Genomic DNA, 144,179 nt, shown 5'->3' on the forward strand with positions numbered 1-144,179 from the left:
ATGACTGATGTACCAGGACTTATTGGAAAACTATCAAGGGGAATTTAAAATCAAGTCAAGAGAACAATTAATAGCAGAAAGACAGAAGGAAAAATACTTTTTTCCCAAGCAATTTGTTAAAAAAAATAATAATTAAAAAATGGGAAGTTCTTATTTGTTTATAATATAATTTTCTATTTCTTTTGTGCTTCTTTAAATGTAATGTTCTATCAGACTGTTAACACAATTCTATGTATGTAAAAGACATTCTGTTAGTTATTCTGATATATTTTTCAATTGTTTCTTTCTCCCTACCCTACCCCTTGATTTACTACAGGTTTAACAAACTTAGGACGATGTTTGAGCTTCAGTTGCTCCGGAGACCTTTGTCTCCAAAGACGGAACCTGAACAATATATCCCAAAGAGGAAATGCGCTAAAGGTAATGTGGTCTTGTTCAAGATTACCAATATACTCCATTACTCTTTATTGAATTACTTTTCCAAAAGCCGATGTATAACTGAGGAGTGGGCACATAGCATTGATTGTGGTTGACCCTGTGCTATGTAATGGTAGGTAGATGATGGTTTATGACTCAATTATTAGGCAGCACAATGGTATCTTTGTTTACTCAAAAGAAAATCACATTCGTTGTAGTGAGCATACTCAGAACTATACACCCATCACTCCATTCCCTTTCAGGGTAAGCAGCTTTATGCAGAATACAAAAAGGCTTTGTATGCCAGAGAAATTAAAGGCTGGAGATTAAAAAAAGAAACAGAGCTAAATCTGGCATTCACTAATACCATTCTGAATCCCTCTATGCCTTTCCATCCTTACAAATCATTCTTGCTTTGTACACTGAATTTTATTCACTTTCCTTTTGAGATCTGATCAACACCACCCAGCCACTAGCCTTTTGGTCTTGTCTTCCTCTTCTTTCATATACAGTATTTGGGTTGCAATTCAAACTCCATTCATTCAACTATCACAAACATAATTTTTTGGGACTGGTCACTCTTTTTTTTTTTTTAATTCATTCCATATTCATTCTTGGTCCTATGGTATCTCTTGTTTTACCAACACGCACTTCCTATGTACCCCATTCCCATTGCATTCAACTCACTATTATGTCTCTCCTGACATATCCCACTCTCGCTTCCATATAACATAAAGTGGGCGGAGTCGTGTTCCTATGTATAGCCATTTTCACATTGTTTAGCAAAAACTCCTTCCTTGCAACAGATCACATACTATCCACTCCCTTTATACCAGAATTTCCAGATCTTAAAATGTATCCATGTAGTCTCCCTTCTTTAGTAAATGTTCTGCCGAGTTATATAAATTCATAATCTTTCTCTACTTTTTCATCATCTCTCTGTAGGTTACCATCATTTTCCCTATCTAACACAATTACCTTGTTTCTGATAATTAATTTTTAGGCCCATCTCCTCTTTGCATCATATATTCTAACTAACTTGCTCTGCAAGTCTTTGTGTTCTTGATAAATAACACAGCGTTATCTAAAAGCATATACAGTGGTACCTCGGGATACGAACTTAATCCGTCCCGTGACTCTGGGCGTATCCCGAGTTGGTCATAACCCAAAGGAAATTTCCCCATAGGGTTCAATGTAAATCCGGTTAATCCGTTCCGCCCTCCGAATTTGGTCGCAACCCGAGGCAAATTTCCCATAAGGTTCAATGTAATTACCGTTAATCCGTTCTGGCATCCACGGACCACGCATCGGGCGGGAAAGCGGCCGGGTGCGGTGCAGTGCGGCACGGCGCGAAAACAGCCCGGCGCGGCGCGAAAACAGCCCGGTGCAAAAACGGCCTGGCGCGGCGCGGCGTGAAAACAGCCCAGCGCGGCGCGGTACGGTGCGAAAACAGCCCGGTGCGGCGCGAAAACGGCCGCGGACCACGCGGCAGGGCCAGAAAAACAGCCGCGGACCACGTGGCACGGGCGGAAAAATGGCCGCGGACCACGTGGCACGGGCGGAAAAATGGCCGCGGACCACGTGGCACGGGCAGAAAATGGCCGCGGACCACGTGTCATGGTGGAAAATGGCCGCCGATCCGGTTCGTACCCCGAGGCGGAGTTCGCAAACCGAGGTAAATTTTTGGGGCCGGAGCTGGTCGTAACCCGAAAAATTCGCACGCAGAGGTGTTCGTATCCCGAGGAACCACTGTATATTCATATCCCCAACCAGTGTATCTCTAACTTCACCACAATCATACATTTATTCATAAATACATTAAACAACCAAGAGGACATCATGTATCTTTGTCTCACTCCCAGCTCAGTGTTGAATCATTTGCTAAGCATTCCACTGACTCTCATGCATGCTTTATTTCCATATACAGTGTACCACTCTTATCATATCAATATTGGTGTGAAACATTCTATGCTTATTCACTTTATTAGTTTCATAACTTTATGATAAGCTTTCCCTAAATCAAGAAACATACAATAATTTTTTTTCTTATACTTATCCATTTCAAATACCTGCTAAAGAGCAAAAATCTGGTTTGCACAGAGGCCTGCAAGCCATGCCTATGGAGACAGAGGATGGATGAGATCTGGCCCTTTACAGAAAAAAATTGCCAATCCTTGATGTAGACCAGTGTTTCTTAAACTTTTCATTCTCAGGACCCCTTGCCACTTTTAAAAATTATGAAGGGCCCCAAAATATGCTTTTATTTTGTATGGGTTGTATTTATCGATACCTGCCATATTAAAAATTAAAATGGATGCATTCATGGAATATTTATTTATTGAATTGTGTAAAAATAACAATATGAAACCCATTAGACATTAACATAAATAAAATATTTTTCATGAAAAAACACTATTTATTTTAACAAATAAAAATAATAATGAGAAGAGTGACATGCTTTTAGATTTTTGCAAATATCTTCAGTATCTGGCAAATCATTTTGATTTTGTGGACCCCTGAGAGAGTCTTGGGGACCCCAGGGCTCCTCGAACCACACTTTAAGAAACACTGATATAGAACATTCCCTGCTAATGATAAAGTTGGTGCCATTTGGTCAACATGCCACAAGCTCAACCAAAGCCCAGTTTTATCCTCAGCCTATTCACATTATTCTATGTAAGCTAAAAGCTCTAATCTAGAGACTACCTTGCAAGCCAACATAAGGTTGGAAGGTATTTACAGTATACTGATTCACCATCATCCTGGCCTTAGGAAGGTTTCAACCCTCATCAGAGCATGGGAGCAGATAGTTTTGTGATGCGATGTGATGTGATGCCATTTTGAAAGTGCTGAACACAAACTATAAATGGGGCAGATGACCTGGTTCTCCCCAGGCCTAGTTTATTGCCTGCCTGCCTAATGAATAAAGGATATTCACCTTCTCCCCATGGAGCTCAGCATCTCAACTTGCAAAATGGAAGTTAGCCTTCTTTACCCTGCCCCACTGCTTCTGCTTCAGCAGCAATTGCCAATGAGCTGTTCTTTATAATCTGTTGCTGGCTTCTGGGATGAGGGTGTGTACCTGTGAATATAATGAGTGGAGCCAGCAATTTCTTTCTGCTTAATTCAGGTCAAATTAATACTTGTGTATTTTATTTATAAAGTGTATAGGTACTTAGCAAATATGCATTCAACTTGCAGTTCTCTAATTCTGGCGTTGTGTTGTTTTATTTTGGGCATCTGTCACATCTGATTTTACAAAACAGGTGTTCGTGAAAAAGAGGAAGAATCTGGAAAAGAGCTTGGAGATGTCGACAGCCAGCCGCCTCTGCCTGAAAAGAGCCAGTCCATCTCTTTGTGCTTTCCAGATTATGATTTGGGCATCCAGATTCCCAGCCCTCTCAAGAGAAACTTTGTTATCCCTGCCTATTTGAGCGGCCCCCCTAGCTTCCCAATGCAAAACCGTCGTATCCCTATTCGGTTACGGCTTCCTACACTGAAAGAGTACTCATTTCATTTACCATCAGATTTAATAGTGAGCGGTGTGAATATGGTAGTCTCTTCTCTCCATTCTGTAATCCCGAAATCTGTCCCTAAAAAGCCGTTCATTTCTCAATATAACTATGAAGTCTTCAGTAGCCAGCTGATTGCTAAAGAGATGAAAGGTCCAGAGAAAGTTGCCACCATATTCTTAACACTGGACAAGCCTGACAGACAACTGCCAAGACAAGGTACTGGGTCCTTCCATTTCCTGAGTTTGGGTTTGTTTTAGAGGAAAAAAGGGAGAGATGGGGTCTCCTTTCATTTTATCCATTCCGAAACAGCCATGTGAGGTAGGTTTGGCTGAATGAGTAGCCCAAAGTCAACCAGTGAGTTTCTACAAGGGAGAAAGGAAGAGAACTTGGGTTTGGGGTTCTAAGAATATTCTTATGTGAGCTCTGAGCCCCCATCGGGCAGAGCAGGTGGGTGAAAGGGTGAAGATGTTAGGAAAGAAAGAACCCCCTCTTTGATTCCTCAGCTCAGCATATATGGGATCTTGCTCTAGTCCAGTTGGGGCTAAAACATAAGCACTCCTATTACAGGCTATGAACATACTACAATATTTTGTTGTAAATCCTCAGTTCTAAAACACATGGTTATGGGACATGCATTACTTCCTAAAATGGTAGAAACATGATACATTCAAGAACTAATTAAATGATGTATACCCTGGTCTCCCTGGGCTGTATGACTTCTGTTGAGTTTTAAATGAACCATGTTTAAAATGACTGCAGCAAAGACTGACTAGGCGCTCTCGTAAAAGTAATCTCTCAGATGCCAGTAGAAAATATTTGTTTCTTTCTTGATAATTTGAAGCAACCAGTTCCAACTATAGGAGGATACCACATGGCAGTACATTCCCTGGTTGAATCTTGGGTAGCAAACATATTTTTAAGGTCCTTAAACCCACTTACTTGGGATTGTACTGTGAATGGCAGCTACACATTCAAAGGTACATGGCTGCAAGGATTTCTCTTCTTTATGAATAAACCAACCATAGTTAGACTGATAATATTTTTCAGAAAAAAGTAGAAAGTTCATGCTGGATGAGGAACAGATCATGCTGGATGAGGAGAAGAAAATGAGAAGTAAAGAAAGGGAAATGAGAAAAAAGAGCAAGTCCTATGAAGGTATAATTTATTTTTATACTCTGTGTTGTGGTGGTGGAAGGGTCTTGGACGGATGTACTAACCAGTCAAACATTGTAAGTCTATGATTAAACCCACTCTCTCATACCACTAAACATAAGCACATTAGCTGATTTATGCATCACATTATGTAATTACTTGATTGTAGCCTTAGCAAAATCATAAAACATCATTTACAAACTACAGCAGCTACTTTCGCAGATTATGCTAAAACATAAATAGATCACACCAAGATCTTACCGCATGATGGAAATTACTATCTTGAATAAACAATACATTGGATTCAGGACAATTTGCCCAGCTGACCCCTTAATCTCACAATAATTTACATCCCTTCTGTCTTTCATACCATACATTATATTTTGTATGATTAAACAATGCTTTCTGAGATGCCCCAAAAAGAGAAGTATGGGGAGCACTGTTGAGGGGATAAATGTGATTGTTTCTGGCCCATTTCTGTTGTCTGTCTTGCCACACCTTCTTTTTTGGGAACAGCCCTGCACGCGTTCTCCCATCTGCTCCCACTCCAAATATAATACAAAGTCCCTGTTTCCTTCTTTTTTCTCTGCACTGCTACTTTAAAGAAAGCAAGGGACTCCGTTCCATGCTCCACTCCCTGTCATGGATATTGGGTAAACTCTTCCTGCCCGAATAAACAGTTTGCTGTCCCTTTAACAAATTAGGCCATTCACAAATGCAAAGGCCTAAAACGTTTTCTGTTCACGATGGTGGCATATTAGCAAGCCTTGTGAAGCCACATTGTATGGTTGCATGGGACAGTTGCAAGGGAGGATATATTTATAAAACCGTCATCTTATATACTGAGAAGCCTGTAAAGCCTTCTCTTTACCTTGATGCTATATCACCATGACTTCTGTTCAAAGGCTTTTCCTAGGCTGAACTGACTGAAATATGGAAGGAATGGCAAGCAATTTGTCCAGGGAGCAAGAAAATGTTCACAAATCCAGAATGATGTTGCTTCATGCATGCCTCATCAATATCAGAAGCTCGTGTTTTGCAAGAGCTGCTGATTTATTATGTGCCATCAAGTCAGTGTCAACTCTTAGCAACTCCATAGGTAGATTTTCTTCAGGGCTATTTGTCCCCAACCTGGTCCTTCAGGTCTTCCAACAATGCATCTGTTGCCACTGCAATTGACTCCATCCACCTTGCTGCTGGTTGTCCTCTTCTTCTCTTTCTTTCTACCATTCCCAGCATTACAGACAGTGGTGTGCTGTTGTTGTTCAGTCATTAAGTCATGTTCGACTCTTCATGACTCTTCATGCAGTGTTAATGCAGAGTTAATTCCACCACTCAGTTAATCCAGCCATTCTTCACAGGCAAAGATTAGGGAATATACTTCCACACCTGTCAGTGATAGCTCTACATTGATAGCTGTACAAGATATTTCTAAACTCAACTGCAGATTGGGAGTTGGAGTTATGAATGCAATTAAATAATTGCTGGATTATTAAATAGCTTTTTCATGTTTGTATTTCAAGAAAAGTCTTAAGAAAAATTCACAGATCATGAACCACTCTCTTTAGAGAGGACTGCTTTCTCTTTGAGTCAGATTAAGCACCTTCCAAATTGAGAAGAATGGATATATACGACAAGCCATACTAAATAGCCAGTTACAATCAAATGTTAATCCTCTGATAAGAGAAACCTGTCAGCACTGTTCACTAATAATTATACTACTAGGGTGCAAAAAGGTTTTGATTTTGAAACGTTTTGAGCTTGAAACATACCATTTCATTTTCTAAACAGCTGTTCCAACCTGACTAGAAGCATTCCAAAACTATTCCAACCATTCTAGAAGTGTTCCAAGTTCCTATTTTGAGTGCAAAGCATTTGTTTTAAAGCACATGACTCTTTCAAAGTAAGAATATTTCTAGAGCAGTCATATCAGTGGGAGGGTAAGGTTGGAACAACCCATCCTATTAGCCTCTTCCAAATGTGACTTCAGAAGAATTAGTTTGGAAGAGCAAGGCTATTATTAAGGAAATAGGTCTTGTAATGTGGATTACATTTTTTCCCTTATCCCTACATGGCACCGGACCAGGTTATCTGTGAGACCACCTCTCCCTGAGGGTATCTGCCCATCCTACCAAAGCAGATAGGGTAGGCACGCTCCAGGTCCCTTCCCTTAAATGCTGCCATCTTGTCGGTCCTCAGAAGCATGCCTTTTCTGTTGTAGCCCCTGCCCTATGAAACACCCTCCCTCTGAGATCAACAGGCCCCTCCCCTTTTATCCTTCTGGAGAACACTCAAGACCTGACTCTTCTGCCAAGCACTCAGGGTGAGATGAAAATGTGGGTTGCATCAGGGAAGTGCGGTTGTGACACCTGGTTTTTTTTCCTGTTTTTTTAGTTTCATCATTTTTTGTTTTATGATTGTATTTATTATTTTATTGACTATAAGCTGCCTAAAGTTGGTTTTAAGATGGGTGCCTATACAAATGTTTTAAATAAATAAATAATTGTGTGTGGACTGAAAACTGAGAAAGCCAATAGGAAACAGGGAAGAGTTTTTGATCATCATCTCCCATCCCCATGCTAACTTTAGTTAATATACTCTCTCCCAGCCTGTTACACTGAATACATCATTAAATGCTGATCTCATGTTTGCACTTCAAAAGAGGTGTTGCAACCTATATTGTCTAATAACCTGCATTATGTTTATTGCAGAAGTAAAACAAGAAATGGATCTTTCTGAATCATTTGTCTCTGGAGCCGGATACAGGACTGAATGTCCAATAGATAAGGACAATGAATTGGTAGAAAAGGCTAAAATGGTAGTTCTGTTCTGCATCATGCATAGAAAAACTGGACTTAGTCTTAAGGTATGCCCGCAAAAGGACAAGGTACTGCCTTGAGAATATATTTTCTACACTAGTTTTAGGATTTGATCATAACTGGAATGCCACAATCACTTCCTTTTCTGGAAGATTTCTTTTTCAAAACCACCAGATCATCCCCAGAATTGCTGGATCAGAACAGTCTGGAAAAACATGAAATAGGTTTTGCACACAGCTAATTAATGACTACTCCATTTTGTAAGGCCATATATTCATGTTTATGTAACATAACCCTACTGTACATTTTCTGCTCATTTTCCCAAGACACAGGATAATGTTTTCTGATGGAATATCCATTTATCACCTCAAAAATCTTCACGGAAAATTAGGCTGCAACATTTCCCAGAGTTCCGATCTGAGCTTAATAGATGAGCAAGAATTGAACTTAGGTCTCTTTCATTAAAATTCAGTACTACCGTGTACAACACAGTGGCTTCATTCACATGACACTATAAGCCATAGTATGTATGTATGTGTGTGTATACACATGTATGTGTGTGTGTATGTGTATATGTGTGTGTGTATAAGCTGACAAAGTCATATATGCTACTATCTTACCTCTTTCTTGTCACCCTTGGCTTGTTAACCAGACTTGGAGGTTTCCTGAGATATAATGTCCCTAAGTGGGATTGGGATTTGTGGAAACCAAGATTTAAAACTAAGATTTATTGTGGCTTTCTACTCTGGCTTCTAGAATTCCAAAATAGTGTCCATCTTGGTCCAGTAGATAGACTAAGCCTCAAGCAAGCTTCTGGTATACTTATAGTATATGTGCATTCTAATTAATCTTTTTCTGTAGGTTAGCATATCATGGGAATACAATGTCATGAGTAGTTCAGATCTTGAGGTGGAGGAGAAAGAAGCAGTGGCCAACAGCTTCAAAGCTTAACCCAAGGATTCTTCCACAGGTTCTGGCTCATGGCTTGAAGTGGATCTTTGAATCCTGAATGGAGACCTTTGCCCTAAGAAGCATTCTATCTATCTATCTATCTATCTATCTATCTATCTATCTATCTATCTATCTATCTATCTATCTATCTACTTAGTTAATAAATTTATATGGCCGCCCAACTCACACACAGTGACTCTGGGCAGCTTACAAAGCATTGCAGGCAGGGAGCAGCTATTTCAGTGTTTTTCAAACTTGGCAACTTTAAGATGTGTGGACTTCAACTCTCAGAATTCCCCAGCTGCTGGCTGGGAAATTCTGGGAGCTGAAGTCCATACATTTTAAGTTGCCAAGTTTGAAAAACACTGAGCTACCTGAATGGTACAAGGAGCAAGTTTGCAAAGCCAGGCTCCTTGGAAGTAATGAAGATTGTTTTGCCCTTCAATGTTTTATTATATGCAATATAAGAAAGGAAGAATGTCTGTCTTACATAAATATTCTAGATTTAGCTATAAAGTCATATCATATTATATAATTAAATTACTGTTTTTGAAGTCATTTTCCTTGGTAAATTTCTAGAGGGTCTTCTAAATAGAATCCCAGCAGCAAAATGTTTCTTCCACTATAGAAAACGGTTAGGTTCTTCAGGCCATTGTAAAATCATTATTTGTTATTATTTTATTGCTTTTATTCAGTCTATACGGCCATCTCACATAAGTGACTCTGGGCAGTGTACAAACACAGTATAATAATACAAAATAAAGATAAAATAAAAGTACACAACAAGAATAAAACAAACATTCAAACAAAAATTGACAGAGATTGAGTATTCTTCCAGCCTTATATTTGTATTTATACATACCTGTACATACATACACAGAGCACACATATACATACACACCACACAGTATTCATTTCTATCATCTTCTTGTTAGTTTCGTAATCAACGTAGGCTTGGAATATAAGCATTTCTTTAAAAAAAATCATTAGCAATCTAATAGTGTTCCTCAGGAATTGCCATCAGGTGAAGAAGTGTTAATGAGGGCCAGCTGAATCTGGGAAGTTTGAGGTCCCTGGTACCTACTGCTAGTCAGACTGCTGGAAACAAGATGTGTTGCCCTTGCTCTGCTTATTCTGCTTCACCTCTTGCCTGCACGAGGACCATACTTTTCATCTATTCCCTCTGGATATTATTCTGCACCTGATTTATGGACTGAATTGGAGTACTCTTCCACCTGGTGTCTCTGGGGGAACTAACCTGTGCGTTCTTAACCTTGTCCAGTTTGTCTAGCCCTGCTTTCTCCTTTCAAGTCTGCAGGATAAGACCTACAACCAGCGGGTGTCCCAGGAGTCACACAGAACAGCAGACTGGTTTCTTAAGCTGCTTTCTAGCTTCTCATAAATAAGAACAGGGATCTTACTCACGCAAAATCCCAAGTGAGCGGATAGAGGTCATTGAACAGAATGAATCGGCATATGCCAATGTTATCCAACTTTGGCAACTATAAGATGTGTGGACTTTGTGAGAAGGCAGGGAGAAGTGAGGGCCTCAAACGAACCATGTTTGCTAGGGGAGAGCGCTGTGCACCATGGGGCAGCCTTGGGGGGGACGGCAGGAGGGAGGAAATACTGTGGGCAGAAGGCACGTTCGCACCAGAGTGAAGAGGGGTGGCAGGAGGGAGGAAATACTGTAGGCAGGAGGCACGTTCGCACCAGAGTGAAGAGGGGCGGCAGGGGGCGGCTGTTGGGTCAAGTGGGGATTGGAATGTGTATTGCGCTGATTGGATTAGGAAAGTGGAATGTCTGTGGTTTTGCGGTTAATTAGCGGCGCTCCGGGGCGGTAAAAAAAGGTGAGATTGTGAGCCAAGCCCTCTTAGGAGGGGGAGGACAGATAGGGGGTATAAAAACCTGTCAGACCTTGTTTCGGGGTTCCTCCATTGCTGCGGGAGGGACCCACCTTTGCAAACGTGCCCAATAAAAAACTTCTGTCTACTGGACAACCGAACCCGTGTCTGTTGTTTTCTGACAAAATTGGCAAGCCAGGCAGGAGTCCTCGACGTGGACCGGACTGTGGGGAACCGGTGAATAATCGGCCGGAGCACCCCGTTGAGGTGTCTCCCGTTTTCCCTGGAGTCGGGTCTGGGACGGGACTCCAATCGCCAGTCAGACAGAAGTAAAGAGGAAGTCGGCCGACGAGGGGACCTCCGGGAGGTCTGGTGAGTATAGCCTACCCATAATCTTGGGGAGATTAGCGTGGTTACGAGGCGTTGGACGCCACAAGGGGACAGAAGAGTCCGGGACCTTCTGTAAGGTGGGAAATGTAGTCAGGAAGGATGGGTAAGGCGCAGAGTAAGAGTGTAAGGCCAGGGGCCAGTGGGAAAAATGCAGTAGGGGGAATCCCCATGGATTCTCCATTAGGACAATTGTTGCAACAATGGGAGACACCCTGGTTGTGTCCATTCACCAGGGGTCTGGAAAAACCGACCATGATAACTTTGTGCACTAAAGAATGGCCAAAATATCCACTAGTGGACCCCGAATTCCCCTACCGTTGGGATACTCTTGGAATCCCCAGTAATTACTGGGTGACCCAACTAAAAAAAACTACATTGTGGAACATAAATTGTTAACCAAGGATGTGGAAGTCTGGTTCCATGTTCATTGGGAGGGGCCTCGACCCAAGTTAGCCAAAATTTTTGTCCAAAAAGAACAGGAGGATGAGGAGGACCTCTGGCTGACTGGACCCCAATGGGGGCCGCCACCTCCTCCTCCTCCTCCTCTTCCCACCGCACCCCCTCCGGCACCCCCACCCTATCCCGGGCTGCGGAAGGAGCTGGACCAGCTGAACCAAGACATTCAGAACTTGCCCTTTATTCTAAGGTCAGCCAGTGCCTTCCCCGTCCGGGAGGTCCCGAACGGAATGAACGCACAGGGGGTGGCCGTCACCAGTTACGTAACGGTTCCCATCAAACCCAGTGAGTTGAGGGAATTAAAAAAGACCCTCCCTCATATGCAAGAGAACGCCCATACCGCCGCCGAACAATTGGAACTTTTTCTCGGCCCGGTGGAATACTCCTGGGGGGAACTGAATTACATTTTAGCCCACCTCTATATGCCAGAAGAGAGGGGCCAGATTCGGCGAGCTGCGCTCGGGGCTTAGGAGCGAAGGAATGCAAACGTCCCGAGTGCCCCAGCCGCGGATACTAAATTCCCTCTGGTGGACCCAAATTGGGATCCCAATAATGCCGCACATCGGCAGAACATGAGAGACATGAAAGAGATGATTTTGGAGGGCATCCGAACAGCAGTGCCCCAGGGGAAGAATTTGACCAAGGCTTTTGAGGTAACCCAGGGGAAGGATGAATCGCCCGGAGATTTTTGTGAGAGGATCCGGGTTGGCCTGACCAAATTCTCGGGCGTGACTCCGGACACCCCAGCCTTTGAGACCTTGTTAAAAATGCAGTTCGTCACCAAAGCGTGGCCAGACATTCAGAAGAAGATACAAAAACAGGAGGATTGGACTGAACAGGGGATAGGGGAACTCCTAAGGATTGCTCAACAGACCTATGTGGGGAGGGAGAAGGCGAAGACCAGGCAAAAAACTCAAATGATGATGGCAGCCGTTCAGGCGGCGGCCAAGAATGAGACGAAGGGGGAGGGATTGAGGGAGGCGCAATCTTCTCCCCATCTGGTCCGGGGACCTTGGCCCCGGAGAGGTGGCATCGACCCCAGAAGGGAGAGGTGGACTGGGGATAGGCAAGGTTGTTTCTGCTGCGGGCAGGTAGGACACTTTGCTCGGGACTGTCAGGTGGATCGCCCCACGGATGAGAGGAGTTTCCCCCTGTACGACTAGGGGGGTCATGGTTCCCCAACCGGGACCCACGGGGAACCCTTGGTAAACATCATGGTGGGTCCCACCGGCAAGGAACGGCAGTTCCTCGTGGACACCGGAGCCTCTCGAACGTCGCTGTGCCAACCGATCCCAGGGATTGCGAAATCCCGGGGCGCGTCGGTATCGGTGATGGGGGTGGGAGGTTCTCCGGTCAAGGCAGACGTACTGGAGGGAGTAAGATTGGAGTGGAATGGGAAGGAGGTAACTGCAGATGTGTTACTGATCCCATAGGCGGTAGTGAACCTGCTGGGAAGGGATCTAATGGGTAGTCTAGGAGTGGAGTTGTGGAATGTGGAACAGGCAGAAAGGATGTGTTTGTTGCGGGAGGCGGACGTGGAGGTTGTGAACCCTGAGGTATGGGCAGGGGAGGGGGCGGCGGGTCAGTTTTGCATCGCCCCAATTAGCATCCCCTTGAAACCGGGGGTGACAGGTTTGCGGCAAGCCCAATATCCGCTGTCCCAGGATGGGAGGCGCGGGCTGAAGCCCATCATAGATGGGCTGAGGCGGCAAGGGCGGTTGGAACCGGCTATGTCCCCCTTCAACTCCCCTATCTTAGCTGGGAAGAAGAAGGACAATAGTTACAGGCTGGTGCAGGATCTGAGGAGGGTCAACGATTTGGTCTTGGCCCGGACCCCGGTAGTGCCTGACCCCTACACTTTGATGGGGAAGATCCCTCCTGGGGATCGGTGGTTCACGGTGATAGACTTGAAGGATGCTTTTTGGTCATGCCCTCTGGCAGAGGAAAGTAGGGATCTGTTCACCTTTGAGTGGGAAGATCCGGAGACTGGGAGGAAGCAACAACTGAGATGGACGGTGCTGCCCCAGGGGTACACCGAGAGCCCCCTCTTGTTTGGACAGGCATTGGAAGAGAAACTCCAGGGGTTCCGGACCCCCGGGGGTTCTCGGGTGCTGCAGTATGTGGATGATTTGTTGGTGTCTGGAGAGAAGGAGGTAAAGGTGAGAGAAGACTCAGTGGCTTTATTGAACTGGTTGGCTGAGGAAGGATTGAAGGTGTCAAAAGGGAAGGTCCAGTTTGTGGAAAGGGAGGTCAAGTATTTAGGACATGTACTCCGGAAGGGCGAGAAGTTGATTGATCCTTCTCGGATACAGGGGATAATGCAGTTGAAGCCCCCTCATACTAAAACGGAGGTGCGGTGGTTTCTGGGTCTAGTAGGATATTGCCGGCTATGGATAGATGAGTACATGAGCAAGGCTCAGTTTCTGTATGAGAAGTTGAAAGGATCATCTGACAGGGTAGAATGGACAGATGGGGACACAGAGAAGTGGGGAGAATTACGAAGGAGCCTGGTGACGGCCCCAGCTCTGGCTATACCGAACCTGGCCCTCCCCTTTCACCTGTACGTTACAGCCCATGGGGGAACCGCTATTGGAGTGCTGACTCGGAGACGGGCTGGGAAATATCAACCAGTGGCCTTCCTGAGCAAAGCCCTAGAACCGGTGGTGAGGGGATGGCTGACTTGTGTGCAGGCAGTGGCTGCCGCTGCTGTGCTAGTGACAGAAGGGAAAAAACTCACTTTTGGGAGCCCCGTGATTGTCCATTCGCCCCATCAGATCTTAAGTGTGCTTAGTCAGCAGGCGGCTGCTTGGATGACAGAAGGAAGGATGTTGAAATATGAGACAGTTCTCCGGATAAGTCCTGATGTGGTGGTAGGAACAGACAGGAATTTGAACCCAGCGGAGTTTCTTGCGGGGGAGTGGAAAGAATGGGAGCCGGCGGAGCACGAGTGCTCCACCCTGTTGCAGCTGCAAACAAAGACCTGGGAGGACCTGCAGGAGGTCCCGCTGGAGGAGGGTGAGGTCTGGTTTGTGGATGGGTCTAGCCGAGTAGAGCAGGGACAAAGGAAGTCAGGGTATGCGATAGTGGCGGCAGAGGGAGAGACAGTAGAGAAGGGGGCACTACCAGCGGACTGGTTGGCCCAGCTGTGTGAAGTGCACGCTTTGAAATGGGCACTAGAATTGGGAAAGGGAGTGTCCCTCACCGTTTACACAGATTCACGATACGCCTGGGGAGTAGTGCACACTTTCGGGAAAATTTGGCTGGAACGGGGTTTACTCACAGCTGCTGGAAAGGGAAGGTTGCAGGGAGGAAGCAGGTCGTTGGGTTACAATTGAGGGGACCCCAGTAGTGAGCCGTGCTGACATGAGGGGGATGGTGGAGAAACTGCACAAAGGGTCTCACGGGGGGTGCAGGCTTTGGTAGACACTGTAAAGCCGTGGTACTGGAGCCTGGGGGTTCGATGGGAACTCCACACCCCTTGGCATCCTGAATCCAGTGGGAAAGTGGAAAGGGCTAACGGGGTATTGAAGCAACATCTCACCAAACTGGGATTGGAAACAGGGCTACCTTGGACAAAGACACTTCCGGTTGCCCTGCTTCGAATGCGGACAGCCCCTCGCAAGGATGTGGGGGTCTCCCCGTTCGAGCTGATGATGGGAAGACCTTTCCTGGCTCCAATGGGAGAGCCTATCCCCAAGCTAAAGGATGCCTTCCTAAGAAAGTATCTCTTGGTACTGTTACAATCTCTCTTGTCTTTAAGAAAACAGGGACTCCTCGCTCAACAGCCCCCCTTGCTGGAAGACCAACACCCCCACAAGCCAGGGGATTGGGTCCTGATAAAGATGTGGAAGGATGAGAAGCTGAAACCGTCTTGGGAGGGACCATACCAAGTTCTCCTGACAACTGAATCAGCGGTTCGGACCCGACAGGGGGGTTGGACCCACTACCATCGGGTTAAGCGAGCTCCCGACCCCCGACCGTGGACTGCCCAACCGGGAGACGGACTCAAAGTAAAACTTAAAAGGAACTGAACTTTTAGTTCAGGGGAGGGGCAGGGGAGGAGATGACCAACATAAAGGTTTGCATCCAGGTTATTCTGTTATGTCACTGCTTAGATGCTCTACAGCACAGCTCTAACAACAATTTTTTTGTAGAATTGGCACAGACAGCTTTGAACAGCACAACTTTTTGCGTGGGGCAACTCTTGACTGTGAATGGTGTCACTTCCACCTGTTTCTTTGGAATGCCCATCAGCTTGGAAGCATTGAAGAATGTTACTCAGATAGCGAATATTGATCCCCCGTGGGGGGGGATGTTCTATCATTTTGGGTCTTCTCCCATACCAAGACCCTGGACTAATCAAAGGCAAATGGCTCTAAATCTCTTGGGGATAACCAATGCAACTCAGTGTGTATATTTCAACAATACCCAGAACCGTACCCACCCATTGCCCTCAAAAGGTCCTGCTTTCACTTGTGGAGGGGTCTATAATATCCCTTACGCTTCAACCCTTCTATACCTACCTAAAGGTTTCTTTTTGTTATGTGGACATGAAGCTTATACCTATGTTCCAGCCTATAGTTCAGGGGGCCCTTGTGCCGTAGGGCGCCTGACCTCTCTATATGCCCTGCCTCCGATGCAAGCGCACCCATCAAAAGAAAAAAGAAAAAGGGAGCTGCCATCTGATTGTGAGAGTGATGTGACACTCTTGTCTGAAACAGAAGCCATGGCTCTGGCCCTCTCCTTAGTAGGGGTTCCTGCACTAAGCGGAAGAACTTATCTGGACCTAAGGAAGGTGGCCTGCCTCCTGGCTAAAAGTGTCAACCTTACATCCTCTCTCATTGCAGCTCTCACTGAAGAAGTCACTGAGATCAGGAGGGCGGTCATTCAAAATCGGATAGCTATAGACTATCTCCTATTAAGGGCAGGACAAGGCTGTGAATCTTTTCAAGGTCTTTGTTGCTTTAACCTAACCAACAATGAGAATTATATTGAAGCAAAACTAGCCAAGTTGAAGACCTTAGCCTCTCGCATATCTGAGGATCCAGAGGGATGGAATTGGTCGTGGCTCACTAGTTGGTTACCTAACTTTGCTTGGTTAAAACAACTTTCTGTGCTAGCTATTGGCTTCATTGCCTTACTGGTCCTAGTATGTTGCTTAATGCAATGCCTCCCTGCTTGTGGGAATTACCTGTCCCAGGTAATTCCCACAAGCAGGGAGGCATTGCATTAAGCAGTGTGTGAAGCAGTGTGTGAAGCCCCGGGTCCGGGACGAGGGAGCAATCCTGTTAGCCAGGTTTGAGGCCCAACAGAGGCGTGAAAAGAAAAAGGGGGGATTGTGAGAAGGCAGGGAGAAGTGAGGGCCTCAAATGAACTATGTTTGCTAGGGGAGAGCACTGTGCACCATGGGGCAGCCTTGGGGGGGACAGCAGGAGGGAGGAAATACTGTGGGCAGAAGGCACGTTCGCACCAGAGTGAAGAGGGGCGGCAGGAGGGAGGAAATACTGTGGGCAGGAGGCACGTTTGCACCAGAGTGAAGAGGGACGGCAGGGGGCGGCTGTTGGGTCAAGTGGGGATTGCAACGTGTATTGCGCTGATTGGATTAGGAAAGTGGAATGTCTGCGGTTTTGCGGTTAATTAGCGGTGCTCCGGGGGGGGTAAAAAAGGTGAGATTGTGAGCCAAGCCCTCTTAGGAGGGGGAGGACAGATAGGGGGTATAAAAAAACCTGTCAGACCTTGTTTCGGGGTTCCTCCATTGCTGTGGGAGGGACCCACCTTTGCAAACGTGCCCAATAAAAAACTTCTGCCTACTGGACAACCGAACCCGTGTCTGTCGTTTTCTGACAACTTCAACACCCAGAATTCCCCAGTTAGGGTACTGGCTGGGGAATTCTGAGACTGGAAGTCCTCGCATCTTATGGATGCCTAGGTTGGAAGACATTGGCATACGCCTATCCTATTCCCAAACCACTTCAAGTCAACAGGTTAGATGCTATGTTTGAATGGATCTTCCCTGAGTAGTCAAATATGCATACATACATACATAGCACAACCCGGTTTTTCCCCCTTCAAATCACAATTCATTGAACAAACCACAGGGCCGAATTTATATATAACACAAAGGCATAATGATAGGGGGACCACATCCGGGCTGCAAAAAGCCAGAGGATCAATAGATGGCAGCAGAGGGGTATGGAAAACGTTTATTTTTATAATAATAGGTGAGTTTGCAGTTTAAATGTGTGTCATCTCCTCCCTCTCTTTCTCTCACACGTGCACATTACACAGAATCCTATTATTAGTAGTGTCTGGGTTAACAAATTTAGGGGTGCGAGGAAATGATTAAATAACATTTCTCCAATAACCATTTTCCCTTGTTTGGAGTAATATCAAGGGGCTGTTAAGCAAAAATTGTGGTGCTAGGTAGTTATAATTTCAGATCTCCCACACATTTAATTTCAGCACTGGCTAAAATTAGCAGATAAAAGAATAGGAGGTAGGATATGTCTTGCCTAAAAACAGAGTCACAAGATGGGGAAAAAAAACCCACATAGGAAGGGCTTAGCTGTCATTGCATTATATATCTGAGAATAAAGCTGCTGCTGCTATTTATTTTTTTATTTATTTATTATTAAATTTATATGCCACCCATCTACTCCAGAGGGAACTCTGGGTGACTTAATATCCACTACAAAGCCTGTTTGGTGTGGTGGTGAAGGCAGGCTAGAACCAGTTCTAGTCCCGCCTAGGTACAAAGCCAGCTGGGTGACCTTGGGCCAGTCCCTCTCTCTCAGCCCTAGGAAGCAGGCCATGGCAAACCACTTCTAAAATCTTGCTAAGAAAACTGCAGGGACGAGTCTAGGCAGTCGCCCAAAATCAAGACTCAAAGGCACACACACAAAAAAAGGGGGGGGGGGAAATCACTGGAACTAATAGCCAGCAAATACCCTGAAATTGCATCAGCCAATTTAAGAAACAGATTCTGTTGATGCATCTTTACATGGAAATGTTCAAATCTTGAAGTGTAGTCCCTGACAAGTCCCTGTTCTTTTTTTTTTTTTTAAGAAACATTGATGTGATGATTTAAAAAAAAATTTTTTTTTTGCTTCATAATCTTTAGGCATATTTTCTCCCTCGGCTTCCTGACCTCTCACCTTTGTCTGACTTCTTGTTGTACCTAAACTTGTCATTTAATAATTTGGATTGCTTTCCTCCAGTGGTGAGTATAATATGTGCTTTTTTTTTTTTTAATGTATATTAGAAGAGCTTTTGTTGTATAACCCATAAACTCAACTGTGGCCTCATATAAAGACATGTAGCCTGTATGATATATTCCTGACTGATTTGCTAGATGTTTAGAAATTACTGCTCAGTGACTTAGCTACTGATACACAACGTTTCCTCAGTAGCTAAGTCACTGAGCAGTAATTTGGATTCATCATAACCCACACACTGAAGTCTAATTATTTCGCTGTATATTTATTTATGTACAGTTTTCCCCTCACTTTATTTTCAAAAGAACCACTCTGTGAGATAGATTGGGCTATGAGATAGATTGGGAAATACTTCAGAGAGTGTGGACTCCATGGAGATGTAGGGACCTGAACCTGGGTTTCTCCAGTTCCACTCTAATGCCTTTACTGCTGCGCTATATTAGCTCTCTGAGAAGCCATGAGTATGTACTCGTGCAGCCTTCCCAACTTGATCCCATCCAGATGCGATGGCTGGCTGAGGAATGGTCATCTCCTGCCCTGAGCAGGGGATGAACTACATAACCTCTAAGGTCCTTTTCAGCTCTGGGCTTCCATGTTGTTTGCTCATGCAAAGAACCCATATGTCCTCAGAGACCTGCCAGCGCAAGGGCAAGAGAACGGTCCTTGCTTTTCTAGTATGGAAGGCAGGGTAAAGCAGCAGAGGAATCTACCACACAGGAGTCATGGTAACGACAGAATGATGTTGGCCAGACAGAATCCCTGGTCAACATCAGTGCCAAAGACTGAAGTCCAGAGAGTGATTTCTAACACTGGCTTTATTGCTAGCCAGTTTCAGCACATGAGACAACCAACGTAAGCTCGTCATGCAGAATTGTCCTCAGTTTCTTCAGCCTGTGCTTTTAGGACTGTGTGGGTTCAAATCCTCTCTTCCCCCACACAGTATTCTGGCGTGTATGCTTTTCAGAGTGCTGCCTAATAGTCTTCCTTAGCTTCACTTAGTTGTTCTTCCTGACATCCAATCTGCACTCCATACATACCATAACTTTCCAACAATATGTGCTCCCCATGGGGTTTTTCCACAGGGGCACCCTCTTTTTTCTGAGAAACCTGTATCCTCTGCCCTCCTTTTTCTTCGATCCAGTTTTGGCCCACGACATTTCACTGCCTGAGGTGAAGCAGCAAAAGGCCCAGGGCATTAAGCCACAAGCCATAAGTGCAGAAGCTGAAGTCCCAGAGCTGCGTGAGGCCCAACTCATGGGTGTAACCTGCAGAGACCTTCAAACATTGATGCATCATTTTTAATTTGTCTGAAGAACTATATTTAATTACTTTTAAATGTAAATGAAATGAAATGAAAATTTTAAAACATTGTTTTTGTTCTGGGCCCATCCCTTAATTTGGGGGATGTAGGCTAAGCATGTCCCTCAGCCCAGAGAAAGTTGTATGCCTGCCATATGTACCATATAGCTGAATTTATGAAGCATACTAAGGGATGATCCTCACTTCTCTCTTGGTCCTACATGAGGATAGGCCACCTACTGTTTCAAATAACCAATGATTTACATTTTAACTGGGTGCCAGCTCCATTCTATCCCCATTGCCTCCAAGATACATTAAATTTCAATCCAATCCCCGTCACTGCTGGCTGGGGAAACTTGGACAATATCCAATAAAGCTGGAGGGGATCAGGTTGAGAAAGAATTATCTATTTTCTTGTTTCATAATTATCTTTGCTCAAGATTTCTTATCTGCACTGTCCAAATCTTTCATTGCCTCTCAATTCTTTCTTAAGGTATTTGTCAATAACTTTGCCACCCACTCTGTTGATCAGGCACACAATCTTTGTCTTGGCTTTATTTTCAGTTCATTCCTTTTCTGCTGTGCTCATTCCATTGTTGCCAAGGCATGTTATTTTATCATGCACAGCATTCTGAAAATCCACTCTTTCCACTGTACCCTATCAGCTAAATCTTTGCTTCATACTTGAATAATCTCCCATCATCATTATTGACATCTTCCTATCCACCTTCTGAACCTATATTAGTTCTGTGGAAAGGAAAATAACAGTTATGTCATTCCTCACCTTGCAGTTTTTTTGATGTTATAACATGGTAGTGTCTGACTTCATGTATGTAAATAACACTGACATGTAGGCCACCAATGTGGTTATTGCCATTTTACTTAGCTGAACCAGGAGATTCAAGGAAACAAAAATGGGGGGATTGATTTGCTGACCTTGTCTGTGTTCACATAACATGGTAGCCCATTTATTAATTAATCTTATTGCTTGTGGACCTAGCCAGATTGCTGTATGACCTTGGCCCTTGTTTGACAAGGGAGGGTGATTTGAGCCAGAGTTCAAATAGTTCTGGTTAATTATTACTAAGAAATATTTTTTCTGGGATGTACATTTACAGTTTTGCATAGAAAAGTAAATGGCTTTCATACCCTGGTGTGGGAAACAGTAAAGTGCTTGTTGGGCTCATCCTCTTCTCCTCCAACAATAGCACCAACATGATCTGGTAACTGGCTTTTTATGCCATGTGCTCATGATGAAGCCTTCAGTTCACCCCCAGCCCATAGCTGGTTCATTCATTGATTCATTGATTCATTAGCAGAATGGCCATAGACCAAAGAGATACCAGAATCAGCAGAGTGTATACAATCATTGAAAGGAAGGAAAAAAAGATGTGCAACTAGCTGAATTTCATAGCTGACGTACTTTTGGAGACCTTTATGGTGTGAGTCAAGCTCAAGAGAGGCTAGTTGAGACTGTCATGGCTGGCAAACTCCTACATACAGATTAATAGAGGAAGGGGCAGTCCAGCAATTCCTTTCCCTAACTGCATTAAAATGGTGAGAACAGCCCCAGTTGCTGGCTTTGTTACTGTAATAGAATAGAGCTCAGCTGACAGTTATGCTGGCATAATTCTCTGTTGGCTCAAGGACTGTTGGATAGTGCTTTAACACAGCCATCTAGCTGTCCCTATAGTTAATGACACAATCAAGGAGAGATAAAACCTGACTCAGCTGAAGAACGGTGTTCCCCCACCTAATGATTGCCTTGCAGTGAAGTTCCCTTGAAATAAACTTCTATCTATGGAAACCTCAGGAGGAAGAGAGAAATAATCATAGTCTTAAATTCAAGTGCTGGAAGGTGAAATGAAACAAGAATTCCCACCAGTGAAGAAACCAGACCTCCTTTTTTTAAAAAGCCTTTAAAAAAAAAAATCATTATTGGCTTTGCTGCAGTTTATAACACATCACAAATATTTGAATTCTCCCCATTTTTCTTTTACAGGTGTTTCATTTTGAATGTTTAGAAATCCTAAAGCTCCGAAATAACCCCATCAAATTCATCCCAGAAGAGATCTCTGCAATGAGGAATCTTAAATTCTTGACCGTGTCCTTCAATTTGCTGACTACTCTTCCAGTTGAGTATGTAGTAATTTTAATTAATAGATCAGAGTTGAATGGAGGAGAAGCTTCCAAGACATGGGAGTGGCCTTCTCACAAGTTGTTTTACCATCAATCACCTCAAGTAAAGCCTAGCTGTGTTGACTAGGCTTTATCAGCACAGCTAAGGACAACTAAAGCCTGTCTCGCTCATGGGATATGGATGAGATGAAGCCAGTAGAATGGTGTTCTGGAAGAAAAAAGATATGTTTGTGCAAGTGGACAAAGGCCTGAAGCATAGAGCCTCGGTCCCATTAAAAACTGAAGCTCTGACAGAAGTTGTATCCTAGTTTCCAGTACATCACTAACTATGAAGGCTGTGAATTTACTTTAAAAAAAATCCAGACTTTTCAGAAATCCATAGAAAGGTAAGATTTTCGATCCTTGGCTTTAGAGAATGTTCAGGTGGTAAGATGGGTCTTCCATCCCAACTCTGCTTGCTGCAAATGTCCTTTGGCCAGAACAGGAATTAACTCCAGAGCATGCCTTCCTGATAATACATGCAAAACAAGAATTAACGCCAGAGCAAAGCGACAAGCTGGGGTATTTTCCTCTCAGGTAAGGCAAGATGGCTACAGCATTTCTGCTGCAAAAACAATTAGGAACCTCATGGGAGCTTCAAAAGACAACCTGGGTGATGACATAAGCTGTTCATGATGTAGCCCACAAATGTTTGTTTGTTTATTCGATTTAAAGGCCTCCTGACTCCTTAGTGACTCTGGGCAGCTTACAATGAAAAGAAAAAGAAAAAACATTTATGTTGCAATAAATGCCTTACCTGTTAACACAACAGATATAGCTAGCTGAGGGAAGCTCAACATCAGAATGACCAAACTCTGTTTTAAGGGGCTACAGGACTGACAACATGTTTTCTCTTGCCTACTGCTTTTCAATCATTACCAATGACAGAACTTTCTACTTTTATAGGCTATTTACCCTGCCAAATCTTCAGAGTCTTGATGTTTCCTATAATGAACTCGAATATATCCCTAATGAAATACAAAATCTCAGGTACTGTACTGATTTTCCTGTTTTGACAAGAGGAGGAATTCTTTGGCCTTCCAGATGTTGTTGGACTACAGTTTCCAGCCCCCCCAACCCCATAGGCAATGGGAGGAGAGGCTGAGAACTATAGTTTGGCAATATATGACAGGCTAGTATTTTCCCCATTTTACAAATAAGATCCATGGATTTTCTTGAATTGCCTTAAACATGGGGAGACTAGCAACTGGAGCCTTTCTCTGCCTATACGTCATCTCAGAAAAGACTAATACCGTGCCAAAGGGACACGGGACTCTGCTTAGACTAAATGAGGCTATCTTGAGCTATTTATGACTGAGGCATCCTTGGGACCATGTTATTTTTGCACAGGCTACTGTTAAAATAGAGCATTCTGGCAGATTAAGAAACGCATTCACTGACTGTAATGCTTTTCTTAATCTGTCAGAATGCTCTATTTTTAACAGAAAGCTCTTTTTAAATTCCTGATAATTCGCTTAAGAATTAAAGCAGTGTTTTCAAACTTGACAACTTTAAGATGTGTGAATTTCAACTCCCAGATTTCTCCAGCCAGCACACTGGCTGAGGAATTCTTAAGTTGAAGTCCCACAACTTAAAGTTGTTGAGTTTGAAAAACAACAGAATTAAAGGCTGCAAAGAGGGATGGCAAATATTTTGACCCTGTGGGACAGGAATCACACACCCTTAGACCGATACATTCTCTGATTTTTCTCTTCCCCTTCCCCCATTTCCACTGTTGGAAGACCTGAAAGACCAGGTGAGGGATAGACAGTCATGAAGAAAAATCTATCTATGTGCTCACTAGGAGTTGAAAATGACTTGATGGTACATAACCAATCAATCAAACTTCCCCCATTTCACTGCATGGGGAGGAAGCTATCCATCTGTCATGATACCTGATAGGTGTTGCAAGTAGATTTTCCCAGCACGTCAACTGGGTCTGGTGACAGAGAAATACATAGATTAAATGTGGGAGAAGACAGAGATTGCTTTCTCCCTGTGCCACCGTCTTGACAGTGTGGGGAGAAAAGTCATGCAAAGAGAGTATACAGTACTTTCTTTCCTCATCCTGCTCTGCTTTATTGCAAAGGGAAGCCATCTGGTGGTGGCAACAGTTGTGCCTTGATATGGGCCAAAAAGAAGGGCTCCCGACTGCCTAAAAAAAGTTCCATGCCAAGATCATTTTGTTCCCCCCATACGTGGATGCCCAAGAGAACTACACCCCAAATTGATGTGATGAATGTCTAATCAGTGGGGTGTCTTCTTCCAAATTCTCAGAAACCTCACCTACCTGAATGTTGAAGGGAATCTGCTCTACTACTTGCCTTGTGGGATTCTGAAACTTCAGCTGAAACAGCTGCTGGTGGAAAACAACTTTTTGCATGCCTGTTTCTGGAAGGAGATTTTCCTGATGCAGCCTCAGCGCCTTACTGACATGGCTGCCCTGTGCTTTGTTAAGCACAAGCTGTGGAAAATATATTATGAGATTCCAGAGGAGATTCAAGATATTATAAGCAAGTAAGCTGGATGCCATCACTACTAGAGGTTGTAAGGCCACAGTTGAGTGCAAAAGGGGCAATGAAAAAGCTGCCCGATAATCACAGGCCCAAGAAAGGTCTCCTCAGAGGCAAGAACATGTCTGGGCCAGGAAGACAAGGACCTGCCCAGTTAAGGTTCTGAAAAGAGTTTGTAACATGGTGGAGTTACATTGGCAGCCACCTGATATGACTCAATAAACTATAATACCCAAAGTCATGGGCTATGGACACTCATCTTCTTAAGTCATGAATAAGGCTGAGGTTATGCAGGGTTTAGCAAATGGGTGAAGCAAACACAGTATAATAAGAATGTTTTAAGTTGGCCTTTTAATGAAAAAAAGTCATAAATAAGAGTTTAATGGACATTGCCTATTTATGACTATGTATGTTGGAAATGCAGGCATGTTTTCATTTTTTTAATTCCACCTTTCCTCCAAAGGACTCAACATTATACACAGGGTTTCCTCCACCATTCGTTTTATCTTCACAGCAAGTCTTGAGCTGACTAACAGTACCAATCATATTCATTTTTGTTTATATCTTATCTTGCTGCCCCAAAGCCATTCAGACTGCATTCCTATGAATGGATTCCCACATTGTATTTAGTCCGAGTTTAGTCATGGTTTATTGAATAAACCAGAATTGGTTAGTTTCATAAAGGGCTGGATTCATGCAACGTGCTAACTCCAAACCAATGAAGTCCCATTGTAGCTTAGCTTGTTATGTGAACCCAGCCTGTCAGAAGTTAGACCCATTGAATCCAGTGGGCTTACTCCCAAGGAAGAGTAGAAAATACAATTGCTTCAGTGAACAAAAGAGGTGACTCTGAGACTCCCCAGTTCCAGTCTGGCACTGTAACTGAAATTTCCTGCATTCTGGAAATTTCCTGAGGACAAGGATATTTATTGTGAATGTGGCACTACTCAAACAATTATCCATCTTTTGCAGTGCCCCTTGGGACCCACATGCACACAAAATGACTTGCTGGTCGGAAATACCTTTGCCATCAATGTGGCCTGGCATTGGGCAAGAATTATATACATCTATATTTTTATTGAAGTTTTTAATTTTTTAAAATTTAGATTAATAGTTATCTCCCTTCCAGTTCCTGCATTTCTGACACGAGATGAGACTGAAATTAAAATAAAATGCATCAAATTAAAATGCATGATTTTATTTATCATCAGAAGGCACGGCTTGAATATTGATCTCAGGTCATTAAAACAATTCTCACTTTCAGAATGTATCTTTGCATCCTTTAAGGATATAATATCTAATATACTTCATTGTGGTATAGTGATTAAAATGCCAGATTAGGACTATGGAGACCTGGGGGGGGAGGGTTTACAATTTTTTTAAGGTTGATTAGCCATCAACTGACCACAGTTCACCCAGCTAAGCCATTAGCTATGGTTTATAAGCCACAACAGCTGAGTTCACACAATATGTTAAGCCCCAATCGAACAAATTCTAGTGTGGGTGAATAAAGTGGTCTGTGGACCAGATGACTCTCTGCATTCATATTTGATTGCCCAAGATGATCCATATCTAGTTTATTTCCTAAGAGAGAAAATGGAAACCTTCCACTCTGCTCTTCAGCGTGCAAAGCTAACATTGTATACTGTATATCCACAGCAGTCTAATCTGGGCACAAGACTAATCATAGGCTAATTCCTTCCTCTGCAGACCAATACGAGGGCATAGGGCAGTGTTGTCCAAACTTGGCCACTTTAAGATGAGTAGACTTCAACTCCCAGAATTCCCCAGCCAGCATGACTGGCTGGGGAATTCTGGGAGTTGAAGTCCACTCATCTTAAAGTGGCCAAGTTTGGACAACACTGGCATAGGGATATTTGAACAATCCGTGCTAGATTTCTTCTGTTTCTGCTATAGATCTGTATTGGGTGCACTTAGCAAATCTTTTTGGACCGGTTTCATATCCATATAGTTACTGTATATATTTGTGGATAAGCTCATCCGCGGATAAGCCAACCCTAAAATTTTTAACCAAAATACCATGAAAAATGTGCTACCCATGGATAAGCCAACCTGCATTTTTCATGGTATTTTGGTTAAAAATTCAGGGGTTGGCTTATCCAGAGATGAGCTTATCCGCAAGTATGTACAGGAAATACAGGTACTTTAAATTTTTTTTTACCATATATACTTGCGGATAAGCCCGTCTGTGGATAAGCCGAACCCAATTTTGGGGATATATTTTGGCACCTAAAATTCTCAGCTTATCCGTGAGGATATACCTTCTTAGCATAAAATTTGTGTAATACCTGATTCCAAGCAGGTCCTGGTTCACTTTTAACCATAAATGACAGATGCCACAACCTCCTTTTTCTGATTTGGTTCCTGGTGACCTTTCACCTCTGCAGGGCAGACAGAAATTTAATACCTGTTGGCTAAAACTTCCCGCTTTGTGGAAACGCTGTGCGAAGAAAGCTGCATCTGTTGTTAAATTTTGCAGCCAAGAGGGTAAAGCATGGTAATATTACAAACATTACAAAAGCAAATAAGTGTACTTGGTTAAGAAAGTTTGGAGATGTTCTACAGCCTGATCAGGAAGGTTTCTAGAGTTGTTTACTCCAACGTGCTCTGGACTTAGCTGCTGTTGAAAGCTGATACACTAGAGTAAGTAGGAATGCCAGCTCGCTCTTAGTTCAAACCTCCCATCTGTCATAGGCTTTCAGTAGTGAGTTTAGAGGAGCTGCTCCAGTTTGCTCTCCGTAGTATGTGACACTGACCGACTTTCTCCCCCTTTCAGCTTTGAAGGCTGTGACTGCTGCAACGGACCTTTGTACGGAAAAGGCTTTCGTTTTATCCTCATTTATAGGAACGTTTATGGACTAAGGCTTCCGTATCAATTTTCAGCTTGCTCACCGGTCTGCTACATGGCCTTTGTCAAGCCAGCTGCGCTGACCTGATGAACGTGAATGTTTAGTTGATTGAGATTCAGGCAGAGCAAATAACCTGTTGAATGAAGACCAAGCAATGATTCAAGTATGGAAGGGCATTTTTTTTTTTGCAAAAGCGTGTATTATGTAGACCTTCTGTGGGGTCTAAGGATTAGTGTGACATTGCAGAGTTCTCTTGATTACTACCCCCATCTGTAAGCAATGTTGTGAAAATCCTAGCACCACTTCCAGCTTTTAACTTAAAAAAAAAAAAAAGAGACTAGTATTATTTTAAAAGTCTTTTAATGTAAAGAGTGTATGTATGATTAAAGGAATGTGTGTTTGATATGTGTAATGCTACTTTTACTGCTGTTATCTTCTCTCTTTCCTAAGCATAATAAAACAAAATACTGTGCACTGATACGCTGCTTGATAGCATGCTTTGCTACTTCAGAACAAACTAAATGATGGGCATCTGAAACCATGGTTTCTTGTATGAGGCAAGATAATCACAGCCACTTTACTCATGATTTGGGCTGCTACTTGTAGAAATTTAACCCAAATCATTCACCAACAAATGTAAGCAGCAGTGTGTTTAGAACGCAATGTATGCAGCAATAGATAATACTTTGGTCAGTATACAAGAGAATACCAGTGACGGTCAAGGCTTTTGGAGCGTACCATTTGCATAAATCTGGTTTTGCATGGCTTATAGAAGTCTTTTTTGCAGATGCATATATTATGTAGACCTTCTGTGAGGTCTAAGGATTAGTATGACATTGCAAAGTTCTCTTGACTGCTACCCCAACCGTAATCCAAGTTTGTGAAAATCCTAGCGCCATTTTCAGCTTCCTTTGACTATAAAGGAAAAATAGGAGGCTGTAAATATTTTCTTACCACTGTCAATCTTGTAAAGCTTGATAGTTGGGCTTTTGCATTATGGTCTAAACATTATTTTTCTGCCCATTATGTATCTGACAAAGCTAACCCTTCCATGAAGCTACAATAAAATCAGGACTCAATGTTGTTTGCTATGGCAAGCTATAAAAGACCAATCATAACCCCAAAATGTAGAAAGGGCAAAAGAATTCTGAATTTCTGCAGATGTGCAATTGCAAAAAGGTGCTTAATTACTTTCCCTGCCAACTCCCCACAGCTAAATGAAAGTAGTACAGTAAAAGGCCATTCACTGGTTTTGAAGAGTTTCCATTTTCTCATTTCCATTCAAAAATACACATAGTAAGATGAAACCATGAGATATGGTGACATGAACATGAAAGAAAGTGTAAGTTTATACATCCATATTACATTGGCAGACTTTACTGCTTTGTGTATGTTTTTTTTTTAATTTTTCATCTATAAATATTTCTATCTGGTCTTTCCCGAAGGAACTCAGGAATTATCCTAAGAACAGCATTATGTGTAATGAATTCAAGACTACGTAATGATTTGATTGGCTGAAATAGTGAGGATCTAATTCATTCAAAATTAGATAGGCACATTAAAAATATTTATTTTGAATCATTAAATCAGGATTTCATTGCAGTTAGCAGTAATAGTAATCACAGGAAGAGCGCTTGCTGTTTATTTCCACTGATCTCTTCAAGAGTTTTCACTGTCAGGAATTCCCAGGGCAAGACTCAGTCAAGCATTGAGGTATTTGGCATGGTGCCTGATATGGTCATTAATGAACGTTGCGATAAAGTAGTAACTGTGATCGTAGCCCTGAGGAAAGGAAAAGACCGGGCAGTTTCAAAAACCAAGCCACAATGTCAAATTAAAAATACACACGTATGAGACTCCCTCACAACAATCACTATGGCAGGACAAGATATTCTCTACCACTAAGGGAAGGTGAATCACAAGCACATGGCAAGATCTGAAATCATCTTTGTATGAGTTTCTTAACTGAGCAAGAATTTAAGGCTTGAATCCTATACAGTACTTACCTGGCTACAGACAGGCCTCAGTGGAAAGCATAGGATTGTAGTATAAATGTTTAATATTTCTTTTAAAGCTTAACTTATGGCCAATGGGGTGCACAAAGTTTCAAGCCTGAAACAGTTGTTCCAACATTACTGCAAATGTGCTGATCCTGTTCCAATCATTCTGGAAATGTTCCAAATACTTGTAAATTGAAACATCCATTTCAAGCTTGGAACCATTCCAGAACAGTCAAAACTCTCTGGACGAAGTCAGAGAACCCATTTCAAACTCTAAACAACTGCTGAATTTGAAAAGCCTTCCACACCTCTAGTTTTCTCCTCTGTGTATTTAGTCTCATAGCAATCCCTCATTCATTGATATCACAAACCCAGCAAATTAAATCCCAAATCTTAAAAGCCACTATTTAAAGCAGTATCAGTCCTGATCACAATCAGGCAGTGGCTGTGTTCAACAATGCATGATAACTAGGCTTCTGAAGGATTTCCTGTGAATTACTGCATGCCTGACATGTAACTCTTTTTCTACTCCCTTCTAAAAGGTTTGTTTTAGTTGGTATTGCACTGAGGACATAGAAATCATAGTCCAAGTACAAACCTTGTTGGTGATTTCTGATTGGTTTGGGAGCAACAAACCAGAACAAAGAGTTCCTTCTTTAACATTCATGTTACGGGGAATGAATGGGCTGCAGAAAAAAGCCTGCAGATGATTCTCAATAAGCCAGAATTTGCCAGTGTAGGAGCAATGCCTAGAAAAAGCTTGATTAACCACTAACATTCCTAGATGCTTTAGCTCAACGTTAGTGAGTTGGAAAAAGCATGTATGATACACGCACAATTCTAATACCTAGACTTTCAGATCCTAGGAACTGATTTGGTCATTAAAAACTCATTTAATTAAATAATCACTTTTTACTTAACTGTACCTTTCCAAGTGAGATTTGAGCACTAAATGCAAACCAAACTAAAACCCAGCTTTGGAGCATTACCTGCTGCAATCTAAAAACTACTGGGATTTTCCGCTCTGTGCAAGCAGCAATGAAATTATCTGGTAACAACTGCCCTGCTGTAAGGAACTGATCATCTTTGCCTTGGTCAACAAGGATATCCAGAGGAGAACCTTGAAAAGATTTCGCAATGTGTGTGGCATCGTAGGCCTACAGGGAAAAAAAGATACATTCACTTCTAACAATAGCAGCAGCCTGGCCAGATTAAAAGGTCAGAAAGACAAGGGAGAGCCCAGACAAAAGGCAATTTCACACAACAGTCATATAACGTGGGCATCTACTAGCTACTGAAGGAATACATATCATTTGAATTCTCTTCTGTTTTAGAAGCTTCAAGAAGGGAACAAGTTCCCTTTCATTAGCAGCCACTAGCAGCAGGAAGAATAAAATACTTTCAATCAGGCATTCATTTTTCACAATTATTAAACAGAAGGATCAAGCATTCCAACCCCACATCTGCCTGGCATCAACCAAGTAAGTATTATCCATTTTTTTCTGGCAGTAGCTGTTGTAAATCCAACATCCTGGTTCTAAATGGCTAGTTATAAAATGATAGTCATAATTAAAATATTAAAAACTCAGTCAAAAATACATTCATAAGAAACAATAAAATCTACAGGTATACAAAACTTTTCAAATTGAAAACTCGGTTTTTGCCTTCCAGACAAACTATTTCAACCATTTCAAAACTGGAAACACCTGTCCCTGAAAAACAGAGCATTTCTAAAATGAAACACAGCCGTTTTGAGCTCACAACACATCCAAATGATCAAAGCAGCCAATTTTGAATGGGGAACTGATTACAACTCAAAATGGGAGTTTCACATTTGATCTGAGCTCAAAATATTGCACGCCGCTAACAAAGTCTAATACAATGACAAATGTTCTTCTATCCTGAAAGCTGCTTTGAATACCTTCGTCTGCTGGTGGAACGACAAGAGGATTCTGAATGATTAATTTTGAAATGGTAGAAACAAGTTACTGATATTTTTATAACAATCACGATCGCATCTTAATTGTTCTATGATATTGTATGTGTGATGACATTTCAGTACATACTTCCCAGTTTGCTGTGTTCGGCCCTAGGTATCCACTGAAAGCCTTTTTCCCCCATGGGCACTGAATCGGGTTGCAGATTGGAGCAAATGCTGAAACAGACTATTTAAATATTGATGATTAAAGATTCAACATTCTTGCACTAAAATGTGAAAATTTATCTTTCCTCTAGTAAACATTTATGAAGTTGCCATTTATAAAGTTCCATAACGTAGCTGTTTATTTTCCCACCTTTGTTAGATATATAGGACATGGTCCTAAAGGGGAAGAAATGATAAAAGTTTGTTTGTAACTGCTGTAAAGAAGATTGGAAGCTGCTTCTTTAACTTTTTTTTTTCTTTTTTCTCTTTTTCTGTTTCTAGCACTTTCTATTTTTCTCTTTTTTCTTTCTCTATTCTTCTTTTATACATTTGTTCTTGTTTATCTTTTAATTATGTATAAACTTTCAATAAAAATTATTTTAAAAGATATATAGGATATGATAAACATCTGTTATTGTTGAATTAAACTTTTTCTATGAATATCCCACACTTAATTCACACATAGCAAAAATACCTATGTAAATCATGATATCTTGAATAAAATGCCTCACGTCTCATGTTAGTTATAAAGCCTATATATTCTCTGTGTTTAAGAAGTTGCTGTAATCACTCAGCACTGAGTTGGATATGCAACTATGTCTTATGATTTAAAGATGGAATTTGGACAGATTGAACAAGAACTTAAATCAGCAACACTGATTTTCCAATTTCATATTTATAATAGCACTGAAACCTCTATCTAAAAGAAATGCCTGCTTCTTGCAAAAAGTTTAATCCTGCTGGTAGCAAAGATTTTTAAACTAATATTTGAGCCAAAAATATAAATTATAATTGTTTCTGTCTTTATTTTACAAAACATCTTTTTCTTTCCTTTACACAAGGATCCATGCCATTCTTCACTGTAGGGTAAGGCAGCAGGGGCCCCTCTAAGAGACATCATCTGGCTCCAAAGAGGACAACCTCCCATTTCCAAGAAATCAGGAGGACTGGGTCCAGGTGCAAGCTCAGCCTAAGCACACTGTTCTCTAAATATTTCTCACAACCTCTTCACAATACATTATTAGGAATAAAAACCATCTCTGGGACACAATAAAGGGGGCAGGGTGGGGTAGAGAAAAATAGATTAGAGAATCCATTGTATTTGATCATATCCACTGAATGTATTTAGACTTTTGCTGACACAGTCTAGATGTAACCCTATTTACAATCTTCTCATACTCTTTCTTGAACATTTATCCTGAAGCTTCTCAAAACCAGCATTATTTCATCCTGTCATGATTGTTATTTATTTATTTATTTATTTATTTATTTATTTATTTAAAGAACCTATACGGCTGCCTATCTCATACAGTGATCCCAGGGAGGTCAAACCACCAGTAAAAACAAGAATAAAAACAAAACAACCCTTCCCACCAGGCACCAGACTAACCAGATTATCACCCTAATAATAATCAATAATTTAAAATATTAATTTATCATTTATCAATTATTCCTTGATTTTATCTGACACATTAAGAGTTTGAATCTTACTTTATATTTTCCAGGATTCTTTAGGGCAAGGATGAGAGCACCATGGCCTCCCATGGAATGGCCTGAAATTGACATCCTTCCAGAGTCAACTGGGAAATTGGCATTTATCAGATTAGGTAACTAAAAGACATCAGTGAGAAGAAAAAAAAAGTCAGCATAATCACATTTTCTCCTGCATAAGGTGAAAATAGATATCTACTCTCATCTACATAGAGATGAATGGTTCTTTACTTTGATCATCACTCTGTCTAAAAGTGGCAGGTTTACACCATATAGGGTTTTGTTCTTAAGATACGGATGGTAAAACTATATATACAATATATACACACCATTCATTTAGATCAGCATTTCTCAAACTTTTTTGGGTCACTGCCCCCTTAGTTCTCCCAAGTTTTTCATAACTCCCACTGTCCTGTGTGTGTGTGAATTATAATTTTTTTAAATTATTTATTGCACATTTATTATTTCTTTGCAAACAATTACAAATACATACAGTTAAGTCATAGTTATAATTACAAATATAGTTAAGTCATCATAGCAATAATAACTAATTTAATAATATTTTAATATTTAATGCGATAGATGGGCTTGATGGAGATTTATTAGCATATCAGTATTAGGTTTAATCTCCATAAGCACAAATTGTAAATCACCGTGCTCAACAACTTTTGATTTTAACGAACAAATATACATAGAATTAAAATTAAAAGCAAATATATATACCTAAAGTGAAATAAAGTACAGTATGAAGACTGAAACACAGTGATGTATCTACATTGAAATACAATAGCTCAATAGCCGTTACGTTTATTTCTAAATAACTAAGCACAACTGAGTGTGCAGCTTGTGTTTGCGTGAATCATACAGTTGCACTAATACCCAGCACCATCATATAATTCGCACGGTCAGCATGTGGTCGAAGCAGTCCAAAGCGTGATATTATTTTGAGTGTTCTCAAGTTTGATATATTTATCATTATCAAAGTATATGTTTACACTTTTACACACTTAATAAAATTTGTTGGATAAGGTACCTGTAATCTTCTGTTGTTATAATCCTAATCGCGCCTCCTGTCGCCCCCTTGCTGTCTAAGGTCCCCCCCTTGCCACCACCTGAATACCTAATGCCCCTCTGAATAATTCAGATGCCTTCTAGGCATTTATTTGAATCTAATCTAAATCTATCAAATCTAAATCACTTTGAGAAACACTGATTTAGATCAATGTAATTCAAATCACCTCATCTTTTATGTAAGAGTACATGCGGTAATTTGTTTTCCATAATTCTTCTGTGGCATCCACATAAAAACCAGCTCCAGTGCCGAAATCCCAGCTGTCATCTTCTCCTTGAATATTGCATCCACCTACCACCGAAAGAAATGCTGTATCAATCATCAGCAAAGTACAGGAACAGAGGCTGATGCTTTTTCTTTATAAGGAGGGCGGCTTTCCACAGGGCTGGGGGAAAACATCTGCCCCATCATCAGAAATATCTTCTGAAACTAACTGCTAAGCAGAAAAATCTACCTGGTAACTCTAAAACCCTTGCAGAGCTTTGCTTAAAGAACAGTCAGCTCTGAAACTTTAACTAAGGGCCCAATAACTGGCTTTGTATATTATAAGAAATGACAGATATTCAGTGCAGGTGCACATTTTTTCCCAGCAAGAAGACAACTTCTTGGAAAGACTTACATATAATGACTGGATCTCTGGTAATCCAGAAAGAGCCAACTGGGAAAAGATTCAGGATACCAAGCTAGAAATGTAACCATTATAGCTCACCACCCAGTTTTAGAGTTGTACCTCTAGGGCCTCCTTCAATAATAATCTATCTGCCATTCTTACTGATCAAAGGCCCCCAATGTGCTAGAGTTAGTGGCTGCCAAGGGAGCAGGACCACCTAGGTCATCAATAAGCTGTCTAGATTTATACACAGGAAGCCCATCCCCCCAGGTAATCTGCTGCTCAGCCCCTTTGCTAGACAAGCTACTCAGTGACAGCTGCTTGATTTCAGGAGCAAACGTAGGGAAGGTAGGGCAGAAAGATACTCTTCATGATGAGCAAATTTAGGCTAATTATTGTCAAAAGTAGCAGCAGATACCCTAAGCATGAGATTTCCAATAGGTAAAATAAGCACTATTTAAACATGTATTTGCATATACAGCCTGGTTTAAGTTTACATCCTACATATAATGTGAATATACAATGTGAACATCTATATCAAAGCACTGAATAAATTGATTAAGTTGATGCTCATTAATAAACCACTTACGTGGGCTGGTATCTGGAGCAACTACAATAAGGCCATGTTCAGCTGCAGCTTGATGGAAACCAGCTTTAGTTATAAAATTTTGTTCTGTACAAGTTAATCCTGAGAAGAGAGCAGAACACCCTAATATTACAAGCATTGCCAAGATCATTTTTGATCATTAAACCAGATCAGGAAGCTACTTTCTGTCTCTAACTAAGAGAAGCTGCACATTCCTGATTACATTTTCATTGCATAGGAAAAAAGGAATTGCTTATTTGGGTTCTGGATCCCAATGATCAGATCTAGTTAGGTATTTATTTACTGCTCCAATCACCAGGTTCTAGACAATTTACAATCATTATAAACAAATGAGACATAAATTTATAAAACTCCCAGAACCACTGTAAGGATTCTCACACAAGCTAAAATAAGGAATATGGGAAAACAGTAAACCTCGCACCACCGCCCCCCAAAAAACCCCAAATCAGAAATACTACAGTCCAATAAAAACTCACTTGTGTAATTTAGATTGGGAAGTAGTACTCAATGGAGAGCAAGAGAAGGTCAATAGTCAAATCAAGTGCCTTTCTTTAGTTCCTTGATGCTACAAACAGAGAAAATGTGGGGCTCCATTTTGCTAAGAGATCTAGGGAAGCTCCAGAGCTTTTCAGCATGTGAGAGATCAGCAGGAAATCATACAAAGCTGGATGAGGCATTTCCTGAGCAGTGATGCCTTCCATAAATATTGCCCAGATAGAAACATCTATTTCAACAAGCCAGAGGATTAGAAAGATGACAATGTCTGCCTAGTACTCAACAAGGTTCAGCTGACTATAGAACAAACCTGTCTTCTCCAATATTGATTCACATACAAAAGGCACAAAAAGATTTGTAACCCAAGGCCACATGCTACCCTATTTTTAAAAGCTTACTTAGTATAAACTAACAGCTGAATTTTAACCATCATTGTTGCCAAATTTTTCACAAATAATTTCAAAAGACTCACCTGACAGCCAATACAACACAGGACATTTCTCTGCCTTCGGTGGCAAATAAATCCCAAACTTCATTTTACATTTCAGCTCCACACTGTTAGCAACAATATGGCAGTTAAGACAGAACTTCTTTTTTAAGTCTAATGTTTTTACTTGACTGTTTATTACTGCTTTAGCAGTTTTGTGATCTGCTCAGAGAACTCTGATTTTAGGGACTGATTAAAAATATAACAAATCACTAAATAATACAATTATGTAACATATTTAAATTAGAGTTTGTAAAAATTCACATTTGAGCCAGATGTTTTCATCATTTAGTGTTTTCTTCTTGCAGGGAAGGACTACCCAACTAAATTGACAGAAAATAATGAAGGAGAGATAGTAACCTATTGACACTTGTATATGGGATGGGAGGGACTCCAGTACAGAGAGCAAAGGAAATAGATTAGGACCATCATGTTAGAAATAATGTGGTATCTTTTCAAGACAACCAACGTTTTGACTATTGCAATTTGTACCATAAAGTCTGGTAAGCCAAAATGATATAGTATGAAAATAAAACTGCTAATATCATTAAAGAACACAACTATGGTATTTTAACCATTTGTTTTAATATCACAACTGCCAGTATACCATTGGAAAGATGACAAGCAAATTCCTAGTGGAATTTGTGTTTAGAGGACAGAGTTAAGGTATTAGGAAAAGAGCTAGGAAGAGACTTAGTAAAAAAAAAATTGCATAATGCTTTTGGAATGCATCCTCTGTTAACAGAAGAATCTTGAAGCAGTGAAGGTTTCCAGGATTTTTTTAAAAAAAAAGGGAAGGAGGGAAGGAGGGAGGCATTTTTGCAGATTTTTTCCCCACTGTGCTTTCTGTTCCAAATCTGTTCCAAAGAGACCATTTGGAACAACATTGGAAGTGGTTGAAGAAATGGTGATTTGATAAACATTACTTTCCCTGCTCCCTTCCATTCACAGAAGTCTTTGCTATATCACATAGCCTCCTCCAATCAGTGGCCCACCAAAAATGTCAAGAATATAACTTGATTCCCTTTCTGCAAAGGTGCTGCTCTCTATTCTAGAAGCTCTAGTCCCAACACATCTAAAAGACAATAGTTTGGGGAAGGATTATAAATGTAGAAGCCCAAGAAAGAATATGTTAACATTTTAGTTTCAATAATAATTAGCACTACTGATTCATGTGTCAGGACAATCACCAATGCTGTCAATTTTTTAGAAAATTTGCCCACAATAATTATAAACAGACTATTCAGACTGGCAGCATTATTTTATGCAAGTTTTTTCATAAGTAAGTCTCCCTGCTATATGCAATGCAACCTCTTCCAAGATAACTGTGCACAGAATCTCAGATTAAGTTAATTGAATCTTGATGTTATGAAAGTTTAAGTTCCACTGATTTCAGTAGAACTTAGGTGCAACTAAATTAATCTGGATCTATTCAATGTTGGACTTTAAAGAAGCAGGATAGGAAGAGTATTGACCATTTTGAACTTTGGTGTTGGAGAAGACTCCTGAGAATATCATGGACAACCAAGAAAACAAACTGATGGATCATCAAACAAATCAACTCAGATTTCTCACTCGAGGCACAAATGAACAGGCTCAGATTATCCTACTTCGGATACATTATGCAAAGACCCATCTCTCTGGAAAAGGCTATATAATGCTGGGAAAGGTAGAAGGAAAGAGAAGAGGATGACCAGCAGCAAGGTAGATGGTTACAACAGAGATGAGTGCACCGTTGGAAGACTTGAAAGTACAGGTTAGGGACAACTCATCATGGAGAAGATCTATCTATGTGGTCACTAGGAGATGAAAACAACTTGATGGCACATAATCAATCAAATCAATACAATGTTAGTCTCTCCTTTCGAGGAATTCTGTTTACAAGAGAAATTTGTTTGCTCTCTTCATTGTGGAGAGAAGCATATTCCTATTCTCCCAGGCCTTTCTATCCAAATGTTTTCACTGCTATTTTTACAGTTCCAGTGTTTGAATCCCTGTATGTATGTATGTTTGTACGTATGTATATTGTGATCAGATTGCTATGGGGAAGACAGTTGAAGGACAGTATAAAATTATTTAAATAAATAGCATATTAACCTGTCATGCTCAAACACCTTCTGAAAACCTCCAAAGCATTTGTTGCTAGAAATTTCCTTCAAGGCCATGATCTCTGTTGGGGAAAAAATGGGATTTCGTAAGTTGTCTTCAGCAAGACCATAACATCATACAACACACTTGTGTATAAACAGAAGACCTGCATGTTAGCAATAATTAAGCTGCTCAAATATCAGACAGATTTTGAAATAACAAAATTGCTTTAAGTGTTAACATGAAAACATAATAAAAATTTAAAAATTTATCATTTATCTCCCACCAACCTGCATTTTTCTCCCTTTCTCTTCACAGTTGAAGACAATTAAAACTCTCTCATCACATATTTCTTGTCCAGCAGAAACATTCACACACCAGAAAGTCAATAAATGGAAGATACAAGTAGTAGCTACTTTAGAATAAAGACGATTTGTAGGACTAAGCAATTGGATTTAAGATCAAGGAGATTCAGGTTTGAGTCCATGCTCAGCCATTTAGACCTACCGTTAAGGGGAAAATTGAGCAAAGGAGTGCTATACACACCTTATTATTGGCTTATTTATTTTATAACCCACCTTTAATTTAAGATCTCAAAATGAAAAGAAGTGTACACACTTCTTCCAATTTTTTCCCTGGTGTGATATGGGCTGAGAAAGGGTAACTGCCAAACATTACCCAGTGAAATTCTATGGCTGAAGGTAGACTAGAATCTGGGTCTCTAGAGTCTTAGTTTGTTGCCTTAACCACTACACCACACTGCTTCTCACCTTGAGTTTCTGGAAGGGAAGGTATGGATAGAAATCAACAGTCAAAAAAATAAACAAAATAAATAAAGGAAAGTTTAGAAAACAGAATTACTCCAGTACTACAGACCTTTTTCAACCAATATATTTGATTAAAAGGCTTAAGCTTTCATGAGCTGTTAAGTGAGTCTTCTCCTCCTTCCCTCCATTGCAACTTATGCCTTTTAATAAAATGTGTTAGTTAGAAAAGGTGCTACCAGATTCCTTCTGATTTTTTGCCACCAGACCTGGTGCTCTGCTTACATTTGACACAGAAACTCTGACTACTTCAATCTGAACTCATGGCCCTTCAGAGGGGTGGAGAAGCACCCTTATATTAATATTTACAGTTGCTTTACATGCTCTTGATAAGGAGGAGAGGTTTTGGAACACAGCCCTGCTCAAGGCCTAGCTCAAATTAGGCCTACTTTGGGAGATACAGCTCCCTGCCAGGGATGGAAATTGATTGAATTCCACTTAGAAGTTACTGCCAAGAAATTAACAGAAAAATGCTGTTGAGAGGGAAGGCAAGGATTCAGCTGCTTTGCATTTACAGTACTTAAATCCATTTACTATTATTTTCATTTTAATTTCTTCCCAACACTTTGCAGAAAATGAACCAGCATCTCTTTCAACTTTTCCTACCAGTATTTGTGCTCCATGCAAATTGAAACTGATAAATGATTTTTGCCATAATAGTTGCTGACATAGGAGGAGGGCGGGGGGAGTCATAATAGTGCTTGATCTCCACTTTACCTAGAAATCATAGTTTTACTTCTGGAAAACCATTCACAAAATGAATGCTTAGTATGGATTTTGTTCATCTGTCACACCTGAGCAGTTTAACATCTATCATCTTCCTGCATTTAACACAGCACAGTTAAAGCTACAGCTACATCACACTAGATTAAGATTTCCTTTGACTGGTTTGCTGAGCAACAAACCATGAATTGCAAGCCACAAAGGAGCCTGGACAATCCATGAAACCAAAATCAAAATAAAATAAATCACAGGATGGCTTAGCGAGATGCCTATAGCTATCTAGGCCACATTTCAATTTTCCACAAACAGATGAAGTGAGCAGAAACATCCTGAATCCTCTCTCACATAAGCAGGATCCATAGCAGGGGAAGGAAATAATTCACTCAGCTCTGATTAAGATACCACTGAAAATGGGAGATTGCCCAGTGCAGTTTTCAAGCAATATTCTCCTGCCTGTTGTTCTTCACAGGTTCCAAGGCTTTTTGCTTCAGAATTACCTCTTATGGAGGGAGGGAGAAATGTAACATGAACATGAAAAGACATAAACTCACAAAAAAGTATCTTGGAACTCGGTTTGCTCTTTAGAGATTTATTAAAATGGCAGTGATGCAATAAGGATAGAACGAGCAACATCAGAAAACAAGACTACTAATTAAACACACAAATGTATGTCTTTTCACATTCATGTTACACTTAAATGCAAGTATACGAGTTGTGCAATTATGAAAAACTAGGTATATTAGGAATATATCACTGAGGAAAATGTTCTGATGAAAAAAGAAACAAACTTCTTATAGTTAGTGAGATACGTGGAGGTTGATTCAACTTTAACAACATCATGCCTCCTTTCTCTTAGTCTTGTCATTTCCTGCATTTTTTTTTAAACAATGGTTTCTCCTTGTGAGGGTTCTTTGCTTTCCCAGGACTGGACACACCACAGTGTAGCAGTTCTGCACACAATGCTTTATTGCAGCACACAACAACAAGCTATCGCTATGAGTTAACTCCACCTTTCTAGGCCTTGCAAGTTGATGTTGCCACATAAATACATCTTTAATACTCAGTCCAAACAAAAGTCTCAAAGTCTGTGAAGTGCCGCCTTCCAAAAGTTCTTGCACTAGTTGGGATGAGATGCTGCCTCAGTGTGGTTACTCCTTTTCTGGTTGCTGCCGAGCTCCAGGCCAAGCTCCAAGCTCTGCTCTTAAGCAGTGTGGCTTTTGAGCATTCCAGCTGAGCTCCCAAGCCAAACTCCAGGCAGGAATCCTTACCGCAGCTTGTGGTCCTGGCAGTTGACTGATAGCTCTCTTGCCTGCCTTAATAGTAGTCAATCTCCAAACTTCTGCTTCCCCATCTGCTTGCTGTTTCCTTATCTCCTTTTCTCCTACACACTCCCAGGCACTCTGTCTTAATGTTTGCTTTTGTAAGCTAAGGGCCTGGGTGGGGTGAGGCTGCCTCTGGACATCAGCACGTCCTTGAAAATGCCAGGACGTGGCTCAATTGGCATGGATGCTTGTAAGTAAACTTGTGAATGAATGAATGAATGAATGAATGAATGCATGCATGCATGCATGCATGCGCCCATCTCTCAGGTTTCTGGGGCTGTAAACAGGGAGAAAAGCTGATTTATTCAGATGTCCAATGGTGCTAGTGCAGTGCTGAAGCACAAGGTCCTACGTGGGCAATGTCTTGGCAAAATCAGGGACAACAGCACAATAGATCCATTAACCAGACACCCATGTTCTATCAAGGAGCTGGTGTCTCCCATTCCAAATGACAGCATGACACACAACTAAAAGATCAATTCATGTTCTTTCCCCACAAAAAGCAAGAAGAAAATAGAAAAGGCAATGGAGAATGAAAACCAATGAACACTAAATTGTTTTTCTTTCCCTACGAAGCCTGCAAAATACCCTTATCCATAAACCAGTGCAGAAGCATAGGATATATTCAGCCAATCATGACAACAGCAAGAGATTCTAGGAAACTGGTCTTCAACTGATGAATCAGGATCACAACTACATTAAGCCTGATCTAAGGTGGGTTATAATAGCAGTACTATCATGTCAATAAACAGAGATACACACACACATTTCATACAATTATATGGTAAATAAATCTCACATCTAAAATGTAAGATAATGGTAATAAGTTTCAGGAGAAAGAGCAAGCATTGTTTACTTAATGTGACATTAAAGAAAGTGAATTGTTTTACAGTACTCTGGCTCTTACAATGACAGGTATGCAAGTATGGGCGGTTTGATTAGGAGCTTACTTAATTTTCATATGCCAGGCTGGTATGGCATAATTTCCCTTCAATATTTTTCTCTCCCATCTATGAAACGAAATGACAGATGCTAAGCTCTGCCAGTATTATCCTACATTTCCCACAAGTAAGTACAAAAAGATGATCCTCTGGAGTGAGTAGCACTGAATTTTTACCATCAAGTAGTGGCTAAATGTCCAGTAAATGACACTACAGTGCAAGGATTTTAGTGCAAGTTACACTTCCTTTAACAGATAAGGGTGGCTCTATTCAATAAAAAGTCCATGAAGTACATTCCTAATTGTTCTTCTAAAAATTATCCTACAGATAGAAAGAGCCCTTGGTAATGACATCTTTAAATATTGCCTCTCCTTATATACTACAGACAGCAGTATGGATTTTCTGGAAACTGTTGAAATGAGTATGATTCCAATTAGCATTTTCATCTCAATATCCATTGTCCACACAAGCTATATTACTTGATATTAAAACAATTAGGCTGAGCCTGTTTTATGAAGTTTGAATAGTACTTTTAAATAAACTAAATGCTTTGATGTGAAAATACTGGAAAAGAGATTTTTCTCATCATACACAAATTTGAAAAATCCATTTTTTTTATAGTGAGTATATATCCTTGCTACCAGAATTTTTTTCACACTTGTTTCCTTAGTCCAGTATAGAGTGAAGAACATATATTAGAAGTTATATACACAGTCTCTAGATTTTGTATGTCATTTTATGACATACAGCAACAACCTACAATATAACCAGGCTGGCCACATGAATTTGACAATACAGCACTATTAAAGTCAACAGCATTAATTCTATAATTAGTTCATGGGGAGGCTTCATTATATGTGGAACATATAAATAACTCACAATTCTGTTCAAATATCTATTCTGTATAGAATCCAATTTGATTAATACATCTTCATTTACTTGTTTCAGGTTATATATTTTGCATGTGTGTGTGCACGCCTTGTTTTAAATTGTAAGCTGACACATTTTTAACAGATACAGCCATTTGAGCATCCAGGTACCTCAATATTTTTTGTGGGTTAGCATTACAATACCTCAGTGAGATAGGCAATGGTGGAAAGTGGGCAGGGCTGACCCTTCCCCGGATTTTCGTTTTAGTTTCTTAAATCTATGTTCTTTCGGGGGGGGGTTAGATTGGTGTGCATTTGTAGGACAAAGTGGTTGGGAGACTGCATGCTGTTCTGGGGGCTCAGATACCCATCCATACTCTCCGCTTGCTATTTCCTCTATTAGAAGCAAAGGTGAAGTTTTTTTTTAGTAGCCTTGCAACTCTGTAACCTCCGTGTTTAAGAATCACGTGAGAAAATTAGCGGGATATCATTACTTTATCCCAACTAATAAAACCGTTTAAAAGAAGCTCAGCGGGAGAGATAAACTGCTGTCCGTAATTCATCCTTAGTCCTTTTATACACCCAAAAGTGGGAGGGGGCGAGTGTGCACATATTGTTCCCCCCTCCCCTTTTTAAATGCATTAAGTATAGCTTGCATCTACGTTGCAGCATGAAGAAATAAAACTATCCCAGTTCACCAATCTTTTGACAAAGACCGTAGAAAGGAGGAGAAAACCAACTCCGACGGTGGAACGCTCACCTTTTTAATTGACTTCCAATTGTTGCATGCACTCAAGGTAATCCTTCTAGGCCCCGGATGGAATGAAGCCAGGTGACTGAATTACAGGAGCCTGCTTAGAGCCTCTCCCTCGCTCTCGGATAGGCTCGCCTATCCAGCGCAATGCATTCACGGGATTCGTAGTCGTCTAAAACCGTTGTTTGGCCGATTCAGTACGAAGGACAGCACTCAATCTCCCAAGCAGCTTTTCGCGACCACTTCCTCGAGGCGGACTGAGCATGCGCAAGTCACTGTGTCTGTTTTCGTAACGAGCGGCTGCGGTGCCTCAATGGGGGTTCGCGATCATTTTCGGGTTCGGTTGTTTGCAGGACTCGGAGGGGCTGGTTTGTTCCTGTTGCTGATGGTCCTATATAGGGTCGGGTCTGAGTTGGAGGTGGGTTGCCAAACCTGATAATAACAACGTTTCAACTGTGTTCAAAAGGCTTTGTCACTTGTAGAAATGCATTCCCCCCCCCCCATTTTTAGACCGTATTCACCTCTTTATTCGCTCAGAGGTAGATTCGGTTGTAAGTAATGCTACCAGATTTTTATATCCCAGATCTGATCATTCTGAGTGTGGGCCTGTGATTGCCCTGAGCGGGTTTTGAGCAAATACTCAAAAACGATTGTCTTATCCCTTGACAAACTTAAATTATTAATTGATTAAGGCTTCTTGAATAAGGTGAGAGCTGTGGTAAAATAATGTTGGGTATTGAGACCAATCAACCAAAAAATCAAATTTACTGTTACCCTTTTTGAAGATGTGTTGGACTGCAGTTGCCATCACTCCCAGCCAGCATGATCAGTGTGGATTAATATTGTGTCATGAAATAACAAAAACAAAAAATTATATTGTTTAGTTCATTGTGAAATACATCTGTCTGTGAGAAATGGAGCAGGGCCAAATGTGACAGTGTTTTCTTTGGACATACTTTAGACATTAATTTCTATATTTAAAAGAAAAAAATATTAGCAAACCTAAGCAAAGTTATGAAATGCAGGTGATAGCTGAAATTAGAAAAAAAAGTCTTTAAAAAGAAACCCATCAGTTCAATAGATTTGTTGATTGAAAAGTGTCATGGAGTGTCAGCTGAAAATAAAACCAAAAAAGGAAATGAGAGAGTCAGGGAAGTGTGGGAATTGACTGACTCAGGCTCTGGACAGCTTAAAATAAATATTCTTAATGCTGGGGGAAAAGAAGCAGTTGGGAGGTTGGATTGGGCCAAGTAATGCAAAGTTAATAACTTCTTTCTTTATATTAGATTTCAGGAGAAGAGAAAAGCTTATGTCATCTCCACATGCCCCCCTGCCCAAATTATAGAAATATAAAATATTCAGGTTTGAGGCTGGCAACCCTCTGAACAGTATAAGACACTTGGAAAGGCTTGGTGTGAGGAGAAAAAAAATTATTGGCATTTACTCATTTCTGACAGCTTTATAAGGCTCTTCTGAGGCTCTTGATGCCATTTAGAGTGGTACCCTTGTGGGTTTCCTGTCTCAGCTGCTATGCTTATCCTTAAATGGTTTTACTTTACTTTTCTCAAGGTAGTTACAGCATTCCATTTTATTGCAAGTATTACTCCTTTAGCTACATTAAGCTTCAGAGTCTAAGGAACTGCAATGCAGTGGCATCAGCTTCTCTTTTTCCATTCAGGTTGAAGCTATGGAAAATTTGAAGCAGTGTCTGACATTTAGTAATGAATGCAGTGAGAGCTGTACACTGAAATCTAATCCAAAGAAAATGGAGATACTATCAGGATATGGTTTGTCTTCATTGTCTTTTGAATGGACTTGCATTTCCCATAAGGATCAGTTTCAGGTTTTCAAGATATTATTTAAGGCCTCATCTTTCATGGGTGGACCAGCCTATTTTAACCTGAATAACGATAACTTAGTACAGTCATAAGAACTTATGAAGGACCCAGCTGGATGAGACCAAAAGCCTGAGTAATAATTCCACAACTATTGACCAGTTACCTGTAGGAAGCCCTAAAGCAGGGCCTGACTGAGGCAGTCGCATCTCCTTGTATGCCCTGTTCATGGTATTCAGAATGAAATGGTCTGTGATTCTGGAAGATAATCTATCCCTGTCATGACTTACAGCTGTTGTTTGGCTGATCCTTGTTCATAAATTTGATTGATCCCCTTTTACAATTGTCCAAGTTAGCAGCCATTACCACATGTTGTGGTAGCAAATTCCATAGTTTAAACAGGTCCTGTATAAAATTGCATTTCATTTTATCTGTTCTTGAATAGTTTCACCACCACTAGATTTTTCTACACGGCAGTTTTCTGCAGCTCTTGACATTTTCTCACTTACCTAGTGCTTTTCTAGAACCAGATATGCTCCATCCAGATATTCCTTACAGAGAATCACTCTAACTCTGCCTAGAATGTGTAGATTCTAACTCCCTGAATTAACCAGCCAACATGATTATTGCTGAAAATTCTGGGAGTTCATATATTGGCAGGGCATTCAGGGGAAGGATGTTCTAGTCCTTTGGTAATTTTGGTTGATGTTTTGTGCACTTTTTCTAGTTCTTTAATTTCTTTTTTTGGGATGCATTGACCAGAACTGTAAATAATATTCCACATGTGGTTACAAAATAATATCCATACAAAATCCAGCAGTATAAAACTCAAAGTTTTATATTGTGGAGTCAACTAATATAGCACCTGTGTGTAGCTGTGTCTTTTCTTGGAATTGCTCAACTGCCCTCCACAGCTGCTATGCATGTTTGGTTTAAAGTACTAATGACAAGTGTTATATGCGTGCCCTACATACTGAGAAGCATTGTTTTGCCTTCAAATCCAAAGTGTTACATAGTCCTTTTTTAAAATCACAAACTGAACCCTTTTAGGATCAGTCATAGTTAACTCTGAGCCCATCAGTGTATCCCTTCTGATGTTGGGATGTTTTGCGCTAATGTGCAACATTCACACTTAATTAGCAAGCCATATCTGCTATTTTAATATCCAGTTTCTCAGTTTGAAGGGATCCCTTTGAACACTGTCCTTTTTGATTCCTGCTAATAAGTAGGGTGGTTACTTCGTGGTTGCCTTTTTAATTCTGGATTATTTATGAGTAAATAAGCTTAATACAGATCTTTGGAAACCTGTACTGTTTTCTTCCTTCTAAGAAATTACATTTATACTAGCCTTCCCCTATCTAATATCATTTAGTTGTGGTGGGACTGAAACTCCAAGAAGTCTCAGCCAGATGCTTTCCATATTAACTGGAAGTTATGGAAAGTGCAGTTGAAATACATCTTTTGAAAAACTATATAAACCATGCCTTCTGGTTGATCTCTATCCATGTGCCACTGTCCAACAGGATTTACCTTAACAGAGGGATATTGAATTTCCTAGTGTTACTTGGTCTTCTCTAGCCAAGTAGAGAAGCCAAGCCATTGGACTTCACAATGTGAATACTGATGGGAGTGAGTTGTAGTATATGAGCATGTGGAAAGTAACAATTCAATCTTTGTCCTATGTTGTTGACCTTGGCTGATTTCTGAAAAGCTAAGCAGGGTTGGATCTGGTTAGAGGTTCAGTGGGAGATCACCCCACTTGTAAACTAGACAAGGAAGTTGAGAAAAATTCAAAGAACAGGAATGGAAAATCAATTCCATATTATTGCCAAATAAAGTATATGCATATGTCCATGTAGTCACCAGGAACTGTGCTCAGCTAGGAAGGAAACATTACTTGCTATCCTGGATATTCACAGAATCCATTTTTAAAAATGGACTTTACATTGACCATTTGCTAGTCCTTTCATATAGTGGCCAACTATAGAAATATGTCACATATTTTTATTGGAAGATTAACAGTTTCTCATTTGATTTCTTTTAAATGCCATCTGGCAATATCCCTGCTTTAGAACTCTTGATCTTTGTGGAATCCTAGAAAAAACAAAGCCATGAGATGGAATCCAAATTATGTCTAAAGATCAATTTCTTTAATTGTAGCCATTCTATATGGTGTCTTTTAAATAATAAGATATTATAATTATTTAAAGAGACAAGGAAGAACATGAAAGGACTTTCTCTTGGTCTAGTTTCTCCTGCTGATCCCTACCTACCCTTGGATCTTGATGGGTCAGGAGGGTTCTAGACAGTTGGAAGGAGGCATGCCTTGGGAACTTGAAACCACTTACTCTCATACCAATACTGCATTGGATTGCATCCCGGCTCTCTTTCTAACACTGGTCTTTATCCACTTTTTCCATCGCTCCCTCTTGCCAGGAATTCTTTGAGGGATAGTTTAATTTTTAGAAATCCGCTTTTAAAAAATACAGAGGAGGGAATGCTATGTGTGCAGGTTGGAGCTCTAAACCAAAGGTGGGATATAAATCTAACAAACAAAGAGGTTTGTTTCCTGACAGGTCCATTTTCTGATGACTGGAATGATGCCTCACAGTAAATCTGATCACCATTTAACAGTATTGTTTTTGTGTTGATTTTTAAGGTGTTAAATCAGTGGACTACTTATTCATTGTGGCGGATACAGAAACCACTCTACAAGCTTGATCTAGAGTGGCCAAAGTTTCCAGAATTTATTGGTCAACCATATTGTGTTGCTGTTGATCATATCCAGGGATTAGTCTATGTGGGACAGGTGAGAAACAATAAAATCAAAATGTTTATGGAGTAACAACAGTTACACAGGATGCAGTTATTATATTAAGGAGGTAAATAATAAAAGTGTTGTAATCCTGCATGGTTCTGCTGTTGCTACTTGAAGTTTCAAGTTATATCACTTTTTTTTTTCCAGAAAAATGCATTTCAAAAATTCTAATTAAATGCAGATTTTATCGCTTGACCATAAATCATTTTTGTTCATTCACACATTTTGGTTTAGTTTACCATCTTCAAAGCTTACACATTGTTTTTTTTATCTTGATTTGGCTTAGTAATGATATTGTTCTAAATTGGTTGATGAATTATTTATTTATTAAATTTCTAGGCTGCTCGACTCCAAAATGACCCTGGGCAGTTTCATAAAGTTAAAAAAAACATTACATAAACAACAACAACATACATGCCTTTTTCTTATAGTTCTTCCAAATCACATAAAAAACCTGTGTATCTTGAATTTAGCAGTTCAACAGCAGGATTTTATACAGAGGATTTTATGCCATCTGAGATTAGGACTTTATTGTCTAAAAATATTCTCTTTATTCTTCCAATTCTAAGTAGAGCTCTTTATTTGGCTTCTGGTATCTCTGGTTACTTATTACAATATCCAAAATTATTCCCAGCCTTGTTAATATCAAACCTATTTAAATAATTTCACTTTATTATTTAGTATCTACCAAAAGATGGAGATAATTTCAAGTAAAAGCTAGATTTTATGTTTCCAGAAATGTGATTTAAGCTACTGAGTTTTTATTTGGGCAGCTCTATTTCAGATTGCATCCAGACTCTCCTATTTCAGTATCTGATAGCACTTTGCCCAAATCTGTGGAGCTTTCTCACAGTTTTCATTTGAAATCTGTGGTCTGATTTGCACAACATATTGTGACTTGACTTAGTATACTGCCTGAACCCAGACCATAGGACAGGTTGCTCGTGATCTGAAACCATAACTTGGTTTTATTAATTTATGGACCATCAGTCATGGTCCAACCTGTCATCTGAAGCATATACTAGCACAGTGTTTCTCAACCTTGGTAGCTTGAGGATGTGTGGACTTCAACTCCCGGAATTCTCCAGCTAGCCATGCTGGCTGGGGAATTCTGGGAGCTGAAGTTCACACATCCTCAAGTTGCCAAGGTTGAGAAACACTGTACTAGCATATAGAGCAGACTTTGGTCCTCTAAGAAAATGGTGCAGGGTAGCAGGAACAAATTGGAGCTAACCCTACAGAAATGAGGGGTGAATTAGGGGCACAAAGGAGTTGATGAGGTGTCCCTCCCTCATTATATATATATCCTGTGCCGCTAGCCCCAGTTGGATTAGTATGGATTAGTAAGCGGGCATGAATATAAATCAGGAGGCTGGTCATTCAGCCACTATAAAAGATGCAGAATTTTCGACTGAAGACTGGGAAACCACGGTATGCCATATTGGCTTGTGTACATGTTCACTGACTAAATACCTTACTATGATCAACAGTCTTTAGCATGTTGCGTGAACATATCTGTAACTAATGTAGATTCCATTTCTTCAACACCAGTTACTTTTGTTGTTGTTGCTTGGAATTTTCACAGCTTGCACTTTGAGGTAATCTGAAAAAGCACCCCAAAATGGATCTGATTTTTATTTATTTAATATAGCCACCCATTTCACTCACGTGTGACTCTTTATACATTTTGCATAACTGAATGTGCTGTTTTAAAGTTTATTGTGCTTAAAAGTCTAACTGTAGAATAGTGAACCAGCTGCTGTACTGTTTGCTCAGCTCTCAAGCCTTCTTTTGGCTATCCTTTGCTGAGTACAACAGGGTTACTGAAAGAAGCCATCAAGTTTTAATTAAATAACATTGACAAGTTGCTCAGATAACTTCTATAACTCTTTCCAGCATAGGAAGGCTGTGATTAAGTAAAATGTTTTTTTTCCCCCTTTGGATAGCATTTGTCATGGCTTCCCTTTTGGCCAGCTTTTCAGGGAAGACAGACAGTATAGGACATCTGTCCTCTGCACCAGTTGAGCCAGGTCCTAAGCCAGAATCCATGTCCATTAGTCTAGAACTTTCTGCCCAGGACTCTGATCAAGACATAGTAATGCAGCCAAGTTGGTGGCAGCGCTGAGTTGAATATCGGAAGATGAGAAATAGAGTTGTGCATGCTTCAGAACTGATTCAGAAAAGTGGTTTGGAGCTTGTATAACCCCAACATTTTCTGTTGTTCATTAAAGCAGCCCCTCTTTTTCAAGCTTCCATGTGATTCTGAAAAAATGCTTGCCTAGGACCCAGCTCGTAATGCAACTCTTAAAGCAGCCACAGCTCTTCTGAAACTCATGTGGAAATGTAGAAAAATGAGTACACACAGCCCTAAACAGAGAGATGCTAAAGTACTTGCTTGTGTGGAACTGTGATTTGAGAATGAACATCCACTCAGGCAACTCTGTTGCTTACCATGCCTGAATGACCTTGCAGGCAGATCAGAGTTAATCAGCACCAGGTGAGTTAAGGTGGTCTAGATGGTCTTGTAGCCAGATCAGGATTAATGAGCATCAGTTGGATATGGGTGGGATTGCTGGAATCACTAGTACAAAACTTTCTGTTTTTGAAGAGCTTATTGTTGGAAGCACTGACTACTGTCTGTGAGGCTGATTACTTTTGTGCTTTGAATAAAAGCTGAAGCTGCATGTATTCTGCTTACCCATAGCTTTGACTTAAATAAAGTCAAATATTGATATAAAAACAATTGGTTAAATGAAAGTAGGTAAAGAACTATAACTGAGTCAAGATCTTTACATTTAGTCCAGATTTGGATAGTAGATTGGTACAATGGGGAACTAACATATCCTCTGGGTTTGGAATGGCAGGAAAGCTTTCTTTTTTAGATAAGCATGCCCAGGTTGCATGAAACATGCAGTGGTGTTTGTTAAATGAGTTCATCTTTCTTTCATATGCCAAGATGGTACTTCAGTGTATGAGCTATTCCCAATAGCATTCCTAGATAAGAAAGAATAATAATAGATGGTTCTTATCTGTGATATAATCATCCAGGTAAGGCTCTGATAAGTTAGTGGGCATAACATGGAACAGCATAGAATTGGGGTATATGAATAGCCGCTTTCAGACTGGATGCCATTCAGTACCATTGATCCATCTTGACTATATGTCATTCCTACTTGATCTCTATATGTATAGAAATATTCATCTTACTGTCTGTAACCAAGAACATGAGCACTAAATGTTACAGTACTTTCCAAAATAAAAATTTTAAATGCAACTTTGATACTTTGTTGGACTCAAAAATAGTGAGTGTACAGAGTGCAACATGTTCAGGCTAAGTTTTGGAGTTGGTTTAGGAAGCTCTGTACTAAGGACCCCAAATAGGTAGGGCTGCATTAAAATGCTCTTCCACAATAACTGACTGAACTGGATCTTGTCAAGTCCTCATTGAATGGACCGTGATTGTTCTATGTTGTCTTTGCCCTCTGGGAACACAATCAGATTGGTTTGGCTTTGATTTTAAGACCCACTTAGTGATCGCCTCTGGCTGCAAATTAGGAATTAGATATAATTTAGACTTTAGGAATTAGATATAATATAGCAGTGCTTTTGCCATTCCAGTCTCTTTATTGGGAAAGGATAGCCTCAAGTAGTCCATCTTAATGTCTTCTTTTCTTATGTAAATCTGCCAATAAGTACATTGCAGATCTGGTGTGCTCATTCTTTTCAAGCTGCAATGGCTAAAAACATTTAAAATGTGAGAGAGGCATTATATAATAGCATTTAAAGACCAGAAGCCTAAAGCTCTTTAAAACCTGAAATGTGTAATTTCGGAATTCTAAAATTGACCTGAATTCCCACTGTTGTAATTATAATCTTTAATAAAATTACTGTAAAAAAAATAAAATTGACCTGAATTCTCAAACTACTGAAAGACCGCCAGGGTGAGACAGATTGATGTAAAGAAAATTGAAGACCAGACAACTCTACTTCTGGGTCCCTGATGAATTGCTGGAAAACGTGATCTGTTTCCCAGCTGTAGCTTTAACATATTTATACCAACGTGGCAGAAGCAATAGAGGCTCCCTTTCTTCAAAGAGGAGTTCTGCTTCAGGAAATACTTTGTGAATGTCAGCCAAAGACATAGCCAGAGCTGCCTTTTTGAAAACAGTTGAGGAAATTGCAGCTAGTACAACAGTTTTAACAAAATCCAGCATTATATATGTACTATGCTGATATTTTAGGATTCCTGGTGAATTTCTTGGTGCAGTTAAAAATTACTGGCTGTGATCTTTACTGGCTTAGGGGCTTTGTACTTGAAAGATTCCCCTCACATCTATGCAGTTTATTTTTATTTATTTTTATTTTATTTATTTTCAAATTTGTATGCCACCCATCTCCCCCAATGGGTGACTCTGGGCGGCTCACAATAATAAAAAAGAAGAAGAAACACAGGACTCTCCAGACATGGACATAATCTATAAATAGTTAAAAAACATATATTAAAAATGGGCTAAAAATCTCCTATAATTTGGCCCCCAAAAACCTGTAAGATGCTGGGGGGGGACAAACCCTCACCCCACCAGCCATCTCCACAGGTGCGGGCCCCCCTCTGGCCCCCAGGCCTTCTGGCAGAGCCAGGATTTGATCCCTTTCCTGAAGGCCATGAGGGAGGGGGCACACCGCACCTCAGGCGGCAAGATGTTCCATAGGGCGGGCGCTACAGCAGAAAAGGCTCTCTGCCTAGACCCCACCAATCGAAATTCCTTGACGGGTGGGGTCTGCAACCTGCCCCTTCTGCTGGACTGAGTGGGGTGGGCTGAGATGACCGGGGCGAGGCGGTTCCTCACCGGGGCGAGGCAGTTGAACCATTCTTAGGGTAGGGCAGGTGGCTATGAGAGCCAGGGACTTTTCTGGCATCCCCTTCTGACAGAAATGCTTATGGGATTCCGTCTTTCTGAATTCTGAATATAAACCAATGTGATCAGCACCAACTGGGCTGATGTGTAGATTGGATTGTAATTGCCCTTCACTTTGCTCATGCCTCTGCATTGCATAATGAAATTCTCAGTTTGAAAAAAGTACCAATCCATATATTAAGCTATAAATACATCAGCATACTTTGTGAGAAAATACATGTTGAAATGTGTTTATCATTTTTATGTGGATATTTTTAAAAAGAGAGCCGGTTTGGTGTAGTGGTTAAGGCACTGGACTGGAGACCATGAGTCTAGTCCTGCCTTAGGCATGAAGCCAGCTGGGTGACCTTGGGCCAGTCCCTTTCTCTCAGCCCTGGGAAGGAGGCAATGGCAAACCACATCTGAAATCTTGCCAAGAAAACTAGATAGATAGAGATATGACAGATTTAGGAATGAATGTATAAAGCAATCCTGGCTGGAAATAAGTCTGATCTCTGCTCTCTATTTAATGTCCATAAGTGGTATAGATGGAAGAACAAGTTTACATGGTGCCATGCTTGAGGTCTTTTCAGCCAAGCGCAGGAGTTTTAAAAATAAGTGGACCTTTTAAAATGCATTTTGATACCTTAACTTTTTCACTGTGCTCTTGTTTACCATATTTAGTTCTGCAAAAGTTATTTTGGAACCCTCTGTTGTGTAATGTTGTACATAGAGTATTGCTCTTGTTCTATAGCTCTTTTGGAGTATTTTATTATTTTTTTGGACCTGTGATTTTTATTTTGTTATATCCTGTTCATTCTCCAGAAAAGGCTTCTTATTGAATAGTGAATTAATGACATAAATGATAAATCATTGTGATCATGAACAGATTTTGGAGCCTTTATGTTAGGTAGCAGTATATCTCAAATGTACAAATGGTGAGAACAAGTAAGAGGGAAAGGCCATTGTCCTCTTGGGCTGCTGTAAAGCTTTCTGAAAGTACTTTCCTGTGTCTTTTGACAACAAAGTCTTGGGCTAAATACTTGGATGCCCTCCTTATATTTGGCCTTCCAGATGCAGAATTTCCCAGCTAACATGACCATTGCTGAAAATTCTGGAAGTTGATGTCTGCATAACAGAAGGATGCTTGGATTAGGGAAGGGTGGGCTAATTTTCTCAAAACAGCTGTAACAGTTTTCTTAATCAGCACACAAAATTATGGCTGATATCTGTTGTACTGCTGTGTTGGTATCTCTGTTACTTTGCAACATTGGTTTCTGTGGTCTCCTTGGAACCACCAGTTACTTGCCTTTTACATAAGGGCCCCAAAGTACTCAGAAAATTGACAAAAGCTAATTGACTAGTATTTATTGAATGTATTTCCTTTCCTTGTTTGTTTTTTGGGGATAACCATACTTGATCAGGCTCTTTGGAGTTACAGTATAGTAATGTTTAATGCAATTTATAAGAAGCTATAATGAAAAAAACGATTAGGTTTTCTGTCTGCAGTATCTCTCTGATTCTCTTTTATTATCTTTGTGCACCTTGAGAGAGGTAATGATGATGTGCCGAAGGTCTTAGTATACTCTGAGGAAGGCTATCTTGTTCAAAAGTGGAATACAACCACCATTGAGATGCCCCATGGAATCTTTGCACTGAGCACACCCAATGCGAGCTCTGTGTGGATCACAGATGTAGGAAATGGTGCGTAGAAAAATTGCTGTTTAATATGAAAAAGGAATGCTGTTGTGTGTCTATGTTTTGCAACTGAAGTGTATTTTGGATTGCACTTAAGTTGAGATGCTGTCCTTCCACAAAATAAATTGGAATCCAAGATTAAACATTTATATCAAGGTAGGTAGTCTGGAGTTGATCAGATATTTCAGTCTTCATATCCCATCAGCCCAAGTGAGTGTGGACAATGATAAAGGACTCTGGGAGGTAGAGTCATTTTAAGACAACATACCAATATTTCATTTAAAAAGCATCAATTACTGGAACTTCTGTGCCACCATTAAAATCGAAATAGAAGTACAACCAATAATCAGCTCAGAATGAGAGTTCAAAACTCAACAAATTGGTTAGGTAGTTCACTTTTCACCCAAGTTGCCCCTCTCCTGACCATCTTAGTTTGTTTCTTAAGATTGTCTTCCATGTTCTTAAGCAGCTGTCCCTCCTTTTTCAGGATAAAAGGGGATAGTGTTCTGAGTGATAGCAACCCAAGCATGCTTCCATACAGAAGGCTTCTAGTCACAGGAATCAAAAGTCAATGATGCATCTATCTCATCTCTCTCCATGCAGGATTTTCAGCGGTAGAAAAATATGGTAGGGATACTAATGGGAGTTGGCATCAGCACCTAGTGTGCTTTTTGAAATTCTGTGAATGAGAAAAGGTGATGGCACTTCCCTGCCCTCATTTTTGCAAGGCCCAGGGCCTCCTACATTTTGCAAATTCATCAGCTTGAAAGGTTCTGTGGGGGATACCGAAATGAGTGTCCAGTTTGGCTACAGTGCAGCTCATACAAAGCATATGCATGCAGTCCAAGTAACTGCTGACTGCATTCCCATTTTAAGAAAATGGGTTGTTAATGGATAGTAGCGTTGAAGGCTTTGGACAGTGCAAGAACAAAAGGCCCATGGCACTGTGGCAGACCATTTTCAGTATCTTCACAGATACATCACTACAACTGACATGGCTGCAGCCAGATCCTTTTTTATACTTGACAAAAAATCTGCTTTGAAATACTGTAGCATAGATTGTTTAATCAGAATTCAGTTATTTGGAATGTGTGCGGCTTGCACCATACTTTTGAATGGAGATTTATCCATGTTCTTTCCACACCCCTGCAGATCTTGTTGTTTGTACAAAGTTTCAGGAGAATGAAGAAGAAAAGGAGATGCTGATCAAGGATACTGCAAGTACTGCAGGCAGAGAAAGAACAGGAAGAGGAGTTCATTATGAGCAACTGTCTGTGATGCAGAGCAGAAAGGTTCTATGCTTAGGATCCAGAAGTTCTGCTAGTTTGCTTCTGAACAGGATAGGGAAAAAAATGTTATTTTATCTGTAAGACTGATATTTGTGACCTTGCTGGAAAGTCTCAACTTCTTCTTAATGCAGGAAAATATGGACACTCAGTGAAACAATACAGCCCTTCAGGTGAACTCCTTCAAGTCATAGGCACTCCAGGCACAGCAGGTTCTGGTACATATCCTCTACAGTTTGACCAGCCAGCAGAGGTTTTTGTTGAATCAACAGGAAATATCTACATTGTGGATGGTGATGGAGGATTAAATAACCGCTTGCTCAAATTGACAAAAGGTGAGCAAATGAATGTTTAAGGTGTTGATACTGGCTTTCATTTTTAATATGCTAATGTACCCTTTCCTAACTTGATATGCCTTAGATGTTGATTGGACTATAAGTCACAGAATATCAAACTCACCTGGAGGACATAAGACTGGGAAAGATTGCATTTGTGGCTTTTTCTAGGATAACAGAACACATTAGCAGTGGTTACATGGTTTCTCTTTGGTGCAATCTGCATTAGCTGTTGACTACGTGAACGTCTCCATGTGGCTTTCTTGGCAACAATATCGAAGTGGTTTGACATTATCTTCTTTGAGCAGTATTCTTTTTAAACTTTGCAGTCTAGCCTACAATGATGGGGCTTCCTGACAGTCTCCCATCCAAGCATTAACCAGGTTCAACCCTGTTTAGTTTTCTTGAGATTAGCCAAGGTTTGGGTTGTGCAACCACGCTGTAAGACATTTAGACAGATTATGAGATTCCAAATAAGAAAATTGTCTTCTCTTAGGGCCTCTGCAGGCACAAAGAGCTGATATGCATATAAGTAATACTGAAGATTTACTGGTAACTTATCTTTTTATAGGATTCTAATAATATTTTTTTCAATAATATCCTGATCATAAATCCCACATCTTAAAGAGCATTATTTTGCAGAATGAAAATACATGTTCTATTAATAGTCAGAAAGCTGAAATCCTAATGTATTCTGTATGGGACTTTATGGAAAGCTAGATTTGATTTGATTTGATTTGATTTATATATAAAAAATTTAATGCTTATAGGTGAAATGCAACATGGTATTTTCTGAAGTTCTGTGACCCAAATATGCTTGCTTTATTATTTTTCCTAATGTTAGGCCATCTTCAGTTTTCTTCAGGCAAACCTGTTGCGATATGGCTATGCCATACAAAATGTTACTCCTTTAAACTGCTAGGCAACCTTTTTGATTGCAGGTGAGGGCAAAATGTTCAGTCTTGGTTTTTTTGGAGGCAGTTTGGTAGCTTTTTAAGTGAAAATTGAGTCAAGCCTCAAAGTGTCATTGATCGCACCCATTTTACATCTTTTTAACATGAAGAAAAGTGTGAAATAGCACAAGAATTGACAGAAAATGGGTACTGAGGTCCATACATACCCCTGGGCTGTGGGTTTTCTACTCCTGCTTTTATTTTAATTCTGATATTTTACTGTAAACACATTGCAGTGAATAATGCTTGATCGACAGCTTTCTACCCACAGATTTTAGGGCCCTATGGCTGCGTGGAGAAAGTGGTACTGCTCCTACACAGTTCAGGATTCCACATAGTGTAACAGTGGATTCAGTTGGACGGGTAAAGTAGCAGTGATAATTTTGACAATTGCATAAAACATAATACTGTTGACCACATTAATTAGAATACTGTTGGTCAGGCTACAGCCATATAGCCTTTATTGTTTCAGCACTTTGTATGTACATGAGATGACACACATATGGGGTTCTATTTGCAGAGTTTGCCATCTTGACTTTTTTCAATCCCCAACCCTCCCCCCGCCACGCCCCTGAAAGCAGCAGTTGAACAATTGCATTGCTGACCATTCAAAACATTTGGGTGAATGAAAAGGTTCACATATTGCTTGAATATCAAGATTTGGTTCATACCTAACATAGAGTAATGAGATGGTGATTATTAATTTAGAGAGCAATCTGTTTGAAATTGAAATACATATGTGTATTTTTAAAGTTTTCTTTCTTTTTCATTGCTCAGAACAGTTTCTTTGTTTCTACTAGGTCTGGGTTGCAGATAGAGCCAACTGGAGAATCCAAGTTTTTGAAAAAAGCACTGGGGAATGGTTAGGGTCTTGGGATAGCTGCTTCATGGAAGATGGCCCTTACTCTGTCAGGTATAGTATCTGTGTGCATGCATGCCAGTGTATACACTGGATGGAGAACATTTTTCAAATAACCATCTGGTTGAACAAGAATTCTCTTGTATATAGGATCTCTAATGAAGGGTTCCAGTTCCTAGGATAGAGCCAGATAACACTTATGTAGCACTCTAAATGTGCCAGTGGGTTCACCAGAAATTCATATCCTCCTAATTTTGAAATGTGGCATTAGTTATAAGTTTTTCATAACTAGTATATTTTTGAAAGTGAACTGCCAGTAACTGGTAGCCTCGACACTTTTTTTGTGACTCTGACCTTAAAAAGCTCAATTTCACTTTCTTGGAAGAAAGTATGAAACTGCCTGATATTTTAAAATGGCATTTGGGTTGGATCCAAGTATTCACTGAGTGAAGTTTCATTTATGGAAAAAAGCTTGCTCACAGCATTACAAATGGAAGAGTGGGATATTATATTTGTCTTGGTTCCCCCTCCCCCCAATGCATTTTATGCTACCAAGAAGGGGAGGTTGAGCTCTAGGTAGGGCAAGATGTAGATGAAAATTGCTTCCTCAGTTAGCAAGCAAAAAAAAAAACTTCTTTGGACCCAGGGACAATTTGAGTAATTTCTATCCTATTTATACCTGGATTGAAGAGGATTAAACAGGGATTTTAAGCATTCTTGTAGTTTCATTGATGTGACCTTTCATGTGAAATAATCTCACTATTTTGGAATTGTACGAAAGAATTATATCTTATCATGGACCAGTAATGAACAGTTCACAGACCAGCACCAGTCTGCAGACTTCTTTAGTAGTACTGATTTTTTAAAAATGCAAAAATACCCATATTTCATATACTCAGATCATACCTCTGAATATTGAAGTTTGTGTCCAAAGAACTGCACTATGTTTTTTGTTATTGAAGGGTGCCTGTCACTTTTCCATATTTGCACCCAACAGCCCTGTTGAAAATTGGCTCCAAAATTCCAGGGGATCTACTGTATCCCACCAATAGGACTTACTAGGATTTTCAGGAAACTCTTAGAGCAGCATTTCAGGCAGAGTGGGTATCCATAGAGAGAGAGCAGTGATGCCTCAGATCCAACAGAAATGCATATTGCTCACAAAATGAGATCTTGAAGATTGTTTCCTTTTTTCTCTCTCTCCCACTTACAGATTTACTCCCAATCAGCAGTATATAATTGTGGCCCACCTAAATATTAATAGGATTTCTATTTTGGCAGCCCCACCAGTAGGATTAATTGGGGATTGTATTGTGGTGGACACAATCCAGCTTGCAGGAGAAGTCAAGCCCCATCTTCTGGACGTCAGCATGAGTACTGGAGCCATTTATGTGGCAGAACTTGGAGCTGAACAAGTACAGAAATATGTACCTTTGGATTAATGGCATCTTCCATGCTGTATGAGCAAGGGTGGAATCTCTCTTTGGTCACAGCCAGATAGGGTGGGCTGTAGCTCTCATACTTTCCAATGCCTCACAGCTGGTTGCTGTGCTGGTTGGGGGGCCATAGGAATAGACACTAACTGCCTGAGGAATTCTGCTCTACTGGATTGCCTGCTCTCTCCAGTTGTATAACACTTGATATAGCTAGTGTTTCATTCTGTGCATTTATCTCAGGGACTGATTTGTCTTTCATTATTTTAGCCACATTTTATGGATTGGGTTTAATTGGTTTTGCATATAAATTATTTCTCTTGTAATACAATTCCAAGAGTTACTCTGTTCATTCCTTTAACATAATCAGAATTATTCGTTTGTAGTGGTTTTATCTCCAGCCTTAAATTTATTGACAGTCAATGAGAGACAACAGAATAGTCTGATGGATATGTGAAAGAAATAGGAAAAGCTGTATTACAGCCTTGAGTTGCAGTTATCTCAGGGAGCAACTCCTCCTGCATGAGCAGTTAAGATCTTTGAAAAACAGTACTGTACTTCAGCTTCAACAGAGCACAGACTTCTCAATGGCAGTCCCTGTCCCCTGAAGGCTTTTCTAAGCACAGCCCCTATTTAAAGGCAACTTAAAGCATTCCTCCAATTGCTGATCTGTTTTTCTGTTATATTTCTATATAGGACTCTGAAATTAATATTTTTTAAAGTATACTGTGACTGTTCAGCCTACCAAACCAATTTCATATATAATAGTTGCCTCATTTTATACCTATTATTGTGATGGTTCTTACATTTAAAAAAAAACTTTTTTCTGGATGGTGTTCATTAGTTTTAAAGCAGAGCAAAACTAATGGCAGTTTATAATCTGTACAGAAAAACACTGTTTTGCATACTGACATGTTATAAACATGTTAAAGACAACATTATACAGTATATAAAGCATTTGGATTAACTAACAAAAATTAAATATAAAGAAGACCAAATTATTGACAACCAGCCTTAGAATTGACAGTGACAATATCAAAGTGGTGGATAGCTTCTCCCTTTTAGGATCAACCATTGAACAGTAAAGGAACAAGCAGTCAAGAAATACACTGCAGACTAGCACTTGGTAGAACAGTCATGAAGGCCTTGGGAAAAGGTATCCAAATGCCATGATATGTCTATACCTACAAAGATCAGAATCGTGTAAGCCGTGGTATTCTCTGTGACACTCTACAGAAGCGAAAGCTGGACTTTGAAGAAGCAGGATAGGAAGAGCATTGACACTTTTGAACTTTGATTTTGGAAAAAACTGAGAATATTGTGGACAGCCAAGAAAACAAACCAATGGATCATTGAACAAGTCAACCCAGAGTTCTCACTCAAGACGCAAATGGCCAGGCTCAAATTATCCTACTTTGGACACATCATGCGAAGACCCAGCTCTCTGGAAAAGGCTATAATGCTGTAAAAGGCAGAAGGAAAGAGAAGAAGAGGATGACTAGCAGCAAGGTGGGGATAGACTCAGTAACAGAAGGGATGAGAAAGACCAGGTTAGGGGTAGATCGTCTTGGGGAAAATCTATGTGGAAAAAGTCAAAAAAGTTTTGATGGCACATAATTAACTAACATTGTTCCTATGAACTTTGTATCTGTTACTGTGCCCAAAAGTTCTGACAAGATATAAAAATCTTGTATTGTGCTAATGTAAAGAGAAAAGCCAGTGAGATTTTAACAACTTTAGCCTACTTTACTTTGAAGTCAGGGAATCTCAGGACTGTAAACTAGATTGGGAAATCAAGAGACTCCTAGGAGGCAATGGCAAACCACTTCCATATTGTACCAAAAAAAAAAAAAACCCAAAACCCAGCATGGCGATATATTCACTGGGAATTGACCTCTGCTTCAGAAAGCCTTTATCTTTTACCTTAATTCTAGAGTGTTTCCACATTGTTTTAATGAAAGTTGCTCTGGTCACTGGAATTCCCCTTTCTAATGTACTCTTTCTCATTCCTCTTTCTAATATACTCACATATATTCTAATACTTCAGTTCCTACAGCTAAAGAGGCTGTAGGTTGAGGCCCCAGAGACTTGGGTTCAATGTACAATGGCAGCTATGCAGGATGCAATTCCCCTTTTATGGCCATTTTGGAAATGTTATTCCACATACACAGACAAAGGCTATTGCTTGCTCCTCTTCTGTGCTGCCAGACAAGCCAGGCGACTTTGCATCAGAAGGCATAAGCGGCTGTTTAGTATGGGGTGGGACCTTCTAACCCTTCACTTTTTCTAAAAGGAAGTAAGGCCAATTTCCCCCTTATTCTGTCGAGCTCTGTTCCAGCATGTGGCTGTGTCTGCATGTCTGTGGTTATCTTGTTCCTACGATCAACACGGAAAGACTGAACCATAGTCAGTCAGCATATGCTTAGGACTAAGCCAAACATTTGATTATATGAAAAAAAAATGTACTGTACAGTTGAAGAAGACATTTATTTATACAGATTCTAAAGTACTAACAAAATAGTACATTTTGTATTGCATTATAAAAATGAATATTAAACAATACAGCACAATACAACAATAATTATAACAATATTAGTAATAAAACCTGGAAGATGCTTTTTGTTGCTCCTGCATAAGTAGTAATATTCTACTGTGCCACACACATTAGTGTCACTGGACAGAACTGTCCCTTTGTAGGAATACTCTTATCTAAAAGGCTACATATGCTGAGTATAATATTGCATTTTTAATAACATTGAAAATGTTGAGATTAATAAAATTGATATAGGTCTGAAAATGACATTAATAAAACTTGAGAACACACATACCTATACTATATAAAATAATGGGGAAATGGCCCATAGGTCCATTAGAATTTTTGTTTAAAATGTGGCATAATTCTGAAATTTAAATTTATCACACGTGCACACACACACACAAACTAAGTGCACAGAGTATTTATTGCAATTGCTCTACTCCACAGTATTGGTATTAGAGGGTCTTTCCCCACAATGCAATGGAGCTGGATGTGCAAAGCACTTTGTCCCTGAATGTTCCGACTTCAGTATTGGCTGTTTGCAGATCCAATCAGAAGGGATTGGAACATTCTGGGCTGGAGCTCTTGCACCCCCCTAGCAATGACAAAATATGCAGGGAATGTAGTGGTTGCAAAGAAAGAAAACTGGCCCAGTAAAAGTGGTGGCCTGACCTCTGTGGCCTTGTGCATCACCAAAATAGGTGTGTTCTGTCCACATAAAGGAAACTTCGCATTGCAGCAAGCATTACACAGCCCTTCCCTTCACGGGACAGTTATGAGCAGCCGCAGAGGTAGTAGCATTTCCCCTGTTCCCCTTCCCAGTGAATATATGAAGGAAAGAAAGGAGAAAAGGGCGTATTTATTATCTTAATTCTCTCTAAGGGAATGCGAAGAGGGAAAGTTTGGATTGAAGGAGAAATGATCCCTTTTTCTTGTTTTAATTACCTGACAAAGGAGGGAGCTTTGTACTAAGCTTAGAGCTTAAGAAAAAAGTGTAGAGCATGTATGCTTATGTAGTTGATCACAGACAGAAATGGAAGTGCAGGGGAAAATACACTGGTGAAGAATAAGAAAGATGTGGATTAAATAAGGGGCTGAAGGGACTTACAATATCTAAGAGGGAGGAGGGATAATAAGGTTGTAATTATCTGTTGAAAAGGTTGGAAGTCATTCATATATCCCTTAACTTTAGGGTTTTTTTCTTTCTTTTTTGTTTCTTGCGCTTCTCTTTTTTCTTCTGATTTGTCTTTTATTCTCCAAAAAAAATCTTAATATAAATTTTTTAAAAAGGAAGTTCAATGGAAAATACATTGGGAAGATGTATGTGGTTTTGCACATCTGGATAAAAAATCTTTTGAACATGTTTGATAGTGTCAAAAAAATAGGGCTGATCACACTTCACACTATAGGTAAATATCTCATCATAGCTTTTTCTGATGTGAAAATCTGCCTCATGGGGGCATTTGGAAGTTGAAGAATATGTTAGTGTGGTGTTCAATTCATTCACACCTGCCAACTTTCTGTTTCCAATTGCCCATTAAAAAAATTTTTTTTCATATGAAAAAAACAGATGTTTCACTGCCCAGACTTTTATAAAAGAGGTAATTAGGCCAAATCTGCGTGTAATCTGTAAATGAAGCAATGAGCTGATACATGCGTTGGTGAAGACGGAGAAATGTTTGAAGTGGATTTCTGTGCTTTTTAGGTAGAGGTGAAAAGATTGATATTGGCTTTAGAAATTTGCCTGAGTAACAGTGGCTGCCACAGCAATTTACTACTCAAACTGCTTTGTCTCTCTCTCTCTCTCTCACACACACACACACAGATTGGTCAAATGTTTGAAGGCTGTACATTTTTTTAAAAAAACTGATCCATGAGGCTACCATTTGTTGTGTGTGTTTGAAGGAAAAGTGTCTGTGCAAATGTTGGAAGCTGTGCTCACAAAGAAGGCCCCTGCCTCTTTTGGATTAAATCAACAAATCATACTCCACAGGGGACCAGTCCACCAGCCGGTGATGCCTTTAAAGGCAAACTATGTTAAGGCCTGAAAACAGGGCTCCCTATATACATGTAAGTGATAACCACACTTTAGGAAAATTGGCACTTGCTCACAGTTAAGCAGGTTACAGAATGGGGAAGAAATATTCCCTTTCTTCCCTATTTGCTGACACAGCAGAGAAACCTTTCTAAGGCCAAATCCTTGTGTTCAAAGACAGTGTTCTTTAACTCTTTTCAACTGAAGGCGTGCTAAAATTCCATCACTTCTCCCCACCCTTCATGACAGGAGACTTCTTGTTGTTGGACTATGCCCATAACCCGCTAGGAAGAATGCAATTAGTGCCTAGCCCCTACGATTCTCGGTTTGAGATTCTTCTTAAGACACAGAGAGCCTCCTTCTATTCACAATGTCACACATCAGTTCCAACTTCACTGACTCTTGTTTGCATTTACCTGGCTCCAATTAAGAGTTAATGCATCTTCTCAAAAAACATATGAACTGTTCCCCCCACCCCCACCCCGCCCCAAAAACTGGTTCATTTTGTTCTGGTTTTTTTCCTGGCTTTAATAAGGATATTGTTTTTGTTTCTTGCCAGAGAAACAGGCCAGCCAAGTGCATATCAATATTGCCGCTGCAGCTCCTCCTCCTGTACAGTAGTACGCCCAGCCAATTTCACAGGTGCCTACGGGGGGGACAAAAGACACACACAAGGACAATCTTATTGGAAGTGCTGTCCTCCTTTTCTTGATCTTTCCCCCCACTGGAAAAATAGTAATACTTTAATGCCATATTTAATAATTGAAGGAAAACCTGTGTATTCATAGGCCATTTTCATTTGTTCTCCACCCACAAGGTTTGTAAACATTTTGCTGCCTCTGTATGATGATAAGCAAAGATGTGAGGTTTTCTTACTTCAAGAGTTATGCCTACTAGCCAAGTGCCTAGGGTTTTTTGGGTTGTATAGAAACAGGCACTCACCAGAGTTTTTAGGGGTTCTAAGAACTCCTTTTATGTTCAAAAACTGTCCAGATAAGCTGCCCTGCACCTAGTTTAGCTTGCTGAATTCATTATTTAACCTGGACAGACGTAAGTCTCCTCTAAAAGCAGCAGGGAGAATGACACAGGGAGAACCTGAGCAATTTTAATTCCTGCACTTGGGACATAAATGCCCTGTTTGCACAACATGCCTAACTCAGTCATGGGGGTCGGGGTTAGTGTATCTTGCATACTGCAAAACCAATCAGTATTGGATTAGAGGGGATTAGCTGCAGCCCCAAACAGCTCTGGTAATGTGGGGCTAAACAAACTTACCCCTCAGGTGTGATTAATGCTCTCTTCCTGCTGCTAGAAAAGAGTCAATGTCATTGAGATAGATGATAGATAGACAGATAGATAGAGATTGATTTAGATTTAGATTTTTATCCCACCTTTTTTTCATATACAACTCAAGGCGGCAAACATATAACAAATATCCAAAAAATTCTGCCTTCTTCTATTTTCCTTCTATTTTCCTGCTGCAACCAATGAACGCTATGCAAACCCAGTCAATTGTGACCTTTTCGGATGGTTAACAAAATTATGGCTTGGTGCCATGTATGAATTCAGCCAAAAAGTGATTCTCACATATTCTCCTTCTTGGTTAGTTGTAATACCTGATTATAATCCAATATTTGGGACAGGAAAACTCTTGATCCTAGTTATTGGGGAGCAGGAATGGGAGGGTGCAGTTGTTTTTGTCAGCTCTTTGTGAGATTTTGAAAGGTGCCTGGCCACTTATTTGGGCTAGACTAACCTTTGGACTGAATCAGCAGGCTGCTGTTGCTCACTAATGCTGAGAACAGTTAAGTAGGAAGGATGAATGTTCTTAAACTGGCAGAGTCTAAAGTGCAGGAAAGCGTGCAGCTTTGCAAAGGCAACGATAAATGATGGGGAAGAGGTAGAAGCAATGAATACTGACATAAATGTATGTGGTGCTGAGTTAAAGGACTTAGAGAAGAATTTAGAGAAAGTGACAGTGTTATTGGTTGGAGACAGTGGTATGGCCCAAACCCCCAAACTCTGTGATGGCTTCTGAGAAATATATGCACTACTGAACATATTTACATTGATAACATGCATACTAATCACAAATCTATTTCATTTCCTAGGAATATTTTAGTAACTTGAAGATTGAAATATCCACTCCCAAATAGTTGACATTTAAAATAGAAGAGCTGTCTTATATTAGCAAATCTGCACTTAGGGTAATGATTTTTTTCTGTCTCATCTTCCTTTTTGGGGTGGGTGATTTTACATTCAAGGTAATTTTCCTTTTAATAAGTACTGTGTATATAAATGTGTCTGTGACTCTGGAAATTCTGGAGAATGGGGAACGGGGTAGAGAGAAAACATTGAGAGGTGTGAGAAAATGGGAAAAACATTTTAAAAAGCCTACTTTAAAAGATTAAAGCCAGACGCTCTGAGTAACAGTCAGAAGCTTTTGGAATTCAGGCAGTATGCCAGACAACTGCTACACACAGAATAAACTAACCTTCTTTGATTTGTTTGTTTGTTAGATTTATATTCTACCTTTCATTCAGGAATTGCCAACAGCATGTGAAATGTGATTATCCATGGCTTTTAAAACCATAAATAGAAGGCATTTTGGCAAACCACAGGCAAGGGGCACTAGGCTACAGATGACACTTACTTTCTGAGGTCTCCATCATTTTGTATAGTCTTAATGTTTCTTGGTTTAAACAGAGTAACTGGGGCAAATCAGGTTTGTGTTCCAGTTTACTTGCCATTAATCTAGAGTGCCCTGTCAGAAGGTCTGGAGAAATATATATGAACTGTTAATCTGTTTTCTGTTAAAGTAATCCCAAGTGGGATGCAAATTTGGGGAAGTTATACTGAGGACATAGCATTGACTGAATTTTATTTCCTTATCCAGGCTGCACTTGGATATCTCTTAGGGAGCCAGGAACCATGAAAAAAGGGCATTTTTCCTCTACTTCAGCGTGGTATTGGGGGACCTGGTGTTTTTGGTTTCTATATGTAGGATCCCCACACTAACTGAGGATAACCATTTCTAAACAAGCTAAAGTCTACAATTTAAAGGACTCCCATTACAAGACTTAAAGTATTACAGAAGGCAGAAATTAGGGAAGAATATATACTTAGGGACTCAGTTCACACAATGTTCTAAACCATAATGGATTTTTTATTATAATAATAATAATAATAATAATTATTATTATTATTATTATTGCTTTACAAGTTAAGTGAACCCAGTAATTGTAGTTTATAACTGATTTATATCTTACCATGTTATGCAAACACAGCCAGCAGTTAAACTAGCATATAGGCATGAGCCTCTGGAGTGGTTTTACCTTAGTCATAGGTTATGGTTTTTGGCTGGGCAGCTATTCCATTCCTTGGGGAACTTTTTTTCTTAATTGCATCTTTCCCTCTTTCTGGTTTTGTTATGTCAACAGTCTGAGTGTTTGTGAATCCATTTGATTAAAGCCAATCTCCACAGGGTCAGAGTTATTCAACTTACCTAGTTCAAACTGGTTCGAAAGGTTGCCACAGGCTTGTCTGACTTCTTCACTGTCCCAGCCCAGAGGATAGAGAGCGCACCCAGAACCAATCAATAAACCTACAGGGAAAAGAAAGGATGGAGAGCAGCAACACATCTTTAGGGGCATCCATTTTACATAATTATTATTTTGGCTACTCACCCTGCCCAGCATCCAGGCATGCATTCATGATTCTTGGTATCTTGGTAAGTTCTTCAGAAGTGTCTGCATGTACTAAGAAGGCATGTACATGTGTCTTTAAAAAGTAGCCCCCCCATTAAGGCATAAAATAGAAACAGAATTCCCACACAATCTAAATCTAAATATATTGGGTGCCCTAATTTATGCACTTGGAAGCAATTCCTTAGGCAAAGCCACCAGTAAATCCAATGCACCTATTTAACATGAAATTTTAAAAAAACCAAAACAGATTATCACTAGTCACTCCTTTGAAGTATTTCGTGGGAGCTATTTTGCATTCATTTAAGCTTTATATCCCAGTCAACCAGAAGATTTTTGTTGTTGTTGTTGTTGTTGTTAAATTAGCTGTACCAGAGTAATATTTAGAAAGGGAAAATTTCTAAGACTGACCTCTAAGTGTGATCACCCCAAACTGGCTTTATTTAAGAACCTACCAATTTTAGTTAACTGGTTAACTCCTCTCTCCTGCCCACTTTGAAGCCTAGAATTCTGAGATCAAATAGGAGAAACCGACAGCCAATCAGGGGTCCCTCCAGCTGGCTAACAATAAAGTGCCAAAGTTCTCATTTCATAAATGTGCCACCTCCTAAGATATGGCAGAAACAACAGCAAACAACAACTTTGCCCCTGCTTCACAATGAAGTGGGTAAAAACAAAGTGCTGCTTCATACGTGTGTGTGTGTGAGTGAGTGTGTAATTGGCCATTAGCCAAGAAGAAGAAGAAGAAAACAAGGCTTTTGTATGAGAGAAGAGCCTCCTGGCCATCAAGGCTTCTTTCTTCTTACATTGAAATGCAAGCTGCTGAAACCTGTAACGCAATGCATGACTCCCTAGTTCTGTAGCCAGGTACTTTCCCAGACAGCTACAAATATGACTAGAGATTGTAGTGTAGTCTCTCTGCTTGGGTGGGTGGGATGGGAGAGCAATGGCTCATTTGAGCCTAGAGGCTAAGCGCATGGGATGAGGCAAGCATCTGGGGTAGGCTGCTCATATAAACATAAGAATTCAAGCTGGACATTTTTAATAAGATGTGAACCTGATTAGAAACCGACCAGGAAGATTCAAATCAGATTCACTCATAAGACTAAACCTACTGAAGAACTGTGAAATTAGAGACCAGGAAGTTAAACAAGACAAGAGTTTCCACAAATGAGAAAACCATCTGCTCCTAATCCCTCAGGAATTCCAGATGGAAGTTTTCCAATCTCAGCTGCCCTGCAGTTGAACCAGAAGAAAACTGGCTGCCCAAGAGGAAGAAGCCATGGAAACACAGCAGCCCAGTGCCAATGCTGGGTTGGTGCAAATGCCCTGTGTATGAGTTTGTAGGTTCATAGACTGGACATTTTTTATCTTTTTCTGCTTCAGGGCCTTGCAAGAATGTTGAGTGAATTTATTAGTTTGATGCATATATACTGAATGCAAAGCAACATGCAGTTCTGGAACCCTACGTGAAGCCTGCAAGATCATCCTCCTTTTCCTCCTTCTCTTCTTCTTTCCACACTGTATTTCCGTTTCAAAGGAGTATCATGCCTCGAGGTTTCTGTGCAAAGCTCTGACCCTCACTCTGCAGATAGAATTACAATGGAGGGAAGGGAGGAAAGGCTGTAAAGCATCAGATAGAAGGAAACTGCAGGAATAGCTGGAGGGATTAACAAGCAAAGACCAGAAGGGAAAGAGCAGATTGGCTATGAGTGATCTCTCTCTGTGCAGTTGCATTGAGAGAGAAAACACCAAAAGCAACTTAGAGCCTGCCAGTGTTTTGCAAACTGCAACACTGCTTATGAGAAACTGATTTAAGGGAAGGGAATTCTGTTTTCTTTTTTCTTTTTCCCCTCTGACTTTGATGAACATATCTTTAAAATGAAACCCAGATTTCAGGAATGATGCAAAAGTAAACAATCTCACCCTTCCCACTGTTAGAAGGTTGGGACATGAAGACATTTTTATATATTAAGACATTTAGAGATAATTTTATATATTGTCTACATGTCCCAACCTTCTAACACCACTGAAAATATAATTTTATATTTTATTTGTTGTTGTGAGGTGGGGGTGGGGAGATGTTCCCTTATTTCCCATGAAACAGTTTTATCTAATTCATGAAGTATCACAAATTCATTAATTAATGTTAGAGGATCAGGGGGTCACAATGTTGAGTACCTCTGCCCCAACACCAATTTTATGAGAAAGAGCTCATAGCTAAGCCTTACAAAGCCTTTTGGGAAACAGGGTATGGGCTTCAAATTTAAAAACCCTTTGAGGATTCAGGTTGTCTATATGTATTCTTAAGTTGCTGCAACGTTCTAGAAAGTAGAAAACCTCACATTGGCAGTACAGTTATTGAAAATTATTTGTAAACATTTAGGAGGAGTGCAAAAAGTCCTCCTCTATGGCTATGGGTCTGTGCAGTATTATGCAATCCGACTTCAAGCTCTAAAAGAATGGATGAAGCATCCGCCCCATGGGTGGAAAAATAAGTAAAAAAGAAAGTAAAGTTTAACTGGTTATGGCATATTAACTCATGGCATGAACCCCAAGACATTTCCTTACAAATCTTTTTTATACTTTGGAATCATAATTAAAGCAATTAAGAGGACAAAGAAGGATTTATATAGAAGAACTATTTAGAAAATTGTTTCTTTGTCCCCAGAATTTTCAGTTACAGCAAGAGGAACATAGATAATTGAAAAGAACCATTTCCAAAGGTCAAACAACATATGGAGAACTTTGTGAAGATTCAAACAAAGGAATATTATGTAGATCATATAAAATTCTTATTGAAATAAACTGCAAGAAGAATGTAATGGAATAATATTGGCTAAGCTATCCCATACAATAAATAGCAATTTAATCTTGTTTATACAAATGAATGTCCAGTTTAAAGTTGGATGAATAAAGATTGAGTTATAAAACAAACATAGGAAGGAAGAATGAATGGGTGGGGAGGAAAGTGAAGACAGAGAAAATCATGGCCAAGTTGGTGCAATCCTCAAAAGATTAAAAAACAAAGGGCAATGTATGAAGCAATGTATGGATATGGTGGAAGCCAAAATGTGGTGATTTGCAAGGATAGAAAGGAATGGAATAATATAGTGAATGAAGTTACTATACACTAGATGTTATACAGGTAGACCTTGCTTAATGACAGTAATTGGGACTGGAATTTCTGTTGTTAAGCAATGCGGTCATAAAGTGTGATGCCACAGGGCCATGTTGCTTAGTGACAGCAATCCCCACAGTCCATTGCCACTGTTAAGTGAGGACTGTGGGTCATTAAGTAAGGACCTCACGTGACCGTGACTTGTGAGTTCCTGCCAGCTTCCAACTACAAAGTCAATGGGGAAGCCAGCAGGAAGTTGCAACTCCCAATCACAACAAGCCTTTCCTTAGGTGGCACGCAGGCAGTTGAGTGCTACAGAGAGCAGGTGGGGGTGGTTGGGTGCTGCAGTGCGGCACAAGTGCAGCTAGGCGCATGGGGGCATGCTGCAGCATGACACAAGTGCAGATGACCAGGGGAGTGGGCGCTATGGCCCAGCATGAGTGCAGCCAGCTGGGCACCCAAGGCCTGCACTTGCCCTGCCACCCGGGGTTTCCTCAGGAGAAAAAGCAGCAGGAACGGGAGCAACTTGCGGCCTCCTGATGGCTTCCCCATTGACTTTGCTTGTGGAAAGACAGCAGAGAAGGTCACAAATGGCAATCACGTGACTATGGGACACTGCAACCATTATTCCCAAGAGCTCGAATCGCGATCACATGTCCCAGGGGTGCTGCAACGGCTGCAACTTCAAGGACCGGTCTGAAGTCCCCCTTGTTCAGCACAGTTGTAACTTTGAATGGTCATTGAACAAGTGGTTGTAACCCGAGAACTATCTGTACTTCTTTTTCTTATACATTTAAGATTTTTCAGGTTACTATTTCTCCCTTTTTGTACTTCGCATAATATAATTTACCCCAAAAGGGAATAGTGTGGTGATGTATGTATGTATGCAGTTGATTGAGAATTATTATAAACATTTAGTTTGCTAGCAATGAAGAACTAGGGTGAGGGGAATGTACTAATTCAATTTGCTGATAGTGTCCTATTTTAAGGGGTGACATTGTTCAGCTAGTCTAGGCACAGGTGCTTGGGTATAATTAAGGATATAATTGGTATTGCAGTTCCACTGGAGCCTTAAGTGATGTCAGTAAAGACTAAGGCTAAAATCCTAGGAACATAATGAATGCACACAATGGACTATAACAGTGGAACTGGCTTCTGACTAATCATGCATAGGAGTGCACCTGAATATTGAACATACTGGAATGAGACAGCAATTCAATCTAATTTTTCATTTATTGATTGTAGCACAGTGCTTGACTGCTTATTGGTGGAAAAAGAAGGTTATGGCATTAATTAAAATGTGAGGAAATAAGTGTTAGTGCTCTTAGTTATCTGAAGATCACATCTTTTATTTGAGACAGAAATGATACAATAAAGATATTTAACAAATCTTCAATATTTTCAATACTGAGGTGGACCCAGGGAATGCTGAAGATGGCCCAAATAAGATTCTATGACATTAAGATTATAGTGTTTGTTATAATCATGAAATACAGGTGCAGGTATCTATAATGAAAATCTGTAATACATAAAATGGGGAAAATGTTGAACAGGAAAAGAATACACTCTACCTTTTATGTATTTATGTTCCATGTCACAATGGAAGTACTAACAAGTATAACTTACATCATGATGTTCCTCTGCACATTTCATTATTTTGGCATCATCATGCCTAGGGTTGCCCATGTATCATGCATACTGACAAATTATGTAGGCTCAACATTATGATATAAAATAGGAGGGGTGTCTACACCTTCCTTTGAACTCAAATCCTGATGAAGTGGAGGTAGTAAATATTATTTAACAATCTACACTCACTTATGCAGTTTCCTGAAGTTAAAACAGTAGAATTGTTTTAACATGTGTTGTGCAATCTTTTGAACAAACTTCTACTTGCCCATAACATTTAGTACTACTATATGTACATACAGATATGTAGATTCTTTCCTAAGCTAGTGTACCCATATATATATCTACATATATACATATATATTTCTCTGTACAATTACGAAAGATCTGTTTCCAGGTCTAGTCTCCCTTCTTAGTGCAGTTATTCACAAGCTGCTACATATTTGTTTGTGAAAGCTTCATCAATCACACAGGAAAGGAATGGAAAATACAAGTCACATTTTGCTGTGACTCAAAGAAGTATAATGCAAAAAGTCCTGAGAGAGTTCATAAATTGGACTTGATGCCCTGGGAGAAAATGTTGTTGTTGTTCTTTCCCCCCCACCCTTACAAAGAGTGGCCTTAAAGATATAGGCACATGTTTGCTGATGTTATGATATTTGGAACTGGAGTCCCACTGTTTTCAATGGTGCATAAACTATATGCATGATTTGAGAACTAAGATACAAATATTTAACTCACTATTTGTTAGGCAGAACTGAAAGAGCAAGATATTGGTCTTTACCAAAAAGCCAAGGAATGTAATAGTTGCGATGGATTTTCAAAGTGGAAGCTGATAGACATATGTATTCCTCTTTCATCAGAAATCTACTAGCATTTTCTCATAATTTTAATTGTACGCAAGGATTGATCTTAATCTGTTCACTTTAGAAGTGTCCCCCCTTTATGTTTATGCTTTCAAGTAAATATGCAATGTTAATTGATGCAACCTTATCATCACAGTAAAACTATTTTAACCCTTCAAAGTAGCCTGACTGCACAGCCTATGACAATGACTATTTAAGCATCATGTACATTCTCAATCCCAAATACTCTTTTTAATATCCAAAGTGAACCGTTCACCTCTCTTTTTTCATTGATCTTGCTAAAGATTTGCTTGCAAACACGGCACGCTAGCTTGTGAGACAGCTCTGTTTTCATTAGGCAAATTGCCCAGAGTTCATGAAAAATTTAGCTACAGCTCAACAGAAAAACATTGAGTATTGTTGGTACTGCACACACAGTATCTTTGGCAAGAATCCATTGCCTGGAGAGAGAAGTGACCTAGCTATTATCTGATCTGCTGCTTAGATGCAGCTGCAAGAGCGTAACTCTTTATTATTGAAACAATTATTTCTGAACAGCAGGGGTCCAAGAAAGCAGGAATTAATTTAGTAATATATATTCATGGATTGTGAGGAACATAAGCAACTGCATTTGAGGATAAAGGTTGTGCCAGTAATTGCTGAATTGATTTTTTTTAAAGCTCCACTGGCACCCAAACTACCATTAAACTGAGCTTTATTTTTTGCAAAACAATGTTAGGACTCTATTTTAAAAAAAAAACCCTCTGTTGGCTATCAAACTAGCGATTCATTATTGTGCAGAGAGCAATGATTACTTCCCAAGTGACTGTTGTTCACAAAGAAGTCTTATAACCAAGTATTCATGGCAGACTCTTCAACACACTAAATTAATAAAAAAGGTTACACACAGCACTGCTCCTCTCAAATTGCATCTAAAATAGCTAATTAAACCCCCTTCATTGCAGCAAGAAGTACACAAGCCAAGAATAGGAAGCACAATCTGAAAATGCAATTAAATGTTCAACCAAGACAATTATTTTAACAGGAGGGAAAGAAGGATGGTTTTAGCATACTTTAAGCCCTTCTGAAATCTTGAAAATGTGGGCTCCTTTGGGAGAATGTTGATGAGCCTCTCCTAGACCTTCAGTTGTGTCGCACCTACACAGGACCCCGGACTGGGAAAAGCTGATAGAGAATTGGAAGCAAGTTCATTTAACACAAGGAAGAAACTCCGAGAGCTTCAGATCCCCTGGTCTTTATAGAGGCCACTCTGACCCCTGACTTTGTGCCTGGAAACTGGATGGTCAGTGCAGCAGCTGCCAAATATGGTCTTGCTTGTTCCTGCCAACCCTATTTCATCTGTACAAGTTGAAGTTTCTGACAATGCCTCACGGGTAGAACATACATACAGTTGATTGCATACATTCATCATAAACAGCAGACTGAGCCAGTCCAGTCATGTGCAACACAAATGGGAAGCTTTCTATTTTCAGTGATTTGTTTTCCTGCTCTGGACAATGAGGTTCTATGTAAAATCCCAGCATTCCCAAATATCAGTTGTTTGTTTTAAAATTGCCATGTGATTCCAGGTAGTTTCCAGAATAATGGAAATAATGGTTTATTGCCACAAAAACAAGAAGTTTGTGGCATCTTAAAGACTAACAAATCTACTGTGGGATATGTGTTTATGTTGGATATCTTTCAATATTTTATGTGCAATTATCTGTCAGCAGTTTTTATTTATATTCCACACTAAGCATCTGTAATCCGTAATCAAGCCAAAAATTTAGAAAAGTCAATACCTGTAGTGCCCAATTCAGTATCATCCCTTTCAGTTTCCTGTTGCACCTGTTGAAGTTTTTATGTAGTCTCATCTGACACCTCCATTTCAGTCTCGTCCAACTCTTCTTTGAATTTTTCTTGAAATTCTCTAGTCTTCTGGACAGAATTCAGTCGGAACCTCTGCTGCTTAAAAGTAGAAATCACACCTTCCAATTTGTTCCATCGAAATGGAGTCTTTCTCTGTTTAAGTTTCAGTCAAAAAAAGTAACTCTTTTCTCTTATGCAATATTCTAATCAGAATTTCTTTAAGCACAATTACATCTGTATTATCAGTTTCCAGTCTTGTATTAAAATGCTGCCGCAAAACTTGATCTCGTCTTCTTCCTGACAAAGTGCACTTTTATTTTTGCAAATCTTATATTTATTCTATATACTTTATCAATTTCTGCCTTTGTATCCTTCTCATCCCATTCCAACAAATTTGCTAAAGCTTTAATAACTTCTTCTCTAATATCTTCACCAGGATCCTCTGGAATTGCTTTGAATCTCAAACAAAACTCCTTCTCTTTCAGTTGCAGTAGTGCCGGATTATCTACCGTATTTGTCCGACAATAAGACGCCCCCATGTACAAGACGACCCCCACTTTTCCAACCCAAAATTAAGAAATCAATATTTTAAAGATAGTGCAGAACACATTTTTATTTAGTAATTAGTTAACATTTACCTGATACACTCGGTGGGAGGAGGTCCAAACCGTCTCTCTGCAGCTCTATTTCCATGCTCTTTTGCATAACTGATTACATTCAAGCACGAGTGAAACTGCTGATAGCTTGTCTCTGCAAACAGCCTTCCTCTAATTGGTTTGTTCAGCATCAGCTGACGTCAGTTACATAAGGCTCGTGATTGGAGGAAGTCTGTTTGGGAGACAAGCTATTTCACTCATGATTGGAGGCTAGCAATAGGAGGACGCCTCTCTGCAGAAAAAAAGTATGGGCAGTTTTGCAACCACGCGATTCTTGGCTGACTGACTTCCTTGAATAAGACGCCCTTCAATTTTTAGGGTAAGGATTTTAGAAAAAAGTATCGTCTTATAGTCGGAAAAATACGGTAAGTCACTTTCCAGCTCTCAGTTGATAACTTCTGTCTTACTCTTCAGAATTTCCACTTTATTATTAATTTGTTTTACATCTCCAGACACTTGTTTTACAAAGCTTTCCATCTTCTTAACTTTTTCTTTCATCTTCTCTTTCATCTTTACAAGTCTTTCATCCATTCTTTTTTCAAAAGCTATCAATTTAGTATCAAGTGATTCAGACAAGTTGTTGCCTAATTCCTCAAACATTTTCTGAAACAAGTCCAGTGTAGTTCCTCTCTTTACAGTTTGCTCTGGCGATCCTCTCCTCCCTTCTGCTGTTTTTACTGCTTTTCTGGTGATTGCCATTGTGATATTGTAATCCAAAAGTGAAAGTGTCTCCATTACCAGGGAAAGAGTAAAAAGCAGGCTTCCCTTTTTTTCTGTTTTGTCTTTCTGTGCCCTTAATATTTTTGTCTCAAAGGTAATATAAGTATGGCTTATATTACCTTTATCTTTTGTTTTGTAAAATCCACCAATTGTCTGCACTCTTTAATAGTAAATACATAACATTGTTTAAATTCCAATTTGCCAAAAATTGATCTTTCAAAATTACTATCCCCTTTATCCATTTTAAACTTTCTTACATCCAATCCTTGTTAAGCTTTTTTCCCTTTTTTAATCCAGTAAGAATGTTGACTCATCAAGTGGATTTCTCTTATCCTGCCACTCAGAAAATCTCTCTTTAGCTGTAAATTGATTACATTCAAAAGTGTTTAAGAAAGTGAGGCTTTTGCAAACCTTGTGTCAATATAGGCTGCATTATGGCTGTGAGCTTGACTGAAATTCCTTGACTCCCAGACGCTCAACTCATGTCAACCATAAAAACCTCAGTTCCTGCATTCTCCTCACAAAGAGCAGCTATGCGGAGTGCAAGTGGGTGATTTCACAATCTCTCTTTGTCCAGAAAGACTGTGCCAGCCAGAATTCACTATCTGGCTGCCTATCTCCGCCGCAATGCTGTCCCTGCTCATTCAGGGATATCTAGTCTGCCATAGTTCCTCATCTGGAAGCCCAGGACATGACAAGATATTGCTGATGGCTCTCTTCCCTGTCCCAAATTCCTAAAGCCGCTTCACTAAAATCCACCTCCTCTAAGACTGGGTTCCTTTCAAAAGCATTGGTAAGATTTGCCCATTTGGACTGGTTATCTGGAATTTGGAGTTAAGTCAACAAAAGAATAAGACATTGAATGTTAATGATATTTTTATGTTAGGTTTATATGAAGTTATATTGTGCGCATATGTGTACAGTATGTGCATAGGTGCATCCATGTGTGATGATTACTTCATGAAAAAAAGTTAAAATTGGAATACACTAAGAAGTCATCTGGACCTGCTCTGGTTCCAAAGGAGTTGGAAAGATAGAATGAATTGCACAAGCCAAATTTTAAACATAAAGCTACACAGGGAACTAATGCACCATGGAAGAGGGATGAGCTCCTAACATTACAAAAGAAGGAAAAAAGTATTTTTGCTTAGCAAGAATCTCCAAATTTGACAATCAGTAAGAACTATGTCTCTGAACAAAATCTATCTAGTATTTCAATTCTAAGGAAAGGAGGAAGGGGAGAGAAAAGCACCGACTAAGTCCTGGAATCCCAAATGAAGACACAAAAGTAAAAAATCACAAAGGATCACCTGTAAAGGTACCCAGCTAACTTTCTGGATACTATGCAGTACTCCAATAAGTGAATTTCCTAGGATAACAAATTGTTACTCACCACTTATATCAAAGCCCTGCTTGCTGATGCCAGGAATATTCTCTGGCAGCATGAGTGCCAAATGCATGTCTGGCACTTGCCTAAGCTGGCTGGTATGAACACTTGGAGATGGAAGCAAGGGATTATTATGATCCCCTGCTATTTTTCTGCAATGAGCAGAATCTCTTCTGGCAGTTTGGCAATGCGAATGACAGCCTGCAGACACAGAGAGTGCTCTGCGAGGGACTAATCTATCATCTTCCACCTCTTAGAACATTAGAAATATGGCTAAATATTTTATCATCTCCCACATTTCATGGGAATGTGATTATACATGGCAAATACATGACCTGATGGCTATATAAAGCAAAATAATAAATAAACAAATGGGGGAGAAGAGCCTTCAGCCATGTGTGCAAGAGTAGGAACTGGAAGAAAGTCTTTTGTCAGAAATATTTTATGGGGCATAAAGATGTTGCTAATATGCCACACATTTGCATGAAATGTGGGAGATGATAAAATATTTAGCCTTATTTTTAATACAATGCAATATTTAGCCTGTATGTTGTTTTCAGATTCTCTGCAACAGCCTGTCCTTCACTAAGAAAAGGGGGCAAAAAGTTTGTATAAAAGAAAATTTCTCATAATATAGGCTAATGAAAGCTTAAACAGGTAGGAAACTTTAGTACTGTTCCCTATAAAGAGGAATTATTGGAGCAATTGTTAGTTCAGTACTTGGGCAATCATTACAACTGATTTGCTAAAGATATACCTGGAGTATACCTGGGAACTTGATTAAAGATATGCCAACTCCCCATGATGGAAAGGGAAAGCATATATTGACTGATGTTTTTGCATGCTGTGCATAAGAACTGAACAGGTACACAGGACTTCAGAAAAGAGGAAAGCAAACCTTTTCACTTTCTTTCCGACTCGTGTGCTTCCCTGTGACTAGAGCCCAACTGATGTACCAAATTTATTATCTGTTTTTCCCTACTAAAAATAATAATAATCCCAAAGCAGAGATATAACAACAAAATTATAATAGCTGAAGTTCATTTTACAAGACAGCAAGACCAACAGCAGCAGTGATAGCAACCAAAATTAGTTCCATCAGCCACCTAAATTCAGCAAAAAGCCTGTGTGAGCAGATGACTTCAACTGGTGCCAGAAAATGGCTTCACATCAAGCTGTAATTGGAGCAGGGAGGTATTTGTGTAAGGGCACCTGAAACAGATATTCTTTTGGATTACTACACAGTGAATTCTTGGCAGGTAGAACATCATCAAAGAAATGTGCCACTAGATCATAATGGACTGACTGGTAGGAAAACAGGGAGAACAAAATCTATCAGATATTTAGATCCCAAGCCATGTATGTCAACACAGGTTATCATTATCTGGGCTCAGTAGCATGCTGGCAGCCTAGGTGGGTCCTTCAGAAATGTTTATACAAAGTTTACAGAAGCTTGTTTCTTCTGATAACCAGGTACCAAGATAGCAATGCATCTTAGGGTGAGGATGGGCACCATATTTCAATTTGATGGTGCCTGACTTATCATTTTCAGGTTGGACTGTGTGGGGATGGTAGAAGGATGGAGGTTCTCCCGTTTTTTGTGTTATTTTTTGTATCCTTGCATTCCCTGGACAGAGTCCAGAATCTGTAAACAAATTTGTCATTCAATTACAGACCAATCCAACCTTCCCCAAAATGTTACCTCTTAGTTATCACCGTTGGTGAAATTTATTAGTATTGTGGTCCAGGATATCTACATGGTACTCAGCCTGGATTTAAAAGACAATCAGGAAAAAGGAAAGGCTTAGATGAGCTAAACGTATTTGTGAAACAACTGTAGGCTGTGCCTAAATTGCAAAGTGTCACAGAATAAATGAACCAACATCTGAAATAGTTCATAGAGACTTCTATTGCAATTAGTTTTCTGGACAAAAAAAGCATCACTACGAGTATGTTTTTAAAAGAGATTTGAGAAATCAATTGAAATAATATTTTAAGAGGCAACATTATCTGAGCAAGACTGGTTAAGCAATATATATTTCATAAACTTCTCCATTCTTACCACTTCATAAGTCTAACTAATAAAGTTTCATTCCGTGTGTATGTATGAAATGCTACAGGTTGAATATGTCAGGCAGCTCTTTCATTTGGAGGGAAAAGTGTTATTTAACGTGATTTCTATTACATGTGGAATGAAATTAACCATATGCTATATTCATCCCATCTCACCTCTCTGTCAGCAAGTCCAGGCATGCCTGGGGGGAAAAAAAGTTCTGAAATCTTGAAGACGTAGTACCAGTCAATGGTTATGTTCACACCACACACCCATGGCATACTATAATTTGTGTAATTAATCTAAGTGCTTAGCTTGTTTTGTAAATTGAATAATAAGCTAGGTTTGCATCACAGACTATGCTAAAATGTGGTTGTTTACTTTGTAGTTGAAAGCACTGTGTGAACACAGGCACTGCTGGCAATATGCCCTGGCAACACAGGACTACGGTTTGATTCAGGAGAAGACATTCATGTACTGCTATCTCCCTCTTTTTCCATTTCCCCTATTTTTTAATTCCTTATATGTCTTGTCTTTTGTCTGTAAGCCTGAGGAAAAGACCTGTGTTATATCTGCAGTCATGCACAGTTCCCCTCTGTAACCACTATGCATTGATTTTTCATTGTTGTAAGACACACTGAGAAAAAAAAATTGCTTAAAAACTACTGTAAAATCAAAATGTAATCGGCAAGAGAGAGAAAAATGCAGTATAACAAGAGACAAACACTTCAATGTAGAACAAACAACAATCACCTCAGTAACAGAACTTAGAGCTGGGTGAGTTTCATTGCTTTCACACATTTTAATGAGCCATGGGGGAATTCCTAAGACAAACATCTACCCCTGTAGAAAAGAGCTGGAGTTTGTTGCTTGTTTTATATATAATGAACCTCAGGACTAGCTGACTGATATATTTCCACTGCTAGGGAACTTCCCGACTGATCTATCACATTTATATCCCCATTTTTAACTATTTCAAAGCAAATGACTCAGATCCCTGATATGTATACACAAATCATTTATCTGAAGTTGAAAGATGGATATTATTTCTCATCTAGCACTCATAACAGGGGTCAGGTAAACACATCAAAGAGAAAATGGAAGCGAAGGAATTCTGTCACCTCTTCAGATTTGAAGGCACAGGAAGAAGACTTCTAGAAATAGCTACAATCATACACATTTTACAGACATTTGGGTCTCATTCAGCTGAAGGCCTCCAGCTGCGCGCATTCCTAGATCAGAGAGACCTACTCACAGTCACTCATGCCCTGGTCACCTCTCAGTTAGACTACTACAATGCACTCTACATGGGGCTGCCCTTGAAGAGTATCCGAAAACTTCAGCTGGTGCAAAATGCAGCGGTGTAAGCAGTTATGTGTGTTTCTAGTAGAACACACATTACACCTGTGCTTCATGAGCTGCGTTGGCTACCAATTTGTTTCCAGGTCCAATTCAAGGTGCTGGTGTTGACCTTTAAAGCCCTTCATGGCATGGGGCCTGGCTATCTGAGGGACAGCCTCTCCCCAGTTTCATATGCCCGTCCTACCAGATCCAGCAGAGAAGGCATGTTACAGGTTCTGTCGCTCAGGGAGCTACGTTTGGCAGGCCCCAGGTGGTGGGCCTTTTCTGCGGTGACACCTGCACTGTGGAATCTCCTCTCCCGAGGTGAGGTTGGCCTCATCATTGTTGAGCTTCTGGAGATCCCTTAAGATTTGGTTATGCCAGCAGGCCTGGGGACCCCAGGGGACAGGGGAATTAGTGAGGTGGCTCCCTTATTTTTAACTTCTTTTTATTCTCTGGTTTATTCTGTTTTATATATTTTTAATGTATTTTACTGTTTTTAGCTTTGTTGTATGCCTCCCAGAGTTGCCTGTGGTGAGATGGGCGGCTATATAAATTGATTTAATGAATAAGTAAATGTATTTTAGGCTGTACTTCAAGATTACTGATTCCTACTATTAGGCACACTTGATTTAAATGGAATGACAGATCAAACTAGGGAGAATGAAGTGGGGAGAGGGCAAAGGATTTGAAGAAAGGAATCACAACTGAAGAGAAGAAGTTGGGAGAGAGGGACAGACCAATTTAGAGATTAAGCAAATGGAGAACAATCACACTTGCTGGTGGATATAATAAAATTTCCATGATGTTGCCCAGAACTGATAAGACCAAATCATATGAATGTCCAAAATGAAGAGTGATACTTGGAACTGTCCTAAACTGAACTGAGCACAGAGAAAGTAACACCTTAAAAGGGCTGTGGTATTAACTGCAAGAGGAGCAAATCACCAAACACTTACTTAAGATGTTGGCACTAACCTTTATAGCTCTAAACAGCTCCCAAAACTGACTGTGTAACCATTATGAACTTAAGTTTTTATTTATTGTTGATTTTAATCCTTATTTTTAACTCTTTATATTCTGTCTTGTTTGAAATTTTGTTCACCACCTTGAACAGAAAGGCAGGTATAAATCAAACCAGTGATTTTTCTGTACATGAAATGCCCTGCAGATTCACCCCTATAGAAGGATTAAGAACAGAGATGCAGTCAAAGTAGGAGTACTAAAAAATACAGCACAGGAGGAGATACCATCCATTCAGATTGCTTTTATCTGGCTATTCACTCTGTTATTAAAATTGTGAAATGTGTAACCTTTGGGACAGACCATGCCTTGGGCACAAGCAGAACTTGCTTTTTATTATACACAAGGTTACCAGAAAGTGTATTTCTACTCCTTCACTGAATCCTGGCTCCAATGGGGATCTCCCTTATGCATAAATCTAGCAACTGCTGCTCTTCATAGAGACTGGCTAGTGGTTTGGAAGTTACTAGTAAGGACTAAATTTAATTCAGACTTAAAAAAAAAGGTTTACATATGAAAAAGGGAGAACAAAGAGGAATGATGGATGGATGGATGGACGGACGGATGGATGGATGAATGAATGAATGAATAAACCATGCATTACAATTCAACATCAGTGAAGCTAAACATTAATAAAATAAACCCATTCTTCTTTTAGTTGGATTAGGTTTTTCCTTAGAAATATAACTTCCCTTCATAGGCCTTCCGTAAGATGTTGAAGAACCCCCCCCCCATTATTTTTTTCCCCAATGCCTTGTTTTTCCCCAATTACACTTGTTGAGTACCTTCTGCACAATTACATATCAAAATGTTTTGTGTGTTATACTGAGTTCTTGGTGCCTCTTATCTTTGTTTCAGCATCAAAACACAATGGAGGGTTTGAACCCATGTTTCCCACTGGTCACTTTGTCCCCACGGAGCTGCAAATTAAAAGCTGAGAAAATCATATGAAAGGCCTTTTGTATCTTCCACCCTAGTCATTGCCTCACGGATGGGGAAACAAGGGGTTAAGCGTCATCAGTCTGAGTTGCTGTCCAAGTTGGGCCTATTGATTGGTCCTTTCCAGTCAGGGTTGCTAGGGGCGTAGTCTGTCCCTGTTGTTGCAACTAGAGGGAATAGTCTCTGTCTGGCTAGTAGTAATAGTTGCTGTGTTCGCTATCCTTGTTACATTGTTCAGCTGCGGAATGAAGGATCCTAGGATACTAAGTAATTTGCATGGGGCAACTTGTTCCTCTTCACCAGCCATCTTAAACAGGGCGACAGAATAGCACTGTCCAACTACTCAGTTATGAGAACAAGATAACAGGCCAAGGGAGTGTCTAATTCAACATTCACATCCTCATTAAGTAACCAGAATTTGTAAGCTCTGTTTTCTGAACTAATTCTTCCATGTGTCAACTAAACAGGCTCTTGATATTAATCATATAACTAATGAGACAATAAAAGAGATCTGAGTTACAAGAATTCTCAGTAAAGCATACAAAACATTTAATTTGATTGCTTTCTTTGATTTTCGCTATCTTAAGATAAAGAGTATTCTCATTGGCCAAAAAGGAAAAAAAAAATCAAGTTGCTAAATTAGCACTATATACTGTACAGTTGAGTACAAAGTATTGCCCTCCCAATCATTTTGACCACATTGAAACTTTTAATTGTAACTACTGAAAGACATGTACTATTGACTGCAGGACAAATGCAAATTGTTAAGGTAGTTTTCCATTAATGAGAAAGGTGAAAATTGGTAAAAATGAAAACCCTCAAAATGAAACTACTATACAGAGAATTGTAAAAAAAATCATGATAGAAATAGAGGGCAAAACTTATTTCAAAAACATGCAAGTATTACTGTGTAAGCACCTATTTCTTAGGTAGAAATGTGAGTTTTCTGGGAAAGTTCCCATTAGAATCTTTTGAAGAAAGTTTTCCAGTGCCCTAAGTCAATGCAAAACTTTTATTACAAGTTAATTTTATTTAAATTATGAAACAAAGCTAATTATGAATGTCTACTATGTAAATATCTGCAAAATCTTTCTACTAATAGCTGAACTAAACAATTTATTTGGCAGAAAAGAGCAGAAACTGGGAGAGAGATGTAATTAAGTATATTCAACATGTTATGTTCAGATTCAACCTTTCTTTGGAAATTATTTTATTAGAATATATAATTATTTTAAACATAGCTAATTGAGTACATTTTCCTTACATTAAGAAAAATAATAGAGGTGCTATTGTACATTATAGCATTAATTTTAGCATGTCTGAAGAATTTTGCACATAAATTTATCTGCTTCCATAAAAGTCATTTGGAAAAGTTAATTAGAATTTAATTAGAATTGTCCAATTGAATTTACACTGGGTTCATGTTACTTTACTACTAATTTATTTTATCACCCAGTACACTTTGAAAAGTGGAAGAAGAAATCCAAAAAAATTAGGAGAGTGAAATATTTTCTGTTGACAGTGGGTTCCACCCTATATCTTCATATTTTCTAATCAGCTTGGATGGGAGTGGCTTTAAAGAGGAATTGCAGAGGCAGCCAGTAGTATTAATTTAACCCATCAGAACAGAAATTTGGTGTACTCTGTGAGTTCTGCTAAAAGTGCTGGATTGCAACATCAAGAATGTTTTTCAGAATTCTCAGGAGGGAGGAGATAAAACGACCCTTAGTAAGCCACTCACATTTCTACTACCACCACCCCGCTGTCAGAAAACAGAGTTCCCTTACACTCATCTCAGGAGGGGGCAGCACTTGGCCAAATCTGTCCAGACTTGGAAGCTGAGCAAGATCAAACCTGGTCAGTACTTGGATGACACACCACCAGGGAATTCCAAGGCTGGAGGCAAAATTGGAAAGTAAAAAAAATACGCCAAAAATGGCAATCATTCTATATTGTTGGCCAGAAAACTACATGGATGTGTCTGTAATCACCAGGAGTTCAGCTCAGCTCAAGGGAGGCTTTGTTTTACCTCCTCACAAAATGTCATAAAATGTTGAGTTCTTACGTAATTCTTGGTTCTTCTCCCCCCATCACAGCTGCAGAAGTTGGAATTAAAAACAGCTGCACAGACACACACACACACACACACACAGAAATCGGGAGTACAGCCACACACACACACAAAGGAAAAATTACAATTAAAACCATATGGTCAGAAACAATAAACTAGAGGAAGCTATCCCTGAGACTTTAGCAGACTTTGAGGAAGGGAGAATAACTCTCAAAATATGACAGGAGCATCAATCTAAAATCTATTTACTAATAAATAATGCTGCCCACTTTAATATGAGCAGTTGAGGGTAAGTTCCAAGAAATACAATGGTCTTTCTATTTAGTATACATGGTTAGAATTGTGTTGTATTCTGTTCTCACCAAAACAATAAGACTTCCTTCAGGCGAACATGACTGAGTAGCAGTCAAGTACTCTTTCCCTGCAAGTAACGGGGCGAAAATCTCACTACTTCAGGGACAAGAGATTAGAGTGAACTCTGAAACAGTTTTTTCCCCAAACACAAATGACAGTACTGTAAAAAAAAAAAAAGTTCAGCACTGTAAATTCCATTTGCTGTCCTTTTTCTCCATAAATATACCCCTCCCATATTGTGGAGGCTGATAGCAGCAAAATGAATAAAAGAATGAATTTGATTTAGCAAGAACAATGCAGACACTGTGTCTGTGCTGGCAGGCATTGGTTCCAAGGTCAAGAGTTTGCAGGTACTTACCTCCCAAGAATTGGATGCCTCCAGCCACCCTGCCCACAGTCCTGGAGATCAGCTCATACACACAGCATCCCATAAGTGCAGTGAGGGCCACCAGAAGAAGGAGGCCACAGCCCAGACCGGTCACCACTGTGCAGATCTGCCATTCTACACTTGGAATGGCCTGGAAGGATGCGTAGCGTCCACACTGCTCCACCATTACTGTAATCTGGCGGCTCTCATCTCGAACAGGATAGGAACATCTCCGGAAAGTGCCAAAAGATACTGATTTCCCCAGCTGAGAACCCAGTAGCCAATAAGGCATGAAGAAGCCCACACAGGAGACTCCAGCACAAAGGAAGGAAAGCAAGGCCCAGATCACTCCAGTACAAGTAAGGCTAGAGGCCATTTTCCCAGTCATGATGATCCAAAGGAACTTGGAATAAAATCTGCCACCTGATATAGTGGTTTTGGAGAACTGTGGGTAGTTCCTCAGTCCCAGGCACCTTGGAGTCCAAGGGAATCTTCCATAAGTGCCGTCACTTTTATCATTAAGATTCCTGGTATGGCACAGTTGAAATTCCTTCTTGTTACTTCTTCATCCCTGATGGAAGCTGTAATTATAACAAGAAACATTAGAGAAGGGGAACAGGGTAAGGTAAATACTGTATATCTAGTTCTTTCAACATGGGGAAGGGGGCAAGAGAGGCAGTGACGAGAACAAAGTTTCACTATGAAGCCAGGCTGGGGAATAATGCAAGAAATGTGAGATTGAGGGCTGGGTTAGAGCAAGAATAGCTTGCTCCAATCCAACAACTCCCTAACGGAGCTGGCTCAGACAGGACAGGTGGTCCCACACTTCTGCTAGACATTGGGCTAGGGAAAGCTGCAGGAAGGTTATCAGATCCAGTCCTGGATACTGGTCCTATGGGTTTCAGAGTCATGAGGAAAAGAATCCATGAATCACAAAACCTCATCTTTTGGTTTGGTGAAAAAACAGGTCAACCCTAACCCTCTCATCTTCCTACCATCTGTGATTGCCAACTGACAAACAAAAAAAGAGCTTTCTCATTCTTTTGACATGGGGAAGTCAGCAGAGGAAGCTTTATGGAGCATGGAAATAGTATCACCACCCAACAAGGCCCAAGTACTGTACTGACTGACTGCTACAGGTCATTACAGAAGCCAGCTGCCTTGCCCTCTGATTAAGACAGCACAGGGCTACCAAAAATCTGGGTGACCGGTGAAAGGTGACAAGTAGATACTAAACGCTCTCGCTGCTGCTATTTAGCGGTCATCCATATTTTTGCAGCCCAGATCTGGCAGACTTGCAAAATCAACCCCGTGTCACATGGAAACCAGTGCCCAATAACACAGTGCCAGTAATAATCCCTGGAATTGTTAGAGAACTCTTAGGACACAAAAACTGGAGGTAAGAGATTTAAGATGACTATGGAGTAAGACTTCCGCGTCCTGTTATTCCTGCTTGAGTAGAGGAACAAACTGAGCTTCAAAGATCATGAAGACCAAAAAACAAAAACCCAAATGGGTCTTGCCTTTAAAGGGGGCTGAAACTGGGGAAAGTTAATGCTTTCAAAAATTAGGCTCTGCCTCTATTGTTTTTCTTCTCAGAGTTAAAGCGTTCACCTCGGTCCCAAAAGAGAACCAACACCAACCTGACCACCCCTCAGAACAGAAGGAAAAAGAATGGCAATAGCAAGCGGAAAATCTGCGAGTCCTTTCAAATCCAAAGCTCAGCCTGCACGCATGGGAAGGAAGAAGGCCCGGACCGTGCAGAGGAGCCTTCTTTGAGCATCCCCAGCTTTTCCACCCACATTCAAGCGAGACGCACGCCGCCCCTCCCCCTCCCCCGGGTGCCTGCTTCGCCTACTCCACACGATCAAAGAAGCTGTAATGGGCAGCGAGCGAGAGCGAGGCGCAAAGGGGGTGGGGAGCGGCGAAAACAGCGAAAGCTCTTTGCAAAGTCTCCCGCGCGCGCTGTCAATCCGAGAAAATGGGGTGGGCAGGGGTCCCCACAAAGTGCTGAGTCACGGCCTTTCTCCGGACTGCGGGGCGTCAATGCCAAGAGGGCGCTTGCCAGCCTGCCCCGCTGGACTTGCCGCTAAGTTTGGTCTGCCCTGTGCCTCCCGCCGCCGCCTCGAAAGGGAGTGGGAAGAGCTAGGGCTGGTGTCGGGAAGGGCAGCAAAGCGGAGGTCCGACCCCACCTTCCCCTGTTCTCAGATCTGGGGCAGGCAGTGCCTCCTTCGCCTTTTGCCCAGCAGGGCTTCTCCGCCCGCCTTTGCTCGGGCCGGCGGCGGTGGGCAGTGGCAGCCCCGAGAACCGGGCGAGGACCGCATTCTGCCCCGCGACTTCAAGCCTCTACCAACCTGCCTGCGCCGATCCGGCCCGGGCACACATGGAAGCTGCAAAGCGCGGCCTTTCTGCAGCTGCTTGGCACGCGACAGAGAGGGAGGAGGCGGCGGCGGCGGCTTGGACCGGGAGCGCAGGACCAGCTACGGCCGCAGTGCTCGGTTCTAGGAGGAAAGAGCTAGGCAGGGTCCCAAAACCTCCGAGCGAGGAGCTCCGCCCCCTGCCACCTACAACGAGGAGGAGGGGGAGCTTCGGCGCAGCCTTGTAAGGCGAAGGAGGACAACACCCGAAGAGAAGCGCTCGCGACGAGGCGGAAAACGAGAGTGCATCTCTCCAGCATCCTGGCGAGTGGGGGAGGACCGCGCAGGAGACTGAGCGAGGCGGAGGGGGGCGGGGCGCCAGAGGTGTGAAAACAGCCGGGCCGACTCGCGGGAGTCTCACTTTTCGAGGAGCGCAGGGAACAGTGTCACGTAGCTGTGGTGGCCGCTGAGCACAAGAGGTCCGAGGGAGCAAGGGGAATGGGCAGCGCTCAGCGCTCAAACCCCTGAAAGTATGGGTTCGTTTGTCTGGCCCATAGGAGGGGCTCCTAGGAGTCTCTTGGTCCCTCGGTTTCCTAAAGAATAAAATGAGCAATTAATCCCTTCCCTTTTTTAGTTTGAGAAATGCATTTCATAAACTAACGGAAGGAAGACCATCTAAATCAAACCTGATATTTGAAACCAAATTTGTGATCAATTATTTTTAGACAGCTAGAAAATGACTGAATTTATGAGCATGGCTCTTCAACATGTTAATATTAATACGCTTATCAGTTTCAGAGTGTTTGGGTTATTTTTCTTAAAAACTCAGTAATGTAAGAGCCTGCTATTGTCTGTTATGTATATATGGATTCCAATAAAAATCATTTTTATTTATAATCTTCTAACCTTTTTCATTATTAAAATGTATCCCATATTTGCCATAAAAGTGCACTTCTTTGAATAACCTTAAGTCTCATTAAGTATACTACATTAAATTAACTTATTTATTTATTTGACTTATGTGCATTGCAATCAAAAGAGACTCATGGTGGTTTACAATCGTTCTATAATAATACAGTAAAACATCAACTGTTTGCTGAGTTTAAATAATGTAACTCAACAAAGTTTGGATATTGAAAAAGAAACTTGCAGTGGCTATGCAGCTTGTAACATTAGTGTGCTATATATAGCATTTTAAATTCAGTTTTTAAATTGTTAGGCATGCAAAATCAAATCTAATTTAGATTTGCATTTTTTTTCCAGAAACACAGTGCATTGTCTCTTAGGAAACAAGTAATATTGATAGAAAACAAGCTAGAGGTTTTAATGTGTCCAATTTGTATCTCACATGTAAATGTTTAAGTTAATAGGAATTTGGTGTGCATGTCTACAGCACAATTCTGTGTTCAAATTTAAAAACAAGTGCAGGGATTAAGCTACAGCTTGCACTTGTAACACCATATGTCATCTTGAATGTGTGTGCCACCATGATTTCCAACATCTTCACTTTTAATCACTGCATAACTTTTTCCAGGTCAACAGCTACATGTGACCTTTGGTAGCATGCTGAGGACCACAGTTCTTTCTGAAAAGTCATTGTGGGAAGGGGGGAGGGAACTATATTTCATTTATTTTCATGTAGAGATAATTAACTTATTTATTATTTTTTATTATATGATTATGTGAATTATTTACATGATTATTAATCATATACACAATAATTTTTCCCTTCTATTGCATTCAAAATTAGAATTTGATAATAAATTTTGGAGATCTCTGAAGGCTGCAGTCAAGGTTTTCAGGGACTGCAGACAGTCCTGGGGCCTCGAGTTGGGCATCTTGGCTCTTACTCTTCAATGTAACTATCTCATTCCAACTATCTCTGAAAAAAGAGTGTGATGGTCATGCCGATATTTGAAGTGGATAGAAAATGGCAAAATGTGATGTAGTATTTCCCAGGAACTCTGAGAAATCAGAATGAATGTGGATGTGTACATCTGAAGCATTATTCTACATTCCAAATATAAATCCTAGCTCTAATCCTATAATTAGACTGTGTGGGGACAAAGGAAAGAAGCTAAATAGATGGCATATAGGGCACTTGAAACAAAACCTCTTGAACACCATACTTTACTGGTATATGAAACACTATCTATCAGGCAGCTGTTTTGTACAAACCCCCAGTGAAATTTCATGGAGTTTGGAGTTCACATTTGAGGGCTAGACCCATGGTTGGATCTGGCCCCCTCTCTCATGATGCTAGAAGTTTGCCAAAAGAGTTAGCAATTTTATCTTGCCTTCTCCTATAGCTGTCTCTGATCTCAGACAGGACTTGGGCAAGGGCTCCTAATTCAATGAAAACGACATGACTGCTAGCTCAGAAGGCAGTTGATGGGTGTGATTTCAGGGATCTGCTTCACTCTCTCTACCTTTCTTTGTCTAGTATCCTTTGAATATTGGTATCTAAATAAGCTGAAGAAAGGAATTTCTCAGATTTTATTCTTTGAATCAATCTCCAAAGAAGCCAGAGGAATCTTTTCTATAGACCGATTCTCAACCTATTAGTCATATCAGTGCATCATTTTGTCCAAGCAACAGTTCAGAACATCAACAGTCTTGCTGCAGCTGAAAAAGAAAGATGTATCTGGGTAACAGTAGCACAATGGTGATGCCCATTTCCACAAGTCTAAACCAGGGACTTTCAAATGTCTTCTACAGAACCTTAGGGCACTCTAAAAACTTCATGGGGTTCCATGAGAGACTAAGGGGGAAAAAAAGTTAACTTCAACACAATCAGTTTTCTATCACTAGAGCTATGCCTCTTGATCAGGGGTCCCAGTTCTTTTTTTTTAAACTAGCGGGTTCCGTAGCCTGAAAATGTTTAAAACTTCCTGCTCTAGACAACGTCCTCTAGCCATTTCACGTCACACTACTCTGATGGACACAGCCAGCCACAAAACACCATTTATCAGAAGATGAACTTGTGAAGTAATTCAATGGCCTGCTAAAAGCCTTGATCCTCTCCATCACAGTAGCTGTCCTTTTACTGTTTCCAGATCGTCCCAACCCACCATTTTTATTGCCTAAGAATCGCAATAAGGTATACATGGTGAAGATGGTGAAAGAGGAGGCTTTGCATCATAGCAGCTTCTGGTTTCCTTTGTAATGATTACAGTATTAAAATAATCTACAAGAAGGAAAACGATTGAAACAGGGAACCTGGCGCGAATCTTGGAGACAAGAATCGGAAACTGGTTCTTTTCAACCAATGGACTCAGATTTTGAAGAATACTATACTAGGTTTATGTCCTGTGATTTAAAATTGAAATTCATCCATCAAAAGATTGGTTTTTGTATGTACTGGACCATCTAGAACAGTGTTGTCCAAACTTGGCCACTTTAAGATGAGTGGACTTCAACTTCCAGAATTCCCCACCCAGCATGGCTGGCTGGGGAATTCTGGGAGTTGAAGTCCACTCATCTTAAAGTGGCCAAGTTTGGACAACACTGATCTAGAATGTTTTGTAAAGGATAGACTAATGATTATTTGTGTTGGTGTTGCAAGAAATTTGAGGGCACTTTAACTCATATGTTATGGCCATATTCTTTCTTACATCCTTTTTGGAGTAATGTTATACAGTAGAATTGAGAAAATTCTGGGTTTTAACGATATATATATATATTGTACTGAATTATACACCAACTACCTAGAATTTAACATGTTCAGAACAAAGATGGGTTTTCATGCTCTAACAATAGCAAAAAGATAATCCTTAGGAGGTGGAGAAACACTGTAATTCTAGGCATAAAGGATTGGATTTCAGAGACATGTGATTTAGCAATTTTTGAGAAAATTATATATTTGGTTGATCAGGAAATGTCACATTATCTCTCCCTTTGGGAAAAATTTTTGAACATGCTTAGTCAATATTAAAAGCTTAGTTTTTCTTTTTGAAGATTTACAAAATCAGGTGAATTTGGGATATAGTTGTAATTACAGTTTTTGTATGTGTGTGCGTGTTTTTAATTTATGTTCTTGTTGTTTAAAGTTTTTCTTTTGTGTATGGTAAATTGTTTGTGTTAATTTCATATTATTTTATGTATGCCTGTTTGAAAATGGATCAATAAAAGTATTTGGTTTTTGGCAAGAAAAAAAGCCCTGGTGGGTGCTAAGAAAAATACCCATGAGCACATCAGTGTCACGCACAGTATTCTCCATTCTGCTGAGGTAAAGAACAGGGGACAAATAAAGCCTTAAGAAACCCTATCGATCATCAGCCAAGGGCTAAGCATCAAGCCTGCTGGGAGTATGTCAGGGAGAACTCAGTCAAGTGGGCTTGATCCACTGCAAACCAAGGGAATTTTTTCCCCCCAAGTTTCCACTACCAGCCTTAATGTTCTAGAAGCACATTAAGGCTGGTAGTATGGAATGCAGCTGAGAGTCTCTCAGAACCAACAGGATGTAACTGTTTAGTTCCTAATTCATTATCTGCCCATATTTACAAGATCTCTCTTGCATTTTATCTCCCTCTGTCATCAGGAAACTAGTTTTCTGCATGATAGCATTCACAATGTTGGAGAATCCAACAGGTCATCTCCTACTGTAAAGATCAAAGTTTTAGATACCATCCTCAGTGCAGAAAAAAATGTTAGAAATGTAAAAGGCATTTGCAGAATGACATTCTTGCTTCCATGTTCTTTATCTCTTTATCTCAGTTCAATGCTTTATTAGATGCTGATCTGATTACAAGAAACAGACCCTTGGGGTGACTAAACTCATAAGAATGAGTTTAGCGAGCATCAGGGCTCACACAAAAGCCTCTGAGCATGTATGTAAAATGCTCCAAAAATGGAGAAAAGTGACTTAAGAATTAAATTAAAGTAGGCAATTTTTTCCCCACCAATTCATTCATTTACAATTTTGAGAGCGTACTGTAGACTCTTACAAAATGGTTGCTATGATGGGCATTGCCCCATTTACTAGAAAATCAAAGCATCTCTTCTAACCCCCAACAGTATATTCTGAATCATTCCAGTTTATCTTTATCCTTTTTTTTTCCTGACTGGTGGGCATACTTCCAAATAAAGCACCCGGCTGCAGCCACCCACCCTTTTAAAAAAACTCTCCAAAAATGCCTATGGCTTATGTAAATAAGCAGAGGTTCTGGTAGGTGCCAGTGGAGATGGTTGGCATAATGTGCCCTGCTGCTAGAAGAGGGTATTGAACAGATTTAATAATATATGGCCAAGAAACAATTTGGGACATATATGGTTTGAATTGTGCTTTTGACACAAATCAGTTTGATGGCCTTAGGCAAAACGTCCCTTTCCCCCTGCAATATGGGAGTGCTGCATAATTTTTTAAATACTTAGAAAATGTTATAGAAATATATACATTTTTAGTATTATCATAGTTATAATTTTTCCACCTTTCAATGGAGGGAGCTATGCATTTTCAATTAACCAAAAAAGATTTGTATTTATATAAGAGGCTAGGTTTCATATTTCTAAAATCAGTCAGTGTTTATTTATTTATTCCCTTTTCTGAACAAACTTTGTCCCTGATACAATTGAACCTAGTTTTGTATTTCTGGAGACTGTTTATCTTCATCACATAATGTAACCTTGTCACAAAGAGGCTCCAATCTTGCCATAGATATGGCTCACTTTTCTCTACCTCCCACGAGGTTATTGGCCAGGGTGTGTGTGTGTGTGTGTGTGTGTGTGTGTGTGTGTGATCTATCTTGTTTGATAAAAAGATCTTGGGAACTTGAAAGATTGTGATCGTTTTTAAACCCTCTATTGGCCCAATAAAGGCATTGCAAAAGAACAGATGCTATTTTTATTGCTACAGAAAAGTAGGTTCGTTATAAGAGAATTAAGTCTTGTGACAAATTGTTTCTGTAAAATTCTTGGAGGATCACAGCAGGTGGCAGCACCTTGCCAACTTTAACTGAGCAGAAAAAAAGCTGAACACCATCTGGTCTATATATACACGTATATATATACATATACATACATGTATACATATACGTATACATATACATACATGTATACGTATATGTATATGTATACATATACATGATACTCTGTTGCCTCTAGGAGGTTCCTTTCCGAGACTGTGACAAGTCCGTTCAGGAGCATGTGGGTAAAAATCTTGCCTGAGATGGACAGCAGTGAGATACCCCTGTAGTTTCTGCAGTCTGATTTTATTTTTATAGAGTGCCATGATGAGGGCATTGCAGAAGTCATCAGGCATCTCCTCTGTGAATCAGATGTCTTCTAAGATGTCTTGGAATGCCTGTAAGGCATTTGGTCTAGTGCTTTGTAGATCTCAGGAGGAATGCCATCCTGCCCTATTGCTTTATTTGAGTTCATCTGTGAGATTGCTTTCTTGATCTCATCAGTAGAGGGAGGCAGGTCTAGGGCATCCAAGACTGGCAGTTGAGGAATCTGCTGTAAAACATTAGGATCAACTGTGGATGGCCTATTGAGTAGGTAGGAAAAGTGTTCAGCCCAGCGGTTTTTCAGTCCTTCTCGGTCTTTCATCAGGCTCGACCCATCAGATGACAGCAAGGGGGAACATCCTGATTTAGAAGGGCCATAAACTGACTCTGTGGCGCTGAGGAACTCTCTGGTGGCATGCATGTCTGCATAGCATTCCACCTGCTCAGCCTTTCTCTGCCACCACTTATCCTGCATTTCTCACACTTCCGCCTGAACTTTGGACTACAGGTATTTAAATTTGTCTTTCTTTGAGATGATGGATCATTCTGCCAGTCTGCATAGGCCTTGTTCTTGGCCTGGAGGGCTACAGAAATGGCCTCATGGTTTTTATCAAACCAGTCTTGATGTGCCCGGGTTTTCAGTCTGAGTACAGTTGTTGCAGTCTGCATGATGACATCTTTAAACTGCATCCACTTTTCAGAACAGGTTCCTACAAGCAGTAAATTGCCAGAGTTTTTCATTAAGTACATTTTGAAAATGTTGGACTTGGCCTGGGTCTTGCAGACTGCCGATGTTGATTGACATTCTGACAGTCCTTGGTTGCTTACGATGTAAAGGGGCTATGTGTAGACTGAGGACCAACCGGACCAGCCTGTGATCTGCCCAGGACTCACCACTTCACATGGCCCAGATCATGATGACGTCTTTAAGGTTGTGCTGATGTACTATGACATAGTGAAGTAGATGCCAGTGTTTGGACCTGGGATGCATCCAGATTATTTTGTATTTCTTTGCAAGTCTGAATATCATGTTAGTGATGCACAAGTTGTGCTCAGCACACTTGCTCAGAAGCAGCAGGCCATTACTGTTTAGTTTTCTCACCCCATGCCTCCCAAGGACTCCCTCTCAGTTGTCGCTGTCTGTTCACCTAGTGTTGAAATTGCCCAGAATGATGAGTTTGTCATGGCCAGGGTTGTTCAAATAATTGGGTCCAGGTCCTTGTAGAAATCTTCCTTGTCTTCATCTGAACTTGCGCAAGTTGGTGCGTAGACACTGACAATGGTGATGTACCAGGGCTTTGCTGAGAGGAAAGTGGAACTTCATAACATATTCCACTGGGTAGAATAGATATGTTCTTCAGCAGAGCATTTTTGATTGCAAAGCCTACTCTGTGAGTCCTGCTGTCACTCTGTGGTTTCCCTTTCCAAAAAAATGTATATCCACTCGCTGCTTCCTGTAATGAACCCATCTGTAAGCCTGGTCTCACTGAGTGCAGCAATGTCAATGCTATAATGGCGAAGTTCAGCTGCTATGAGTGCTGGTTAATATCTAAATGGGAGACCACCAGGAAATCTCAGAGCTATAGGGTACACTGGGAAAAGAAAAAGCATCCCAAAAAGTTATGAGAAATGACAAGAAAACTACACGTTTGCGTTCGAGATCACCAGGAATTCAGATAAACTCAGGGAATGTTGTCAGCAAGAACCCACATTTGACAGTTGTGCCACAAATTTCTTTCTTGAGAGTTAATTGATTTTTGCATGTACAGTAATCCAATTACCGTATTTTGAAGGAGAGAAAAAAATCACACACCGAAAAGGAGGAAAATCTGAGTATTAAAACCGCACATCTAGCACTACCAAAAATTAAAGTTAAATATCTCATAAATGTAAGACTCCTATTAATTTAATTTAATAATTCATTATTGCGATTAAAGCTAGGAGCATGAACTGCTTTTTAATTGTGGGAGTCGCGAAAAAAGCAAAGCCTCCCTCTGACTTCTAGGAGGCGCCTAATCGGAATCTGCTGGTTTGGCGGAGACAAAGGCTGTCAGATCCGAGGGCGATCTCGCGCTCAGTGAGAACGAAAACTGGCGGAACTACGCTTCTGGGGGAGAGAAGAGATGGGAACTGGTGCGCCGACGCTCCTCGTCCGAATCTCAGCGCTGCCTTCGCTTCCACGGCAGTTTCGGGGCAGGAAAGAAAATGGCGACAGTATCCGAAGAGCAGCCTCCGCAGCGCCCGTTTACGTCTGGGGCCTCTGGTACCCCGACGACGGGGACTAATTCCTCTCAGGGGCCGCCCGGCAGCGCTGGGGCCGGGACCGGGGCGAACCCGCTGTCGCGCAAGCTCCGCAAAGTGCTGGAGACGCGGTTGGAGGCGGACAAGGTAAGTCAGGTTGATTCGTCGCCTCCCTCTTCATCTTTTCCTTCCTTCTTTCTGAAGAACAGCGTCTAGAGACGTCTGAGGCCCCCTCTGTCTCGGGGAGAAGAAGCCAGTGTAATGCCCCCAGCCGGCTGTATTGAACTACAGCTTCCATCATCCCCGGCGACTTGCTGCAGGGCATGATGGGTGCTATAACCGAATGCATTGGAAAGGGCTAGTTGGCGAAGGCTTCCCTACGATTCTTCCCGGATGAAGATAGAAATGTAAGATTTTCACTTCAAAAACCCATGATGGAGCCATGAGTTGAGTCCCCCTGTATAGTCCAATTGACACCCCAAAGTTGCTACCTAAATGCCCTGTACCAAGTTTCTGAAAGGACTAGAACTGAGGATTGAATTTCAGAGTGATTATAAATGTGTGGATTTGTTCGTGGCATGGCTGCAGTTTAAACACAGTCAGCATCACATGGTGGTGGGAAAATGAAATGTGCAGGTGAGGAATGTGTGAACTGGCTATTCTTAAAAGCATTGTTCTGAAGGTGATATTCCCCTGGCTTATATCTGTGATGATTTATTCCCACATGATGTGCAGTTAACATTTGATATTTTTTTTGTTTTTAGATTTTTTTATCCCATCTTTCTTATTTTTATTAATAACTCAAGACAGCAAACATACCTAATACTCCTTCCTCCTCCTATTTTCCCCACAACAGCAACCCTGTGAGGTGGGTTGGGCTGAGAGAGAGTGACTGGCCCAAAGTCACCCAAGTGATTATCTTATTTCAGGACCACTGTGAAATGTATTAATGAGCTAAATGCAACGTGCAGGGTTATTAGTCATATGATAATAATGTATGAGATGACCTGATTATTATAATAAAATAATACCGAGGTTCTTGCTTACTGGAGGTATGGATAGTCACTCACAGTCCCCAGATCCATGTTTGCCTTCCCTTCTGTCAGATTACACTACAGAATTTGCTATTGAAATGCTGAAATGTGGGTGTGTGCTTTTTGGGTTGGGTGAGGAAGGACTGAAGAAGCTAAATCTATATGTTATGTCTCTAGAACATTTGACATACTTTTTTAAAGCTTTAGAACCCCCTACAAACTGGAATTTTCCATCTCACTTCCTCAAGTAACTACCATGTCACCTGTAGCCTGAAGAATGTCCAAGTAATTTTCAACAAATGTAGTTGTTTTCCATGAAAAAAATATTGCCTACAAAACTCTGACCTATCTCATGGAGTTAGATTTTATGTTGTGAGGACACTGAAGTGTTAGTTCCATAGTATTTATAATGGAATGTACTGGCAAGGGTTGATTGCTCATTTGTGGGCTGTGCATCACACTGAATGTCACAGAATCACTGCTATGTATTGCTGTCCAAAAACAGTTGAATAGTTCAGATAGATGGATGTGAATTAAATCTGTCCTCCAGTCGCTGTCCTTCTCTGTGATATGTACTACAATATAACAAAAACGGACCTACTATTTCATGGCATTGTTTTGATAAATCCAAGGCACAAATCCTTAACAGATCCTAATGTTTTTATATGTAAATGCCGTGGTGCAGTATTAGATTAAAGTTTATGTTAATGGATTGTGTTATAAAATCAGCAACACAGTGCTTTGGATGGCAAAATTATGGACCTCAGGCATTTTTTTGTTTTTACATAGGCACCCACAGCTTATAACCACAGCTTATAACTGTAGCAACAGATTACAGTGAGAAAAGTTCCCTGGTGCTGCTGTAGGGCCAAAACCATGTATTTGACTCATGAACCTCCTTATAATATGTACACATAGGCTGTAAAATTGTACTCTCTGTTTACAGTTTTCTTCTTAACCATATTATAGGATTAGAATAATTTATTTTTTTCTTAATACTGACCAAAAAAAAAGTTAAAACTCCCTCAAGTTTATTTCAACTTCTGGTGATTGGTGCAAAAATATAAAGAAGGGAAGATCTTTATGAAGTCTTAAATGTATATAGATATGTTACAAAAGAAACTCACCTCTCTGCAAACAGGCGGCATTATCAACCTTGAATCTGCTTCATAAAAGATGTACAAAAAGCTGTATTTTGTGAGGCATGGATCTCACAATTGCTATGCACAATCACAAAAATATTTCCAATTGCTGGTCTGTTTCATGCTCACAGACTTAGTGATGCTGCTGTGCTACAAGAATTGGGCCTGAAGCATACACACAGTATTTATAGCAACAGGTAGCAGAGATCTATTATTTAATCATAACTCACATGTGTGAGTACAAACTGCATTGTGAAATCACAGATCTTGTGATGTATATGATTTCTTGGCAAGAGAGATCTATATGAGAAAGCAGGTTTTAACTTATGAAACTGCCTTTTAATATTTGCATCGTTATAATTCTGTGTGTACTCTTTGTCATCTCTAAGTGCTCCTAAGGGCTTCTTTTAAAGTAGAAAGAAATGAGTGCTGTTGTCTGCCGCTTGAGCTGCACTTAAGCTGTTCTCTACAGCAATAGTTCCCATTGTATGGTCCATGGGCACCAGTAAGCCTGCAGAAATCGCATCAGTGCCTACCATAGATTCCTGCCATACCTGACCTTTTGTTTGGCTGGTTAGATCCACCATGGCAGCCATGTTTCAAGTGGCAAAAAAATGCTACCATGGTTAATATAATGCCCACAACACGCTCTCTTAATTAAAATGTGTTAACAACCCAAAAGGTTAGGGGCCCTCAAGCCTGCAGTATACTAGATTCTATATTATACCAGTAAGAGTTTAGTCTATCCTTAGAAGTAATTGAGTGTGGCATAAAGTATGCATTTTATATTTATATTAAGTATTTTGTATTGCTTAGCATGAATAAATATGACGGTATCTGAAAATGTAGAACTATGTATCTTTCAGAGTACTTTTTATGTCTGAATTGTCAACATTGTCTTTATTACATATTTTTGTAGGAAATGTTAGAAGCGCTCAAGACTCTTTCAGACTTTTTTGTGGAAAACAGCTTGCGTACTAGAAGAAATTTGCGTGGGGATATTGAGCATCGTAGTTTAGCTATCAATGAAGAATTTGTCTACATTTTCAAACAAGTGAAAGAGGTATAGAAAAAGTGTCATGAAAGTGATTTAAAAAATGAATCATTCTCAAGATAAATCCATCTGGTAGCTGCTGTGCTCCAGTGTGTTATATAATCTACTGTTTTTCTTATGCATAATATAATGTTTTGGCAAGGTATTTGATTTTTATCTCAATAGAAAATACATTGTTTACTGAAACAATACTTATATTATTTGACAAATTTATTCATATAATCAAATTAAAAAGACATAAGATGAAATTATGTTTGAGCAGGAGACCTCTTTTCTCTAATAGGACATCAACCTCCTTTTCTCCTCCCATAATTTCCCACTCTTGTTCCCGAGGTTCCCCAACTTTCTGGAGCAAGTTTCAAGGACTGTAGATGGCAAGGAAAACGTTTCCATTCCACTGATAGAAGCAACCCTGGATTTCCTGAGAGAAACAGTTCGATGCACTGAAAATAGTACTGAGCTGCATCTAAAATAATATATGGGTCTTATTGTTTATTAATTTAAACACATTTATTAATTGTCACTTTTTAAAAAACCTCGTTTTAAGGTATAAAAGGAAAACTTCCCTCAGTAACTTTTGGCAATTTAGGAGGGGGCAAAATTCTAATCCCAGTATATGTTATTTGGATAGACAGTAGGGGAAACAGGGCAGCCGTGAACTTTGGTCTTGCTATCTGGGAAATGAGGGGCTTGCAGCCATCACGTATCTGGAATGTATCAGGTTGGGGAAATGTGGCTTCTTATTACCTAAGGCACCAGTCACTGCATTTAAACTTTTGGGTGTATAGCTCATAGCCCAACACTTATAACGCACGTGCTGACATACAGAACTCCATAGAAAGAGGATGCCAGTAATAAACTGAGGACAGGGCTGTGCTAATATGTTCATATTCTAAAATGGGAAAAATGTTTCAGTGAAACAGAAAGTTGCTAGTGTGATCCTACAAGATCATGGATGGAGAGAATGAAAATGGTTAAAGAGAATGAAAAAAAGTAGAGAGGAAAGAAGGGACAGACTGATATTTTTGAAATCTAAAAAGCATCAGAAAAATATGTATCATTCTCACCAGTGTTTCTTCCTTCATTGGGCTGTTTTAATTTGTTCAGCTCCCATTAAGTATCATCACATGTCCACAAAAAGCTGCATTTGCAAAGATTCTTGAAGCCTGCAGTGTTGTTATTTCAGGCTGCAGAATCTGTGTAAGTTAGAAAAAGAAATGATTTCTACAGTTATATATCTGAACCTCCCCAGGGGTTGTTGCAGAGACATGGGAATCCAAAAGTCATACTTCATTGGAAAAAAACTAAGCAAAACTGTTGAATATTGTTGGTAATTAATGTATGGTAGAACTGTAGAGAATGTGCTGGTTGAAAAAACTGTCAAAATAGTTTGGGGAGAGGGGTTCAGGAAAAAGTACATGAAATCCAAATAAAATGTTTTAGGCCACTTGTAATGTCTGTTTCATGCAATTTCAGGAGCTTGAAAACATAAATGAAGATGTGCAGTTAATGAGTAACTGCTGCCAGGATATGACTAATCACTTGAAGGTACTCTGTGTGTGATGGGGAAAGTGCATACTTTTTCTCTGGAAATGTTACTTTCAAGCAACACAGTACATTACACTGAATTTTTTTTATGCCAATGTGAAGATTGTTCATGAGTATAGGTGCTAAAGGATTTGTGTGAAAGGAAATATTGATGAATTTTGTGAAGCAGATCCTAATGAACCTGGGTCTATTCCTCTCTTTAGCCTGACAGTATTGAACCTGGCCCTAGTTCAAATGCTGAGAGAGCAGAATAATATATACATATACATATGTTCATCCTAGTGTGTTTCCCACATGTGCAGGGTCCGCTTTTTTTTCCCAGCTCAACCAAATGTTGATCCGTCGGTTGCAACAGGAATTGACTGACTGGCTTGTCACCCGAGCCTGACATCAGGGGCTGAGAGAGAACAACTGGCTCAAAGTCACCCAGCCGGCTTTCATGCCTAAGGCGGGACTAGAACTCACTGTCTCCTGCTTTCTAGCCTGGTGCCTTAATCACTAGGCCAAACTGGCTCTCATGTAATAATTTTTTAAAAAAGGACTCAGCATTTGTCCCAGGCAGTGAGAGGAAAAAAGAAATTGTAGACTCTTTAAATTGCCCTTCCATTCAGTTTTTACCATATTTAAGTAATGTATGTTTAAAAGTAAAAATATATACCTTAAGTCTTTAATGGTACCTCATTTTAATTATTCATATATGTCTTCCAGGCAACTAAGGAGCAAACTCAGGATTTAATTGTCAAAACAACTAAGCTTCAAGCAGAGAGGTATGTATTTTCCCTTTACAGTAAGGCTGCTTTATGTTGCTATATTTGGTGCAGCTTTCTTTCAGATAATTTCCAGAAGAATAATTTCCATTGTGTGTTATGGTAAGAAGTTACTGCATCCTGAAAATCTATTAACTCTGGTAATAGTTTTAAAAAATAGATGTCACATGAGAAGGAAATAAAATGTATAGATTAGTTTCAAAGCTTCATCTATTAACTGCATTTCTAAATTCTGCACTAGATGAATCTTTGTAGGTATTTGACAGAATAGAGAAAAATCAATAAAATGCAAGTACATCAAATTCTAAAATTTAAAACTGACATTAAAACAGTTCTGGAATAAAACCAAAATATAAGCCAGCAGTTGTGCAATGATATAAAAATATGTTTTACAACTGTGTTATTGTAGACAGGAAGAATAAAAAGAATCTATTCTTCAGTTGAAAAACCATGATGCAAGTTTAAAATAGGCCTCTTTGGGAAGGGAATTCCATTCTATTCTGCTATAGAGTATTTATTGCCCTTTACTGAAGTTTTGATCTGAAAATAATGTGTAAAGTATGTTCTGATACAAAGTCCCTCCATTTACTGGGTCTGACTCTTGAAGTAACATGACTCTTATTCTTTCAAGTACAAGTACATAAGTGGGTGAATGCTTGGTATGAGTGGTTGAAGATTTGTGGGTTTTTTTATGTACTGAGTAATTAGATATAAACCCAAGGTCAGTTGAACAATCACAAACTGGCAAGTATTTCCAGACATTCAGTTTATTAACCAGCTGCCTTTCTCCTGTTGGTTCATGGAGTCCTTCTTCACTGTTGTTCACGTGTCCTGTTCTAAGAGACATACATGTATATTCTAAATTGCTGTATGTCATTTTTAAGTGGATAAAATGTCAGTATACTGGATGTCTATATATCTTTTAACAAATGATAACATTAACGTCCTTTGAACTTCTTTCATGCTAGATCACTTTTAGAAGGAGAAGCTATCACTTGACATAAGTAATGTGTGGGTAAAAGGGGCATTCCAGGTTTATGTATTGCCTAAGTAAGCTAATGTTCTCTCCCCTCTGCCTGAGGTTCTTCCTCTGTCCTTTCTCACTTTCCTGACTATACCTGGAAAACTATAGAACCTCCTAGTCCCCCTTATGCCCATCTCCTTTCCTTTTTCTTCGTCTGTGCCGAGGATCAAAGTATGCTGACAGAGGCTGTTTTGCTTGAATGGCTGCCACATTGTAAGCATATAGGAAATAAATTATAATGATCATGAACTGAGTCCGTTTTGTTTTGTTTTTTATTGCAGCCAAAGGTTAGAATTAAAAGCACAAATAGCAGATGCTTTCATAGCAGAATTCCAACTTTCCCCAGAGGAGATGAACGTTCTTCGAAGCACCAGAGATGGCCCAGTTACTGAAGTAAGCACCCTAAGATACGCAGCAATAACCTTCCTTAAATCGCTGAACAAAAAGCCTTCTTTTTCTGATCACCATTGTCTCTTTTGATAATGTGAATAATTATGCTACTTGCAGTAAGATTTTCCAAAGCAGGCATATAAGGGTGTTTTTTTTTAAAATCCTGTCCTTTGCAAAGACTCTGGCTGGAAAAGCCTACATAAAAGAATCTCCCGTAATCCAGAGATGGGAGTAGTTGGGAGACAGGGGAGTGTTCGTGACGTGAGAACTCATTATAGTCATTTGTGGAAAGAAGGGCCATGACTAGAATTCTCAATGTCCAATGTGGAAGTGGTGAAAATAGCTTGATGCTATATAATACTGTTTAGTCGTATCCTTGGAAATAACTCTTTAGATGATAGTTGCCTGCTGTGCTCGCCTGGGTGACATTGTTCCATGTTTCGTCTCTCTCCTGCTGCTAGCCCATCACATCTAATAAAATAATCAGCTTTGAACAGAGGCTATTATCGAAAGAAAGAGAAAGTGCTCTCCCAAGCAAACAGCAATAAAATGCTATGTATGCTTTAACCTTTAGCCACAGCAGCAAACAATGCGGCACAAAACGTATGCTGCACAGCAATCAAGTGCTTATTTCAAACTATAAAACATTGGGTCTTTATAGCCCACTTGTAACACAACACTGAACAAATTTGGAATGTGTGAAGTCAATTTACTTTTCTTTCTAAGTTGTATGTTTTTGAATGGCAGGTCCGAGGTCACAGTCATTCAATATATAATGAGATGGTGTCCCCCTCACGGTCTCTGACATTGGGCGAAATTTTTCACAGTTACAACCACATCATGGGAATAAAAAGTATGCAGCATCTTATAAAAACTTTGTCACCAAAATTTGTAGCACTTGAAACCTAGCCATTGATAAATTTTCCCCTTAAGTTAAGCTTGCCTAACCTAAATAATCATTCTGCCACTTTAAAGCAGTCCTAGATTTGTAAAGAATTTTTGTATTATTGTAAAAGAAATCAAGAGATCAGTGCTAATGTTATAACTGCAAGCTCCTGATTGCACTGGAAGAAATAGATCCCCAAAGAGTTTTCTGTGTCCAGTAAAATCAAATTCTCTCACACATGCATTGTTACCACTAGCAAGAAGCACTGTGATCTTTATCCAGATAGAATATTTTTGCTAACTGTGGAAAGACCAGGTTCTGTCTGTAATTAAACACCTCCTGATAAGATTTCATGAGTACTGGGAAAGGTCCTGTTTCCAAAGGGAGCAAAACCAATATATTTCTAATACCCTCTTATGTACCAAAATTAAACACAGTTCACATCCTCTGTGTATGAAGCTGCCTGCCTCCCTCTGTGCTGTGGATGTACAAAATGTTTTGAATTTAAACCCATCTGAATTGATAATACCATGTTTCGAATTTGAAGTGGCATACTGCAAGCGTGAAACAGCGGTCCCCAAATTTCCAGTCAGCTGGGGATGAATTCTATAAGTTATAGTTCCAATACATTTTGAGAGAACCAGGTGTGCGGCAGCATGATTATTTGAGTGTACAGTAGCTATCTGAACAAAGTTAGTTTGAGTAAAATATCACAGCTTTTAATTTTGCACTTTTTTATTAAAGAATTTTTTTAAAGTATTGGGACGAATAAAGCAAATTCACAACGACGTCAAGATTCTTCTGCGCACCAGTCAGCAGAGATCAGGGTGAGTTCACACTGTATAAAGTAATTGGAACCATCCACTGAGTAAAATCTCATAAAGTGAGTTGTTAACATATTGAGATGTATATTGAAAACAGAACCATGTGAAAAAAATGTAGTGCCGTGTGGTTTTAAAGACATTTTTGCTAGTTTAATTCACTTTTTGGTAAAGACTTTAACCGTGTTAAATTTGCAGTCTGGAGATTATGGAACAGATGGCACTCCTCCAGGAGACTTCTTATGAACAGCTCTACCGATGGGCTCAAGGTATCGTTTTTTTAATACTTTTTTTTCATTAAGATATTCTCTCTTGTGGATAGAGATAGGCAGCTTTTAAAAGTCTATATGGTATGGTTTCATGAGTAAATTTAACTACTGTTCTGCGGCAGCGATCTCAATAGTAAACATGCTTCAAAATGTATGATACTGCTTTGTAATAGTTGAGGCAGTTTCTGGTAAATCAGATCACATGCCTTGCTCCTGATATGTGCTGGTGCCATCATACCACTATTATAGTCTGAAATCTATTTAGGAATCTCAGAAGCTACTTTTCTGTATCTAGTGATCTACATAAATTTCAGAGTTAATAAAATTTTAGAAATATGTATTGTGTAATTCTAAAAAGATTATATTTTGATACTCAGGAATGATTTCCGTGTTTTTAAACAACAGAATTTTAAGCGGCTTTATCAGTCATGTAGCTTTCACGTCCTAAAATTGCTGGTTTGTAAGTGTGTGGCAGGATTTTAAACTTACCCATGTGGGTCCAAAGATATAGTTTCAGATAATTAGGTGGTTTTGAGTTGAATTGAAACAATCTGTTATTGATAATTTGCATAACTGTTTTTATATCGATGGTTTGTTACTATTGCTTTTCAGCTTGAAGGCAATTTGCATGTGCTATCTCCCTCTGTCTTCTAGGCCTGGACAGCCACTGCCATTGTCTTTCCCTAAAAAGACTGATTTCGCTGACTGCTTTTAGACAGAAAACGTCTGCATCCCCGCCTTGCTTGTTTTATATAGCCATGGCATTTTCCACAGCTACTTTGTGGCTTTCCCCTGCGTTTCCCATAATAAGCACCTACATGAAGGGTGGACAACTGCTCCTAAATATACAGAGAGCTTCTGCCAGAGTGGCAAAGTACAGTTATATCTGACTAGGCTTCATCGGGGCAGCTGAATTCTGACCCTGGCTTCTAAGAATGGGCACTATAAAAATGTAGTCTTTTCTCTAGGGTTCAGTGTCATCGAGTAAAATGAGGAGAGGAAAAAGGGGCATGCTGCCGAATCCGTACTAATATTGACATGTGACTGTTGGCTTGTTTGCAGGTGAATGCAGGGCTTTAACCCAAGAAACCTGTGATGTTTCTCCAGTTCTGGCTCAGGCAATGGAAGCTTTACAAGACAGGCCTGTTCTCTACAAGTAAGTTTCATGCTTTAGTTAAGCATACAGCATGAATATGTGGAGAAAATTAATATGAATATGGAATACAGTTTCCATCCTCATCAGCCATTTTTCTTTTTACAGATAAGTCTGCAAACAATTGAGATCCAAGTACCTTTTCTTTTTTCCATCCAGCCAATATCAGCCTATCCCTCTCCCAGAATTAGGGGAAAGAATTAATGGGTGCAAATGACATTGTCTACATAAGCCAGAGTCTTAATATGTATTTCTTTGAAAAATGAAAGTTTGCTTCCAGTTCCTATGGAAGTCCTGATATAGCAAAACAGAAATCTCTTTTCAAATCTAGGCTAGGACAAGGGTGATGGTGTTTTCACTTGGAGAGAGGGAAGCATTGCTGATGAAATTAAAGCAGCTTTTAGGCACCTATATATCATGAACTATTTCTTATACACACACACATTCTTACAGCTTCTTTCTGTCATATGTAGGCACACAAAACCACCTAGATGCACTTATGTGGGAGGGTCAGCAATATAAATAGAAATAATAATAGCAACAACAACATAAATCATGCTTCCCTTCTTACTACAGTCTTTGAAAACTATGTTCCACTTTACCACAGAAATATGTCCCAGGTTTTTCTCTTTTTTCGTGTGAGGCAGTTCTCTTTCATAAGATAAAGTAAGAGCAAATTTCATAAGACTAAAGTAAGAAAAAAGTAAATTACCTTGTACAGGGCAAGAGGAAAGAAACAAATGCAAATGGTGCTAAAATTTTAAAACAAAATGCGATGGCAGAGACATCGTAAACTGATACCACCCTTGCCTTTTCCATCTATCCTGTAAATTTGCAAACAAAGTAATCCTTTTTTAAAAAAATAACGACCACGACTTTGCAATTGTAATGAAGTGGTGTCAATTAATCGTTGTTTGGTGGTATGAGAGAGGAAGGCTAGAGTTGCAAAAACAGGAATGTGCTGATGGAAGAAAGCAAAGAAGTTTGTGGAGAAAGCAGCTTTGCACATTGAAAGGGAGAAATATTAAATGCAATACTGAGGAGCACCAAACAGACTACAGCTTGTTCAGCTAACATCAGATCTGGAGTAATCCTTGAAAGGGAAGGGAGGAGAAGGAGAACAGTCTCTTATCAAGGGCATTGAGAACTAAAGAACAGACTCCCTCCCCAAAACATCCTCTAGGTTTTCTCTGAATTAATGTAGCTGCTGTAATGTACCTTTTCCCTCCTATTACTGTATTCTTTCATGTCAAGATTTTACTGGTTTCATATCCTTGGCCCGATAGTGAGGGGATTTGTTAAAGGCTGAAGAGATTTTCCATGTTTCTGTGAAATAAGGGTTCGGTGATGATGATGATGATGATGATTGATCAAGTTGATGTCAACTTTTAGTGACCACATAGATTGATTTTCTCCAGAATGAGAAACAAGAGTTACCATTCAGAAAATGCATGAATTTGCCATACAGCACTGTTTGATTTAAAAGTGGTTGCCATACAGCAACAATTTGATTTAAAAGTGGTTCAGTCAAATCACCAAAATGGTTCAGTGTATCAAATCAGGAATTTGATGGAATATTTGTGCATACATATGCCAGTTTTTTAATTGAATGGATGATTTAGATTGGATTTGTACCCTAATATATGATGAATCAAATAGCATATAGGTAGTCTTCGACTTATGATGGCAATTGGGACTGGAATTTCTGTCACTAAGCGATGCAGTCACACTTTATGATCCTGCAGTCCCGGTTGCCATTGTTAACTGAATCCCACGGTTGTTAGGCGAGGCAACTTCCTGCTGGCTTCCCACAACCAAAGTCAGTGGGGAAGCTGGCAGGAAGTTGCAAGTCCCAGGCCGGCAGGCAGGTAAGTGGCTGCTGCTGGGTGGGGGAGGGAGCACGGGGATGTGGGGGAAGGGTCAGGGACTATGCATGAAGGTGCGAGGGTGTGTGTGAAAAGCGCCGGTTGGGGAGGATGGGTGAAGATGCGAGGGGGTGCGTGAGAGGCGTAGGTCAGGGAGGGTGCAAGGAGGTGTGCAAAGGTGTGAGGGAAGCGTGAGGGTTGGGGAGAGTGCATGGGGGTATGCGAGTGGCTAGTGTGGCAAGAGCACAGGGGGCTTACCTGAGACTTAGCCCAGTGACTTTCAACCTTCCCTGCTGGCTTCCCCAGATTGCAAATGGAGTTCATGTGCTACAACCACTTCTAAGTACAAACCAGTTGCCAAGTACTCAGATTGCAATCACATGACTGCGGGGGTGCTGGGACAGCTGGAACTCTGAGGACTGGTTGTAACCACCATTTGTTCAGCGCCGTTGTAATTTCAAATGGTCGCAGAACGAATGGTCCCAGGTCGAGGACTACCTGTATTGTTGAAGTTGAGGAAAGACTTGAGTTCATTGATATTTTGTAAAGTTTTTAATATTAGTAGGCATAACTTCACTAATTTCTTATCCCTGATCTTCTCCCTATCTTATCCCTGATCAAACAAGGCAATTTTGTATTCTTTTCTCTTATGCGGTAATCTGGCATTATTAATCCTTAACTTGACATTAAGATGTTTTCGTAGGACCTTATCTGCCATCCATATTTTCTTCCCATCCTAATTTTTTTTCAAGGCTTCAACAGCGCTCTTCTTACTGTTTTCACCAAATTGTTCTATAAGTACTCTTGGTCTCAAACAAGATTATCTTGTAAATCCAGTAATAGTCCATTATCTACATCATTTTTCAACTTTTGACTTAATATTTGTAGTCCCTCTCTGTTATTCTGTTTTATTTTCCAAAATTTCCACTTAATTTGTTTCACCTCTCCACTCAGTTGTCCTGCAGACTCTTCAAAGTTATTGTTCATCTTTTCTTTCAAATCTCTTTTAAATGATGCGTTCACATAAGCAGTTATTGTAGCTGTAATGTTCTTTCCCAGTTCCTCAAAGATCCTCTGGAATGTCTCAGGTGTAATACCATTTTTTGTCATTTCTGTAAGTTTCACTTACAGTAAGAGCCATTTCAATTGAGAGAGGGGAAATAAAAATAAAAAAAGAACTTTTCTTCTTTTCTCCCCCCCTTCTCTAGATCATTAAGTCTTTAGTCCCATTCAACACTCTATAGTTCTGTGGTCAGATGGTCTTTAGCAACTTTCCTTTATCTTTTGTTTTGCAGAGCTAACCAATCATCTCCAATTAATCCAAAAAAACTCTTTCCCACAGAGATATTTATTGTTTAATTGTTTCAAAAATACTTTAAAGTCAATAATTCCAAATTCAACTGTCCCCTCAGTTTGTTTTAAACTTTCTTAGTTTAAACTTTTGACAAGCTTTTTGCTTTTAATTATTTTTAAATCCTTTAAATTGTTTATATGCTCTTATCTTTAATCTGGGATGAAGGATCACTCACTGTGTGGCTTATTGCTCTGCTGCTCTGAAGATCTTTTTAACTTTATGATAATTGTTTTGCAAATGTGTTTAAGAAACTGGGGGGACTTGTGAATCCAATGTCCTTTTGCAAGCTCCGCTACTGTGAGCTCGCTGACCCTCCCACGGCTCCTGGCACTCACACTCCCGGGACGCCTGCAAAACCTCTTTAGATCCTGTGGGTTTCCTCATGAGGGGGAGCCTTTTGGAGCACAAATGGGCAATCTCCTGGCCTCTCCTTGTCTGGAGAGGAACCATTGACCCAGGCTTAATGCCCAGCTGCTGGTCTTTGCTGCAGTGTCATCTCCACTGTTCACAGAGGCACATCAGTCTGCCATTTTTCCCCCATCCGGAGGCAGGGATGTGTATTTTTTTTTTAACAGTGTGGGTCTCATACCCAGGGTGACATTCTAAAAAATAGACATGGACAGAAGAAAGAAATGTAAAAGACAAGAATAATCAATTTGATTAATTTAATTTGTATTGAAATTCAATTATTAACATAATCAAATGCAGTTAATATGATTACTTCCTAGTTATTTCATTAGGTTCCTCTTTGTACCTTGTACTTTGTACAAAGTACAAGAGGATGTACTTTGTAAAATGCACAATATTTTACAGTTTAGTGGCAATTTTTATGGGTCTTTTATGGGGTCACAACTAAAGCATTCAAAGAGGTGGCCCAGAAGCCTAATGATGTGCTCTGCATTGCTTGTTATTTTGATATTATGAATGATACAGTTGATTTCTTTCTTTGTGACATCCTGTGAGAAGAATAGAGATATATTTCAGATTTACCACAAGGTGGCAATATTGGAATGTCCACAACTTCCTTATCTTGATGCGATATACCTCACTGAAAATGAGATGTATGTTCCTTGGGCATCTTAGAACTGAAGATGAATCTCCCTCAGATGTATTCCTTTAATTTTGTTTCCCAGCTGATATCTCTTCTTGAGAAAATCTTCACCTTTAACACTGGAAAATGGCCTTGCTATTAGTGATTCCGAAGGGTTGAAAGTGATAGTGAGTGCTTCACCGAAACTACTCTCACTCCCCCTTTTGTCCTCCCCATCCATTTGGCAAGAACTTAATAATAAAGCATCAGGCAATATATACACACAGTATACAGTGCAGTCATTCAAAATGATGAAGAGACTTGGGCTATTTTTAAAATGTTAGTCTTGATATTGAATCGAAGTGTATTGATTTGAAATAGATTATCAGTATAAACATTAATGTATAGCAAAAATCCTCTCTCTTTTTATAGCATACTTCTGGAATTGTCCTGGCTATTGCTAGAGCAAATAATGGTTACAACTTGTTCCAGTTGATTCGTTATTCACTGCTTTAAAACAAGTAAACAAATCAGTTTACTTGTTTTCAGGCAGTTTGATAGTTGCCTGAATGCCTCTATTTTCTAGTTTGTGTTGTACTGTAATTTCCCATCTTATATTGAATCAGAATAAAAATGATAGTTCAAACCAAATAAATCATTTATTTTCTTATATTGTAAAACATAACACTCAAGTTTCTGCTTGCATGCTGAAGCATTGTAGCAAAGTTTTTCAAATGATTATTTGGTGGCCATTAAAAGAACGTTGGTGTTGGGCACCAGCTGGTAAATTATCTAGGCAGTTTAGTTCTATGCATAATATTCTTACATTCCCATAAAACAAGGCACTTTGATCACTAAGGAGGGCACTAAAACATCCATATTTTTGTATGCGCATATTCTTTTTTCCACTGTAGATACACCCTTGATGAGTTTGGAACAGCCAGAAGAAGTGCTGTGGTCCGGGGCTTCATAGATGCTCTTACTAGAGGAGGTCCAGGAGGAACGCCTCGACCCATTGAAATGCACTCCCATGATCCTTTGAGGTACGTTACTTGTGGCAGTATACATTGTATAGCACTTTATTACTAGGAATATTCATTCTTAATAGGGTTGGTTTTTTTTTGGCTTTAGATATGTAGGAGACATGTTGGCTTGGCTGCATCAAGCTACTGCTTCTGAAAAAGAGCACCTGGAGGCTCTGTTGAAACACATAACCGCAGAAGGTATTGCAGAAAGCTAAGAATTGTGGGTTTGGGATCTTCTGAAAGGATGGGAATTGCACATTATTTTTTTCTCTCCTGAAGAAGATTACATATGGGGTTAAGCCAAGTGCTGCAGGAAGAATGTGGAATTTTAGCCATTTCAGAATAATCACAGGTTTTGGGAAAACAATGGTGGTTTCTTCTTTCTGAATGACAGGAACGGTCATTCCTATCACTAATATACACTATGTCTTTATTTTCAGGAGTGGAAGAAAATATGCAAGAAATAGTTGGGCACATCACAGAAGGTGTTTGCCGGCCACTCAAGGTGAAATGTTTGGTTTTATGAGAGCCCTTGACATTAAAAATGCATTTATTTATTTATGCAATTTCTATAGCCGCCCAGAGTCTCTTGGATTGAGATGGGTGGCTATAGGAATTGCATAAATAAATAAATAAATAAAATTTCCCCATATGCTTAGAAACAAAGAGTGAAAAAGCAGTTTGCAAATAATAGCTTATATTTAACTTGCATAGGAAGGAATCTTTCATTATCATGCAAAACAGAATTGCATGATGAATGTGCAGTATTTAAAACATATCCCTCCAGAGGTTGCTAGCTTAAAAGGAATAATCTTGAAATTGAATATGGTTATTTTCTTGAAGATGAATTGTGCATTTGAAGAGTATGTTTTTAAAATGTTTCCTCAGGTTCGAATTGAACAGGTGATCATAGCTGAACCTGGAGCAGTCCTTCTGTATAAAATTTCTAATCTTCTCAAATTCTACCATCACACCATTAGGTAAGCAAACTTTTTTAAAATTGTTTTGGGAAGAACTGGTTGTGTTCAAGGGTTACATTGCTGCATAATATAATGTAGCTATACTGTTTTGCAATGTAGTATGTGGCATCCTGAGAAAAAATACTCTCTTGATACAGGTCCTGATGCCATCTGCACTTAGTAGTTTCTGATCAAGTTTAAACAGCATCTGTGACCTTGCTGAACTTTATGGAACCTCACTGGATAATTCCCCTAGGATACATCAGGGTTGCCATCTAGTCCAACCTCCCATTGAACTAGAGATAGGTATATGGGATTTGGGAAGAGGCAGCTTCTCCATGGCCTTCTAGAAGAGGCCTCTAAGAGGAGAGTGGCGGGGAGCCCTCAGGCCTCAGTTGATAAATTTAGCAAATGGTATAAAATTTATTCCTGTACCACTGGGTGAGGCAGACTTTTAGGATGGGGTATTTGGCCTCCCTTTTGATACAGATATGAAATGCCAACCTGATTATATCCTGCTTTTCTGTTTCTAAGGGAGAAAAGGAACTTTGTTTTTTACCTAATGCATTTCTGGGGGCAGGGGGTCATTTGCCTCAGTGTCCTCGAAACCTGTTCAAAGGTGGGCAGATTTGCTTTACTCTGGAGATGGAGCTGCTTATTATGTTTTCTTTTTTTTCCCTGCAGCCTTCTCCCAGCTTCAGTAATGGTCTTGCTTCCTGATGAGATAGTAATTTTCCCAGGGTCAACTTCCTTCTGGCTATTGAGAAACATAGAAAGGACTTAGGGGAGAGACAACATTTCTTTATTGCAAGGCATGACATTTTTTAAATATAAATTGCCTTTTGTTTTAAATCCTCTTCTTAAGCTGAACTGTTGCACCTACTAATCCTTGAGTCAAATGAAATCTCTTACAGTACTTCCTCTTTCACATGCACACTTTTTACTTTCAATTTTCAGTAATATTATAGGAAATAGTGCAGCCATGCTGTTAACTACAATAGAAGAGATGCATCTTTTGAGCAAAAAGATATTCTTCAACAGTTTGAGCCTCCATGCGAGTAAACTGCTGGACAAGGTCTGTCTGAAAAATTTGTTTACATACATACCCTTCTGCTAAATATATAGGGCTATAAAAGGCTGGCTTCTGGGTTGCATTTCTCAGTCCTAGTCAGCAACAGATCCTTTGCCCAATAATTTGGGAAGCCTGATCTGTGCTTTACAGGGAAGTGATCTGCAACCTCATTTCTTTTGCATTACATATCTCTGCTTCTTGTGTCAATCAGCTCACTCGGCAGTCACAAGTCTTATCTGTCCTGCTCTCCAATTTGCTTCTTCACTCTAACCACCGCCTTTACAGAGGTGGCACCCACGGCACTGATTGGCAAGAGCGGCTTGGGGTGGGCTGTTTGAAGTCATGGCTGAACCTGATTGGCTGTCACTGGCAGCATGGCTTCCTTTTTTCCTCCTGTAAGCTTTCTCCACTTTTTCTGTCTTTCAAACCAGATGGGGGTGGAAGGATTGTTGCTTACCTTATTAAAGGTTTTAATTTCTTTTCCCCAATCCGGAGCTTTCCAGAGTTTATGCTTGCTTGTCTATTGCATGTTTGCTTGTAGATTCATGTTTGCCTGTCTATGCGGTGACCAGAGTGTCTGGATTGGAGTGGATTACAAAAATTGTAAATTGTAAACAGATAAGCATCTGTAACCATTTTCATGTTTTATATCCCATCCTCTTCCCAACTTGACAGGCAACATTGGCTGGGAATTATTAGAGTTGAAGCCCAAGTCTTTTAAAGGACATCAGATTGGAGAACATTGTTCTAATAAACCATATTGATTTATTTGTGGAGTTTTTGATTACTATTCTGTTCCTCTGTGTACCTTGGCCTCAATATAAACACAGCTTCTGAACCCAGAATTCTGCTTTCTCTTGTAGGTTGAACTGCCACCTGCAGACCTTGGTCCAAGCCCTGCGCTGAATCAAACACTTGCTCTGCTGCGTGAAGTTTTAGCATCCCACGACTCCTGTGTTATTCCTTTGGATACCCGTCAAACAGACTTTGGACAGGTAAGTTAATGGTCATTTTAGTCATATTTGTATGAATGTAATCCTGCTAATTGCCAGTGGTTTTCCTAAGGCTGTGGAGAACATGGCAGTGTCGCTTCAACATTTCAAATTCTATATTTGACTTCTCTGACAAAAAGGAAGGTGAAATGCTGCCCAAAATTTGGTACCAGGTCAGTAATAGCAGTTAATCTTTTCTATAATCTTTTGGCCATATTTGCTAGTCTTACAAGGGGCTAAGTTGAAGTAAATGCCAAGCTTGCCTCTCTGGCTGCAAAAGCAGAGAACAGGCTACTCTAACTCTGATACTCTGGAATTCTTTCTCTCTTTTTTAAACTCAGGAAGGGAGCTGTAAGCCTCTCCTCTCCTGTAACCCAGAAGATCAGGCTGCTGTTCTCCATTCCATCTCTTAGCAGATTAGTACATTTATTTGTTGCTGGGTATTAACTTTTCTGAGCCTATTTTTAAAGCTACATTACAGATTCTCTAGAATTAATAATGTACTTAACCTTTTTCAATGAATAGCTTGTCTTCAAAATTGTTGAAGTACATTTTGTAGATTTGGTTTAACACTGTCGCTTTCTAAAATGTAAGTTATGTAAATCAGACTACACTAGCTTCTTCTTATGCTTTTTTCTTAACACTATGGAAATCAAGCTTTGGAAGAAACATACTGACTCCATTCAGAATGGGAAGTCCACTATCTTAAAGAGGCAACCTTGGTGGATGCTTCTTGAGTTTTCCCATGGAGAAGAGGATTCCCACCCTTGCCAAGTAGCCTGTGTTGTTGCTGGGCTGACTGAATGGATAGTTGTTTTGAACATTTAAATTAAAACTGCATTCTTGTAATTTGAACCTTCCCTCAAGCTCCACCCCCAGAATAGCTTGGACACTACAAGCATCATCAACAAGCATCATCAGCTACGTATGTTTTTATCACTTCTGCTTTGCCCATGCCTACGCAACTTTCCTACGCAACATCCTTTTCTGACATTAGCAAATAAGCATGGCCAGCTAAATGTGGAAGAGGTTGCATAAGCTGCTGGCAACACTGGATTGAAATGTGAAATTAGAAGACTGAATGGCTGGTAATGCTTGTTTATAATATCTGAAACTGTGGTCAGTGACCAGCGAATCTTTCTTTTTCAGATTTGGCCTCCTGCTTTGGGCATTAATAGAATGGGAAAACACCCAAGGATTGCCCTGAGTTAGTTATCATCCCTCCTGCTTCCCTTTAGGTTCTGTCTTGTGTGCTGGATCCCCTGTTGCAGATGTGTACCGTGTCTGCCAGTAACTTGGGGTCTGCTGACATGGCAACCTTCATGGTGAATTCACTTCATATGATGAAGACAATGCTGGCTCTGTTTGAATTCACAGATAAAAGGCTAGAAATGTTACAATTCCAGGTAAATGTCCAAAGTCAATCTTCTGATGTTTTCTTTGCCATTAACCATTAACAGGGAATAAATACAACACAATCTTCTTAAATGTGTGTACCCTCACAGCTTTATATTTAAAGTAAACACACAGGTGCATGCAGCCACAAAAAAATCATTAATGGGGAGTTAAGATAAAAGAACCCCCATGCAGCAAAGCAGTGAAACGTAAAGAGCTGAGCCATTCCTGCAATATGAGTTGTTTTTTAAAAAATGACAGCACACATGAATTGCAGTTGCCATCCAGTGGGCAATTTACTAGATGAAATCTTCATTTTTTAAAATTTGACATTGAAGTCAGATGTTAGACTTTTCTAATAGAATGCAGCAATATGATACTTTGGTAGGATGAGCAGGTATCATTGAGCTGTGTTCGCCAATAGATGGTTGAATTACAGGGGTTATCTGGTTATATCTGTCCCATAATTAACTTTACTAAATCACATTTATAGCAGCTTATTAAGTTGAGTTGCAAACAAGTGTTGGGCTTGCAGCTCCATGATTTCTCCCTTTGTATAAGTCATGATTAAACCAGGTTGTACAGGTAGTCCCCAGTTTAAGAATGAGTTCTGTTCCCAAGGTCTGTCCTTAAGTCGAATTTGTATGTAAGCCAGAACAGTATTATTGTGTAATGCTGTATAAGTAGTATTGTGTAATGAACTTGAACCATTGTGTATTTAACTCAAATCTTTGTGTATTTAACTCAAATCATTGTGTATTTAACTTGAATTTTGCTACAAGAGGCTCCATTCTTAACTATGGGTCGTCTGTAACCTGGGCATTCTTAACCTGGGGACTACCTGTATCTAATAAGGGGTGTGTGCCAAAGAGAAAATATGTTTTGTTTCTAACCCCAAAAATAAGCCACTATGTCCCAAAAGTTCTGATTAAATGTTTCAAGTTGGCCACAGTCTGGCAGAAACAAAATGTGGAGCATTTTGGTTGTTCCAGGTTTTGGGTGAAACAAAATCTAGAAGGATCCTGGTGTTACTTTACAGTCAGTAGGGCAAGGTTGGGGCATGTCTTCAACTCTCTCCCCTCTTCCTCCAAGTGGCCTCTGCTTCAGCCCTCCTGCATTCCAGGCTTTCCAGTATCTTCCCTCCTGTCAGCCCTTTGAGGTAGACAAGGTCAGGAAACAGATACCACATGAAAAATTGGAACTCTGCTTTACTTTATAGGTGTCAGCTCTTTGGGGTAGACCAGATCCATAAACAGACTCCGAAAGAAGACTAAAGCTATACTTTATTGAGATAAGCTATAGTGACAGAATCTTGCAATCCTGATTATGCTTTACCTCCCCTCCCTATTATAGCCCAACGAATCATGGAAGAGCCTGCCTGAGTCTCTTCCAAATACTGCCTTGTTTCCCGGGGCTTAAGGAATGTTTCCACTGTCTGTGCTTATATAACAGTTCTTGCCTCTTTCCCTCAAAGTCATCTCCCTGATTCTCTACAATAGGGTACAATAACAGACTCTTGAAAGCCTGACAAAGATTCTCTCCCTTCTTCTACTAAAGAGAATCCAGGGTGTAATCTTGAGCCTTTTCCTAACCTCATGCTCTCTAACTGAGCTAAACTGATAGTTACGTAATGGTGGCTGAGGTCCTTCTTCAAGGCCATCTCTGTACTCCTTTACACCTTCCCTGTCTTTTCTCAGCTGCTAATGATGTCCAGGCACAGAACATCCCATCAGCCTATCTACACCCCAGTCTTCCCAATGCCTTTCTTGCCTCCTTCCCCTGATGATGTCACCAAGGAAACTTTTGGCCTTGGCTTTTTCCTGCTCTTACTCCCACCCTCTCCAAAATAATTGCTTCAGTCCTTACCTGGAACCACTATTTTGTCCTATATACTGTCTGAAACATGCATATTTCAGTCTGGGCACTTCCCCAACTTTAATTATTATTTCCAAGGTCAGGCAAAATGCAAAGGTAGGAAGCTACACACACATAGGCAGTAGAATCACTCTTATTTCAGCTAACTAACTGAGATAATATCTGAACAGAATCTGTTGTGATATTTAAAAAAATAAATAGGTATGATTAATTGATCTCAGTATTGAGTCTAAAACATTCTCATTCATTTTGGAGAGATAGAAGTCATTTCCAAGTAAGGTTACAAGCTGAACATGTATGGGTTTTGGTAAATATTATATCTGTGTGTGAAAAATGTGATTAATGTTTCTGTATTTCTCTTGATTTCTTCTTTGGCAGTTCATTTGACAATATTACTGCAATTCGTGTTTAAAGGTTTTCCTAATTGCAGCAGTTTTACTTATCATACAGATGCCCTTCTCATTTAGAAAACAAATTTCAAAAATGGCTAATACAATTTTAATTAATAACAAAAAGACTTTAAAATATAGATGTTAATGCAACATATTTACAAGATGATGTTTCCTCCATCCCCAAAGAGAGTGCCCAGAAAACCTCCTATCTATGGAATTCTTTCTGGCTAGTCGGTTTGTGCAAAGTGCCATTATAACACTTGTAGGATGATTGGGAAAAAATAATAGAATTCGAAAAATCATTAGGAATCTAGCTGGGAGACTGAATTTACGTATCCATAGACTTATGGCATGCAATTTACACAAACTCAGTGCCAGTTTTTTTTTTAAATAAGTTACATATGATAATTGTAAATACTTTGCAGTAAGTGAAAAATTCACTGTCTTTATTTTAGATTGAAGCACATTTGGATACCCTTATAAATGAACAAGCGTCTTACGTATTAACTAGAGTGGGTCTGAGTTATATATATAACTTGGTACAGCAACACAAGACAGAGCAGGTGAGCAATAATTCTGGAAACTATAAATATCACCCATTTTTGTTCTGGAACGTTAATAGATTGTAGCATGCTCTATAATTTCAGACCAACAAGGGCCTGTTCATATGTTGTGCTCAACCATTCCTAGCATTTATGCTTTAAAGGATAAGGATATATGCAGCTTTAGGCTACAGAGTACACTCATGGTTAAGAAACTTGCTACAATTCCCATTATCCTATGTTTGAATGACATGTTCAGCCATTAGGAATGGTTAATAAGCATGGATGGAAGATATGCCATTCTCCCTATTCCTGGAAGGAGCCAATGGGAGCACGCAGAACACTAGCCGAATGGCTTTGTTACTTAGCTATTTAATAGACAAGTATGACGTGCAATTACTGTCACTGTATTGAGTAAGTGCTACTGAATTGCTTATTTTTGATCGCATATTTTTGTTACTTGGAAACTCCTGTAGTTGTTCACCAAATACTTCCATTTAATCAGATACCCTGAACTGCAAATGTAAGTATACTATATTTAGTTGGGATCTAAACAGATACTTTAGAATTTCTGGTTTCTTTTTCTTTAGCTGGAAGAATAACTGTTTCTGAAAGCCTCCTTAGTTTCAAAAAGGAGTTGTTATGCACATGGATATAATTACATACAAACAAACCCATCGTGCTGTTTCCTTTCAGGGTAAGCAATATTTTGCAAAACCCAGGAAGAGAGTAAGAAATAGTAAGCCAAAGGAATTAAAGGCATGAGATAAGAAGAGAAAACATAGCTAAATTTAATTTATATCAACACTGTCCATTGTATCTCTTCATATGTTTCTACTGCTGCCAACTATCCTTGCTTTCACCACATCCATACACCCATTGATACATTGCCTTTTGTTCTTTAAATTTCTCACCTCTCTTTTTGAGGAGCTCATCAACTTCACCCAACTATAATTTTCATGGTCTTCCCCTTTCCATCATGGCAGAACTATGCTCTTATACACAGCCATTTTTGCTTCTTTTGATAAACATTCATTCCTTACATCAGAGCACATACTACCTACTATCTTTCTGCTAGAATTCACATATATTACAATTTTTCTATCTGTTTTCCCATTCTAATAATAAACATTCTCCCAACATTCATCTACTTGCTGTATTTTTTTGTCATTTATGCATAACTCTATTTTCCCTATCAGACTTAAGCTACTTGGTCTTTAATACAGTACATTAATTTTCAGGTGTGTATTCGTCATTGAATTATACAACCTGACCTTCGCTACAAATAATTTTGAGCCCTCAGCCAACACTGTAGCCGCATACAAAAGTACATATATATTCATGTCCCCAACCAACACGCTTGTTCCATTGCTACAAGCATTCCTTATATGCTTATCCATAAATACTTCAAACAGCCAAAGGAACATCCTTTATCCTTGCCTTACACCCTGCTCTGTGTTAAACCATGCACTAAACATTCCATTTATGCTCATTCATGCTTTATTTCCATCATGGAAGTTTAACGACCAGCCTTCAATTCCATACTTACACAAAACGTTCCATAATTCAAGCCCATTCGCCATCTTTTCTATAATAATTTTTCTATAATAAAATAACGTAAAATAAAAATAAACTCTTTTTCATACTCACACTCACTGACCTGCAGCACTCCATAACATCACACTTTTCTCTCTGCTCTGAGCAGCATTCCGTAGCCAATTTCCTTGCATCCACTTCCCATTCATTCTTTGGGAAGATTATCTTCTAACCCATTTTCATACAGTGCTTGCACTTTCTCTTCCTGCAGCATTCTACTTTCACTCTTGTTTCTTTCACTTCTTTCCTTTTCTTCTCTCATCCTTCCCTAATATGTCCAAATCAGTTTGGATTTATAAGCTGGTGGAATCATTGCTTTTCCTAGGATCCTTGGCCTAGAATCCTTCCTTGTTTGAGCACACTCATCTTAATTCCAAGGGTGGCCTAATATGAGGCTACTTTATTGACTTCTGAAAATAATGGAGTCAGGTGGAATGAAGTGGTTGTACATCACGCTGTAAGGGTTAGCCATTCAAGACAGGCCAGGTCAGGAAAGCAGACAGAATAAAGATTTCAGGAATGTTCTTGAATTTCTAAACAGTAATTTCTCTACTGTTGTAAGACATAATGACAGATTCTTGAAAGCCCCCTCTTATGCCAAACAGAACAGCTAAGGCAGGGTTATCTTGCGTTTCTTTTTCACACTTCGGTTCTAGGACTGAGTCGCCATTTATTTCTTTTAACATTCCTTGCATTCCTTCATCAAGGTTTTCTTCACACTCCTCTAAAGGAATAATGTACGACAGAGCATTTTGTTTTATGTGGGCATAAGCATGGGTGAGAGGCAGGAGATATTAAAATTATGCTTTCACTGAGGCAAAGTTTAACATATTGAGATAAATGCAATTCAGAATTTCAAAACCAATAAACAGACAAGTACTTGTTGGATAAGAAATGTCTTTGGACTTTTGAAATTTGAGCGAGGGTCAACAGCCAATTTCATATTATCAACATTGGTTTGGGTAACATATTTCCCATTTTAATACATTTACAGTTGTTCTTCAACCAGATGAAATCAGAGCACATTAGACTTGCAGATAGAATTATTTAACAAAAATTAACTCCAAATGGACCCAATCTAAACACTCTGGAAGATGAATTGGTTACAAGCTTTTGGGAGACCTCAAAGGGATATCAAGAAATGTGTTTTTAAAGCAGTCATGAGACCCTGGCCTATCTGGAAAAGACACAGCTGCAGTGGTATCTTAACAGAAATAGACTGGATTTCTGTGGTTTGAGTTTTATTTAAAGTTTTAACTTGGATTAGGTATGGTTGTCTCCATTTGGTTGCCCACACATGACCAGGAATTTACTTTGCTTGTAACTTTCATGTTAAGTTTCTTAACCTCCCATTCATAAAGATAAGCAGTGGCTACTGGTGTCCTTGGCAGTTTTTGAATAACAGAAAGAAAGGCATTATTTTAATTTTAAAGCACCAAGCCACCTTGTGAAAAATAATGTAACTATGTGATTCATAGGCTGGTTGAGGTTTTCCATTGTGATGTACTCAGTTTTGCTTTATCCCGGGTTTGTTGAATAAGTCACAGTACAGGAGATATATAACAAGAACACACATTCTAGTTTAGTGCCATATGTGATCCAGTTACTGTAAATAATACATTCTTTTTTTTCTCTGAACCTCTTAAAACTGGGACATCAGGAGATCTGCCTGATTTTCCACTTTTGATTGTCTAGGATTTTGATCACATGTCCTGCATTCTAATTTCCCACAGACTGCCTGAATCCTCTTTCCCATCTCTTCTTTATACTATACCTTCTTTATGTCTAAAGTTTCCTTAATTTACATTTTATTTGGCTCTAGGAACTTAGAAAAAGTTGTACCCTTTTTTCCTTTCCATGGGACAATTCTCCATGAATAGACCCACAGAAATATGATTAGTCAGTGGAATTATAGGGCAGTTGTCCTCCATACTCCTGATCCATAAAGTCAAGAGCTGTTTTATTAGCAATCTTAATTTGGTTATCTTTCACCAAATAAATAAATTACTAATTCCAGAATTTGATCTAGAGGATTGTGGCACCTGGGCTCTCCAAATTTCAGTCAGTATAATAATTGCATGATTCCATAAATATTCAAAGCATGCTACAGTTTTAGGGCATGCTGGAATATAGTTTCTGATTTGATTTTGTTGAAACACTGATTCTATGTGATTATTCATTTACTTAGCTCTCCTTTAATTTTAGGGTCCTTTGGCTAATGTACCCAGTATGGATTCAATGTCATTAAAAGCTGCAATGGTAAGATAAGTCATTTTCAGCTGTGTTGTGCAGTTCGGGGGGAAGAGAAAACTATGATAGGCTTTTGAGAGCAGGTGTTTTAAACTTCTTTGTTTTTGGGTTGTCACTGTTTATATGGTGCTCTTCTAGATATCAGAGGGCTAATCTAAGTGCTCCAAGGAGGTTTCAGTCTAAAATTGGGCTTTTAGAAATAAAGGAAAGGAAAAGAAGCAAAAAGGAATGTTCTTAAATTCAGTTCCTGGTGTTTTGGGGTCTGACTGTAGGCTTAGTAAATCATGGGAACCCAGGGATATGTAATATTTCACTGTAACTTAAAGGAATTTTAGAATTTAATTATTTACTCACTTTTAGTCAATCCACTACAGAGCAATAAAAGAGGTTAGACATATTTTCCTATGATATTAAGAAAGACACAACTTTGATTCAGATTTCCTGTTCATTTTCATATCAGTTTTTTTTCATGTAAAATTATTTTGACTAATAAACAGTACATTCAGTATTGTTTTATAACACATGAGAGACTTCAGAAATTGCGTTCTAGGCCAAGAGTTGGACTGTGTCACTTCAACATATGTCTAAATTTGACAGCTGTTGATAATTGAATTCAAGCTGGAAAAAAGAAATAATAGATTGACACCTACAGATTTTAAGGATTATGATTAAGGAGCAGGGATTTTTTTTTTTTCTGTGAGCAGAATCTAACCCATATGCTATTATATAGCAAGGAGCAGCAACTAGGCTGAGGCAATTGAGAAAGAGTAAGTTAGGCTGGACTGACTCCCTTTCCTCACACAAACGATTGCTCCCCTGTGTAAGTACTAGGCTAGGATGAAGCACCTCCATGCCGCTGCTTAGTTTTGGTTGAGGTGTATTTGGGGTCAGGGTCTTTTTGCTTTTCCAGATCCCCCCCCCCCCCAGCTTTAGAATACATTTGGAGACTGTGTGGTTCTAGTTCTTGCCTTCTGAACAGTATACCCTTCTGAGGACAACACATTGACTAACATCTGTCCTTCTCCTTATGACAGGTCCAGTTTGATCGTTATTTGTCTGCTCCTGATGGTCTGTTAATGCCACAAATAAACTTTCTTCTGAGCACAGCTGTTAAGTAAGCTTTTTTCCCCCTTTCCCTTTCTTTGATAGTATCAGAATTCATTGTTTTCCTTTGCATGTGACTCACGTAAGAATCACAGCCGTAGGCTCAAGCATGAGAGGGCTACTTGGGGGACTAAGCATGCTTAAGCTTCTCCCCCCTTGACTGGCCAATGTACCAGAGAATGACAGCTTACTGATCCACAGTCTGTTCTTAGCTGTGATGCAGGCAGCAGGACCATTTTGGAAAGTAATCTTTTACTTCAAGGTTGTTTGGCTGAAAGACTCATCTTTTCAATGGGTATCCTATAGTAGTTTTGCTAGGACATTGGTTGTACCCATCTTTTATTTTTGCATGCATAGCCATTTCCCACATCTAACCAGTTGTTTGGGGGGTAAAGGACCTGCATCCACAGTATCCTCGTGCTTTTGTATGCTGCACGAGTATAGAAAAGGGACATGGCGGGGGGCAGTCACAGAAGAATGATTAAACTGATCAGTGCAGTTTATTTCCATCATCATCATTAAAAGGTATGGATGCATGAAAATTCATAAAAGGAAGACTTATCTTGTGGCTGTTTTAGAGGTCAAGGCACAACTCTTGCATTGCTGCTGAATAACTGGGGGAAGAAGTTGGGCCCAGAGGTCACGTAACTTTGCATTGTGTAGACACTCAGGCCCTCCTGCCACCACTGCCATCTCCTCACCTGTGAGGAACAAGAGCATCGGCCTTCTGCCACAGAAGTTGTATCCATTTATGGTGGGTAGAGGCAGGGGGCTATTAGAATGGCCTACATTTTTTTTTCCTGCAGAGAAAGGGGGCAGGATCTCTCTCAAAAAGAGACTTTTTATGTTTACTGTATTCTCATCAGTTGTATATTTACATGTCTAATTTTGATTGTGTTTTAGACAACAGATAATAAAACAGTCCACGGAACTGGTCTGCAGAGCTTACAGTGAACTATATGCAGCTGTGATGAATCCTGATAATGCTTATAAAGATCCAGAAACTATATTATATAGATCTCCTCATCAAGTTCAGTCACTTCTCTCCTAATCTTATAACCCAAAATACGCCTTTTAATACGCTTACTGCGTAACCCGAGAATGGACATATGCAACTTTGAAACAGGCAAAGACAATGAGTTTTTGTCTTGCTGAAGACTGTTGCTTGGGTTGCAATTATACATGTAGTTAGCTGAAATCCCATTGACTTTTGTGGGATTTAAACTGTGTTGCTGGGTGACAGCTATGCTGCAAGCAGAGGTGAGGGCATTTAAAATAATTTATTACAACTTGGAAAAGCTTTGTGATAATTCAGATTACTTTTTATTATGATGGTAAAATAAATGGTGGAACGAAAGCATTTTCTTATTTTGATGATTTACCTAGTATTGGAACTGCCATGTTATTCTTCCCTTGAGAGTTTTTAACAAGTTATATTGAGCCTGTGGGCAAACCACACTTTGGTTTATTTGATTAAAACCCCAGTGCTGATAATCCACATTTTAAAAAATTATCTTTGCTTATTGATTTAGCAAACAAGAAACTAGGAATTTAAAAAACTCTGGTAGGAGTAAATTTTTTGGAAGAAGGACAGGATTCCAGAGGTTGTTGCCTTTTTAATGGCAGTGGATTGGGATAGCTTTTCAGAAATTGTTATTTCGCTTTTTTAAAAGAATCCTGCAAGTTGTATCCTTTCTACAATCAAGTACTCAAGATGCTAACAACAAAGAATTTTAAAAAAACATTTAAAATTTAATAAGACCATTAATATTATTATTAAAATAACCAATAAAGTGCAGCTGAAGAGAAAGGTCTCTATTTCTTTCCTGAAAGCTAGGAGAGAGGGGTTGAAAATATGCATTCCATAGCTTAGGGGTGACACTAAATAGATTTCACAAATATGCTTGAAAAGCAGATTGTGGTGTTTGCTTGAGTGTCTCAAAATATGGAGAGATTGAACACCTTCATGTGTTTTCCCTTTTTTGCTCCAAGTCAAATGCCAACTTCTTCTCTGTTATGATCCCAGCACCATTTTCCCTGTTTAGAACCTCAGTTGGTACCTACCAGACCCCCTGCTTCCTTCCACTTTTTAATTTGTTAAGGATTATTTTATTGGCAAACAAAATTAGAAAGGAAGCTAGTATGCTTCGAATTAAAGCAGGATGGCTTGGATTCCCTATCAGCATTCTTAGTAATAAAAATGGGGAATGGATGCCTCTAAGGGCTCTGTTTGGGAATAGGCTTACATGGTCAGAAAAATGGCACAGGTAGATTCAACTGAACATTGATAATGCTCAGAGACAGGATGATTGCAAGGCACAGATCTGGGGAAGGCTACAAAAAAATGTCTGCTGCACTGAAGGCTCCCAAGAGCACAGTGTCCTCCATAATTCTCAAATGGAAGACGTTTGGCACAACCAGGGCTCTTCCAAGAGCTGGTCGCCCAGCCAAACTGAGCAATCAGGGGAGAAGAGCCTTAGTAAGAGAGGTGACCAAGAACCTGATGGTCACTCTGACTGAGTTCCAGAGATCCTGTGTGGAAATGGGACAAAGTTCCAGAAGGACAACCATCACTGCAGCCCTCCACCGATCTGGGCTTTATGGCAGAATGGCTAGACAGAAGCCTCTCCTCAGTGCAAAACACATGAAGGGCCACTTGGAGTTTGCAAAAAAGCACCTGAAGGACTCTCAGACTCTGAGGAACAAGATTCTCTGGTCTGATGAAACCAAGATTGAACTGTTTGGCCTCACTTCTAAACATTCTGTCTGGAGGAAACCAGGCACCACTCATCACCTGCCCAATACCATCCCAACAGTGAAGCATGGTGGTGGCAGCATCATGCTGTGGGGCTGTTTTTCAGCAGCAGGGACTGGGAGACTGGTCAGGGTTGAGGGAAAGCTGAATGGACCAAAGGACAGAGATATCCTCAATGAAAACCTGTTCCACAGCACTCAGGGCCTCAGACTGGGCCGAAGGTTCACCTTCCAACATGACAATGATCCTAAGCACACAGCTAAGACAACCCAGGGATGGCTTAGGGACAACTCTGTGAATGTCCTAGACTGGCCCAGCCTGACTTGAACCCTATTGAACATCTCTGGAGAGACCTGGAAATGGCTGTCCACCAACGGTCCCCATCCAACCTGATTGAGCTTGAGAGGATTTGCAAAGAAGAATGACAGAAAATCCCCCAATCCGGGTGTGCAAAGCTTGTCGTGTCATACCGAAAAAGACTTGAGGCTGTAATTGCTGCCAAAGGTGCTTCAACAAAGTACTGAGTAAAGGGTCTGAATACTTAAGTACATGTGATATTTCAGTTTTTTCTTTTTAATAAATCTACAGACATTTCTAAAATTCTGTTTTCACTTTGTCATTATGGGGTACTGAGTGTAGATTAATGAGGGAAAAAAGTGAATTTGAACGATTGTAGTATCAGGCTGCAACATAACAAAATTGAAAAAAGTGAAGGGGGTCTGAATACTTTCCGAATACATTGTATATCGCACACATTCTCCAACTTGGCAGCACTGCAACTGGGCACAGGCCAAATAAAGAACAAGGCTTGGAGAAAGTTTTGACAGGGTTCTCACTTTGCTTATGCAAAGCTGCTCAGCTCTAAAAAAGCATTATGGACACACACACATCCCATCCTCCTCTCCACTTGCTTGGGAGCCCCAATCCAGTTTGAGGCTCTGGTAGAAGGTCATTCTTTTTTCTTAAAATCCTTTCAGTGGTAAAAGTTGGGTGGGGCTTCAATCCCAGGTAAGGCCGTATAAGATTGCAGCCAGAGTCTGCTAGAGAAAGAATGACAATAGCTGAGCCATTCTATTTCTGAGATACTGTTGCAGGTAGATGAATATAGTTTATGCTGCCACCTGGCAGAGGCTTTGTTTCCCCCTTTTTGTTTCAATAACAAGATCCAGAAGGGGTGGATTTTGACCCCAACTGTGGCAAGAGACCCTTGGGCATGACATTGCCAGCCTTAATTTTCCTTCAATTCAAGCAAACCACGTACAGCTTGATACGCCCCTCGAGAGTCTTGGGAGTGGAGACGAGTTTCAATTACATGTATAAGAAGAGGCTACAATAATTATAGTTGGGCTGCTCACGATGCCAACCAAACAAGGTGTTGGGATCCAGCAAAGCTGTTAGTGCACCTAGCACTGAAGCTTACTTTGTGAATCTCCTTCCTGTTTGTGGGGGGGGCTGGACAGGAGAAGATGCCCGACTGGCCCTATCACACATTAGATTCAGCAGGAAGAAGTTAGGAACGTGCTGCTGTTCGTAGTGTTTGAACAAATAGGCACCGAGTGTAATCAGCCAAAGATAGGACAGCTGGCAATTTTTTAAAAAGTCATCTGAGCTGATTTGCATCCTGTGGAACCCTAAATTATCTTTCTGGGAAAAGAAAGGCCTCTGGCCCAGCAGAAACGGCTACTCATGGAAAGCAAGAGCTGATTCTCCCTTATCCTAGGCATTCCCCAGTCTTCTAACTTCTGTGTTAGCCTGGAGGAAATTGGTGGAAGTGTTGGTGAAACTAACTTTGGAGTCCTTGGGGTTCTCTGAGCTTGGTTCTTTTCTTGCAAACATTTCATTACCCGGCTAGGTAACATCTTCAGTGCTAGAATGGGATGGGGTTTGCTCTCTGTTTATGTGCTGTGGCCTGCCTTGCCAGTGCTGGTGGGGGTGGGGTTTTTGTTTTGCTCCTCTGATAGTTCCTTGATTAGCATAACCCCATCCCATTTTAGTACTGAAGATGTTACCTAGCCGGATAATGAAACGTTTGCAAGAAAAGAACCAAGCTCAGAGAACCCCAAGGACTCCACAGTTCAACCCTGAGCTACACACATTCGCCTCTGTTGAAACTAACTCTGCCCCATCCCACCGTAGTGAATTTTATTCACACCTGTTTTTAAACAGTTCTCTTTCACAAGTATCTAAAAGCTTGTTTAGCCATTGACTTTCATGAATAAAAAGGTTTGAAATCAGGAATATCAACTAAATCCTATTCAAACTTTATTAAGTTTGTATAAGGCAATTCCATGCAGTGAATATTATTCAGCAGCATTTTTCTTAATAGCCAGCTGGGTGTATTGGTTACTTCTGGTTCTCTAACATAAAACCAACTAAGGAAGTCTGCACTGTATACAGTACATTCATCCAGCTCTGTATATTAACTACTGAAGCACACTCCATTTTGAGAAGGGGTAGACATCCGTGGGGGAAAGCAGGGGAAACTAAGGACATCACATGCATCATGATGTCATTGCAGCTTCTTCTGGATGCCTGTGGGTGAGCAGGATTAGGTCACAAAGCAACAGGAAGCAGATTTACAAGTTGCACTAAATGACTAAAACATTCAGTGCTATCAATGAGGTTATGTGAAAGATCAGTGATGCTTACTAACTAACTTCTACAGGTTACTGAGGGACATCATTTGTAAAGTCACTGTTTCTTACTGGATCCTCCTTGTGATATTAAGTGTGGGCTATCACAGGACCTACTAAACACTACCTGTGGATAGGTGTGATAGTTAATCTTTGTTTCAGTGATGGTCAGCTTTATTTCTTTAAGATTATGCACTGTTATTGTTCAGCCATTCAGTCGTGTCTGACTCTTCGTGACCCCACGAACCATATCGCGCCAGGCCTTCCTGTCCTTCACTGCCTCCCGGAGTCTGCTCAATTTCATGTTCATTGCTTTGGTGATGCTATCTAACCATCTCATCCTCTGCCGTCCTCTTCTCCTTTTGCCTTCAATCTTTCCCAGCATTAGGGTCTTTTCCAAAGAGTCCTCTCTTCGCATTATATGGTTAAATCCTTTAGCCTTTTGAAAACCCCATGGGCAATATCAAAAGGCTAAAAGATTATGCATTACTTTTCAGTTAAAAGTGATGATGATGATGATGATGATGATGATGATGATGATGATGATGATCAGACTAACAGTAAACTGCCTAAAATCCTGTAGTACTCCTGTCTCTTCAGAATATTCTTTTACTGTCTGTTCCAACCTGATAACCTCCAGATGCCTTGGACTTGAGACTCCATTATCTCTCCCAAGCATGGCCATTGGGGGGCACCAGGTTAAGGAAAGCCATTCTCCAATCCAGATATGTTTCTGTAGAGCTGCTGGGCTTTGTCTACATGAGGAGATTGTAAAGATAGTGTTTTCCTGAACTTTGAATAGCAGCAGTGGGCATAAAGCTCCTAAAGAGCCTCTGACGTTATTGGAGACAGACTTGGCTGGACCAGTGCAAAGCTTATCAACATTTGAGGGGGCCTCTAAAAGTACATTTGTAAATGACTACATGGAAGTGAGCAATTTCCTGTAAATCAATGTACTTTGCTTTAGACTTTAGCATCACAGCATGCCTGTCCTTGAAAAATAAATGGCACAATAATTATTTTTGACCTCAATATGAAACATTGCATGTCAGTCACTTTCCCCTTCTGCTAGGAGGTAATTTGTGTTCATAATAAACTTCTATCAGACTAAATAAATGGTTAAAGTGAAATGCTTATAAGGAGAGACACTGGACAAAAAAAGTAATTATGTGGATGTTTATTAGGAGGAAAGTCTTAATTAATAACTAAAGAGCAAATGCTTTTAAGGTAAGTTAGAAATTAAGCGCTGCTGTGCTTGCCCTTTTATTTCAATAGTCATCTATTCAGTCTATTAGAGTCAAGCAGATGCAGTCAGCCGACTGCTCCAGAGAACAAACATCTGACCACCCCCCACGCAGGGAAGAGCAAAAACCTATGAACTTTGCTGACACCGGCTTTTGGCTTCGCTCCCCAAACAGAATCAATATGTTCAGGAAGTCGCTGCAGTTACATCAACGAGGGGCATCCTATGAGCTCAAGTCGCGTCTTCGATGGTTCGTTTGTTTGCCATTGCTCAGAGACCTTCGGGAGTGGGTAGCTAATGAATGGGAGAAAGACAGGAACAAAACAGAAAATTCTCCAAATACCAAATTGCATTCCATCCAATGCTCTTTGCCCTTTATCCCTGATTTCTACAAACCAATCCAAAGAGACAAGCCATACAGTGGCTCTTGAGCTTGGAAGCAACCAGTTTCACAGGACATTCCCTGAACTAAAAAGGCCTTTCAATGCAGTTTGAATTGGGTGTCATCTGGAGGGTTCCCAGGCCGTGAGGACTGGGCAGTCAACTCTCTGAACTGCAGTGTCTCTTAACCGTGTGGAGGATTTGGAACCTCTGAAAACTGTCCTGGATCCTCTAAGCTAGGATTTCTCAGCCTCAGTAACATGAAGATGTGTGGATTTCAGCTCCCAGAATTCCCCGGCTAGCTTAACCTTGCTGAGGTTGAGAAGCCCCCCTCTAAGCAGTGCGTCAGAAGCATCTGCCGGCCTACTGGTAATTTGCTCCCAGGACCTCATCCAAAAGAAACTGCTGTGCTGGGCACCAGCTGAAGCCCTTAAGCCCTCTTTAAGGGGAAGCTTCATCCAGAGCCAGTGAGCAAAGCTGGAGGAAATGTAGGTCCGTGCCTAACAAAAGGGAAATTGCAGCCGGTGTGCTTTTACAATAGAAGGGGGATTTTTTTGCTTCCCAAAAGGGAAATGGTCCCAAATGGATTAGGATAACTGCAGCTGGAGGTAAAAAGTGCAAGCCCCTTTTCCTAGGCTGGGTTGGTCAGGTATGTGTGGGGGCGGTAGGCACAATCAGAGTTTACAGGGGAAGGAAATCGCTCGCATGGAAAATCAGAGCAGTGGGACTTGATCGTGCCCCACAGGAAGATGCTTTCAGTAGCTGCGCCGACTTGGCATTCCACCCACTGCCATCGGTCTAGGAACTTGTCGAGACTATGGGCTGGAGTAGCTAAATGTAGTGGAACGTTTGTTCCCGACAGCCCAGCCACATTCACACACTCATAGGCACGTGTGGCTGACCAGTCATGACTTCACACCTGCAAGCACCTGGCACTGGGTTGCTTCTGTTCAGCCTCTGATGTTCAGTAGCCAGCCAGCTGAGCACGTGGTTTATGCTGCATTAACCTGAACGGTGGCAAAATTCAAGCAGATGCCAACTCTATTTGCTTTATGCCTTTGAGGTGCTATAAACTGCGATTACTAAGCCACAATGGCTAAATCAAAGCCAAACAAACCGGATTACATCTCTGTGTATGAGTTGCCTGAGCCAGGCCATCTTATTAAGCCACAAGATGGTTTCTTTGCTGTGACTTAGCCTGTTGTATGAAAGGCAACAAGTTGTGGTTTATGAGTTAGTGCGTTGTGTGAACTTAGCCTGGCAGTTCATTGATTCCTCCATCCACTGACTAATAAACTAAGTCAGTTTTAGGGCTGGTTCATATAGCCTCTCAGCGAGGCATATTATATATAAAAAGCTCTCGTAGTAGAAGCTCTCTCTGTGCCTTTCACACAGCTATTGGTTGCCCATCTGGCAGAGTCCGAAGTCACATTTAATTCAGGAGCCAAGAGGAGGAAGTTTCTCCATTTGCTTTTTCGTTTCATTCTCTGCGCCTCAACAGCATTTTCCTATAACTGACAGTACAGCAGGGAAATGCAAGGCTGAAGGGTGCTCTCTGCCCCGTTCCTTAATCTTGAAACAGTGAGCAGCAAAACAGAAATAACAGTAAGCATTACTTTGAATCTCTGACTTTCTAACCTTAAAAAAAAACATAGTTAACAAACACGTGTGCTCTCTTATCCCTGTCACACACACTGGACTTTATAGGGTTTCCAAATGCTCAAACTGGTGGCTGTTTCAGATCAGATGAGTAGTAAGCTGTAAAGCTCAGTGAAAGTAAAGCTACGGGATCCAGGCTGCAAACATCTGGATGACCGCCGGATAGCAGCAAAGAGATACAGAAAACTCTAAACGTTGCTGTCATCGGGCAACCATCCAGATGTTTGCAACCCAGATCTAGTGGCCCTAAAATAAAGAGCAGCAAGGGGCAGGAAGTAAAGGGCAACATGTTTTTATTAACCAAGTACTTTTTCGCTTTGTATGTCGTGCAGACTTATCTGCTGAGTTGTTTTCTCTGGTAAGACACATAGACCTCCTCAGCTCATCACAGCTATTGCTCATCCATTCCAAATTCCTCATTTCAAACACATTGCACTAGAAGGTTTGCATCCTAAAATATGAGAAGCAGATTTGACCCATCCTTCTTTGCAAGACAGAGAATGTGTAGGGGGGGGAATCCAAAGTAAGGTTCTTCTGCTACCCTTTAGAACAGGGTTCCTCAACCTTGGCGACTTGAAGATATGTGGACTACAACTCCCAGAATTCCCCAGCCAGCATGGCTGGCTGGGGAATTCTGGGAGTTGTAGTCCACACATCTTCAAGTCACCAAGGTTGAGGAACCCTGCTTTAGAACATGGCTCTCTGTCTCTAGTCTTACTAGTCTATGTTAATGTTTGGTCACTCTACAGGAAGTATAAATGTGCTGATATTACTGTCTGCAGCAGAAAAAAATAACACAGATTTGTTAGCTGAATGTGTGGTCCCGTTTCTTCAGACTTTTACTATCACAGCTTCTCTGTCATAGCCCATCCAGAGTTTCTCCAATTTGTGAATCATAGTTAAATTACATTATCCATATATCCTCTGTCCAAGGGAAAGCCCCGAAAGTTAACAGAAATGTTAATTGTTTTCTTCAAGACTTATATGCTATTGTTCAAAAAAGTATATTTCTAGAGTAGGCTTCAAATGAAATCTCAACTGAGTTCATATACTAATAATTTAAGGGCTTCTCACTGCGGACTCCAGTACTTGCAGCTGTTTGGCTGGAGAGAGGCCAGTGCTTCAAGATAACTTTTATGCCCTCAAATGCCAGTGTCAAGGGCTCTTCTCAACCTAATCTTACAGTCTTTCTCCACTGCTGAGTTGCAGTGCTCTCCCATCCATCCTTGAGTTAGCAGAAAACTATACTGGTACAACACTTGCTGATTCATATCCCACTTTTGTTTCAAGCCAGCGCAGTGACCTGACTTCCCTCCAAGACAGTTGCTGACAAAGCCTTGAGAAGGCCTTCCAACAACATTGGAATAAGGGGGAAAATACTAGTCTAGTACAGTTGAGAATGACTTTCTGAAGGGCTGGGCACCAGATGAAGGCAAAGTCATGAGGACTTTGCAGAAAAACAACATTGCCAGGGCATATCTGTGCAAGTGGTAAGAGGCCACTGGGGAAAGGCCCCTTGTCTCTAATTTATCTCCATCAGTGCAAACAGGAGTCCATAAACATGACATCCTCTCTGAAAGGCTGTACAATGATGTATCAGAGTAGCATGGCAAATAATCTTGGCAGCTGACCAAGAAAGTAATACAATTCAAGCTACCATTGAACCTTTGGAGCAGTTTAGCTTTATGTCCCTGTGTGACTTTACATTTGAAGTGGTGCTTTTCTAATGCTTAAGGCAGAATTCTCAATGTAAACCCGAGGAAGTGTTGAGCAACTTAGATGGGGGACATCTTTTTTATATATTTTGTTTTTAAAGCTGATCAGGCTTGTACAGGCAAAGCAGGAGTGCTATCAAAGCTTGCCCCTGCTTTGCCTAGACAAGCCTGAAGTGGCCTTGTACAGGCAGAGCAGGAACAAAGCCTGGAGTGAGATTTGTGTGATCTTTAAACCCATAGGTATATCTATAGAAATGCAATCTTAGCAGAATTCAGTACTTTTAGCCATTGTTTTAAATGTCTTCCCTTTCAAAATACGAAATATTTGTTGAACAATAAGAGAAAATCTGAAGAGTGGCCACTCCACCAGTAGTGTTGAGAAAAATCAGCCTGAGTCATGAAAATGATGAAAGGTATGTATCTTTTAAGAAACGGTATATTCATTGTTTGCCCATTCCTAATCCCAATGAAATCCATTCAATGTATTCATGAGTGGGGTGTATCACAGTAATTCATTTAGGATGCTAAGGGTTGCCAGAGGGCAAAGTTTGAGAACCCTGGCTTAAAGAGTAGTGCTTGTCTTAGAGTTTGCCACTAGATGGTGACAAAAATCTGCATGTGTTTAATAGCAAACAAACCACAGGCCTACGGGATAGAATAGGGCTCCCAGGTAGGACACATACACACCCTCCTCCAGACAGGTAGCCAAGGAATAGAGACTGAGATTCCCTCAATTGGGTGCCCTGTAAATAGTGGGAAACGCAGAATTCCCAACCAGCAGGGCCAAAGCAAGATGTCACCCTAACACACATGGAAGTCAACAGGTTGAGGAAGTCTGGCATGGAATGATACCATTATTTCTTGTGACAGAATCACTTCTTTCGCTCTGGAGGGAGGGGGAAAAAATCCACCTTTAAGTCCACACATCTTAAACTTGCCAAGTTTGAAAAATACTGATCTAAAGCATGTGGGCTATCAGTGAGTATCACAGACATTATCATCTTCTGCTAGCTAGCCTGACTAATGAAGAGTGTTTGGAGGAGGTATTTAATGTAATTACTATTCTGACTTTTAGGTACAAAAGACAATGTACAACACCACCATTAAAAATGCAATTAAAGTAAGCAAAACTAATATTTTTGTCACAGAGAATGAGGAATATCACTTGTTAAATGACGGGAGCTGCTTTCAGTCCTCAGCTAAACTGTTGCTGCCTCCTTTAAAGAATTTTTTAAGATTCTCTTATTTAATGTTTTATTAACATTTTTTAATTTTTAATTTTAATAATCAGGTAGGCATTAAAGATGTGATCCAGTAACAATGGCATGTAGCTGACTGGGAATTATGGGAGTTGTAGTCCAACGCATTTTGAAAGCCTCAATCAGCAATAAGGGCTCTTGTTTAAATGCAGCTTAGGAACAGAGCCCTACCTCTGGCCTGTTTCATCCAGTAAAGGGAGACTGGTTTAGAGAAACAGGACTGCTGTATCACGGTTGCCCGGCCTGCTCACGTCTTTCTAACATGACTTTTAGTTCTTCAGATAATCTAAGAGTGGAGCAAGAAGCAAGTGACATACATAACCCCAGTATAAGCAAACTCTCGGGGGCAGGGGGGAGGGGACAAACAAATGTCATATTTAAACAAGAATTCCAGGGGCAGCAATGCTAAACTTCGATCTGGTAAGGTTGAGCAATGTTGCTGTGGAACACTCCCCCTCTTCTGACCCATTTCACTTGGGTTCCAACAGGAATCTTCTCCAAGGCCCAGATTCCCATCACTTTCTGCCTGCTTTCAGTTTTTCTGGATAAAAATATTTTAAGGAGAGAAAAATGAAATATCTTTTGGCTGGCAGAATTAAGAGTTGACAGTTAAGAAATACCAAAAAGTTGGTGAGACATGCAACAATTGTACATTGAAGTCACTGATGGGCTGAGTACTTAGAACATGATCCTTTGCCAAGTCAGGTCATGTACTGGCAGATGGACTAATCCAACACGCTAAACTTGGTGAGGCTTTTTTGTGGCCCTAGTGTGTAGTATGAGGTTAGTTCATAGTTCAAGGGGTTGTACAAACTCAGAAAACATGTTATCTCAGGAACGAACCAGGATAAACCAACCAGCTGCCGGGAACGCAGCTATGGTATTCCAACTCATTCAAGTCCAGGTGCTCAGAAGCACAAGTGGAAGATACTGTTGTGCTCACATCTGGTTTATGGGCTTTCATGGTCCATTCAGTAGCTATCATGGGAATGGAATGATAGACTTGGTGGGCTTTTGTTCTAATCAGTTTTTTTCCGTTCACTTATCACTTTTCAGAGACAATTACCAGTAGTTTTGTCAATAAAGAGGTCAGTGCTGGTGCTAGAGGATCCCACACATGAGAGAAACATCAAGCTGGACTAGATGTTCCCCCCACTTCCGCATGTGGGAACTACAGAGCAGCAGAGTCAGTTGATCCCAACACTGCAACTGAGTATCAGGAGCAATTATGCTTACTGTTAATTGCATCAAAACCAATATTTGATTATCACCTTTGAACACATTTTATTATATGGAAGGACAAAATATTGTGTTCAATTGCTCAAATGAGAAAATGGACATTACATGTGGCAGAAAGGCAAATGCCTTCTCCAAAGATCTGATTTATCTATAGGCTACTGATATTTGGTCAAATTGGGTAGCACGGCTATACTTTCCTGCTGAAATTGCTCTGTCCTGGTGCTGTTGCTTATGAACTTATGTTACATCCTGGTCAAGGGTTTGAATACCACAAGGAGTTGCCTTTTTAAAGATGAACTTTTTAGGTCATCTTCTGGGGCACTGCTTTGCATCCCACCAACCACTTGAAGACCACTAGATAACGTGAAACAAAGCCTTTTCAGTATTGGTACTTAAGTCGTAGAGTTTCCTTCCTTCCTTCCTTCCTTCCTTCCTTCCTTCCTTCCTTCCTTCCTTCCTTCCTTCCTTCCTTCCTTCCTTCCTTCCTTCCTCCCTCCCTCCCTCCCTCCCTCCCTCTGCTCCATTTCCAAAGATTCCGAGTAGCTAACAAGGTACAATCCCACAGTAACTACCAAATTGACCAATAGGGTTAAAAGAAAACAGATAAACACCTGATGCATCACTATTCAGTCTTCCCCAAATGCCTTTCTGAATAGCCAAGTTTGTACGGCTCTTCTAAAAAGTAAGAGGGATGGAGTGATCTGGGTATCGAGGGGTTAGAAGAGTTTTCCAAAGTTATGTTGAGCTCCCTTATTCAAACAAGAGGATTTAGGTTGTTCCAGAGGACATTGGCAGGGTAAGTTATAGCACCCTGCCACAATGCTTCCTCTGGCTTTGGCATCTTTGTATTGTTATACAGTTTGTATATATCTACAGGGTAGCTGGGTTTTTTGTTTTTTGTTTTGGTTTAGTCAGTGTAGGGAGGAACAGTTGGAAACACAGAATATAAATGGATAAATATATATTGTATATGTTAACCCAGCATAGCAGCATTCTTGCTGTTTGGTGGGGGAGCATTAAAGATTGGAATGCATGAGCTGACATCTCAGCGGTATCCTATTTCATCTTCTGTTTAGCTTTCATCTCTTAAGGCAGAGCCGTGAATCTTGAAATCTGCTTTCAGTCCTGCGGCTTGAATCTGAAATAGGCAGAAGAACATACCTGTGCTCAAGAGCAGAGCAGCTCCATTTCTGAACAGTCACTTTCTGAACAGATTTCTGCTGAAAAGTAACCTGAAGTATTAGTGGTCTTGCATTAAGTCCAGACCAACTGACCTCTTTTTAGAAATGAACTGCAGAAATTACATCACATCACACAACAAATATTCCTTCCAATGAACTCCATGACCTTCCTGACCTTGGCAGCCTCAGGTTTTCTTTGATCCTGTGCCTGAAATGGCGAAAGCATACTTGATGGACAATGGAAATATTTCTGACACATTCTAAATTCCAGGGTCATCGTAAATATTGCTAATTGAACAGGATCAAGTTGTTGTGATAGTTCAGGCTCATATCCTAGTTTGTCTGGCTTGGCCACTTGAGGTTAGCCAACCAGTTCTTTCACATTTCAGCTGTAGTGTGCCTGTAGTAGCCTTTCCCAACATCTAGGTCTCATCCTTATCCCTAAATGAAACTTAGCACAGAGTTTATCTAGTAAGAAGACACCAAGGTGTAAAACATCCCTCCCTAACCTGTTGTTCTCTGGATCTGACTTCCCCAGCCAATATGGCTGGAAGGCCTCAAATTTGGGAAGATGTACCTATTTTATTAGCAGGACCAGGTCATCTAAGACCCTTCCTCTACACCAATTATCTGCAGATGTTGCTTAACTAGGGATTCTTTGGCTCTAAGTAAATTAGGAATGTTGAATAGTTTTCAAGAATTATGTAGAAAATTGGTGAGCGAAGGATAATGGCAGACCAGGACCAGAGCAGAGGAGAATAAAAACTGGAGTGAATGGGTGGGTAGAACTGTAGGGTGGCCATCTGTATGTCACCAGAAAAGAGGAGAGGCATGACCTTCCTCACAAAACAAATATGAACAAAAAGTAACAACAGAAGCACAGATTTGGATAATATTGGCACATGTGTTTAAAAAGTAACAGACTCTGTCAAGTCTTCCAAGATGCCTTTTTGACTTCTGAGTCTAGCCTACAAACCTGAGCTTTCTTGATGCTCTCCCATCCAAGTACAAATGCGACTAAGCTTTCTTGAGATCAGCCAAGATCAGTTAGGGGTTGCCACCTCTTATACAATATGTGCTGTTGCAAAGGTCAAGGTCCAAATTCAGAAATTCATCTGTTAAACAGAAATTACATGTCAACATAGCAGGAAAGGTGGGGTACAAATGACTTATGGGCCTGCTCAGGCTGCTGGAGATGGGCTAGTCTGTGACCCACTTGCTCTCCCTTCCTTGGGCCTTTCTCTTTAAACCTGAGTGGGACTGGAGACAGGCCAACTAAAGAACTGTCCTCCTCAAGGTCAGATACATGGCTACACTAAGCGTCACAGAGCAAAACCAGACGTGTTGCATAATACAGCTCTCAGTAATCCCATCAGTTCAGAGTGTGCATTGGGTTCTTTTAATGAAGGTTCCCCAACTGGCCCAATCATTGAATCATTGACCATATTAAAGGTTGGAAGGGACTTTGAGATCTAGCTCCACTCTCTGGCCAGTGCAGGAAGCAGGCACAATGTGAGCGTGGATGACGGTGCTGCAGAAGAGAGAAAAGGGGGCGGATTATTATAATTTTAGGATCTCTTAGGGGTGCAGGATAGGCAAGCAGCAGCATGTTCAAGACAGGATTAGCTGTTAGAGGGGAGAGGGGCCAAAGTCACCACTCAGTAGAATCTCTTAGATTAGCATCTTAGCTTGAATCTAACCCTGTTGGGGAGTATAAGGACTTGTTTGTCTGTGCAAGAAAAATATACTATTGAATATTCCCAACCCCACAGTCAGAATCCTCACTGGGGCACTCCGGGCCAGTCATTCTCAGCCGTACCTACCTCAAAGGGAGGGCCCAGTACGATGGACAGCACCTTGTGCTCCTGTATGAGAGGTGGGATATCAATCAATCAATCAAACAAACAAATCTGTATTAGATTCAACCCCAATGCCACCCAACAGCAAACAAACTTTCAAATTCTCCTTCAGTGTAGAATCCATACCATAGAGGATGACCAACCCGCAGGGTGCAGAGGAAGAAACAAACACCCACATACCCATGGAAAAGGTCCATTGAGCTTATACTAGCATTTTCTTCTAAGTTATTATCAGTAAGACTGTGCAATTAATGTCATTAAGTTGTATTAGGTTTTAGGTTGCATTTAGGGTTGTTGAGACTAAGCGCTGCTACTCACTGCCCCATTAAATTAATGTGTGGGGATAGCAGAAAAATATGCCAGCATACTTTGCACTGCTCTCTTTACATCATCATCATTAATAATATCCTGCCTTTATTTTATACAGCACAACTCAAAGTGGCATACATAATGCCCCCTCCTATTTCCCCCACAACAACAATCCTGCAAAGTAGATTGCGCTGAGAAAAAATGACTAAGTCACCCAGGTGGCTTTCTTGCCTAAGGGAGAACTAGAACTCCCGGTCTCCTGCTTTCAGCCCAGCATCTTAATCACTGCACCAGCTGTGCCCTATTCTGCCTGAGTCAGGACGTGAGGCTGTCCTTACAGTGTTAATGGGGACAAAGAGCGACTGGTGGATTTCCCTGGCTTTGTCTGCCCTCCAACCAAATGTCACCAGCTGGTGGGAAAAGCAGCCACCAGTTGCACTGTTAACATGGGAAGGGGAAGAAAGGAGTTCTGACCGAGAGCTGGAGTAGCGGGTTTTGCCACGTGTCCACATTTGCTTTGGTTTTGTGTGTGTGTTTTTCATGGTTGTGTTCAAACTCTTTGGGGCCCAGTTTAGTGCTTTTCTAGGATAGCAGTGCTGTGAAACAGCACAAACTCATGTTTGTTATAAAAAAGATCCAGGTTCCATTCCTACATCCCCTGAGGAAGGGGCTCCGTCTCTCCCCCACTCACAGCTCTGACCCAGAACAAGCTTTTGGGGAACCCAGAGTATATGCCATTTTGTGTTCTGTCTTTGCCTTGCCAGATGTCCATTCAAGTAGTGGGGGACTGGGGGAACTGGCAGGGAAGATGCAGGTGAGATGGCGGTGGGTCGTCATAAGAGAATGCACTGAATTGAGATGGGATTGACAGCCCTGGTCAACCTTTTGCTATTTTCCAGTGTCACAATGGTTTCACACCTCTCTCTAGCCAATTCCACAGGGACCCTTTCCTGGTTTTCTGGATGAATGAGATTGAAGCTGTTTCTGTCTCCCTGCCTTCCCCAGGCGCCTCCAGGAGAGCAAAGACATGTGTGATTTATGGAACTTACCATCAAGGAAAACTATTATTCTCTCAGTCTTGGACCTATGCCCGCTCTGTCTTGCTTGCTGCCTGCCATCATTCAAGAGAGTATTATCTTAAAGAAATACACTTGAGGTTTGCAGCAGCCCATTTGCCAAAGAGTTTGAAACCTTATCAGCAGCCCTCCCCCCCAAGCCACCCTGTGCCTATAGTGGGCCAAGGGGCCCACGACAGCCACGCAAACATACACACATCTCCAAGGACTAGCACTTGATCAAGAGAGCATTTCAACAGGCACCCACATAACACTTAACATGCCCTTCAGAAAAGGCTGGTCAGGCTCAGGCATCATGTGGACAGGTTCCTCTGCAGAAGCCAGGGGCCTGGTCTCTCTTGCAGGCCAAGCCAAAATAGCCACGGAGGACAGCGCTGCAGCATTGGGAGGGAAGAGGCTTGTTGGCACCAGCCGAAAGTGACCGATAGGAGTTGGGCCAATCCCAGCCTTTGACCCCATTGGCAATGAGGCACTGTAGATTATTCGTACAGTGAGATTTGTGCTGGGAGAAGAGGGAACACACCACCCTCAAACTAGAACGACTGAAGATGAATTAAAGTTGCTTTCACAGCAGGCTGGGGATGAGCAAAGGTAATGTCCCGAGGACCTGTCCTTTAAGAAAGATTAATGAGTCAGCTTTATTTCTTGGTTAGAGGGATGTGAAGATGAGCCTTAAAAAAGGCATGGGGCTGATCTCTCCATGTAAATAAATAAATAAATAATCCAGCCATAAATTACCTGGATATCCCCCCAGCCCAAAGCAAAACATACAGGTTTCTCATTAGGGAGAAAACAGAAATAAGCAATTTTTATAGTGGCAAGGTTAGAAATGCATACAGGTACATGAAACAACATTTTGTAAATATGAACGAGGCAGCTCAAACTTCAATTTTGTAGTTATTTGTGACTTTAAATATCTCCAATATATTATTATGGGGTTGTGTGCATTTCCCAGTTTTTCTTATATTTTATAGCATACTCTTCCTCTCTCCACCCTTACAGTTTTATTGTTTCATGGTGGTTTTACTGCAGGGGGGAGCACTTTCTCTTTGAGATGCAGGCAAGTCATGACCAAAATTTTTGGACTGTTTTGGTGGGTTGGGTGTCAACAGGTTTAAGTGGCAGCCTTGGTGCCTTAAACATTGTAACCCTTTTTGCTCTTTAATCTTTCTCCCAAACCAGGAAAAACCACTCCACTTTGGGGGTGAGGGTGCAGGGGTAGGGATGATACAGGCACTGTACAACTTTGCAAGACTTAATGCACCATTTTGCCCCTTAACTCAAGCCAAAACCACCAAAATGAAAGAGGTTGCTATGGTGGCTGCGAGGCTCTGGAGCCACAAATAGGGACTGGAAAACCCATATGGTCTGCAGGCCATGGTTTGCCCAATCCTAGGTTTATAACATACTTTGCTCCCTTTCCAGGACAAATGAGGTTAGAACTTTACAGCTGGAGACTAAGAAACTATCTTTGGTTAAAGTTCTTCCCCACACCATGTCCCATTCTCCCTGTCATCTTTTTTGCCAGCTATCTTCTTCATGTCATAAAATCCAGGAGAAAGAAGTCTAGGATTTGTCTGGGAGATTGATGGCTAACTTTCAGTCCCCTTATTGGTGATAATTTCACCAATAAGATTGGTGAAATATATATTTCGATTTCACATCTCGAAAGTAGAACAATTCATAGAGATCTCCAAAAG

The 144,179-nt window shown here is 40.2% G+C and overlaps 6 protein-coding genes across 8 annotated transcripts; 4 read left to right on the forward strand and 2 right to left on the reverse strand.

Annotated features, from left to right (window-relative positions):
* The first annotated feature begins 335 nt into the window (after window positions 1-335).
* LRRC63 (leucine rich repeat containing 63) lies at window positions 336-28,113 on the forward strand. Its single transcript, XM_088150020.1, has 9 exons — window positions 336-420; window positions 3,684-4,148; window positions 4,980-5,087; window positions 7,796-7,950; window positions 18,665-18,763; window positions 22,060-22,196; window positions 23,142-23,225; window positions 24,513-24,752; window positions 27,546-28,113. The coding sequence occupies exons 1-9, from the start codon at window positions 336-338 to the stop codon at window positions 27,703-27,705; spliced, it is 1,533 nt and encodes a 510-aa protein (XP_088006146.1). The 3' UTR covers window positions 27,706-28,113.
* LOC148216994 (syncytin-A-like) lies at window positions 15,748-16,909 on the forward strand. The gene is made up of 2 exons (XM_088150515.1): window positions 15,748-16,744; window positions 16,794-16,909. Exons 1-2 carry the CDS (start codon window positions 15,788-15,790, stop codon window positions 16,884-16,886), a joined length of 1,050 nt encoding a protein of 349 aa, XP_088006641.1. The 5' UTR covers window positions 15,748-15,787; the 3' UTR covers window positions 16,887-16,909.
* Window positions 28,114-29,163: 1,050 nt separating the features above from the next.
* ESD (esterase D) lies at window positions 29,164-44,185 on the reverse strand. 2 transcript variants are annotated; one of them, XM_007421194.4, is made up of 9 exons: window positions 44,051-44,185; window positions 38,621-38,693; window positions 36,509-36,591; window positions 35,524-35,622; window positions 34,491-34,615; window positions 33,253-33,372; window positions 31,685-31,783; window positions 30,608-30,775; window positions 29,164-29,400 (listed from the first exon to the last, which is right to left on the reverse strand). In XM_007421194.4, exons 2-9 carry the CDS (start codon window positions 38,686-38,688, stop codon window positions 29,320-29,322), a joined length of 843 nt encoding a protein of 280 aa, XP_007421256.2. In that variant the 5' UTR covers window positions 38,689-38,693; window positions 44,051-44,185; the 3' UTR covers window positions 29,164-29,319. The 2 variants fall into 2 exon arrangements, with proteins under 2 accessions (XP_007421256.2, XP_087991424.1); XM_088135298.1 differs by lacking the exons at window positions 36,509-36,591; window positions 44,051-44,185.
* A 143-nt stretch (window positions 44,186-44,328) lies between these two features.
* On the forward strand, window positions 44,329-62,623 carry NHLRC3 (NHL repeat containing 3). Of its 2 annotated transcripts, XM_007421195.4 has the most exons (7): window positions 44,330-44,462; window positions 48,539-48,688; window positions 55,143-55,296; window positions 56,711-56,911; window positions 58,136-58,227; window positions 58,665-58,777; window positions 59,937-62,623. In XM_007421195.4, the coding sequence occupies exons 1-7, from the start codon at window positions 44,358-44,360 to the stop codon at window positions 60,163-60,165; spliced, it is 1,044 nt and encodes a 347-aa protein (XP_007421257.1). In that variant the 5' UTR covers window positions 44,330-44,357; the 3' UTR covers window positions 60,166-62,623. The 2 variants fall into 2 exon arrangements, with proteins under 2 accessions (XP_025025977.1, XP_007421257.1); XM_025170209.2 differs by lacking the exon at window positions 48,539-48,688 and having other exon boundaries at window positions 44,329-44,462.
* A 1-nt stretch (window position 62,624) lies between these two features.
* On the reverse strand, window positions 62,625-89,438 carry LHFPL6 (LHFPL tetraspan subfamily member 6). Its single transcript, XM_007421197.4, has 4 exons — window positions 89,161-89,438; window positions 86,798-87,387; window positions 68,233-68,331; window positions 62,625-65,373 (listed from the first exon to the last, which is right to left on the reverse strand). The coding sequence occupies exons 2-4, from the start codon at window positions 87,192-87,194 to the stop codon at window positions 65,255-65,257; spliced, it is 615 nt and encodes a 204-aa protein (XP_007421259.1). The 5' UTR covers window positions 87,195-87,387; window positions 89,161-89,438; the 3' UTR covers window positions 62,625-65,254.
* An 8,056-nt stretch (window positions 89,439-97,494) lies between these two features.
* Window positions 97,495-126,530, forward strand: COG6 (component of oligomeric golgi complex 6). The gene is made up of 19 exons (XM_007421198.4): window positions 97,495-97,778; window positions 100,727-100,870; window positions 102,338-102,409; window positions 103,118-103,176; window positions 104,482-104,593; window positions 106,221-106,303; window positions 106,496-106,566; window positions 107,629-107,722; window positions 112,883-113,011; window positions 113,100-113,191; window positions 113,434-113,498; window positions 113,882-113,973; window positions 114,910-115,027; window positions 115,888-116,019; window positions 117,255-117,422; window positions 120,134-120,241; window positions 124,022-124,075; window positions 125,101-125,180; window positions 126,074-126,530. Exons 1-19 carry the CDS (start codon window positions 97,596-97,598, stop codon window positions 126,219-126,221), a joined length of 2,004 nt encoding a protein of 667 aa, XP_007421260.1. The 5' UTR covers window positions 97,495-97,595; the 3' UTR covers window positions 126,222-126,530.
* The last annotated feature ends 17,649 nt before the right edge of the window (window positions 126,531-144,179 follow it).

Source organism: Python bivittatus, unplaced genomic scaffold (assembly GCF_059951505.1).
Source record: "Python bivittatus isolate LINGU-HERP-01145 unplaced genomic scaffold, Pbiv_v1 ctg000020_np1212, whole genome shotgun sequence".
Lineage (NCBI taxonomy): Eukaryota > Metazoa > Chordata > Lepidosauria > Squamata > Pythonidae > Python > Python bivittatus.

Excerpts from the sequence above, each read along its gene's own strand:
- LHFPL6 (XM_007421197.4), bottom strand. The coding sequence starts at position 87,194 with ATGACTGGGAAAATGGCCTCTAGCCTTACTTGTACTGGAGTGATCTGG. Across the intron at positions 68,332-86,797 it reads AGGCATCCAATTCTTGGGAG|GTTTATTGATTGGTTCTGGG; the intron begins GTAAGTACCTGC and ends TTTTCCCTGTAG. Across the intron at positions 65,374-68,232 it reads TTCGAACCAGTTTGAACTAG|GCACCTGTGAAATTGGCTGG; the intron begins GTAAGTTGAATA and ends TCCCCCCCGTAG.
- NHLRC3 (XM_007421195.4), top strand. The coding sequence starts at position 44,358 with ATGGGGGTTCGCGATCATTTTCGGGTTCGGTTGTTTGCAGGACTCGGA. Across the intron at positions 48,689-55,142 it reads GATTAGTCTATGTGGGACAG|AGAGGTAATGATGATGTGCC; the intron begins GTGAGAAACAAT and ends GTGCACCTTGAG. Across the intron at positions 58,228-58,664 it reads CAGTGGATTCAGTTGGACGG|GTCTGGGTTGCAGATAGAGC; the intron begins GTAAAGTAGCAG and ends TGTTTCTACTAG.
- COG6 (XM_007421198.4), top strand. The coding sequence starts at position 97,596 with ATGGCGACAGTATCCGAAGAGCAGCCTCCGCAGCGCCCGTTTACGTCT. Across the intron at positions 113,012-113,099 it reads CACTCCCATGATCCTTTGAG|ATATGTAGGAGACATGTTGG; the intron begins GTACGTTACTTG and ends TTTTGGCTTTAG. Across the intron at positions 125,181-126,073 it reads CTTCTGAGCACAGCTGTTAA|ACAACAGATAATAAAACAGT; the intron begins GTAAGCTTTTTT and ends ATTGTGTTTTAG.
- LOC148216994 (XM_088150515.1), top strand. The coding sequence starts at position 15,788 with ATGCCCATCAGCTTGGAAGCATTGAAGAATGTTACTCAGATAGCGAAT. Across the intron at positions 16,745-16,793 it reads GTGGGAATTACCTGTCCCAG|TGTGTGAAGCCCCGGGTCCG; the intron begins GTAATTCCCACA and ends TGTGTGAAGCAG.
- ESD (XM_007421194.4), bottom strand. The coding sequence starts at position 38,688 with ATGGCCTTGAAGGAAATTTCTAGCAACAAATGCTTTGGAGGTTTTCAG. Across the intron at positions 36,592-38,620 it reads AAGGTGTTTGAGCATGACAG|TGTGGAGCTGAAATGTAAAA; the intron begins GTTAATATGCTA and ends TGTTGCTAACAG. Across the intron at positions 31,784-33,252 it reads AGAATCCTGGAAAATATAAA|TCTGTTTCAGCATTTGCTCC; the intron begins GTAAGATTCAAA and ends ATATTTAAATAG.
- LRRC63 (XM_088150020.1), top strand. The coding sequence starts at position 336 with ATGTTTGAGCTTCAGTTGCTCCGGAGACCTTTGTCTCCAAAGACGGAA. Across the intron at positions 421-3,683 it reads AAAGAGGAAATGCGCTAAAG|GTGTTCGTGAAAAAGAGGAA; the intron begins GTAATGTGGTCT and ends TTTACAAAACAG. Across the intron at positions 5,088-7,795 it reads AAAGAGCAAGTCCTATGAAG|AAGTAAAACAAGAAATGGAT; the intron begins GTATAATTTATT and ends TGTTTATTGCAG.